Below are 144,179 nucleotides of genomic sequence, written 5' to 3' on the forward strand. Positions count from 1 at the left end.
CTTCTATCAACCCATCTTCCCCTGAACCTACAAGGCTCAGATGACTGTCACTTCAACTGCCCAACCCTAGGGCTGAGGGAGCTCATCAGGCAGAAGGAGAAAAGAGGTTATCTTCATGATGGCTGGAGTCCTGCGCTCTAGAGAGCTGCTCCAACGGGACATTATGTGCTCCTCATGCAGTAGACCCAAGACCACCCCGAACCGGTGGACCTAACATGGCCCAAGACATCAGCTAGATGATGTGTGCATTATCCTAATGGCATCTCCATATTAACTTTGCAAGGTTGTCTGCTGTCATCATGCATCTGATACCATGGTAAGCACATGGAGCTATCCAAATCTAGAAAGGGTGAGTAAACCCTATTCCAGGAAAATCCCCATCTATTCCCGGGTTACCCCACCACAGAACATCCAGAATCCTTCCCTCTCTTAAGTTTACCCCTAAAGTGAGCTAGCCAAATTCCTAGGGAAGAGGGTGACTGTCTGCCTCTGTCTGTCTGTCTGTCCGTCCACATTCCCTCTTGTATGTACTTATACTCTGTGATGAAGTTTCCCAATGTATTTGCCTGGTCTCACTTCTGCATTCTTTCTCTGAAGATAAGAACCCGAAAACTCTGGGAAGTCGAGCCCAATCTGTCCTGTTCCCAAGAGGTCCCCAGCCATAATCTGCTGGTGAGTGTCACTGGGTGAAACTGGACTGGTAGTGGGGGTGGGTGCTAAGCTTGAAAGCCTACAAAGCGGTTACTGTGCTAACACTGATGTAAGGTTTAGTTGGGCAGCAAGGATGGGATCGTGCCCACAGATTACGCTGCTGTATAAACCCCTCCCTCCCTCCCAACAGCCACAAGCACAGAACTGAGACTTCCTGTCTGGTTAGCTGTTTGCTTCCATACTCAGCCGTAAGCATGTTCTCCGAACTGGTCCTTCTCTTCCCTGCCACTACCCAGTGACAACAGTGGCTCTTCAGACACTTAAGGTCAGAGGCCTCAGGAATAGGAGTCCTTTTGGCTGAGAAGACCAAGTTTTGACATGCAAGCCACAGGGAAGGCTACAAAACGTTCACGAGAGCTCTTGTCTTCCACAGGTCTCTTTAGTACAGAGGGAGCCATCGGACAGATGCAAGCTCTTTGAAGCAGGATATAAAAATATGAAGGCAACAGTCAGGCATCATAACATTTTATGGTGAACTGAAGAAACGTAGGCTTGCACAGGCCGGTTAACATTTCAGAAGACATGCCGGTGCTTGACCCAAAGCAAGGCAGCCCACAGGTAGACTGAAAAAACACTAGCTCTCTCTCACAGGGCTTGGTTAGGAGAGTGATGGAGATTTTTTTGTTTGTTTTGTTTTTTGTTTTTCCAGGTGGAATTAAAAACAAAATCAAACAAAAACATAGCAAAGAGGATGAGGACCAAAGCGTTTCATGTGGAACCTCTACTGTTTCAGCTACACCGAGAGAGGAGAGGTTCCCCGGATTTGTTGAAGACACACTAAGTATGCCCTTGGGAAGAAGGCAGCTGCCTGCCTCTCTACAAACTGCTTCCACAAGCCCAGTGTAAGGTTGTAAAGAGGACAAGAGAGGAGGGAAATATTGTAATAATGAAATGTCAGCAGATTAATTATCATGAATACATCCTTAGTTGGGTGAACCCAATTCACCACCAGTGAACAGGAATTCACAGAAAGAATAAGCTACGAGAACTAAACTGGGCAGAGTTCTTCCTAGAATTAAACCAAGGTCGTGGTGGAGGTCGCTGGCAAAGAAATCAGAAGTGGCCGGGACTAGAATGACTTGTGTTGTAGGGGAAAAAAAGACTTGTTTTCATTGCTCTGCTCATGGGCACAAATAGTCACTCTGAAGTCTTGAAAATCTCAACACAGCACAACAGCCCATTATGTCACTGCGGTTTTGTTTTAAAAGGACAAAGAGGCAAGTTAGGACCCGAGCCTGCTGCCAGCCTCAGTGCTGCGCCTTTCCTCTCCTTGTGAGTTTAGGCACCATCTCAGTGCACCAAGACTTTGTTTTCTTTTGTCGTAGTAAGAGCTGTTCTTCCTATTACTTCCAACTAATTTCTCGTATTTTATAGCCAGCTTAACAAGAGAAAAATGCTAACTAAAATTGCGAAGAAAATCCCGTCTGATGCTGAGCGGGTAGTGGGGATGCGGTCCTGGGGTCAAATCCAGACGAGCATTGTCACCACGCCTTACTAGCAGACCCTTGGATTATGTTTTTATAAACCCACACACAGGAAATCTCAATGAGTGGGAGTCTGTCCTCCAAGGAGAACCCGCTGGCGTCCGATTCAGGAACTACGTGGCCCTCTTCAGGGTGTTGATGGGACCAGGCGATACCGGCTGTTCAGCAAATACTCAGGACTGTTTAAACGCACACACTTACAGCTCCTGTGATAAGCATCGGTTCTATAGTAACCATCGTCATGGTTAGACCTCCGTGCCCAAACACTGCCTGGGTGTCTGTGGCTTCTTTTATGACAATGAGCCAGCGAGGACATTTGGGTCTGGAGTAACGTCCCCAGTCTTATCTGGGAGCAGACTGATGGGAGAGGGAACCCATGAGAACTCGATTCTAAGCAACTAGAAAGTGCTGCAAAGTACTAGACTGTATGCCTGTTCATGGGCAGAGAGCACACCATGGAGACAGAAGGAACCATCCTACTTCAGCTACAGTAAAGTTGGCTTTGTTTGGGGCCTAATTCCTTTGAACTTTCTGATAGCTAGGAGAGAAGAACCAAGGAGAAGGATGGGGGAAGGCCTGCTTTAGGGAATGTGTTTGTGAGCCTCGGTCTCATTTCCTGGACACACTCTGTGCCTTCGCTGGCTGCTGCTGTCATCTCTGCTCCTTTCCTATGCTGGGATAGGTGCTACACATTCTAGAATTCATCTATGCATGGAGCAAGACATGCCACTGACTATATATATATATAAAAAAAGCCCATTGCCACCCTAGTGAGAGAAGAAAGATTTGACAGAATCCTATCGCCTTTCTAGACCAAATTGTCACTTAAAATTAATTTTATTATGAAAATTTTAAGAAAAGTTGAATACTACTATTAAATCCCACATATACACCACCCATGTACTTCACTAGTAGCATTTTGCCATTAATTAAGAAACCTTTTCCTACTGGGAACGGAAGGGCACTCAGGCAGATGAATGTGATCTCAAGTCCTGGCCAGCCAGGGTTATACAGTGAGTCTTTGTCCAAAAACACCAAGTTAAAAAGGACCTTTCTTTCTTTCTCGGATGGCTACACACCAATGTGCTGCAGCTCACCCCTTTAAAGTCAAAGTTCCTTCCATGTATGCTCGGGGCACGCATCTAATGTTAACGCTGCAGAACCGCTAAAGACTTCATGCAGAACCTCTCACACATCAAACATGTATTCATCTGTTCTCTCAAGGTTTCATACAGCCATTTGGCTTTTTAAACTATGGCCTGCTGATTCAAGGGAAACAAAATTTCATTCGTGCCTTTCTCGGGAGGCCGATGTCTGGCCACAGTAAGTACTTACTTCTCAAGGAGGGTTGTAACTACCTGCCCCAAACTATAGGTAATATGTATGTGTGAATGCACTTTGTGTGTGTGTGTATATATGTGTGTGAATACATATAGGTACACACACACAAACACACTTCTAATGTGGTCAGAAATCATTTACAGGTGAATAAACATAGTGAGCTGTCTAGATAGCTCAGCAGGTAAAAGCATTTGCTGCCAAGCTTGGTAACCTGAGTTTGAGTTCTGGAACCTACGTGGAGAACCGATTCCTGCAAGTTGTCCACTGTCCTCCGCTCACGCTGTGACACTGACCTGACCTGCCCCCACACAAAATAAGTCAATATACATTTTAGGTGAGGTAGCATACATACTTTCTATTGGGTACTTTATTCCGTTTCAAAAACGTCACTATTTCGAATCTCTTTTTAGGTAGCTCAACTGGCCATTTACCACCTTTTCCTACCTCACTGCTTGCTGACCCCTCTATGAAACGAGCAAAGTGACATTTTTCTTTTTGCCACAGTGAGAGTCTGTAGTTCCTTTGGTGGCCATTTCAGACACCAAAGCTCCAAGGCAGCATGACTGTGACATGGCTTACTTTTCTGTCTGTGCTGGCCAGGCCCACAGTTTACCCTGACATGATTTAACAAACACGTGGGCGCACCCAAGCCAGAAGCAGAACAGTAAGAAACTCTGTGAAAACCAGTAAATGTTTTTAATTGTGTGTGTGGACGAGATTGATGTCTGGCATCTTCTCGGTAGCTCTCTGCCTAGGTTTCTGAGAGGCTCTTTACTGAACCCAGATCTCTCTGATTCATGGTGGCCAGCAGGCTTCAGTCTCCACTTCCCCAGCACTCAATGTTACAGGCAAATGGCTCCACAGTTGGCTTTTATGTGAGACTGGGGATTTGAACTCAGGACCTCAGACTTGCACAGAATGCACTTCCTGACTGAGCATTTCCCTAATCCCCTAGGCAGGTACCTTATTCCTTTCAGACCTTTTGTTTTGTTTTGTTTTTTTCAGATAGGGTTTCTTTGTTTGGCTCTCGTTTGTTCTGGAACTCACTCTGTAGACCAGGCTGGCCTCACACTCAGAGTCTGTCTCCCAAGTGCTGGGATTAGTGTGCACCGCCACCGCCTGGTTCTTAAGACCTTTCCTTGTGACTCAACAATTCACGTTCATTTGAACAGACTTAAGTTCAAGCCTTTAGCAGAAGTCTCTATTTCCTGAAAAGCATGCTGGGATCCAGCAGAAGTTTTAAGTGTTTTTATTTTTGGTGGTCAGTTTCACAACTGTCCCCCAAATTCCCAGCTCCAACAACACATTTGTTAACTGCAATGGTGTTAGGGTTCTCAAACTGGGCCCAATTTCCCTTCCCTGTGCAGATAACAACAGAGTAACAAATACTTCTTATGCACAGCCCTGAAGAGCAGCCTTTGTTTCTAGAACATCTGGGTGGACCACTTGGCAGTTTATCATGAAGAACCATTTATGAAAGGAAACCTGCTGGGCAGGAAACCTTTAAATGCAAGCAGAGTTTAGTGAAAGTCCTTTGCATTTTCTATTTTAATGATAGCTCCTGTTACATTGTAACAATAGTTAAGATTGCATAGTCTCGGAAAAGCTTGGAGCTAATGCTAAATTAACTACATCTTTGATCAGAAAACAGTGGATTCAGAACTAGTAAGCCCTAGACCAACTTAAAAATTTGTAATAAAAAAAACCCAATCAAAATATATTTATTTTTTATGTGTATGAGTTGTTCTCACTGATCTTCTATCAGTCTGGCACACAAACCAGAGTTATCTGATTGATGAGCCCATAATTGAGAAAATGCCTCCACAGATCCAGCTGTAGGGCATTTCCTTAAACAGTGGTTAGGGGGCAGCACACTGTGGGCGGGGCCATCCCTGGGCTGTGGCCCTGGGTAAGCAGCACTCCTCCATGGCCTCTGCATCATCTCCTACCATCAGGTTCCTGCCCTGTCTTCCATCACTGATAAACAACAATGATAGGAAAGTATAAACCAAACAAACCCTTTCATCCCAACTTGCTTTTTGGTCCTGGTGTTCCACTGTAGCAACAGACACCCTCATTAAGGCAGGAGTGCATCGGTGTATGTTACATTTATGTGGTTGCCAAAGGGGGGGGGGGGGGACTGGATTCCCTAGAACTAACATAGGCAGTTTACAAAAACCTGACATGGGTGCTGGGAACCAAATTCAGGACTTCTGTAAGAGCGCTGCTGAACTCTCTCCAGTCCCTTACCCCACTGTCTGTCTTTCTGTCTGTCTGTGTATATAAGAACATGCCTGTGTGTGGAAGTCAAAGCACAAGCTGCAGGTGTCCCCTTCCGCCATGTATGTGGTGTTTTGAATAGGTCTGGCCTCATAGACACATGTGTTTGAATGCCTGGTCCCTAGGGGAATATTAGGAGATGTGGCTTTGTCTGAGTTGGAAGCTCACTGGCTGGCTAGCAGGTGCACAGACTTTAGCAAACCAGTTTTTTCAGTGTATGTTTTCCTAGAATAACTTCTGTTTCGGTGTGAGAAAAGCCACGCTCTTCCCTCTCCCCCTGCCTTGAGGCACAAATACAAACTCCTCAGATTTTGTTTATTCTTTATCTTCTGGACAGCAGCTCCCTTTATAACTATGACACCCACAAAGTGACTCCTGCTGATTCAGGATCACTGCACTTTCTACATCTTTGCTTAAAAAATATGTTTAGTTCCTACATATGCTTCTAGAAATGGGTACATTTTACACCTGAAAAGAAACCTGCAATGTAGAACCATCTGTAAGGCGCGTGTGCATTCTGATGGCCTGTCTTCTCCTCTAGAGACAGACCCTATGAATAACAGAGCTGGCTAAGAGATATTGACAGCCCAGTTTATCATACGAAGAGCCCAGCAACTTGGACACCTAACTTCAGGCCTGTCAGACAGCAAGGGAGTCCCTAGGCTTGCTGAACTTTAATTTTGCTACAGTAGCTAGGAAACCTTTGAACCAAAATGAACAAACCACTGCCTAGCGTGAGGCTGCACTATCTGCCTATGTGCTCACTATTCAGAAATTACTGTTGTTTTTAGCTTTTCTGAAATAAATTAATTAACCCATGGGTCTATTACTATTTAGCTCCTCCGCTACAACTGTTGAAATTTGGTGAGCCTGGGTGTGTTCAGCTCTGCAGAGATCCAGACTGAGAAGAAGCAATGGCTTGGAGCACAGCACAGTAACAGAAGCACCTTCCCCCCTAAAGAAAGAAAAGCTTATTCTCTCAAGTTCCAAATAGTCACTTCTTGTTTAAAATGTATCAGGTCAGGGCAACTGGGTGTTGCAGCGGACACTTTAATAAGAAGACAGAATTCGCACCAGAGGAATTCACGCTCTGGGGAACAGAAATAACCATCACAAGTTACTCTGCTGGAAGAATAAAATAAAGCTCTCAGAGCACAAATACACAGGAGGGAATGATTTAGAATAGGCGCACGACTTACAATCACATTACATTGTATTAAGCACTCAAAACAGGCATATTAATAAAAAAGGCCAGCTAAAAGGCATTTGGACATATGTAACACATCATAGTCTACAAAGTTCACGTTTAACAGTAATTTTAAGTACTTCATTTCAACACAATAGAAATAACAGGTAAAGTGGCATCTCTGAAAATACTCATTTATATGTGTGACAAAATCAAGAGAGCTTTACATTTAGACAAGATTACATCACCGAGGAACCAGGGTGGACAAGCCAACCGCACACATAAGACCAAAGGTGCTGCACAAGTGACCAGCCCACACTGGGTCTTCCCTTCCACACACTTTAAACCATCTTTTCAATACCCACGTGGAAACATTTCTCCCATCATCCCCCTTCTCAAGAGGAATCAAGAGAAACCAAACAAAAAATTCAAAAGTTGGTTTAGTCATCCACCTCAAATCCACCTCAAGTGTGGTTTTACAAGGACAAAAAAAAAAAAAAAAAAAAAAAAAAAAATCCCAACATTACAGACAAATCACATGTTCTCCATAGGGGTTTCTTCATGTATGTACAATGGCTGGGCAAGAATTACTGCATCTGAGAAGGCACGCGTCTGTGATTTAAGGCTTAACTGGTATAGTCACACATGGAAGCCAATGAACACAGTCTGGAAATTCTCTCCTATCAAAATGGAATTTACTCTCAAACTAGCTTTTTAATGTACAAATTTCTACTCTAGAAACTGCTAAAAATTTCCATTTCTGTGTCCACATTTAAAAACAAAAACACAAACCTACCCCTCTTAAGCAGATTTCATTATAAATCTAAACTGCTAACACAACTGTCGAATTTATAAGTTTAAACACGCCATAAAAATTATGACAGTGTGATTCCCGGGCCTTTAAAAATATCTAAACTAAAAAAATATAGACAAAGTTTCAGTGTTACAGATTAATCTTTAAAGTGTGTCTGCAATGAGCTATGGACCATCAGTCATTGATTCGAGCTGTCCTGTGTGTGGCACTGCAGGACACCATGAAACTCCCTCCGCAAAATAGCTTCTGTTTTCTTTAAGATAATACACAAACATGAACTTCTTAGAGATGTTGAATATATTCATATATAAAATATCTGACATTGATACAAATCATGTAAACCTCCCTTGGAAAACTACAGCTGGCCCTCATTTCTGGGACCAAAAAAGCCTTGAATTTTTATCTTGTCAGTGCAAATCTATATTAAATATTTCAAACTACAGAAATAGCCATCAACCCTCACAATACAAAAAGGATTTCTCAAAAAGGAAAATTATTATGTTTAGAATTATAGAAATTATGTTTACTTAAAAATCACCTACCTTCCCATCAAATTTAACAGCTCAATTGTTACGGTATGAAAGGGAAAAAGCTATCTGTGCAAGAGCCACTACAACGGTGGCCACGTCACCGCCTCCCCACACTACTTAACTCTTCCTGGTTTATTAGTCGGTTAACAATACACTGATCCTTCTTTCCCAGGTGAGTTTACTGTTCTTCAAGCCAAGATGGGGCATCCACTCCAGGGGTCTTCAACTTGACATGGAACTGCTTAAGTGTCTGTTCAAGCTGCTTCTGGTTCCCAGCGAAGTAGGCAGCAACCGCGCTGTGGAAAAGGACCAGTTGATTGCGTAATACCTTAACCTGTGGACAGGGCAGAGGGACAGGCCAAGCGTTATAGCACGTACCAGACAGTGAGATTTGCTGCATCCCTAATTTAAGTGTCGCCCAAGAACCACTCTAATATTAATGTAATGACAATGTTCACAAACACCAAGTACACACTGTTTGTTCAGTGACCTCTGCACTACAGAAAGGGAACAAGTTGACTTAGGATGTTTTGGTTTTGCATTGCTGAAGGAAACTACTCTTCCAATGAGCCAATACCCAGTCCTGTTAAACATTTCCAAACAACATTATTGAGAATAGTAAGAAAAAATACCATCCTATTTCTTTCTGGAGTTAAGTATACTTAAACTATGTGAGGTATAGAAAAGGAGCACTATCTACAATTAGCATGCTACAGTACCAGGTATAGGCAGCATTAAGACTAAGCTTTACACTAATCTGGGTCTGCTGAATACTTTTAAATGCTGCTTTTTGTTGTTGTTTTTTGGTAAGAAATTAAATAGCAGCAAACACTGCCCAGAAAGTCAGTTTATTTAAAGTCTTATAACTCAGTTATTTCCAACTACTTATTATAGTGATACCAAGAACACACCAACACTGGTTTTAGACTTACTTTTTACACACCCCTATGAAAATGAAAGGTAAACATGTAAAGAGCTTGATTACAGAGCATATAAATAATTTAATAAGATATTAACGCTCCCACATGCAATGGAAAAAGATTGAATAGTTATTTTACCAAGGAATATACAGAGAGGCCCATGGAAAAACTTCCTACATTTTTATTTATTAGGAAAATCTACATTAATCCCACACTGTGAGCCCCCCCCCCCCACTGGCAAAGATGCAGAGAGAGTTTGTGGAACTGTGAAATGGAAAAGCTTGTCAGTTCTAACAGTTAAGCACATGACTCATCTGCAATCCAATGACTCTACTAGACATTTATCTAAGAGAATGGAAACCTAGGTGCACACGGAGACTTACACAGGGATGCTCAGTCAGGCTGGGTTAGAGTCAGGGGTTGATTTACTCGTGATAGCTTCAAAGCAGAAACAACTCAAATGTCAACCACAGTGATTAGATGTACTGGGGCACTCCCATAAGATGGATAATGTTCAACAACAGAAAGAAACGAGTCATTGATTACATGCAACATGGGTGAGCTGCAAGAACCCAGTGTTCTGTGAAAGAAACCAGAAGAGAGAGTGTAGGCTGCTTGATTCATTTTTATAAAATTTACAGAGTACGCTTCCCTCTGCCTAAGGCTTTCCCAGCAGCGACCACCTCACTCTGCCATCAGGAGCACCACCTTATTGTCTCTGCACTTCTGGTTTGGATGATTCTTCAACTACAGAGCAAATAAGGGACCGCTGTATTTTAATGGTGAAAGTCCAATTTCTACAAGGAAGTTCTAACGGGTCACTTTACTGCTGTTTGGGCCACAAGTATATTTCCTGACCTGAAATGTAACTCCTAATACTGTTCAATGAAAGAGAACAGAAGGATTTTAACTCATGTACTGAACCTGTAAAGAGCTGTAACGGCAGCGCCAGGGAAAGGGAGCCACGTCTGCAAATTTCTAGCTAACCCACAAATGTCATACAATGTCATACAAGGCAGCTTCTTTCCCCAGCCTTGGCGGTGGCAACAAACTGAACAGAGGGGGGAGGGGAGCACACTGAAGAAGAGCTGGTGGCTCACTCAGTTCTGACTGGGACATCTCATGCTTAAAATGACCCCATCCCACAGTGAACATAATCCATGAGACACACACTTTTTTGGCGTTAAATTCTACTTGTGTTTTCACAATAAAACAATATGATATCCACAGCCACAAAAGCAGTTTCCAGCCACAAGGAGGTTGATGCGTAAGAGCCATCTGAAGAAAGCTCCTGGGCTGTCCTGGCTGAAGACGCAGCAGCCTGCATGCGAAGCTTTGAAGCTGCAATGGAAAGACAAGCAGACAGCCTTCCAAACCCTGATCCAGTCTTCCATTCTCACCCACACCTCGAACCACCACTTCCTCCAACAGCTTAACTTTATCCTATATCAAAACAGGTCATTCATTTTTCTGTCAATACTGAGTTTTTATTATAACTTAGACACATGTTTCATTTTGGCAGTAATGTCTTAAAAATCAGACACAAATTAAAATAAGAACATTAAAACATCAACTCATTTATCTACTCAAAAGTAAATCGTCAATACACTTACTGATTTAAAACAGGGTAATCTGCCCTTCTGCTTGTTGCTAGCTAACCTACACTATGATGTGCGTTTACATAATGAGCCTGGTACTGCCGTCCCTGATACACTGCACAGTTCTGACCAATAAATAACAAAGAGCTGGGCTGAGACGACGGCTCGGTGGGAAAAATACTACCTACACAAGCATAAAGATATGCATCCAAAACCTTAGCCACTATATTAAGGGAGAAGGAAAGAAAGAAAAGGGAAGCTAAGCACTGCATGTCCAACTACAACCCGGAACCCTGTGGGCTCTGAGGCAGGAGGGTCACTGGGGTTTGCTGGGCACAGTGAAAGATCTTGTTTTAAAGGAATGAAGTTGAGAGCACACAGCAGGACACCCAAGGTCTTCTGTGCCATTTGCATTCATGTATGGGCAGCACCGCCGCACCCCAAGCATATAAAGAGAAACCATTATAATAATTAAGTATTATTAGAAAAGTAGTTGCAAAACAGTTTCAAAAATTAAGTTTTGCAAAAATCTTATTACAGGGTAAATAAAATCCAATTTGAAAAAAAATTCCCAACACTACAAAATATTTTAGGTGTTGATTTTGACACAAGAGGGAAGTCTACGACTAGACCTCATGTATGATCCAAATGTAGGGCCACTGGGAGTGGTGCATGGTACACCTTCAGGCTACTGTATAAATGTATATATTTAAGTATATTCTATGTTTAGAACTATATATATGCTAGGTTTCTTCACCATAGCAATTCATCGTATATATGTAAATATTCCAAAATACAAGAAACTCTGAAATCCAAAATACACTGTTCCAAGCAGATATTAAGGAATGGTATCCACATGGTATGATATTTGTAACATCTGTACCATAATAATACAATGACTTCAATACTATACAGAGGAATTATTTCACTTAATAGTGCAGTAAGTAAATTTATTAAATAAATTTTGTATTATTTTACTTAACCTGTTTCATTGGGGGGGGGATGAACACCAAGGACTGAACCCAAGGTCTTATAGATTTTGGGGGTCACAAGCTTGATTACTGGGGTCATGTCTCCAGCCCTGAATCTTTCAAACAAAAGAAAACAGAAAAAACAAACAAAAAAAAAAAACCCTAAGTTCAAAAAACCAAGAAATGCCTAAGGCTAGACCTGAAGACAGCCTGGAGCGTGAGGATTTGAAAATGTCACGTTCCTGGATGGCTGCGTGCTCTTTCACCTAGTGAAGCAGCCAGCACTCACAAGACAGTAAACGTTGCAGAACACTTCTAAGCAAAAATTAGAGACAGGCACTGGAGGCAGAGCACGCCCAAGAGCAGCGGTAGTGGGACAAGAGCCTAGCACGAGGACTGCAGCAGGCAAGAGAGACTTTCTAAAGTTATGAGGACAACACTAAACGTGTGTGTGTGTGTGTGTGTGTGTGTGTGTGTGCAAGCAAGAGACTTTCTAAAATTATGAGGACAATACTAAAACTGTGTGTGTGTGTGTGTGTGTGTGTGTGTGTGTGTGCGCGCAAGCAAGAGAGACTCTCTAAAGTTATGAGGACAATACTAAACCTGTGTGTGTGTGTGCATACAATGAAACCAGAGCCTGTGTGTGCCTCTGTCTGTTCCTAAACTACATCCCTCGCCCCAACATTAAACTTTCTGTACATATAAAGCAGAAAAAAAGCTTTCTGAACTACTCACATCTTTAGAAAAAACTTTGTAGTTAAAGGGATAAATAAAACAACAAAAGCAGGGGCTGGAGAGATGGCTCAGTAGTTAAGAGCACGAACTGCTCTTCCAGAGGTCCTGAGTTCAATTCCCAGCAACTATATGGTGGTGCACAACCATCTGTAATGGATCTGGTGTGTCTGAAGATAAGTATAGTGTATTCATATACATAAAATAAATAAATTAAAAAGAAAAGACTTAACAAGAGCAAGAAGGGTAACAATAACAGGCAAAAATGAGACAACCAATTCGACAAACCTTTAAAACTTAACAGAAAAAAATTTAAAATGAAATATACTAAACCACCGTGTGCTCAATTACAAAGAAACTCCCTGAAGATCTGCTAGTGAACAGCCCAAATGAGATCTACACAAAGCCACCCCAGCACTGTCAGTCAAGTGCCCTAACCACACCACACAATACTTCATTGTTAAATGCAGAACAACTCACAACCGGCACTGCTAAGGCAGACATGAACTAGGCTTTTCTAAAGAGCCTGCCCAGAGATGAGGCCAGTGGATGATACTTTTCCCACCTCCAGGACAGCATCCTGGGAAGATTAGCATCATGGAGTTCCTACAGTAAGTCCTACAGGTGAGCACTGCCCTGTAGACAGTAAAGCTAGACCACAATCCTCATGCATACTAGGCTGCTGTTCAACCTAAGAGCCATACCTCAGCCTTACACACACCTTCTTATTCAGAGAATTAACTTAACGACAGGATCACCCAGTTAAAATACGTTATTAGTCTTAATAAATATAGTCATATTGTGAGGTACTTCAAAGTTAATTACCTGCTCTTCCAATAAGTCTAGAAAATAGGAGTTACATTAAATATACCCAAATCCTGGAGCAAAAAACTAGCTTCAGTATATGCAGACAGAGTGCAACAGGCCGTCCTGTAAGAGGTGCCCAGCTGCTAAGAAACCAAGTACTGCTATTTCAAAATTGACATTTGGTGTTTTGGTTGTCTGTTACCAATCTGTCTAGGAAGACAAGGCAGATATGAGTAGGAGCTCTCAGCCCTCCACTGAGTTCCTGGAATATCACATCATTAGCTCACATGTCTGTCACACCAAAGTAACTATGGGCAGAGGAGAAACACTTAAGTCACGGGTGGCACTGGGAAGGGAACAAGAACAAGAAGAAGTATGGTCAACAAATCACAGATGAGTAGAAGGCTAAAGCCTTAGGAAATGGTGGTAGAAAGCTGCTTCATTGATGTCACAGATTTCACATGTGTGCGTGCGCGCGCACACACACACACACACACACACTTACTTATTTACAAGTGCTGGCTCGGCATCTGCAGCCTCAGCTTCTCCAGCTGTGGCAGAAGCATCTCAAGCACTCATACCTTTGAGGCCAGCCTGGACCACACAGTTAGAACACATCTCAAACAACAAACAAAACCATCAAAGCAGAGGTTTTCTCTCCTTAGGCAAAAATGCTGCCATCTATACATAAGACTCACACCCTTAGTGCCCTTCTCCATCCTCCCGTTCCTCCCACATGGCTGCGCTCTGTTTGGATGTGATCACACAGACTCCGTATCCCAAGGCTATCTTCCCATCATTATATTATCACATATCATGTATTATTATATCATCTACTTCCACTATTATTTTAAGAGCTGTACCTTGAACAACAGTGTAACATTGTACTTAACTAAAAGCAGGGCTCTGGAGCCAGTTAGCTTTAAATTCTAGTCCAGCTTTGAGACTTCAGGACAATCACTAAACCTCTCTAGTAGGAACACGGTTTAAGAGTGAAGAGTGTGAGATTTTTGAATGCTTGTAAGAAAACTCCAAGAAACTAAGACAAGAGTCTTGTGACCTCCGTTCTTCAAAAACACAGAACTGCTCTTATGTTATGCTTTTGTGCCCCTTTAGGGCATCACATAGGAGTGAATTTACCTTAAATTATTTATCACAACTGGCTATTGTTATTTGTTTCTATGCCTCTACAAAAAATGTTTTTGCCACATGTGTCGTATGCTTTAAGTGCAGTGTTATCTGTCACACGTGGCTTGTCCTTGTGACTATACTCATGTGACTCTGAATAAAGTTGGCTATAGCACGAGACTTTAGTCTCCCTCCTTTATCAGTTCTATTCTCCCAGGTCCCACTGGGCCTAGAGCAGTAAGCACTCTCTAAAACAACAAAATTGTGGATTACATAGATAAAAATATATAATATACAAAATCCTCCATTTACAGACTTACTCCCAGAGCAGTGTCCACTGACCAAATGCCAGGCACTTTAGAGTCATCACAGAGTGCTTCTGTGAGGGGAGTTAAAGCCAGTAGCAGTCACAACACAACAAAATGCTTTACTGGAGAAGGGTGGGTGACATGGGGAGGGGGCGGGTGGGAAGGAGGAAATATGAAAGTTGTTAGAGGAAATGAAACCACACACGTTATTCACACAGACGTCTAAGATCTTAAAGCTGATTGTAAAAAGAAGCTGGAAGAGTTGGCAGCAGGCTTCTAGAAGAGTCTGATGCTCGTGGTCTTGAGAGCACTGGAGACGCAGATGTCCAGAGACAGGCTACGGAAGATGTGTCCCAGAAACGACCCAGGAGCGCAGTGAACAGAAGAATCCTTCTACACCGTACTCCATTCTGGACCTGTTCAGAATGAGTCCTGTCCACTCAGGTGCTCCTGAATCCAGAAGACAAACCATGTGTTGGGAGTGTAGGAAGTTAACTCTTTAGAGTTCTCTAACAGATGAGAGAGCTCACCGAGGCAGGGACAAAATGGAGCTGAGACTGGACAGAAAGTGGCCCAGAAAGCAGAAAGCCTTGTGCATTTGGACACTATGCAATATAGAACGGACTGAAAACAAAGGCCCTTCCACACTCACCATTATTCACAAAACCGTTTTCTTGAATAGCAATGTATTATGACATCATGGAAAACTAACTTTTAAGAATTATGAATCTAATGTCTTATATGAATTACAAAATTCTGATATCATTTACTTAAGAGAAATGCTTTAATGAAATTTATGAATTCTTTATAAAACTGCAAGCAGTAACATGCTCAGCTTTAAGAAGAAAGAAGGGCTGGGGCAAAGCTAATTCAGAGTACCTCCTTAGCATGTATAAGGCCTAGGGTTCACTGTTCAGTTCCACAAAAAAGAGGAAATCAGGATTTTAAGTTTAAAAGGACAAAAAACCAGAATGCTAAGTCTATTTATTTATTTTTTTAAGTCACCCTTATCACATAGTTTTTTGGTCACACACAACAAAGCAGACAAGTTAACAGGGGCAAAGTGCCAAGTCATGACAAGAACCCCGAAAGTTCACAAGAAGCAAAGTTAGACTCAAACAGTGCTACTGTCTTGAGATTCAACCCTGAACTCCTAACTAAATGTAACCAACCGAAGAGACAGGAACTACTGAGGCTCAGTCCAGGACAATAGTACTCCATTTCAAATCTCAAACTGTCAAACCGACTTGGAAGATACTCAAGGCTCCCAGCACCAACAGAATGTGGAGCTGAGGAACCCACGACACATTCATTTATAGACCAGGTTCAGTACGGCACCATGGTTTAGAAGCACACACACCGAGAGGTGAATCCACTTGAGAGTAAAAGGCAGAACTCCTCCACCATATCCAACAGAAACTGAAACTCCAACTCTGCCCACACATAAGATGGCCACTTCTAACCAAGAAGAATCAGAAGGCACACACGCCTATGAAGTCCTAGCATTTGAGTAGTGGAGACAGGAGGAGGGTTGGAAACTCAAGGCTACCCTCAGCTATAGTGAGTTCAAGACTAGCCAGCCTGGGCTACATGAGACATCGTCTCTCAAACCCAAACACCAATCCCTAAACCTACCAACCAAACATATGTCCTTAGAACACATGATTTTGCTGGAAATATGAGCACAACTGATAAACTAACCTGGTCGCCTGGTGTGCTTGTCCCAGCCACAGCTCGATGTCACCTTGACTCATCTGCAAACTGCTCTAAGCAGTTCTGGGTAAGTAAGCTTTGGATAAGCCTAATTTCAAAATCAACCCTCAATTCACAGTTCTCACGGTTTGTAGACTTTTATGTTTGTTTTGTTTTGTTGGTATGATTTCTGAAGAGGGAAGGAGGCAATAACACAACCACAAAACACTTCCCCTCTACTTGGGTTTAGAAGAAAAAACAGTAATGTGGAAGGCATTTAACCACTAGCTGGAAACACTATCATATGTGCAAATATTTCTTTCATCACATGATTCCTACTTTGTCCTTTAAGAATGATGGGAGGTAACGCATGTGCTTACGACAGCTCACTTTCTCTTCTCAGCACAGAACTGATCGCCAGGCTTTAAAGCAAAGCAGGGAGTTACAGGCTCTGGATGTATTTGGAAAGCAGAACTCTATTTTGAGACTTATTCTGGAGAAATGGTGAGGCACATTATTAAAAAGATATTCTAGCTGTATATATTTTCCTTTCTCCATAGATTTATTTAATTTGAAACATCTCTTTGTGTGTGTACACATGTACCAGAGCAAACATGTAATGATCCAGGATAACCTGCAGAAGTTACTTCTTCCCTTCCACCATGGGGCTCTCCAGGATTAGACTTGTTATATGGTTTGGAGGCATGGATCCTCAGCTGCTGAGACATCTCATTAGTCCAGTACCTGCTTTAACAGAGGAAGGGCTGGTTTTTTGTTTCTGTGGCTTTTTAGGTGGAGTCCCATCATCTCGTCATATTGCTCATGCTGGTCTAGAACTCATGATCTTCCTGCTTCAGCCTTTTGAGCAGCGGAGATTACAGCTACACATGGCTTAGGTACAACATTTATATGGATTTAAAAATTAATATGGCTGTGCATGGTGCTGCACACCTTTAATCCCAGCACCTGGGAGGCAGAAGCAGGTGGTTTCTGAATTCAAGGTTAGCCTGTTCTATGGAGTGAGTTCCAGAACAGCTATATATACAAAGAGAAACCCATCTTAACAAGCTAGAATGGGAAACTCCCTCTTGAAGAGAGGCTCTCATAAGGCTCCCAAGAAAGCTACAAGTATCTTAAGACACTAAACCTTGCTGCAGAAATATCTCTATATCCATATTCATTGCTTTACCACTGACAACAGCGAAGAAACAGAAGCACCAAGTGTCTGTCAACAGATAAAGAGAATGTAGTACCTATATACAACAGTTATATCCTTAGGAAAATGGATGAAAAACTAGAAATCATTAGGTTAAGTAAAACAAGGCAGATTAAGAAAGACTGCATGTTCTGTCTTACTGAAGAATGAAAAAAAAAAGGAGCAAAAAGGAAAAGAAAAGAAACACGACTGCTTCTGGGTATGGTGAAGGGAAAGGTTTATTATAGACGTGTGGGAGAGCAGAGCCAGAGGCAGGCCCTCTGGAAGAGTGCAGAGTGTGCAGGACCCTGAGCTATGTGAGGAGAAGGCGAGAGGGGAACCAGATGCAGCAGCCAGGAGGGCCGAAGGAACAAAGAACGGGTCACTAAAATGGCAGGATAAGATCCAAGGATAAAGGAATGTTCACAGGACCCAAATGTAGGTAGACCACACTGTCAGCAGGTCCTGTTGTGCTCAGCATCACACACTAGTTGTCTATCAGAGTCAGGAACCTTAACTCACTTTTATTTAAAACAAGGAAGATTCTTCCACCTCAATTACTTAATCTCACTTGACCTATGTGAGTGAACACACCAAGTACTCACATTCCAGTTGTAAAACCAATTATACAGCTGACCACTGGCATGGATCTGTTAAGACACTAACAAGCTGACCTTCTTTTTGTTTAACAATAAGACAAACATTCCAAGACTATGTGTTTGCTGAACTCACACAAAGTCTGGGCTTAATCCCCAGAACCACACAACCAGGGCTGTCACCAAAGGACATCCTTAACTACATGATGAGTTTGAGGTCTCATCTGTGGCTAGTACATGCTAGGTAACTGCAAACATGTGCCTTAACCTCTGGCACAATCATTTTAAACTGAGGTCTGGATTGAAGCAGGGGCTGCAGCTTAGCAGCAAGACCTGGCTCTAGATCCCAGCACTAGAGAAAAATCAAACTAATTAAACCAGAGTGTGGCGTTCCCCTTCAATGTACTTGTAGTAAGCAAGCCACACATGGTTCTCCAAGGTTTCCAAATCCTCAGTTTCTAGGTGCTGCATTTCCTCTGCAGCTGCCTGCACGTACCAAGTCAGAGCCACCCAGCAGCTGTCTCATAGCGTGTTTGTATATAAATCACACACTTTCTAGTTTCCATACATTCTTGCTTCTGCCCATTTTATTTAGCCCTCTGATTTTTTTTCTCTGCAAAAATAAAATTATAATCCACATGTGAAGTAAGATGGTAATAATGCACTGAAAAAGAAATAATATGCTTAGTATTAAAAAAGAAATTTTAGGGATAGGGAGACAGTTCAGTGGCAAAGTGCCTGCCTAGCATGAATAGCAACAAAGAAACACTCACAAGAATGTTACTATTTTAAGCACAATACGCTGAGTAGAAACAACTATTGTTATATCAACTTCAGACTCAGAATAACTAATTTATTTATTTACAAGAATAACTGATTTTTAATATGAATTTTTCTTTTTACCATTGAACTCTCTATCCAAAATTCACTCTATCCTTCTTTGACACCCATTATCTCTTAAGTCATTAAAACATAAACTAATGAAACAAGCCTGCATTTGATGGTTGTAGCTAATTAACAGTGTCTTAAGGTAAGAGTAATTTTATCTTTCTTAAAAACAAATAAATCCCTACTTTTTAGATTTTATACTTTAAATAATTTTATTGGATGATTTTGAACATTTAGCCTTGCCCCCAACATACCCATAGCTTTAAAATACCTTCATTTACCTTCTCTTTTCTAGTGCTGAGTTTTAGCATCTAGGGCCTCAAGCACACTAGACACGTTCTCTACCATTAACTACACTCCCAGCCTCAGATTAACCTTAAACCATGTATCTCACATTCTTGGTAGTTCCAGCACACAAGAATTGTTTAAAACAAATGAGTTGCTTAAGCTAATCTGCTTCTTTCTATATCAACAATAAGAACAGAAAGACAGTCAGAGCCAGTGTTTCAAGCCAGTGAGCGATGGTGTGGGGAAGAAATGCACACATTGTGGTGAATGCCTGAACCATCACTGAATATCATAAAGACTTAAAGGAGGGCTCAGTACCTATTTTAACAGACTGTACAGAGCACCAAAAATGTTGGTTTTCTTTCTTTCTTTTTTTTTTTTTTTTTACTAAAGTGGCCTATATTTTGCTTTGAGCCTTGAAAGAACAAATGGATAAAAAGCCACTTTAGGTCACAAAATACCTAAAACAACATTATATAAAGGTCTATAAGGAGAAATGGTGAAAGGTGAAACATCCCAAGAATCTAGTTAACTCAGTCTTCACTGCTATGAACCCAGTGCTATTTAGCAAACAATGAAGGCCACATCCGAGAGGAATACGGATTGTATAAGTTAAAGGCAGGTAACTACGTCATGGGGAGGGAAGGCAGAAAACACACAGTGAAGCAGAACATGGGTTCTTGCTAAGGGAGAATACCAACTTCAAATATGACCATCTGTTCCTCAACATTAGGGGATGCACACATACAGAAGTGTACAACAGTGCACACTTTCAGCAAGAGACAAATAGAGGGAAATAAAGGGAACATGGGTAGAGAAAGAAACCCTTCTCTCACACCAGGACCTGGTTTGTGTGACTGAGTCTAGGAGATCTCTCAAACAAGGGAGCGAAAGGCAACACATGGACTGTGCTGCTACGAGCCAGACCCTGTGTCCTCTGATCTAACACATCAGCACTGTGCCCACTGCCCTTAAATCTGAGCTATGTACCTCAGACTCACCTCAAAATTTCACTTACAAGAAGACAATTCCTTATGATAAGCAAGCCACCTTATATTTTTACTTAATTTTTAGCCTTTGCATAATTTTCTAACCTAGTTATAGATCACATTCTTGGAGCAATGTAACTTCAAAGACAACAAAATTGTTAGGACATTCAAGATGTGCCTCTCTCCTGACAATCCCACACCCAAGTAGTCTTACCTCTTAAGTTTCCCTGCCATCCCAGGCCTGATAAAATCCAAGGTGTGCGCTTCTTTTAAATTACACTCGACATCTTGGCTCACTTCAGCCCTGAAATTCATTTTGTTTGTTTGAGATATGGTCCCACACTGTGGCTCAGACAAACCCCTAACTGAGTGTGTGGTACAGACTGACCTCAATGTAGTTAGTGATAAGCTTCAAATGCTGGGATTGTAAATCTTTCTGTTTTAATTGTAAATTTAAATTTTTTTTAAAAAAGTTGTAAATTTTGTAAATCTTTTCTCTTTCCCTGTGCTAGGGATGAATGCATGCTAGGCAAGCACTCTACTCAAAGCTCTGGTCCTGAACTTACTTTCTGCAGTGTAGTAATTAAGGCCCAGCTCTATCAGAGTGCTGGTCCCTAAGGGCAAGCTCCTCAGCTACAGGCTTAGTGTCTCTGCTGCCGCTCATACACCTATCCAGTTGGTTTGCTAAAGCACAGCTATCCTAAGAACACACCGTAAACACCTTGACCTTTAAAACAGAGTAAACAACCTATCTTATGGCCAGTCCCACATTGGTTTTTTTTTTTTAAGTTATAAAAAGAAGCCACAAAATCACTAAGACTTAACAGCACTGCCACAGGGGTGACTGCTCCGTAATCAAGGACTCTCTGCCCTGATTTTATGGACTATTCTAGCACCTCGCTATCTGGCCTCTCATTTTAGAGTAGCTGCAGAGTGCTTGTCCATTGAGAACTGTCACCATAGAAAGCTATGAGCCAGAGAACTACAAAACCAGGTTCATAAACATCAAATTATAAACTACCACATTCAGAAATACTGCTCTTAAAGTCAACACACATTGAACAAACACTGCATTATATTTTGTTAACTCAATTCCTAAATAGATTATTTACATCTATAAGCGAGCAATTAATTCTGAAGTAGTGTAATAGAAGAACAAAACTGAACTGAAAGTTGTCAAAGAAGCAAACTTTTGTTCTCATTATTATAAATAGAAAGAGTGAACGCTGTTAAACCACACAACCCAGCAAAATTCTCTCACAAATCTAAGTCTTTTTTGTTGTTGTTTTTCGAGACAAACTTCCTCTGCATAGCTCTGGCTAACTCCACATCTCTCTCTAAAGACCAGACTGGCCTTGAACTCACAGAAATCTGCCTGCCTCTGCTTCCCAAGTGCTGGGAGTAAAGGCATGCATCACCACCTCCTCGAGCAAAGTCTTAAATTATAGATAACACTTATAATTAACAGTGTTTACAAAGTAAGATCCATCTGATTGGCATTTAAAATTTAGAAATGATACCCAGGCAACAGAGGAGGAGTCCACCTCCACTAGAAAGACAGGGCATCAAGTGGAGGGATGGAGTTGTCATCCCACAGTCAAAAACTCTGACCCAGAATTCTTCCTGTCTAAAAGAGCTGAGGGAAAGGAGGTCCAGTGACTATCATGACTTGAGATCCATCTCAAGGGGAGGCTCCAAGGCCTGACACTATTACGGATGGTGTGCTGTGCTTACAGTCAGGAGCCTAACATGGCTGCCCTCTGAGAGGCCCAACAAGCAGCTGACTGAGACAGATACAGATACTTACAGACATCCACTGGAGCGAAGTCAGGGGTCCCTGTGGCTGAATTAGGGAAAGTCTGGAAGAAGCTGAGGAGGACAGCAACTCCATAGGAAGACCAGCAGTATCATCTAACCCAGACCCTTGGGATCTCTCAGACACTGAGCCACCAGCCAGGCAGCAAACACCAGCTGGTATGAGGCCCCAGACACACACACAGCAGAGGAACTGCCTGGTCTGGCCTCAGTGAAAGAAGATGCACCTAACCCTGGGGAGACTTGAGGCCCCTAGGAGTGGGGAGCCTGGTGGGAGAAAAAGGTGATGAGGACATCCTCTTGGAGAGAGGGGGCAGGAAGAATGGGATGAAGTGCTGTGGGAGGATGGGAAAGGAATTTACTAGACTATAAAAAAATAAAAGTAAAAAAAAAAAATTAGAAATGACCTGGCTGTCTGTGAATTTATTAACATACACATTACTGTCGAGCACGGCTCTTCTAAGTACTATATCAGTGCTAATGTCAACAGATATGTAAATATTGATATAACAATATCCATCAAAATACTAAACAATTAATACTAAACTGATGAATACATCTGAGACTGAAATGAACATCATCTTGTGGGCCTTAGCTAATGAATGGTTTAAAAGGCTGTGCTATTTCAATCATGTTAGGCAATCTCTCTGATAATCTACTTAGCTTCCTTTTTCTATTACTGTATTGCTTCCAGGTGAGTATTTTCATCCAGTTTCTTTAAAAATGGAATAACATTTCTAGACATGGTAGAAGCCAGAGATATGTTATTCTGGAGATGTTACGGTAGTTATGGGCTTTAAAGGAAAAATACAGTCCTTCTATGTCATGAGGGAGCATATAAATACTAGTTTTCTAGAAGTAAATAAAAATAACTGCTACAGTTTAAATCTTTAAATGTCCCCAAAGGACCATGTGTTAAAGGCTTGGCTTCCAGCCTATGGCACTACTGGGAGAGAGTAGAATCTTTAAGTGTGGCCCAAGGCCAGGCACAGCACATACCTGCTTAGCTAAAAACTCAAGAGCAAAGCTAATCATGAATACGAGGCCGTCCTTTTCTATCTACTAAAACACTGTCTCAATAATAAAAACAACAGCTGGGTGTGGTGTTGTACGCAGCCGATCTTTGTGAATCTGAGGCCACCCTGGTCTACATAGCAAGTTCCAGGACAGCCAGAGCTACAGTGAGCCCTTGGCTCAAAATAACAAAGCAGAATAAAAACTAAACCTTTAACAAAGGAAACAAGGGCAAAAAAAAAAAAAAAAAAAAAACCCAAAGCAGTGGGGCCTCATAAGGAAGAGGGTCGCCCTGGCTGCCACAGGGTAGACAGCTTTGTCTGACACATGCTCCTGTTGGGATACGCCTTATTACTGAGACCTCTGCAACCGTGAGCCAAACCAACCTTTTCACTTTATAAATGAGTTGTCCCAGGTATATGCTATAGTACCAAACTGACTGACTACATGCCAGTTTTCAGCCACCTGGAAGCAAGTGTGGCTGGAGGCAGCTGGTTTCAGAGAACACAGACAGCACAGGAAGAGAGACTGCTTCCATGAAAGTTCACAGACAGAACAATACCCAGCTGTACCATGATTGGATTGGTTCTCTCATTTACAACTACAATCTTCCACAGAAAACCAAAACAAGTCAAACACAGGAGCTGATCTTTAACACAAAGGACATCTCAAGGGCTGAGGACACTGGGGCAGTAGTCGTCCACTAACCTACCCAGCATGCCCAGGGCTTAGATTCAATCCCCAGCACCCGAGAAAAAAAAAACATGCAATAAAACCAGGACCAGCCTCTGTCTCCTAATCCTGTGATTAGAGGCATGGGCCACTAAACCTGATAAAGAGCTCCAATATTTAACTAATTAAAGTACTTGTTTCACAACATCAATTTAAAGATCAAAGTTGAACACAAGTGTTTTTTACCCACCCAGTTGTTATATATGAGAACATGACTCAATACGGTTAGTAAACCTTGTAACAGAAATCATGTATCTAAACTCAAATTAGGTATGAACCCTCCTTCATGCAATTGTCATGAAAAAGTTATTAAAAACAAATAATTTCTGTGAATTTAAGTGACTATTTAAAATCCATGAAAGCCATAGAAAGCAAGGAATAAATTTACCTTATTTTCCTCAAGAAATTTCAATTTGACAGAAACATCACTGCGCATTTTATCATATTTTTCCTTATGTATTTGGAACAGATGCTGTGACTGCTCAATTTTTGGCAGAGTGTTTGCATCACGTGGTCCAAGGTTCAGTTCTTCCAAATCAGTGCGATATGCATCATATTCAATTCTGAAAAGAGAATAAATAATCTCATACCAGAAAACACTGGGACAGTCAAGAGATAAATTGGAAAACAACAGTCTCACATCCCTAATGTGAACTGGTTAATAATTGTAAGACCAGCCGACTTAGAAAGCCTAATGAAACTGGTAAGAGAAGTCATACTGACAGTACCAATGTATGTCAGGCATGCGCTTTAAGATGTTCTCACGCTGTATTTAAATTGACACTTTGGCCCATCACACTGAGAATACTATTGCTGCAACATGCAATGATTATAGGCAAGTGCTAATAAGCTACTTTACTTTATATCTGGGGGCTGGGTACTGACTCTTGAAAAGCCTCTGTTTATTTTTTAGAATCATATTCCAACAGACACCAGTCACATTTCAGTGTGTGACAGTACAATGCTGAATGGATTTTGGTCACAGTAGCATTTAGAATGTGAAAATGACATCTCCTATAGACGCTATGGCCTGGTTCTGTGAGATGCTCTGTCTTAATGATTCTACAATAGTTACACCAGCAACCTCACTCTGTGATCTCTCAGCAGCTACACTGCACCTCTGTCATAGCCCCGAGGAAGTAACAGTACCACTACAGTAAGCAGTGACCGTCCCAGCTGCCTCCAGTATTCCTTACTCAATTGAAAGAAAGCAAGTGACTGCTAATTTAGTAAAAAAGTCTGTGCTACAGCTAAAGGTCTTTATTTAGACATTAACAGGGAGAGTCATATCTTCCAGTCAAACAATAAAGAATATGTTAAGTAATAAACTATATTGTATGCCCAACATGAAAAGGAGTATGTCAGTCCCTCACATTAAACCCTAGTTTGTTTGTTTATTTTAGGGGGAGCCCAGGCTGGCCTTGAATTCACAGCGATCAGCCAGCTTCTGCTTCCCAAGTTTTTTTATTTTTATTTTTTACTTTTCTTGAGACAAGGTTTCTCTGTGTAGCTCTGGCTGTACTAAACTCATCCTAAAAATCAGGCTGGCATCAAAGTCAGATACCTGTTTGTTCTGCTGCCTGGATGCTGGGATTAGAGGCATGTGCCTTCATGCCTGGACCCAAGCCTTGCTGATTTTTAGTCTGTACTAAATTTAACAATCTAGATCTTTCTGGGCCGATGAGGACCACTCATTCGTTCACTGAATGTTGATCTGTCCAGCAGCGATCACGTTGACACCTTCTGTGTTTCAAGTGAGCTGAGCTCATCCTCAAGAGGCTTGTGAGAACTCAATTGCAACAAACTGGCACAATGCACATTATCATTACGGACAGCGGGAGTGATGGACATTTAAGAAAGCACTTCTGAGGAGAACAAAAAACACGATGCACAAAGGACGGTAGAGCATTAGGAGATAAACTTGGTAGAGTAACCCCAAAAGAGAAGTGTGGGCGCTGGCATAAACAGTTGAGAACTAAGTTAGTGTATTACAACCCAAATTAATGCCCAGTAATAGAAGGCATTTCAGTCAGGACACTAGACAGCCCCATGGTCCCTTATAAACAGTCAGAGGAAAGCCACAAGAACAAGCGGTAAAAAGCCATGCAAGAGCCGTGATTTACCCTGACTATTTGTTTAGGATAGAGAGCTGACCCTCTAATGGTACGGAAGGGAGATGGACTAGAGTGACTAAAATTGGGCCAGCCTCGAGACTAAGGGGTATAAGAGGCAGTAAGATTTACACACGTGTAAAAACCCAATGGGGCAAGAAGCAAACTAAGGCTGGTAGGATGTCACAAGCACCCTCCAAAGCTCCGCAACATTTCTGAAAACAGCAGTGCTGGCTGAGATACACGCAGTTATAATAATTGACCTTGCATTCTTTAGTAGATGGCAAAGGCAGACCTTTCCAGCAACGCTTCTCTAAGAGCTCTCGGTGCCATCCAGGGATAGGCACTCAGCCTTCCAGGTGCGAAGCTCAAGCTTGCCAGCCTGAGCCTACTGCTCTCTGGAGAAGGTCACAACCGGCTGCCTTGTGGAGAAACACTGAATGGGCTGTTACGAGAGGGCCAGGAAGGACTTGTACACAATGCATATCAGGGCTAGCAGACCACCCAGCATTTGCCTTAATGACCACTTCTCATGCCAGCTAAATGACCCCTGCCCTAAAAGTCAGTAAATTTGTCAAACAAAAAAGAAACTGCTACTTAAAACTTTGAAGCTTAGACTCTTCTTTAATATTATCCCTTCAGAAGCCAATATCCAAGTCTACTAACAAAGTCCTCAGAAAACTGATAAGCAGAAATCAAGCCCCAAACAAGCTTAAAGAATACGCTAGTATAATTTGAATGAAAAAGGATGGTTATGGGATGATGTCATTGTTAAGCACACAAATGAGGTTGTCTGAAGGTTTCCTTTAAGTAACTATCCAAAGGTTCCAAATAAGCCAATATACTGTATGTCCTGAGACCTGATACCCCATTATCCTTTGAGGTTCTCATTTTAATATGTAAAAACTTTTTCATCATGAGACATAAAAATTTTATGTTTTAGAAATTACTTTATTATTGTTTTGTTGTGCCAGGTAAGACACTATCTCTGAACTACAATTGCAGCCCAAATTTGAGATTAAAACAGGAAGCTGAATGGGCATTTGAACCTACAGGTAAGCGAGCTATTCGGTCTCTGTAGACTTACTCACTCCTCTGTAAGGCAAATGTGTTTCCTGCACTGAGTTCTGCATGTAGCACCTGCCTGGAGCCCCAGCACTCAGGAGGCAGACAAGTAAAAGCAAATTCTTATCTTTGAATCTTCTAGTCTTATAAGAACTAGAAAAATGGAAAAAAACAGCTTAAAATGATTAGATTATGATATACAAATTTAGCAAAGACCCACAGGAAAGTAAGATAAATGAAGCTTTTATTCATATGCGTATGAGCCCATGAACAACATCAATTACTGCAGATGCTGTTGAGGGTGTCATCAACTTTCAATGTCAGTGAAGTAAATCTTTAGAAAGACTGCTTCCAATTCTATTTCTCACCACCTGATTTTATCATGTTAATAAATAATTCAAATAAAAAGTCTTTAGCCTAAATAATCTGCAAACCAGCAACCTCACACTTCCTACCAGATAGTCTTAGCTGTTACCGTGACCTTTATTTCTAAGCCAGTAACAACACCACATTAATATTAAACTGGAAATTATAAAAGGCACAGAACAGAAGTACTTCTTGTAATAAAAATAAAAAATAAGTTTTCCACATATCTGGGTTTTGATGTGTATAAAGAATACACAATACAGAGCTAAGAATAAGCACCCAACCACAAAATGGTGAGATGCTTTCAGAGTTCTCAAAGCTCTGCTATTAGCTAGGGTAAGAGGTCAAAGGTTGAGCTCTATTTCTACAAGGAAAGACTTGGCACCATCTTTAACCATGCTATGGAAATGTATCAGAAGGAAAGCATTCCAAGTGCCCAGAGAACACTAGCAGAAAATGAGGCTGACAAGAAACAACAGTGTCAGGACACAGGGAAAAATGACGTGGGATCAAAAGTTGAAGTTATTACGGGCGCAGTACTTTTTAGAGAATATTTTTAGATATTTAAGTTTAGTTATTACTATACATTTTGTTCACCCAACAAAATCATGAGAGAGATATACATATAAAATAGTACATTTGGAAACCTGTATTATAAACCACCAAGACAAAGGGAAATATTATTTATGACCTATAGGTCAGCTGTGAAAACATTTAATGGTAGCTTAAACCTGTGTAAATGAAAATCAAGAGCTGTGCTGAGGAAGCAGCGTCACTGCTCACAGTGGGATGCACCAATAACACAGTTACAGGCTCACACTGGGTCAGCCTCCAGAGTCTACTTGGTAGGACAAAGGCAGCTAGAACTGAGAACGCCTCCATCTCCCTGTCTCTTAGCAAGCCGGCTGGGGTAAGACTAAGGCTCCCCAGGACATGGCCTAGGTGAAGTGAAGAAGTGGCGTCATCAAGCACCTAGGGTACCGAACCCATATGCTAATAAAGAGCTCCTGAGGCATTTAGCTTTTGTTCTTGCCTTCTTCAAAACCTTGCTCTCCCATTTCATTCTTTCTGGGAACTAACCTCCAACTTGACATTCTTTTTTTTTTTTTTGGAAAGAAAGCACTGTCTATAGATGTGGTTCTCTCTTTCCGCCTCTACAAGATTTCAGTACTGACCCAATCAGGAGGCTTATGTAATAAGTATCTTTGACCCTGAACCACCTAACCTTCTTTTTCTATTACATTATCTATCATTTATCTTTTCACATTGGACAGTAAGTTTCTCGTTAGGAACCAAAAACCTTAAGTAAATACAAATCACCCGTAAACAGACAACATCAGTCAATACCTACCTGGCATTTTCATACTGTTTTACAGTCATTAGTGTGTCTTCAATTGTTTTATTCACCAAGGTGTTCACACTAGCAATGAAAAAATTAATGGCCCCAAGAAGAGTCTCTCCATTTTTAGCCAGCAGCTTCTGTGTATCTGCATTATAGCCAAATTCTTCCTAAAACAAAGACGACATCTTAACTGGTCCACTAATCACTGGACATGACTTTGAAATTGTAAACATATCAATGGGAAAATGTTTGGGTTAGAAATCTAGCAACCTAAGTTTTTACTTTTTCTGCTAATCTTTAAAGATATAAGAATATAAATCATAGCTAGCTACATAATTACTAAAATTTAGTAAACCAAAATTATCATTAGCCCAGACACACAGCTAAATCTAAATAATTTTAAAAGCTAAATTACTTTGTACTCTACAGAATATTTTTGTTTCCACATTTTGTTTCTATTACACTGTAAGCACAGCTGTGTGGGAAAATACAGCAGCTTATTAATCAGAGAAGTTAGAACTTTCAGGACCAAATTAGGTAACAATTGGTTAAAACTTCCAGACATAAAATAGATTGCATTCTTTTTTGTGTTTTGATTGAATTTCTTCAAAGTATAAATATTGACGAGACACATTTCTTTGTAAACTTATGAGGTCCAGGTGCCTTACAAGATCAGGTCTATCTGGACACAGAGCTGAGAGGTTCACTCAACACCAGCTTCGGTTCATTCTGATAAACCATGCCTTGGCTCAGCCAACATTTCAGACAACTCCTTCATATGTGGCAAGAACAAACTCTTCATGCTCAGCAGTGCAAGCTTCCCAGTCAAAGCAGATTACGCAGAAGCACATCTGACCAAATAAAGTAATCCTATTTTACAGTAAGACGCATCATTCTTGAATTCTCCAGTCTGTCATAAAACACTTCAATTTTGACTATAAAAAAAGTAACAAAAGTTAACTAGAAGATAAAATTTAATGTAGTGCTATGCTTATAACTACATTTCCAGATGATAAATGATGTGATAATTCAGTATTAGGAGAGGAAAATTACATTATACTAAAAACATTTTTCATTTAAGAGAGGTTCCTGTTCTTTGTTCCTGACTCAGTTTTCCGAATTGTGTAGACTGACTACAAATGTAGAAATGTGTAAGAAGAATATAGCACACCTGTAATCCTAACGCTCAGAGGGAGAAACAACAGAAGGGTTCCAAAGTCAAGCAAATTGAAGCTACAGGCCAAGACCCTGTCTCAAGTAAGACTGTTAACCAGTGGGGAGGCAGTTATTCATTCTGTCATCATTAGAGCATCTTTATAACGAAGGTGTAAGGGCAGGCTGCCTCTGACATTTTCTACAAGCTAAATTATAAGTATAAATAAATGTACTACATATGTACTACATTTAAAATATATGGGATAGAACACTTTCTGTAACTTCTAGAAAAATTTAAAGTATTATAATTGTACTTATTTCCTCTGACATTCATTAAGAGGTAAAAGCCAAAAATTACAAAAAAAAAAAAAAAAAAAAAACAGTAAAAAAAAAAAAAGAGGAAGAAAACTATAAACACTAGATTCCTATCTGGGTGTGATGACACACACCCTGATCCCAGTTCAATAAACAAAAAACAAAATAAACCAAAAACAAAAAAATAGACTTATATAAGTGTAATAGTTAAAAGTAAGAGTCCTTTTACTTACTGTACAATAGAGCATAGAAAAACACCAACAGGCATGTTAACATGGATGTGAACAGGGGACAGGGAAAGGGAAGGGGGCAAGCACACAGGGCTAGTCTTCCCCAGAGAAAACTGCCAAAATTGATTATCCAAAACCAAGTGGCCTATCCCCAAAACATACATACATTCAAGTAACATTATACAGACAGAGCAGGCTGTATTATGTATGTAAGAACACACACACACAGAGACGATCAAGAAAGGGTATATGAGACAATCTGAAGGGAGAAAAGGGAAAGACAATAGCAATACAATTAAATTGTAATCTCTACAAATGAGAGGGGGAGAAAAAGAACCCAGAGACCTATGTAACAGAAATCCAGACCCTCAAAATAAATCCACGCATCCAATTAAAAGCAAATTCTGTAAGTCTAAAAGATCATCTAAAATTTGAGTTTCTGCATTTATTATTATTATGCTGTGTCAATGTCTGTAGCAAATTTCTTATCTAAGTTTCTAGGACCAAGTGGCTTTCTGCTTTGAATGACCTACTTCTTCAGCTTAGACAGCTGCAGGGTGAAGAATTATCTTTTGTTCCAGTCAAGACAAATAGCCAGACATCAAGAGTCACTAGACAGTAAAAGAAGTTCTCAAGGAGTTTCCGCTGGGCTTGGGATGGAGCTCAGTTGGTAGAGTAACTGCATAGCATTTGCCAACCTTGGGTTTGATCTTCAGCAGCATCTAACTGAGCTCAGTTTATAATAACTGAGCTCACATATAGATGCCAGCATTCAGAAAGCAGAGGCAGGAGGAGCAGAAGTTCAAAGTCATCCTTAGTTGTATAGGGAGTTAAGACCCAGCCTCAGCTGGAGCCTTTGTTTGAAAACAAGAAGAATGTTCTGTTCCATATTTAAATAAATAAAATAATTTTAAATAAAAAAAAAGACCTTTATTCTGTTTGTCTTAGAAATGCTAAATACACACTATCTGAGCTGTAGCCCAGCCCTAAATCTAATTTATTTTAATAATTTTAGTAAACACACACCCCAAATCCACTCATGCAAGTGACTATTTGTTCAGTATATTTTAAGACTAGTAAGAGCGCTGGAGAGATGGCTCAGTGGTTAAGAGCACTGAGTGCTCTTCCAGAGGTTCTGAGTTCAATTCCCAGCAACCACATGGTGGCTCACAACCATCTGTAATGAGATCCAATGTCCAGTGTACTCATATAAATCTTAAAAAAATAAGCAACAACAACAAAGAGACTGGTAAGAGATTTCCACAGTAAGTGCCTGTTTATATCCCATCAAAGAATCACAAATAGTTGTGGGTGTGCTGGGTAATCCTTCTCTCTCACCAAAAACTTTCTCCTAGGACCTCTAGTGACATCTACTCCAGGTAGAAATGGATCTCTGCATTCAGAGTCATCTGGACCTTCTGATGTAAGCTGGGCGGTGGTGGCACATGCCTTCACTCCCAACACTCAGGAAAGAAGGGTGATAAAAGGCAAGCAGAGGCATCTCTGTGAGCACAAAGATAGCCTGGTCTACAAAGCAAGTTCCAGGACAGCCAGGGCTACACAGAGAAACCCTGTCTCAAACAAACAAACAACCAAAAAATAAAAACAAAAACAAAACAACCAAAGAAAAAACCCCAAAAGATTGTATGGTGCAGTATCTTAAAAAGAATGTCCTGGAGCTGGAGAAATGGTTCAGCACTTAAAAGCACTGACTGTTCTTCCAGAGGTTCTGAATTCAAATCCCAGCAACCACATAGTGGCTCACAGCAATGCCCTCTTCTGGTGTGTCTAAAGACAGCTACAGTGTACTCATATAAAATAAATCTTTTTTTAAAAAAACATTGGGGTTTGAGGATACAGACCAGTGGAGTAACACCAATGGTCACTGGGTTCAATGTGCAGCACCCAAACAAACACAACAATGCCAATTTTACTGAGAGTTTAGCAAATTATAAGTGGAAAAAATTACCTCTCAGAATACTTCTATTAGTACCCTCACACCCACAGCCTCTAAGAGTTAGTCTCAATAAGCTTACGTGGAGTTCTAGAGACTTCAAACTCAGGTCAGCAAATGCATCTCCAAGTTGCTTTTGGGTATGCACCATCTGGAAAAGCTGCGTCGACAAGGTCTGAGCCAGTTTCAGAATGTTTTCATATTTTTTCTTATTATCTCTTAATATATCAATCTGAGCTTCAAGTTCAAGGTCCACAGTTCTTGAGCCACGGCCTAGCTTCTCAGATATAATTTGCCGAGTACACTAAAAGCAGAAAGATGCATTTTGTTTAGGGAGAAAAATAGAACAAAACAATACAGCAAAGCACAATACTACACTGCACATTGCACGTTAGTTTCATACCTAGAGAGAGCTAGTCAGCTGAGCTACTGCCCCCCAGGATCGGGGAAATGTATTTAGAGGCCTGTCTGATTAATAACTATTACTAAGCTATTGTGACATACATCTAGCCAGTTTATATATTGCCCAATGAACAGTCCACAGTCACAGTTCAAGTTCATGGCATTTGGATAAAGTACTTAAAGCAACAGGGGTACCTGAAAGTTCTGTAGAATAGCATGAAGACTTAGAGAGAATACACTGCCAAGCTCGAACTCTCACTGGTTACTTTCCTACTCTCACCTTATGCAGTCTGTGTTTGTGTAGGAAGGGAGAACGAAGAGAGAGAACAGAGAGACACAGTAAGACAATGAGAGAGAGATGAGAAGTCCCCAGTTCAGCAGAGTATTAACTGCTATTCTGTCGCAGAAACATATACCTTAAAATGTGCCTAATTTCAGAGAACAAGAAAGTAAACTTGCTAAGTAACAATTTTTATGAAAATAAAATTATATTTTATTGTTCAACATTAACAACAACAAAAACTGGTAGTGAAGGTATTATAGCTTTTAACTATGTTGTTTATCACATCTTCCAAAGGATGTGGGGCGTGAGGACCTGAGTGAATGTGTGCACAGCCATGTCAAGGACCCCAGAGCCTCAGGCCCAAGGGGAAACAGCAGAGCCGTTCCCCAGGAGGGAGGCTCAGAGAATGACAAAGTCAGAATGAGCAGAAAATGTCCATCATAGGTTTCCCACCAAGGATGCCTGCTTGTGTGTATCCCAGCCCCCTGCCCAGTTCCATGTAATAAACATGCTAGCTTCTGGGGTGCTGGAGTTTCTTCATCCGAGAGCCATGTACACTTGCCCCTGCTCTTTCTGTGTGTGTCTTTGTCTTGTTCTTAAGGCTCTTGTCAGGCCAAGTTCCCAGAGGCACAGCAAAGGACAAGGGAACAGGACTAACATCCGGCAGAGGTGCTGCTAGTCAAGCCTGACCTGAGGTTGATCCCAAGGACCCTCAATGGAGGAACGAGAGAACCAACTCCAGCAAGTTATCCCCTATGGCATGAGTACACACGCACACAGACACAGATACAGTAACTCTAAACAAAATAGAAAACCTTTCTAGGAGATGAAAATCAAAATAAAAAAGTTTAACTGTACATTCTTAAGGAAAATCTAAATGATCAAAAATGAGTATATTGGAGTGCGTATGTTTGTAGTGTGGTAAAGAAGGTACACAGCTGTTACTCATCTCTTCAGTATTTGGGGCCTCAGGAAGTTTCTGGCATAATCCTTGAGCCATTCTGTAACTAAAATGCAACACTGAAGACTATGATACATTACATAGCAGGTTTACAGAGAGACTAATTTCTCTACCCTTCTTCAAAGTCCTTGGAAGTGGAGACTACTTACAATAAACTGATCAAGGCTTCCTACATACAGAAGACACTCAGTCAGGGTGTGGTGGTGCACACCTTTGGTTCTAGCACTACGAGGCAGAGGCACGAAAACCTCTGAATTTGAGACCTGCTGATCTATCTCCATTGCAAGTCCCACGCTACCTACCAAGATCCTGTCACCCCTCCTGGCCCTCCCCCAAAAGCATTTAGAATAGCTTCCAAGTGAAGCTAACTTGCCAAGTTGAAGAGCTGGATGGTTTTAAACAAAATCATTGACTGAGACAGAGCTCCTGACTGATGGGTGGATGAAAGACGCAGAACAGGGAATACCATCAGGTACGTCCTCCTGCTCAAGAACCAACACTGTACATGTGCACAGACAGCTTAGCATGATTACCAAATAGACAGACATTAAAGTTCAAGAAAAAGAACAATTTCACAGATTAAAGAAAGGTTATTAAGACAAAATCCAGAAGGAAGACTTAGAGGGCAATCAACAGAGAATATGGGTCAGCCAATGAACAGATGGGGCAACGTGGGCAGAAAAACCAGGACGGAAAGCTGAAAGACACAGCGGTCAAATGTAGCAGGAATGCTAATGGACTTTAAATGACTTTAAAACAGTATTTCATATTCAGAAAAGCTGTTGGCTCTCAATGCCTGAAACAGACATTTTATTCTTTGTAAGGGGGGGGGGAACGGAACTGGGAGAGTGAGAAGAATTGGGGAGGGAGAGAGAACAAATGGAAAAAGAAAAATATTTCAAGGGCAAGACAGCAAGACCCTGCCTCAAGGAGGCAGGACGGACGGACAGACAGACAGCCCAAACACACCAAAAGGAACTTCCAGTTTATGTCTTGAACCCATCGTCTCAGATCAATTTCCTTACTTTCTCTTATCTGAAAGAATAGCAGAACAGGGTACCTTGTTCTGTTTGTTTTTTTAATTAGTCTGTTTTTGTTTCCTTTCCTAGTCTATAATAGAATGGGGGGGGGGGGGGGGGCTTTTTTTTTTTTTTTTTTTTGCTTGTTTTTAAAGAACGAAGCTTGGGAGGCATGAAAATTACACAAGCCAGAGGAAGGGGAACTCCAAACAGGTGGCACCCACCCCCATGCAGCGACAGGAGCAAGAGAAGACAGGCACCCGGCAGATTCCTGTGACTCGCTATGGCTAGGATCTGCAGACAAAAGCAGTCAGGTAATAACAGGGAAGGTGGGTAAGGCTCATATGGCCGCTAAAGATAATGGGATCTGCTGAGGAATTTTAATGTAACAATGACCACACCAGTCCTAGATAGATGTCTGTAAGCTGTAACAATAGTGAGAGAGTAATAAAGATAGGGGCCTGAGAAAGTAAGAGAAAACCGGGGGAGAATCCATAGGATTTAGTGACTGATTAGATACTGGGTTCCACAAAAGCAAGGGAGGAGGGTTCAAATAACAACAGCTGTATTATGAGGGAACAGAGGCAAGAATCATACATCCCCACCCCGAAGAACAGAGCAAGGACTCACTTTCAGACACTACCACCAGCATTTCTCAGGTCATGTGATGACATGAACTAAAGACTCATCGCAGATTTCAACACATTTTTATCTTATTAAGAAAATTTTGGGGACTTGCAGAGGACCCAGGTCCAGTTCCCAGTATCCACATGGTAGTTCATATCCATCTATAACTCTGTTTCCCCATCTGATGTCCTCGTTAACAGGCACAGACATGGTGCACATACGTACATACAGGCAAAACACTCATACATAAAAAAAATGAATACATCTAAAAAGTAAGAAAACTTATTATACAGTGCTGGTCTAGCATACACAAATTCAGTCTCCCACACTCTAAGAAAGCTTATATTCTTATAGAGTGTTTCAGGTCATATTTTAAAACAAATGAAAGGATAATTTCCCTCTGCTTTACTCTTTTTTTTTTTTTTAAAATAAAGATTTATTTATTTTATGTGAGTACAGTGTAGCTGTCTTCAGACAGACCAGAAGAGGGCATCAGATCCCATTACAGATGGTTGTGAGCCACCATATGGTTGCTGGGAACTGAACTCAGGACCTATGGAAGAGCAGTCAGTGCTCTTAATCGCTGAGCCATCTCTCCAGCCCTGCTTTACTCTTAAGAAGACACTTCAGAGAGAACTGTGTGTAAAAACATGAACAATGTTGACTTGCCAACTCAAAGCACACTGAGCATTGTAGCTTATGCTGCAGACTGTGCTACTAGGGTTTCTCATCTTACATGTCCAATGACTTCAAGTACTAAGTAGATCTGTGGCTTGGACAGCACCACATGTGCTGTAGATCTAAAACTGACTTACTCATTTTACTGAGCTCCTTAGGAAAACAACCACCAGTGACTCCAAAGCACTGCAAACAGCCATGCTGAACTTAGCATCTGGTGCTGCCTGTACACTTAGGAATGATTACAGGATCACAGTTACCAGCTTTGGAGAACTAGTGTGCCTCTCTTAACCTTGTTATAAATAAAGTACCAAGAAAAGGTCAGGTTCAGGGGGATCAGCCTATAGTCTAGGTAACCCAGGAGGTTGAAGTCACAGGATCCCTTGATCCCTGGAAGGGCAGCCCAAACTGGCCAATACAGTGAGATATGAAGTAAACAAATTATCAAAAAAGGAGAGGGAGCAGTTCTGTGGTTAAAGATATTCCAAGTGTGTGTGTGTGTGTGTGTGTGTCTGTCTGTCTGTCTGTCTGTCTGTCTGTCTGTCTGTTGTCTGTCTGTCTGTCTGTCTGTCTGTCTCCATAGTCCTGATTGGCCTGGAACATACAACAATCTTCCACCTGGAACTCACAACGATCTTCCTGCTTTGGCCTCCTAAGTGTTGGGATTATAGGCATGTGCCACTATATGCAGGTTGTGTTTTTGTTTAAAAAAAAAATGTGTGTGTGTATGTGTGTGTGTAAAATCTGCCAGAATTAATTTTTAATGGGTCTTTTTCAAATTCTTTTGTATTAGATTTTAAAGTACATATAAAGATAAATAATAAAACAATGTGATATGTATATGTATAATAAATATGGATTAATATAAATGAAAAGTCATAGAAATAATTTAAAAATTACAAACCTTGTATGTGTTGAGACTCCATTTTCTAACAAGTTCTAACTTCTCCATTGCAGGATTTTTAATTTCATCTGCTAGAATAACTGGCCCACCTTTTGTGTGTGTTCTTTGGCCACCTGCATGATCATAATAAAAGACAAAAGCACAATCCAGATAAACAAAGGGCATGAGAAAAAAACATGAAGCCTGGTGCTATTCAAGCTGAAATTCTTAAATAACAAAAGGCAAACGTCCTACTGTGTGAAGGACTAGAGCTTCCTGGAAACATGCAGAATAATCTCATGATGACTCACAAACATTTCTGTCCACTAAACACACGTTTCTCTTATTCTAAAAAACAAATTCTGCTGCAAATTTACCTAAAACCAAAACCAAACCAAACAACAAGCATCTGGTCTAGGGAGATTACTTATTCTGTTAAGTGCTTGCTACATAAGCAACAGGACTCAAGTTCAAATCTCTAGCACCCATGTAGAGAGCTGAGTGAGGTGGTGCAGGTCAGTGACCTCAGTGCGGATGGTCCCTGGAGCTCACTGGTCAGCCTAGCTGATTTGATAAGCTCCAGGCTTAGTGATAGACACTGGCCTCAAAGTCAGTGACTAGTGGTGAAATATAACCAAGGTGGACCTGTGGACTGCACACACACATGCACACATGTGTACACAGGAACAAACACCAAAAACTCAGGGTGAGTATACATTTCCTTCTCCCACTATTCCAACAGCCAAATTGGCTTTCACCACACTTAAGAATCAGAGCAATGCCAAAACCCAACCAACCCCTGCCCAACAAAACAAAACCACAAAACCATCTAAGAATTTATAAAGTCTCATATAAAGTGCTAATGCCATAAAAAAAATACTAGTTTGTTTTTCCTGTTTCTTTTCGTTTCATGTTTTGGTTTTAAGAGTGTCTCCTTACATGACCCAAGTCAGCCTTGAACTCTTCAGCCTGAACTTTATCAATGACGAGATTACAGACATGTACTAACTCCAGCTGATTTTTCAGTATTTTATTGCAATCTACAATCTTTCTGTATGCTGAGGTTGACAGGAACAGATACATGGCCTTTCCACTTGACCCATTCTCAACAATACAATTGCCAAAGCTCCCTTTCAGTTTGTAGAGAGAGCAGAGCTGCAAAGCTGAATCAAATAGGTAGATCTATATCAACCAGAGATAAGAAAGAGCAGACTAAAACAAATTATATTTTACTATGCTTTTAACCTTTAAAATAATGAAATTTCAGATTTGAGACACAACCTAATTGTGTTGAAAAGGTAGACAATGGCTAGAAAAGTGATTTCTTGTTTTAGTAGAGAAAGTAGCAGCAGCAGCAGCAGCCAGAAGAGCACGTGCCTACAAACACAGAGCGAGCAATCATGAAACTGAGGTAGGCTGGCTTCAGCAGGGGAAATAGTGGATACCTGCAGGAGCAGTCACATCACCTGCTTGCTGAGTCAGCTGACTAGCTGCCACCCTGCTGGGAGACAGAACACATGGCAAAGGTGGTGCTGAGGAACCTGGAAAGGCAGACATTGAACCGTGAAAATCCACTTTCTCCTCCACGTGCTGGAAGTTTGAACAGAGATCTATTGACAACTCCTTTAACATGGTCAAACACTGAATTAAGACTACAATTAATACGCTTGCTTCCTTGCAGGTAAGGACTAAGTAAGAAGATGCTATGGGCCTGAGTTCTAGATAAACTTTTCATTAGCCTATCAAAACCAAACAAAGCACCTTACTATATAAAAGAATTGGTGAGATCATATTTGACGAACTTCCCTGGAGATTGTTATTTTCAAAACCAAATCATATCAAAGTCCTAGAGTTAAATGACTTATAGTTTAGGTATATACCTCATAGCTTCCCAAACTTCATGTGAAGAAAAGTCTTAAGTGTAGAAAAGAATACTGAAACATTTTTTAATACTTCTTGTAAAAATGTGAATGACGTTCTTCCTCAGAATTACAGCTTTTACAAAAACTATTGCCAAATTTTCCCAGTCACAAACCAAGTATGTGCAGTGCAGACTACTGCTTTTAATGCTGAGAATGCAGGGAGCCCAGAGGAACTCAGTGCCCTGAGGCCTGCTGAAATGCAGACACTCAGCTGTGCCGGGTGAACTCTGGGTTCTGAGAAGTTTCAGAACCGGGGCTGTCATGTTTTCCAAGTCATCATGAGAATCATTCATGGACTTTAAGAAATATTTGTGACTCTCAAGATTCAAAAGGCACCTGCTGCCTTTGAAGGCTACTTGGGAGATTTTCAAACAGTCAGGTTTGAGAATAAGGAGAAAGCAAACAAGTTTTATGTAAATCACAGCCAAGCTGCCATTCTAATTCCAGGTATAAAATCCTGGTTCTGTCTACCACAGTGCTAGGAACACACTGACAACTTACTTGTATCTCTAAGTCTCTGTAGTCATCTCAACAGTAATACTTAGAAGGTAGAGGCACTTTCTCCTAAGCTGACACCTGAGGTTTGATCCCTGGAATCCATGTAGAAGTAGCTAATTCTCAAAAGCTGTCCTGTAACTTCTATATACATACACACTGGAGCATGTATACCCACATACATATGCACACAAAACAAATAAATTCCTTTTGATAAGGCCCAGTATTATGTGGCATATCTGTATATATGTATGACTGACAGCCAGAGGATGTCAGTTGTCCTCCTTCCCCATCTACCCAGCTCCAGAATCACAAGAACAAGAAGCTATGCCTGGCTTTTTCATGGGTGCTAGAGATTCAAGTTCAGATCCTCATGTTTACAAAGCAAGTGTTCTTACTCAGTAAGCCATCTCTCTAGCTCTACCTATAATATGCTATCATTTTAATAATAATCTTCCCTAGTTTTCTGGAAAAATTATATAAAATTCATTCATGACAGGAAAGAATCAATATCCACTTTACATATAATTAGAAGTGTACATATCACATACACACAAAGCACTGGTAAAGACAGGCTTTAGCTGTACAAGTATGAAAACCCGCTTACATTAAAGTCAAGTATATAACAGACCTAAATTGATTGCCACTATTTTTAAAGTAGAGATAGCTGTCTCTTTAAATTTCTGAACTACAAAACTTAAACTAGCCTGGCTGATAGAAATAAGATGGTCCAAACACTTACAATAAAGTCTGTGAGAAAGGAGGCTCAGGAGATGAAACAGTCCCACATGGGAAAGTACAGAATCTGCACCAGGATCTCCACTATCAAATTAACACAAAAGCTCTATCTACAAGTTTACTTGTCTTTGGTTAAAAGACATTTCACTAGGCTATCCAGGGTAAAAACCACATTACACAAAGACCATATTTTTATTATCCAAGGCACAGAGCTCCCATGAGGAAGTAGTAAACATAAGGAAACATGGCTATAGTTCTATGTCTGACAACCTCAAGAACAGAGCTCTGTTGTTCTGGTTGTTGTGGTTTAATCTCTATAAGAAATGATGTCACAGCACAACCTGACATGTGTATGCTGTATGTATCGAGAGACGCAACTTCCAGACTCCAAGGGCAGATGTGGTGCTAATGTGGGTGGGATTTCAGTTGCCTGCCTTGCCTGCAAAGTCACCTTCCCCTGTTTCCTATATTCAGAACTTGAAGCCTTTGGACTGGTGCAGTTTAAACTAGTCCTCCCAATTAAATTAAGCTATCAAACATGCTCACTAAAAGCCACAAAAACCTCTTAGGAATCCAAAATCTTAGAGCTGGGCATGGCAGCACACACCTCTGATTTCTAAGACCCAGGAGAGGAAATTCAACCAGGAGAGGGATTGTGAGTGCATGCCAACCTGGACTACACTACACGGCCCTGCCCCAAAAGTGAAAATCGGGGGAAAAAAACCACTGCAGGATCCTGCTAACAGTCTGAGTTTGAAGGAATTAGCCAATTTCCTCTTAACAGAAATCTAGGTAGGTGCAAGGATTAGAACTCTCATTAAAAATATAACAAAAACAAAGCCTGGGGAACAAGCGTACCTCATTGCCAGGAGCTTAGATTTATTTTTGATTCATGCTATTACTGATTTTGCTACATTCTGTTGTTGACTAGATTTCAATATCTGTTGTTGACTTTAAGGCTAAATTTAGGTAAAATTTTTTAAACTTTAAGAACAAATAGAAAAGTATAGTATTAATTATTGTACTGGCTGGTTTTGTGTCAACTTGACACAAGCTGGAGTTATCACAGAGAAAGGAGCCTCAGTTGAGGAAATGCCTCCATGAGATCCACCTGTAAGGCATTTTCTCAACTAGTGATCAAGGGGAACAGGGCTCAGCCCATTGTGGGTGGAGCCATCCCTGGGCTGGCAGACCTGGGTTCTATAAGAAAGCAAGCTGAGCAATCCAGGGGAAGCAAGTCAGTAAGTAACATCCCTCCATGGCTTCTGCATCAGCTCCTGCTTCCTGACCTGCTTGAGTTCCAGTCCTGACTTCCTTTGGTGATGAACAGCAATATGGAAGTGTAAGCTGAATAAACCCTTTCCTCCCTAACTTGCTTCTTGGTCATGATGTTTGTGTAGGAATAGAAACCCTGACTAAGACAATTATCTTATAGTAATTGTTCATGTAATAAAGTCAAAATGCTTCATTCTTTTGTTCAGAGAGCTAACAATGACCTAATTCCCCCAACAGTTCAGATTTACTTCCTAAGTTTTAGATATTCATTCCAACTATCTGTACATCCTAAAACAAGTGCCCTTAAGACAACTGTACCTTTCTAATAAGTACAGAACTAGTGCAAGCACACAGACTTCTCTTATGAATACACAAATCAATAATGCATTTTAGGTTAAAACAAGCTTTATAAACTCAGTCCAAAAAGATAAATTACTTCCATTAGCACAAAACACACTTGTCACTCCAACTTGAGTATTAAAAAGTATTTACACAGGGCTGGAGAGATGGTTCAGTGGTTCAGAGCACTGACTGCTCCTCCAGAGGTCCTGAGTTCAATTCCCAGCAACCACAAGGTGGCTCACAACCATTCGTAATAAGATCTGATGTCCTTTTCTGATACGTCTGAAGACAGTTACAGTATATACTCATATACATAAAATAAATAAATGATGATAATAAAATATTTATAAGCAAATAAAACTAACTGGCATTTAATGTTTACTGCAGATTATAATGGTAATTTTAGTCCAACTACTCTACAATCCTGTAACTTTCAGGAGAAAAGATTAAATCAAATATCAGACAAATCATTTCATTAAAAACAATTGAAATATCTAAATAGCACGTTTGTTTTTTATTTGATGGTGACAGTTAAAATTTGAAAGCTAGGACATAACTAGCTTTAGTGGTAGAGCATCAGTCTGGAATGTACAAGGTCCTGAGTTCAACTCCCAATACCACAAAAATTAATAAATAAAATAAAATTAGTAAGTAGTACCTAATCACAAACTTGTGTCAAATTAAATAAAGTAAGCCAGTATGTTAAGCAATTATAGTTTTAAACATTTAGCCAACCCTTTCAAAGACGAGAAGCCTGCATGAGAATGCTAGAACACTTGAGAATGAAGAGGAGCCTGTGCTCGCCCGTCTCTGCACGCCGGCAGCTGTGTGCCTGTAGAAGCAGAACACTCCTTAGATGCTGTCCATCCTGTGTGTTGAGATGGGGTTTCTCAGTGGCCCGGGAATCCTGAACTGACAAGGCCAGCCTAGTCTAAAGAGTGACTGACAGGACAGCCTGGTCTACAGAGTGACTGACAGGACAGCCTGGTCTAAAGAGTGACTGACAGGACAGCCTGGTCTACAGAGTGACTGACAGGACAGCCTGGTCTACAGAGTGACTGACAGGACAGCCTGGTCTACAGAGTGACTGACAGGACAGCCTGGTCTACAGAGTGACTGACAGGACAGCCTGGTCTACAGAGTGACTGACAGGACAGCCTGGTCTACAGAGTGACTGACAGGACAGCCTGGTCTACAGAGTGACTGACAGGACAGCCTGGTCTACAGAGTAACAGGAAAGCCAGGGCTACACTGTCTCAAAAAACCAAAACCAAGCAAACAAAAAAAAAAAAGATACTAACATATTTGCTTCCTTTCTAGCTTCAGTTTTAAACACAATAAAAAGGAAGGAAAAATAGTATCACTCATTTATTTCCCAACTTACAGTTCAGAACACATGTAAAACTGAAATTACAAATAATATATTTCAAAGTCTAAACTGCCCTTGAATAAAGAACTGGCCAAAAATATAACAGAAATATTGAACAATGTTATTTGCAAGAGGGATAAGTATTGATAAAGCAAGATCTACTCTATCACACCACAACACATTAAGAAAATTAACAAAGTTTACAATGAACATTAACTATAGAGGCGTAATTACAGCTCTATATCCAAATGTTCCATACATTTACAAAAACAATTCTCAGAGAACACCACAGAAAGAGTGGGGTAGGAACCAGGGTAAAGCAGTATCTTCTGGACTTGAGATCACTGTACTCCTGATCTCTGACAGTGTTGTCTACGCCAGACCTAACCAGTCAACATTCCAGTGTGAAGGGGAGAAACTCATGAGCTCTTACCCCTGCTGAGGAGCTATGGACAGTTGACTGATGCAGGAGAATAGTTTAAATTCTTCAGAATCAGGCCCTGGTAGGCTGACCATGCACACCCATGTGTGTATATGGAAGGCACATTCTGGACTAAGTGTTTTAGTTTGTTTGTCTCTTTAAAGGGAAAGTTGGGAGAGGATGAAGAAGATCTGGGACAAGTTAGGATAAAGAGTAAGGGGAAAAGATCAAAATATATAGTATACATGTATAATATATCCAAGAATAAAAGTATTACATTAAAAAAACCATTGAAAAAAGTTATAAGCAAGGTCACTAACAAAAGAGGAATTGTTTTCTTCTGCATGAATTATACAGATATATACATATACATGTGTATATAGATACTTCTTAGTCTGTGTGCAAGATAGAGTTATAGCAGGTCTTACTGCCTGTCCTTAGAAAAGGCTATTTACAAGACTGGTCTTTGTGCGGATCCTCAGAAGATAACTTGGAAAAGTTCCCTCCAGAAGGCTTGGATCTAAGCCTAAACTTCACACAAACAGTGTGGCTTAGGTTGAGTGTCTACAGACTTGTGTTAAGTCTAGAATCTTGATAGTGATCACAGGATGCCTCTGTATGGAGTCCTTATAAAAGCCCTGGACACTAAATGTTCAATGATCTTCCCCCAGTAGCCACACTTTAGATATATTGGCAGAATTCACAAAGAAAAGCTTAAGCAGTCTCTGTGCGTAAGAGCCTAGGAAGATGTTGACTTACTGACTGTCTATAATAAGCCAGTGTGAGTATCAGCAGAGACCAAACATCAAGGTGATCTTGAAGTTCTCCTATTCAGCAAGCATAAAAAAATAAAGGCTGCATTTTCTTATTTCTCTTGAAATATGTAATCTGTAATTATACAAGTCAATAGTTACAATTTTGTGGATACTACCTAAAAGTAGTTTACCTCCTGAAAGAATTTTACAGCCTTATTTCATAATATTTGAAAATCATTATTAAAAAGTGCTCCACAAGTAGTAACCTGTAAGGGCCGTGCATGGTGTGTGGCATCCTGGGAAGGAGGTTAACAGTAAAATTATTCATTCTAATATATTTCTATGAAGATCAGGAAAATAATGCTTAAAGTATTAAAATTGAAGAGAAAGAGGATTATGTTTATGGTCACTTTTCATCGGAGAAATGAAGAGCTCAATTCTTGTCTTCTTTAACAGAAGCAGCACTTAGTGAGCCTCCCATCCTCCACTTCAGCCATCTTGATAGTGGGTAGGTTCTTACCTTGGGATGCTCCTGCTTCAGTAACCCCCTCTTTGGTACTGTCAAAGCCATGAGATGTAATTTGAGTTTCTGAGAGTCCAAGTCCAGATGGTAATGAATGCTTCAAATCCTTGGTAACATTTGAATGAAAGAAAAAAAACTTAGTAAAAGATCTCACAGCACATAAAATTTCAGAATTGTGCCTTTTACTACATTTTGTGCTATTTTTCTCTTTCTACACATTATCTCCTTACATTCTATGATAATCAAATACAGCAAGAATGCTACTTAGGAGATATAGTGTATGACGGACATGGCATGCCTTTACACTGACTACAGTAAGGATATCAGGACACAGAAGCTAAAGGCAAGACCAATCATAAACTAGATACCATTCTATCTCATCTAAGGCCAGCCTAGAGTGGGAGAAGCAGACCCCCTGCCCCCATGAAATTCAGGAATAATAAAAGTGAAAACTTGTGATGAAAATCTGTACATGTTTGGTATCAGAGTAAGTGGAACATCTGGTATATGCAACTGGCATCACAGACCGGTTAGAAAGGACAGATGGGGCAATTTCATAGTAATAGTTGGTAGACACAGCTGGGTTTCAGCAACTCTAGACTCTGCTACTAGAGTAAGAATACTTCAGCTCAGGCTAAGTGACATCTATGGCAACAACATGACTTGAAGACAGCATCTTGAATACTTGCTAAAGAACTGATTCCTGACATCCCTCCGACCCTTCAATGTACCTTATGCTTTCCTTGCTCAACTCATTTTCTGCATCTTTCTACTACTATCAATGTGAAGCTTGGCCATATACAGAGGCCAAAATAAAATAAAGATGACTATGTTTATCACCTCTACACCTCTGGTACAAACCCACTGTGAGAGCTGTGAACAACTGCTGAGGATCGGCGTCTACAGAATAGTCTCTAAGCATCCATCTGTGCCTGACTCGACTTTGAGATCACCTCTGGAGGAAGCCTCAGGACTCTATTAAGATTGAGTACCCAGGTCTAAAGCTGCTGAATGGCTATACCATAACGTCCTTAGTGTAACCCTAAGCACTGAAAGAAACACAAGACTGAGTGTGGGGACCTGGCTTAGCATACATGACTTGTAATTAAACACAGCCACTAAAGCCCTTCCCATCTAGGGATGTCCCTGATCTTTAATACTGCTTATGACTGTCCTTTATTTATACTTTGCTAACCCACTTTTAATAACTGAAATATTAATTCATTTTTAAGATTTCTCCCAGACCTAACTGTTCCTATGTATTGATTGACTTCCTACTGGTTTCCATAGCATTTGTAGGCTAGATAAAAACCTAAACTTTTACTTTACTGTAGTAAGTGACTGTATGTTTTATTTTTTAAGGCATCTTTGCTTGGTTCAGAAAAACTTCTTTCTACCTATTCAACCTTAAATCTCATAACTTCCTAGCTAGACCAGCTACTGAATGGTTTATCACAAAAAAACATAAAATGAAGGAGCCATGTCTGAGAACAGCTTCTTAATCCTACAGCCCTCAGCCCTGGCATTTTACCATACCAGTGTCTTCACTGGTATTATACCAAGGTGTGTCTCAAGTGATCTGTTACTAATAATGATTGAAACGAAAGCATTCATCAACTTCAGTGTGAAAAATATTTACACTGTGGTAGGGTTGAGGTCATCTCTGAATTACAATATGCTTTCTAGACTGAGAGATAAATTTCAGAAAGAAAACAAGACTGGTTAGCACTATGGTTATCAGGAAAGAATTAGGGCTGATACCAAGTGGATTTACTACTTTAAAAAACAATAGCAATGATCGGTTTGTCATGATGCTGCAGCATTTGTACTGGAGTCGGGTCAGATAAACCTCAGCTGGGAACCTGGCTTAGTCATTTATGACGTGATCCCAGGCTGCTTCTCTACCTTGCTGAGTTTCTTTATTATAAAATGGAGATAATTGAGAGTTAATAATTCTTACTTCACAGACAACATACAAAGAGAATGAAGGACAATACACTCCCATATTAACTTATAAAAAGAACTATGTTGAATGTTTAAAGTCGGAACAACAGAAGATTACGTGTTTCATTAATTTAGGATGAGTGATCTTTACCTTATGAATGACAACAGTAGAAGACAGCAAAGTCATTAGTGTATCTCATCATTTCCAAACATGAAATTACAACACTCATCCTTGACCAATCGTTAAATAATACACTTAACAATGTATCTTAATTATATTAGGGCATGCCTGCATTTTAAAGCAACCATATAATTAACTTTTAATATTCACTGCGCTAAAGCACACATCTACAAAAAGACTCAAGTTTTAAAATGTTATATACTAAATGGATGCAGTAGCAGACGCCTGCTAAGCACAGCTACTGGAGAGTCAAAAATAGAGTGCACTGAGTCCAGTCTGACGGCAAGAACCCACCTCAAAAACAAAGCTGATAACAAAATATTATAGAAAGTAGTAATAAAAGTAAAATAAAATTTAAAAAGTAAAAATAAATCAATGAATATAAAATGCTAATATATGTAACAGAAAATGCCTATGAATATAGAAATACAGGAAAGGCGGCCTTTAAAGGGCAGGAGAATGTTTCATACTAAAAATAAGAAATGTATAGAGAACAGAGAGGAAGGTCAGCAGACAGATTGTAAGTGTTAATAACTGTAACTTAATTCAGTAGTGACAAAGACAGTGTCATAACTACGTTTCCAAAGAGAGATGGGAAGATGAAGTAGTCTTGTCATTAATGGAGATCTCTGAAGATACTCTAAAGCCAGAAACTTCCAGACTCCTAAGAGTACTGCTCTGGACGAGTGTAAGGGACACAAGCCCTGCTATATATCAAGTTCAAACCAAATTCCTTCTTCCAAATACAGAAACCAACATGCCTTTTGTGTACAAAAGGAAATACGGTCTTCAGTCTCTACTCATTTCTTACAGCACCAGATTTCCAATAAAAGTTACCTCTGGAGTGCATGAGAGAGAGGTTCCTGAATGTTTCCACAGTGACTGCTTACTAAAAACAAAAGGATGTAAGTGCCCCTTCACCCCAGAGTTGGGACAGAAACCAGGGTCTTTATATGTGAGACAAAACTCGTCTGCCACGGAGCTATACCCTCAGTCCATGTTTTAGAACCCTTCCCTTATAGTTTACTTTACCCTGCCATATTAGGATTAAAATGTAAATATTCAGAACTCGCTTTTTATTTATTGTCACTTTCTTCTGTTTTAACTTAACATCCTTATTTAATTTGATGGAGTCATCCTGTTTTATCCACTTTATTTCCAAGCTCCCTCTCTCTTCAAGGATGTCATTTTGCATAAGTCATGACAACTCTTTGGACATATACTCTTCAGTGAGGATAAGCTCTCCTTAGGAAAACTATGAGGACTTTAAAACTCTAAACATGGGCTGGAGAGGTGGCTCAGCAGCTAAGAGCACTGACCGCTCTTCCCAAGGTCCTGAGTTCAATTCCCAGCAACCGCATGGTGGCTCACAACCATCTGTAATGGGATCTGATGCCCTCTTCTGGTGTGTCTGAAGACAGCGACAGTGTACTCATATAGATGAAGTAAATAAATATTTAAAAAACATTCTAAACATTCAAAACACTGACCCTTAATCTGCACTAGCACCTTGATAGGATTTAGAGTTTGTGTAGAAATAAACCTCTGGGCATGTCTTCCAGGGAGTTACTTGAGGTAATATCGGTGGCATTATTTCATGGGCTAGGGCCTCCCTCCCTCTGGAAGAGGGGAAGTGAGCTGAGTTGCCTTGAGAGTTGCTGCCATGACTCCTCTGTGCTGATGGGCTGGACTCTCAAACTGTGAGCCAGAATGTCTGCCAGCTTGCTTTGGTCAGGTACGTCATCACAGAAAAAAGAAAAAACCTAATACGAGTAGTACACAAATTGTATACAGGAACCCTGCAACAGCTGAGCTCACCTGAAGGAACACTAGCCACCTAAATCATTCTCTTAAAGAGAGCACTAGTAGATTCTTAAAAAGTAGTGTAGAGTGAAGTTCTGGGTGTGAGGTGAAGTTGGAAAGGACTAAACAGGAAAAGTAGAGATCTCTGACTGTGGACACTTTTAAGTACACAGATGCCATCGGTGATAAAATGGACGGCCTCCAGTCAACAGTGTTAGTGCCTCATGGCCAGGGTTGACTCAGAAAGCAGCAATCCTTCAAGAAGCAGAGCTCTTGCCATTATGTAGAAAAGTGCACCACCTCAGTGAAGTGGCATAAGGTTCTGAAAAGAGACTAGCAGCTTGGTGGTACAAAATAATTCCATGTCTGAGATGGATGACTCATAACACTCAGAAGTCAGTGTGTCAACTTGTCTATTTGGGGGTGTTATATCTCCTAAGTACAATATACCCTCACAGTGTACAAAATTTCCAATGTGCCTTCTTCATTCCTATAATGTCAGTTTTCAGGGGGTTTTTTGTGTGCTCACTTATAGAGTGCTACATAGCTTAGTAAATCATTGAATATATGCTACTGTATTTAGTTCTATATTTTACAAGGAATGCTTCAGAAATAATTAGTTTGTTCATAACTAACACCAAATCCCCACTTCACATTTTTATGTTACTGATACTCAATTCAAACTTAAAATGGCAAATCTCAACTCTACTGAAGCTATAGGTCAATACTGAAGTATTTAATACATTTAAAAGTAATTTTCAATTGGCCTATAATTGATGTTTCTTAAAATTGTTAAATAAATGTCATATGCATTTTTAGTACTTTTACATGATACAAAATCAGACTATTAGATTTTAAAAAATTATGAAAGACTGCTCATCCAAACCTTGGGAACTTCTCTTTTGATACTAGTTCAAAAGAATGCAAAACTTTTAGAGGGGGGGGAGAGAGAGAGAGAGAGAGAGAGAGAGAGAGAGAGAGAGAGAGAGAGAGAATGAATCATGATGCCTATGGAGAGCAGGAGATCCCTGGAATCCCTTGGAGCTAGAGTTACAGGTTATCTGTGGGCTGCTGACATGGGCTGCTGGGACCCACAGGCAAGTCCTCACTACAGAGCAGCAAGAGCTCTTAACTGCTGAGCCATCTCTTTAATCCCAAACTGAACGTTAAAACCTAAATTCAATTTAGAACTTAGCATAACAATGTGTTATTTCACAAAGTATTCAATAAATGTTTTAAGGCATATGCTTAATGATGTGCAGGACACAGAAGAACTGCAGAAGTGTCTCTTCTTACTTTGGCTAAAAGGGACAGTGCATAAGGGAAGAGGTCTCGGCCAGCATGTCTGTAAGGACCCTTCAAGTGCTCTACAGTCTACAGCAGATCCCACTCTGCTGCTCCTATGAGCAAGCTGTTCCCACTTGTCTATTAAACGGTCTGGTGTAGACTATGGTCCCACTCTCTCTAGCAGAGTCTAGTCTTACCTCTCTCTCTTGGTGACTATCCTTGTTTTCCTGTCTCTTGCCCAGTCAGCCCTGCAATGAAATCTTTACACTGTAGCGAGAAACTTGCTTTGCCCCCTACCCTCCACCCCCCTGCCTCTGTTCCGCAGGGTCAGAAGCCCAGGCTCCCTCCTAACTCACAATCCTTCTGCCTTCCGTTGTCTCCCCTGAATTAGGATTTAAAGTGTGTAACACCATGTTCAGCTCAGTTACAACCTTCTGAAATGTGAATTTGATTGTGACAGATTTATACCGTTTTGTGGCTGCACTGCCTTTTACACACGCTAGTTCCTTAGCATGGCTTTCAGACTTCGCAGGGTCTACTTACCCCTCTAGTGTCACATACACTTTAGGCTCCCACCTCTAACACTCAAATTCATATATCCATCATTCATTCGTTCATTCTCTCTCTCTCTCTTTCTCTCTCTCTCTCTCTCTCTCTCTCTCTCTCTCTCTCTCTCTCTCTCACACACACACACACACACACACACACACACACACTTTGGCAGGTGAACTGTAAATAATATGGTCTTTATACCTCCTTTACTTAGATCCTCTACAGGTACTTTTTGAGGGAAGTATTCCTTATCCTTCTCCATCTGCCTAGCTTATCTTTTAGCTCTTGGTTTGATCAGCAGCTCCTCAGGCTGATCAATATTTCCTCCTACCACATATCAGCATGCTCTATTTGACCAAGTCTATCATACCCAAAAACTGTTCTACACACACAAAAGCAAACAACAGCCCAAATAGCACAAGCAAGGATGTAAAACGCAGTGACTCTGAAAGTGGAACAGCTCTCCTTCCCCAGGACTACAAACTTGATTATAGGACAGCTCTGACGAAACTGAGCGGTCACCCACCAAACCTTTATAAAATGCACACCTCTATTACACACCAAGTATCTCTGCCAGGATTGGAAATATGGAAATGGATGAAAATTCTTGCCCCTCGCTGAAATTATAGCCAAGTCACAAAGACTTGGGGAACAGCCACACAATGCCAGTGACTCTGTCTGAGCACCCGGGCTCCTCCGCCCGTGGTAAAATAAAGCAGAGAGACACAAAGGTCTCTAACAAGTTCCTACTCAACCGGTGCTCTGTCATTTAAGTCCTAATGACTGTGGGTTAGAACTCCCTAAGTTTAATAGGAAGTTTTGATAGTTTGCTATATGTATGTAATTTCTAAAGAGTCCAGAGCTGGGAAACACCTAAACTATGCACTTTGTTTTGGACATTCCACAGAGAAAATTTCCTTTCCACTATATCTACTGAAGTAATTTCCCTAACGTGATAATTAAGCTGAACTGACAAGAAGCTTCAACAATGTGGAATTTGTGTTTGCTTCTCTTTAAGTCAAGCTACAACTTGCAAATATCTAGTTACTATTTAAGAAGCAAGGTCACAAGATCCATCATATTTCTTTTTTGCTCTCCATTTCTGTTGTTTTTGGGTCAGTCTCAGGTTGTCCGGTCTGGCCCTGAATTTATTCTGTAGCAGAGACAGACCTGACCCTGAGCCCCTAAGCAGAGGGTTAACAATTTATGCTCTTAGGTAACTGTTAACAGATCCATTGTAAATAAGATTGAGACAGCTCAAACATCAAGAGTAACTTGACATCTGTGAAGACTTACTGAGAAAATAACTATCTTCGCTGAGGGGCTGAAGAGGCCCATATCAGCTCACTGCCTGGCTCTAGGTACAGATACAGGAATGCCTGTAGCGCTGGTGCCCTTCTAGTCTGAGCATGCTCTCACAACCTCTACAGAACTGTGAATGCTGAGGATGGCATCTCAGAACAAAACACTGTTGGAATTGAGAAACCAAAACACCAACTTGACGGTTTTACTGTCTTATTGCTTGTGACACAGTGACACCAGCTGGCCAACCAAATCATTGCAACTCAGTATTTTTTTAGTTCATGTGAGACTTTACAATTTTAAAGTGATTTTGTGTGTCACACAAGCTAGAGTTATGACAGAGAAAGGAGCCTCAGTTGAGGAAATGCCTACATGAGATCCATATGTAAGGCATTTTTCTCAACTGTGATCAATGGGGGAGGGCCTAGCCTATTGTGGGTGGTGTCATCCCTGGGCTGATTGACCTGGGTTCTATAAGAAAGCAGGATGAGCAAGCCAGGGGAAGCAAGCCAGTAAGCAACATCCCTCCACGGCCTCTGCATCAGCTCCTGCCTCCAGGTTCCTGCCCTGTGTGAGTTCCAATCCTGACTTCCTTTGGTGATGAACAGCAATGTGGAAATGTAAACTGAATAAACCCTTTCCTCCCCATCTTGCTTCTTGGTCATGGAGCTTCAGGGCAGCAAAGCACCCTGACAAAGCCAGTTTAAGTACATTATTGCCTCTTCAGAGGCATTGCCACTGATAAAGTACATGCCCAATATGGAGAGGGCTCCGAGACAAACATCTTTGTTCTTTCTGTGCCTTCTAAGATGAAGTGAAATGACATTATAGGACAATACCCAAAAGGAGAATTTGATACTAATGAAGAATTTGCAGATATGCAAGTTATTTAACTAGCTTTGACTGCATAAGTAAAGAACTTCCTATAAGCAATACTCTCAGGCAAGACTCTGAAGACCCATTAAAGGATTTAATGTAAAAAGTAAACTTGAGGAAGTACACTGAAGTAATGACCTGCCAGATATCCAGGTTGGAATTGGTAGTTTTGTCAATTTCATTATTACAGTGAGGTAGTATGGTACTGTTTCAAGAACAGACCAAGAAATAAAGCAGAGCTCAAAACTAAAACCATGTGTGAATAGCTTAGCTTAATATTAATAGCAAAAGCTATTAGTGAAAGAAAAGTACCCCATTGATTTAAAAATTTATAATATTTTTAATTTAATATATATTGTACTTTAAAAAGCATAAAGTCTCACATAAAATCAGATTTATTAATATGATGGAATTAGTTCTGCCTCCCAGCCCCATGCTCCCAGAAATAGGACTCAGACTCAAATAATATTTACAAATACCTTGGCCATAAAGCTAGGCTCTCCTCTGACTAGATCATAACTAAAGATACCCATCTATTTTAACTACATTCTGCCACATGGCTGGTTACCTGTGCTCAGGCCCCATGCACCAGTCTCATCACATCTTCCTGGCCAATCTCACGCCTGCCTCTCCCAGAATCCTTTCTGTCTCCCGATGTCCCATCTCTATTTCCTGCCTAAGCCACAGCCATAGATATTCTCTCTACATTAATATATAATTACAAAACTGTGCATAACAAACTGTAAGACGGTGCACATGTTTGATATATACACACTGTGAAATAATTAAAATTAACATGTTAATTTTATATATATATATATATATATAACCTTACTTAGCTGTGTGCATGTGTGTATGTATGTGTGTGTGTCCTGAAATGCCCCAAATCTCAGCAAATTTCAAGTATATAGCACACTATTAACCATGCTATGCACTGTCTTCAGAACATACACAAAATCTAAAACTGCCACCTTGACCAGCACCTGCCCATCAACCCTCCCATTCTTTTTCTATGATTTTGGGGTTTTTGAAGATAACAAAAAGAGACTCTCACTACAAAAATGAGATCATACATACATCCTTTCTGTATCTGACTTGCCACAGACAGTTGTTTTCCAGGTTAACTCATGCTGTAACAAAGATTAAACCATGCTTTAACAAAGGTTAACCCATGCTATAAACATAGGTAAAACTCCTCATTCATTCTCACACTCTCCCTAGCCATCTCTCCCTTGGTGTTGAGACAAAGTATCAATCACAGTGCAGCCTACACTGGCCTAAAACTAAGTCTCAAGCATCAGTTCTCAGAATATTTACCACAATGCCGGGTCATGGTTTCCTTGTTTTAGTGTGCCCCCCCCCCCACCGTGTGTGTGTGTGTGTGTGTGTGTGTGTGTGTGTGTGTGTGTGTGTGTGTGTGTGTGGTGTGTGTGTGTGTGTGTGTGTGTGTGTGTGTGTGTGTAAATATATGCATGTGTGTTTGTGTATATATATTTGTTTTTTGCACCTATTCAACCTAATAGATACCTAGGTTGTTTCTTTATCTTGGCTACTAGAAATGACCGTATGAAATAACTAGAAAAACTAGAAGTAACAACTTTTTAAATACACACTCTGAAATGAGACTGTCTCTTTTCTACTTCAACTATCTGTTTTCAGTTTTTTAAGGAATCTCAATACTGTTTTTCTTTTTTTTAAAATAGCTGTTTATCTCCATTGGTTTATTTATTTAACTGCTTTGGAAGGATTAGGAATGTGGCCTTCTGAAGGAAGTGTCACTGTGGTGGGCTCAGGGTGGGCTCAGCCACTGTCCAGCACCATGCCTGCCTGCCTGCTGCCACACTCCTTCCACACTTTGAGCCCAGTAAACCTTTCTGTGGGTTGCCTTGCTCTTGGTATCTATTAGCACAGCAACAGAAAAGCAACTAAAACATTCACAACTGTGTTTAAAGGTTTTCCACAATGCCCAAATGACTGAATATACATTTCTACAAATTACTTAGGAAAAGATTCACACCCAATTAAAACACTGGCACTAGAAAAGTCACTTCACAAAAGAATGGTGGTCCAACTGCTCAATATCATTAATCATCAGAGAAATAGATAACAGGTTATCACTCTACCTCTGTAAGAATGGCTAAGGTGGAATTGTACATCAAATATGAGGAACTATCTAAGATGCTGAAAACTAGAATTCTCAATCACCACTAGTGAAACTGTCAACATCTGTGACCTGTGTACTTCTGTTCCTTCAGAAGTTGACTTACAACAAACATCTGCACAGATGTGGAAAAGGCAATTTTATTCATAATGGACAAGGACTAGACACATCCTAATTATCCACTGGTCAAAAACAGATTACAGAAAATTGTAATACAATTTAAAGAACAAAATAGCAGTGAGTTCACAAAATCCAAACTGTACAATCCCCTTATAATTAAAGTAATAGTAAAAAGCAGTCCACTAGCTAGGCATGCTTGCACATCTTGTATTTGGGGACTGAGGAAGGGGGTCACAAGTTTGAGGACAACTTATGTACATAAGAAGATCTGTCTCAAAACAACCAAACCAACCAAACAAACAAACAAGTAAATTATCTAGACAGGTTTGCATTAGTAGCAGACCCCTGGAAAGGGGGACGCATACTGCCCAGCAGCAGGCAATGAGGGGATGGTCTGAGTTCCTGGAAACTTTCTGAGTCTTATTCAGCAATGGCTTCATAGACTATACATTTCACACTAGAGCTTTCCTTAAGTATAAGCCAGACTCTAACAACAAGAAGTTTAAGAAAAAGAATAGGGTGTGGTGACTTTTGTAACACTGAATCTAACTTCAATTTTTTACTTAACTCTTGGCACTGGGGATGTTGAGTGAACACACTCCACCACTGAGAGAATTCCTAACGTCCTCTAAATGTAGTGCATTTTCATTGAATACAGGTCTTCTGCTTTCATTAGATCTTCTTGTTGTTCATTTCTGTTAAGACAGCATCTTACTCTGTAGCCCATGCTGGCCTATAACTTACTATGTAAATAAGCTAGCCTAGAACTTGCAGCAATCCTCCTGCATCTGCTCCCAAGCACTGAGATGGTTCACCTTCAGATAGGCTTTAAGGACATCAATTCTCTTGCAGTGGGTATTTTTTTCATTGCTGTATCTAAAGTGCCTTGTGTAATACATAGCAGATACTTAATAAATATTCACAGAACAAATGTGCTAAAGTAGTTATCAAAATTTGGAAGAAAAATGATTAAAATGTTAGTATAATGAGTATTTGTGCTAATAAATATTTATTAAGTAATTGGTAGCAGGTGGTGACAGTAACTTGGGTTTCCTTATTATGTAGGTTTATCTTAGAGACAAAAGATTTCACTGTATGCTCAGAATCCAAGTCTTCCTTCAATTACCCTATTTTGTACTACACGTGCTCAGAAGCAAAGTACTTGACGAGTAAAATAAATAAATAGTGTGCATGTGGCCTGTCTCCAGTGAGATTTGTGCTGCCATTTATGCTGAAACTGAGGCTTCTGAGAGACATGAATGGCTTCCTCATGAGACTAATTAATTCTCTCAAGAGCACACTGTTATAAACTATTTAGCTCTTCTGTCTTCTCTCCCTTCCACATGCACTCCAAGGTAGCACATCTCTCCATGTGATGTTATCTGTCAGGTTACCAAAATCTTGAACTTCCCTGCCTCTACAACTGTGAATTAAATAAGTTTCTTTTCTTTATAAATTATTCACTCCCAAGTATTCTGTCCTGGCAGAAGAAAACACTAAGATAAATCTCAGGTTTGAAGACAATCACAGAGAGCAATCTAAAATAGTAGTTCCCAACTAGAAGATTCAACCCAGCCTTACAGACACTGAGCGATGTATGAAGACGAACTGCTCAGGAGAAAAGGTGCCAGCCCCAAAACTGAGAAAAAATATCACAAAGAAACCACTCTTAAATAGGAAGCAGAAGCATACCGGAACTATAAAATAATGTTAGAACTTTTCAACCACTAGTTTTTCAACACACACACACACACACACACACACAGACAGAGAGAGAGAGAGAGAGAGAGAGAGAGAGAGAGAGAGGGAGAGAGGCATGCTCTGTACATTTAATCCCAAAATCCAGGAGGCAGAAAAAAGCATCTCTGTGAGTTCCAGGCCAGCCAGGGCTACATGGTGACATCCTGTCTAAGCAAGCAAGCAAATAGCATAAACAAACAGAACTACCCTTTTAAGACCACAGAAACCATATTTTTAATTAAAGCTGTACACGGGTATCAAATGTCATTAGAAGGATGTTTAATCTCAGAAATAAAAAGTATCACTATCATTCCTGACTTTCAGGATTATTAATAAGATATTAATCTTATAGTTAATATCCTAGTAAAAGTAAATATTTTTTGAAACACTATCAAGGATACACTGTTAGAAATGACACAGCTGAAATTTGAACCCATTATTATTTCCACTCTCATATTGTTTCACTAGAATGCATTAAACTGAATTCAGAGGCAGAGCAAAATTAATTGAACTAGGATAGGGTTGTAGCTCAGTGGTAGAAACTACGCTTACCATTCGCAAGGTCCCAGCCTCGATCCCAGCACATATGCATGCAAAAAATACACCTCAAATTTCAATTTCTTTCTGAGTTAATTGTGCTACTTTTGGGGTGTTAACTGCTGTGGTGGTTCCAATGAGACATGTCCCACATAGGCTCATGTATTTGAACACTGGGTCCCCAGTTGATGGCACTGTTTGAATGGGTTACAGAACCTTTATGAGGCACAACCTGGAGATGGGCTTTGAGAGTTTATAGCCTCAGTATACTTTCTAATCTAAATTTATACTTCCTGTGTGTGTGGATAGAAATTTGACCAGCCAGTTTCCTGCTTCGACCTCTGCGCCAGGACTCCCTACCCACTGTGGACTATCTTTCTGGAACCATAGCCAAAATAATCTATCTTTTCCATGAGCCCCTTCTGGGCATGGTACTTTTATCAGAGCAACCCAAAATAACAAAACAATAGAAAAATAAAAAACAGCCTCTTAGAAATTATGTACTTTAAAAGAAAAACATGATGCTACATTTTAAAGCATGTATTAATATTTATAAATATTTTTAAAAGTAAAAATGTATATTTAATTTTATTATGAAAGTAAAATTAAAACTATATAAAATTATGTGCAAAAACTGCAAGATACATTCTGATTAATGACATCAATTTTTAGGGATTTTTTTGGTAGGTTGTCTATTAGTGAGATAAATAACAAAGCATATGGCCCTAGAGCTTACTTAACCTTGACAAATCAGAGCCACACCTAGCCAATATTCCTCATAACAACCTCAGATTATTGGTAAAACTTTGCTATAATTTTTTGCATTAAGAAAAAGTAAAGTGTTCTTACCCTGTTATAGCCATGTTCATGGGCATCGTCAACTTCTCCATTACTCGTTACTGGAATTTCTGCTGCAGAATTTTTGGGAGACTCTTGAGCCATGGCAGACACCTAAATTTGAAGAAAAAAAAAAGTTTTGTTTTTTTTTTTTTTTAAACAGAAGAGAATAAGTCATACTACTGTGAAACCATAAAAGGCACATTTTTTAAGACTTATTTACATACACTTACTATCTACCAATCTAACATTTTTATGACTTGATATATTATCCACATATTATTTTATACATATTCACCATTATGGCAATACAATAAAATAAATGTACTTAGATTCTTTCTTTACACTCAATCTAAATTTCTTGGTTTACAGAAAAGTTACAGGGGTTGGAGAGATGGCTCAGTGGTTAAGAGCACTGACTGTTCTTCCAGAGGTCCTGAGTTCAATTCCCATCAACCACATGGTGGCTCACAACCATCTATAATGGGATCAGACGCCCTCTTCTGGTGTGTCTGAAGACAGCTACAGTGTACTTATAAATAAAGTAAATAAATTTTTAAAAAACAAAGAAAAGTTTTTAAAAAAAAAAAACAAAAAACAAACAGCAAGCCATCCTCCTTGCCTCTTAGAATTATGGTAGATCACCACTCAAATAGTAGAAATACTTCAGAAAGCCATGCTTGGTGTATAACTTATTCCAAAGGATCTACTTGTCCTATTTAATGGACTTCAAAATAAGCAAGCTTCTGTCTACAGAAAAAAAATTTCTAAATATAACAAAAGTTTTAAATATGTGAACCAGAAGAACTGAAGTTTTATCCTCTAGTTCAGAAAGCAGAGCAGTAGTTAAAAAAACATACTCCTTAATTTTATAACCCTATAAGTATAACTTTTCAGAGATGAAACAATAATAGAATATCAATTATTACTGTTAAAAGTTGTACTTCAGCAATGATTTTAAGGTTTTTCTGACAAATTAATGTGAGAATTTTATACAGAGCCTTAAAAATTACTTTCGCCAACTTTAAATTTTTAAACCCTTTAAAGTAAACCAAGTTTATTCAACTTTCCATTGATAATTAATGACTGTCTTTCCTCCTCACTGTTTGTTAGTCTCTGATGTCCTTTAAAGTGTTACTTATTCTTTATATTTTAACAAGGATAGCCACTAAAATAATGACCCTGGGATAAGTACTTGTCAGGGACAGATCAGTAACTTCCAATGGACATCTTTTACTGCGGATACCTGAGTCTAGCTACTGTCTCACTTACACTGTGGTTACCAAACCCATAATGAGCAACTAATTATAACTATGTGTATACATGTACAGTTAACCTATAGACCTAAATCAAAAATGTAATTAAAAAACTTATTAGCAAGACTCTGGATTTGATCATTAACACCGGAAAAAGAAAATCACTGAGTATTCTCTGAAAGAATTTTTTAGAAAGAGATTACAAAAACAAAAACAAACAAAAAACTTCTGGGCTTAGCTGGTTGGTCCTTTAGTCCCAGCACGCGGGAGGCAGAAGCAGGTGGTTCTCTAAGTTCCAAGGCCAGTCTGGTTTACAAGGTATGTTCCAGGACTCCCAGAGCTGCACAGATACCCTGTCTTGAAAAATCAAACCAAAAAACCCTATTGAGCTCTCAACTGCAAGAGTCCTGTTTTCTAGGACATCACCAACCTAAAGGAGCTTATCCTCAGTTGTCCAGTTGCGTGGAAGTTGCTGACGCAACTTGAACTGGAGGGAAACTCCATGAAAATATCCTTGAGAGGCTATTGCCTCTTTCCACCTACAACCAGCTCATCGTTTCTCTCATCGCTCACCAAAGACGACGGTTCCTCCCAAACATCTACTCTGCACCTTCCCATATGTGCACACCAGCATCAATCACCTACAGCTGACCCCCGTCTATTAAAGCACAGATGGCCCTGAGCAATAAATAACCAATCCAATGATGGAATGACCCAGCTCCAGCCTCTAATGTTGTCTGACCCCTTAAACAGCAGGAAAAGGATTCCTCTATGCTTTGCTTATCAAATGACCTTCATGGTAACCCAACATTCACAGATGTCACCCAAAGGCCTAAACTTCCTGCTGTCTCCCAAGTTGTGGCAGCATAGCTTCCTTTCCCCAATCAGCATGAACAGACTACTCAGAGACAATAGCCCTTATGCTCTGACTGTACTTTGAAGCATACATCTGGAAACATGGGTGGTATGACTGTGATATGGTGGGACCTCAGGCCTAGTTAGAATCCACTCATCATCATGTGGCATCATTTGGCCAACAAATGGTGTTTTACACAGAAAAAGAACAGAAAAGTCCATCTGCCTGTCTCTCTCTATCTCTATGCATATATCTGTACACATAAATCCCACAGAATCTCAAATACAAAATCTGGATAATCTCCTTACTTTTGGCTGAGAACATGCAGAAAGAGCTGGCCTTTCTAAATTAATGGAAAGTTAAGAAAAGGAGGAAGAGAAAGAGAATCCAGGAAAGGACATATCTACTAAGGTCACCTCAAATTCTGTCTACCTACATCTCCAACCCATAAATTTTGTTGGAATTGAAAGACCCAAAGAAACACAACCAAAAAGAAAAGGTCTAGATAGAAGAATCACAACCAAGAAACAGTTTGTAATGCAAGCCCTGTTGAGAAAATTACCCACTAAACAAAGGAAATATCCGAGGAAAAACTAACAGACTGGACTCTCCATATCTCAATGTTCCTACCTCAGTCACTGTTCTATTGCTGTGAAGAGACACCATGACCAAAGCATGTCTTAGAAATGTAATTAGGGTCTTGCTTACAGTTGCACAGGGTTAGCTATTGTTAGCACATTGGGGACCATGGCAACACAGAAGCAGACATGGAGCTAGAAAGTATGAGACCTACACCCTGACTACAGTCAGAGAAACACTGGACCTGATATGGGCTTCTGAAACCTCAATGTCCAGCCCCAGTGAGACACTTCCTCTCACGAGGCTATACTTCCTAATCTTTCTAATCCTTTCCAAAAGTTCCACTCCACCACAGTTCACAAGAATACAAGCCAAAACATAAAACCAAGAAAATTCCAAGAAAAAAAAATATCCCCAGGGAAATCTAATCTAGTCTGAGATGTTGAAACTAATGAAGACCTAGAAGCTACTGTTTTCGATTAAAATGAACACTTATTGCTGCTATTGTGGTTCCTCTTTCCTGTTGTTTGCTTGTGTGAGGTGAAACAAGAGCTCCCAGACCTCAGACTGAGGATGATTTCTAAGTATCTTCGGCCATCTCCAAGTGCTGGGATAACAGGCATGCGCTATGATACCTGACCAAAAATGAACATTTTCAATATTGAAAGTCTCAGTGACAGGAAAAAGAAAAAAAGCAAAACAAAAGGCGAGTCCCTGGGATGGGTGACCACTCAGTGGCAGACAGAGAATTTGCCCACTGTGATAGTTAACTTGACTGGTAGTCAATCCTCTGGGCATGTGCTCAAGAGTTTATCTAGATTAGGTGAACTGAGCCAAGCATGAGAAAGCTGATCACCACTCTTGAGCTGAAAAGGATAAAATGAGCTGAGCAATGGTCACTCTGCCTCCTGACCACAGACACAGGGTGGCCAGCACTGTCACTCCTTCCACCACAGTGAACACCTCCTTGAAAAATACGCCAAAATAAACCCAATCTTATTGGATTGTTGATGTTTATTTTTATGGTATCCACACTGACTGAGGCTGATTCCTCAAGCTTCTGATATGATATCACTAAATTCAGAGCAAAAATAAATGTTTAGTACAATACAACATAGCATTTCTACTATTGAAATATCGTAACATAAATAACTTGAGCACATATAATAGAAAATATTTAGGAACCACTAAGTTCTGTGTTACCTTTGCTTTAAAAACATGTTTATTTAGTTGTAAATTTAAAGAATCATTTCTATTTTTTATCTATGTGTAGTTCTGTGTGCATGTGTGCCACACATAGATGGTACCCATGGAGGCCTAAAGAAAGAATCAGATCACCTGGGTCTGGAATTACGGGTAGCTTTTGGCCATCTATTGTGGGTACTGAGAACTGAACTCAGCAAATGTTAATCAATGAGCCATCTCTCCAGACCCTAATTTTAAATTCATACTGTTAAAACTTAAGAAATAATAGCTGGCTTACAAACTCTTTAAACTTTGATAATTAACTTCTGCAGGCCAGCATATTTGCTGTCTACCACCGCTGAATTAACTCCTGGTAAGAGAAAGAGTAGATGGCACATACTACTAGAGTTACAATGGTTGTGAGCCCCAAATTTGGGCCTTCTGCAAGAACAACAGTGCTTGTAGCCAATGAGCCATGTCTCCAACTACAGGAACTAGATTCTTGAGTTCTTTCAATGGAATAAAGTTAGGGCATATAATTAATACACTTTTATAGTGTACAGCAAGGCCTCAGAAAGCCATGGATTCTCAGCCTGGGGAGTTTTTAACCATTCCAGGGAGATGACAATTAGTGATGCGCCACTGAGGTGCCCTATGGACGGCCAGGAACCTTAATGCTGCACTTTCAGCCGGAACTTTGCTTCTCCTTGAGCCAGAGTGTGTAGAACTTCATACTGGACAGATTATAAAGCTGCCTTGTTCAACATGACAGATAGCATTACAGTTGCATTACAAAGGCCACAACACAGGCTTACAAAACCAAGTGTTACCCAATGTTCAAAGTAACTGTATTCGTAAAATGGGTGCATTTTGTACTTAAAGTTTACATTAAAAACTGCCTATTTAGCTTAATTTTAAAAAGAACAACATAAAATCCTCCCAAAAATGTGCTGACAACAAACAAAACCCAATAAAATCATATTAGGAAAGTATTCAGTAATAATACTAGTTAATGCATAACTATCCAATAACCTTGTAAGTCTAGTCTTAAGAATTATACCTAAGGAAAGAAAATACATATGTTTATTAGAGCCAAGTATAAGAGCATTCATTAGCAGCTTTATCCTAATAGCCAAGAACTAAACAATCCAAATATTGATCAAAAAAGATGGTAGTGCAGTCATATAAAAGCATATTGCATAGTAATAAGACAGTATAAACTTTTATAAATGACAGACCTAATTTTCCAAAACAAGAGTCAAAGAGTAAATATTATATGACTGAGTCAAAAAGAAATAATAGTAGTAGTAGTAATAATAATAAAGAAAGAAGGCAGTATCATTGGTATGAGTGAAAGAATCCTGAGTTATATCATTGGAATAGTCAAATATTTCTTACATGCAAAAACTAAAATGGGCTGGAGAGATGGCTCACTAGTTTAAGGTATATAACGCTCTCACAGAAGACCTAAACTCAGTTCCCAGGACCCACACTGGGCAGCTTACAAGCGCCTGTAACTTCAGCTACAGGGGACTCTGATGCCCTCTTCAGCCTTAGCACAGCACTATACATAGACACAGCTTAAAAATAAATTAAATAAAAACAATTAAACCCTGCAGTTTATCAACACGAAAACCTCCAAGCTTGGCATATTAATCAATGCTTACCAATTGGGAGGCAGAGGCAGGCAACTCTCTGTGAGTAAGAGGCCAGCCTTAACTGTATAGTAAGTATTAGGCTGGCTAGGGCTTTACAGTGACACCTTTAAAACAATAGTAACAACAGAAACTAAAATCCCCAAAAGCTATTTAAAAAATAAAAATGCATGCAAGTCACAGACTGGAAAGAAAAAGTCACTCTGTATATGTTTGAGTGTGTGTTCATCCGTGTGTGCATAATATCTATTTTACACTGAAGCCTTTACACACATGCACACACACACACACACACACACACACACACACACACACACAAATTAAAACAAATATCCTCACTTGTATATATTTTTTCATGGCATCTTTACTCATAAAACCTCCAAAATAAAACAAAATGCCTACCAATAGTTTAATGAATAGAATAAATTGTAGTCTATCCATACCATGGAATATTCCTTACTAATCAAAAGCAGTAACCAAGTGATAAACACACACCATTCCTGATTAATCTCATAATACGTTGAGTAAAAAAGCTGAACAAGCATGAAAATTACATGTTCTAAGAGTTCATTACACAGAATTCTAGAAAAACTATTCTGTCAGGAGAGCAGTGGCTGCCCAGGAGAGTGGTGGTGCATGGTAAGTTGATGCGAAAGGGCATAAGAAAGTTTGGGTGAGAGCAAGTTCTGTTCCGTGACTATGAATAGAGACTGCCAACCTTATGCATTTGTCAAAACTCACTGGGCTTTACATCTGAAACAGGTGTATTTTAGGTGTATTCACAATTCAATAATCTGATGATTTATTTTGGGGAAACAAGGTTTTTGAAAGTCACATTTCACCATTTTTTTCCTTTCAGAATTGTTTTATTAAGCCATAAATGTACAACAGCTTCTTAATTCTACATATATGCTTACCTTTTCTTAAAAGGAAAAACCCTATGTTTTATTATACCATGATTCTAACAGCTTTCAAAACTTTGAAAGAATGGTTTCATGGATCACCTGAAACAAATATAAATTTATCAAGGAAGGAATACTTCTATACTCTTACAAATAAATACTAGAAACAAACAAGAGTCTAAAAGAAAAGCTGTTTCAAAGGCTTTCTTTTTAACAATCCTTCCTCCATAGTAAGGTAAGGTTATTAAACAGTCCAGGCCATTTAAAAGCTCTAGTGTCTTCAGCCTTCTCACTCCGTATCTGTGCATAACTGAGATAAGGGTTTCCTCGGCACTGCTGGTTTGTTGGCTTGTTTGTTGTTTTGTTTGTTTGTTTTTGCCTTGTTTCTTTGATGCTTTTTATTTGTTTTTTGAGTTTTTGGAGACAGTATTTCTGTGTCCTGGAACTCACTACTCACTGAATTCAGAGAGAGAAACTTCAGAGAGACTGGTCTGTCTCTGGGAACTTCAGGCATGCAGTCATTGCCCAGCAAGCACTGTAATTTTAATAACCTAAAGCTGTTCTGTTTCGCAGGCTCTTACCCCCTCCAATTTATATAGCGAAGCCCAGAGCAAAGAGCAAGAAGCTCCATATTGGCTCCTCCCACCAGATCTCTCTCTCACACACACACACACACACACACACACACACACACACACACACACACACACACACACTCCCTCCACTGCCTCAGGATCACAGTTTCCTCTATCAGGCATTCCCTCCATGGTCCCTCTAGCATCAAGGTTTCCAATCTTCACTGGATCACTGTAGAAGGCTGCAGGTTATAGTTTCCAAAATCATTGCAATTTTCACTTCTGTCGTTTTCTCCTCTATGGTTGTCATAAGCACTGCCCAAACCTGGTTGTCATATCCCAGTTCTCCCCCATATCCCCCTCTTCCTCCTCCATAATCAGGTCAGCCTCTGTAATGGCCCCTTCAGGGGTACGTCCGTGCCATTATAGCCATCCCCAAATCTATTCACACTTCTATATCCATCATTTCCTGCGTTCCCCACAAACACACACAGATTGCCTCCTGGTCTTGGTCCAAAACTGCCCAGCCACCACAAAACTCCCAAAACCTCCGCCTCCACTCCTAGAACCTGAGACGTCCTGCATTGCTTGCCTAGGTGATGCTTTTCTCTCTTCCGCATTATGACCACTGATGGTATATTTTCCAAAACAATTTATTCACAGGATCATGGTCATAAATGTAGCAAAGTCAAGGCCCCTCTTCCTTCCCGACTGCCTATCAGTAATTATTTCAATATCAATTTCTCCAGATTCTTCAAAGTAATCTATAAGGTGGTGTTCCTCAGGGTCTTCCCTAACCCCACCATCAAACAGCTTCTTTAGTTACAAGAGATTCAAGTTTCCCAGACTCCTCTCTTAATATGAAATGTTTTACTCAACTACTCTCCCATCTATTACATGAGGCTTTGCAGTCAAGGCAGCTTCAACCTCGGCCAAGGATGAGAAAGCTACAGAATCAAACCCTACTTATTACCTTTTGCTCTCAGGGTACCTCATACTCAGTCTGTGAACTTTCCCCGATGCTCCTAGTCACTTCTTAAACCTTCTGTGGTTTCAAACTAATAACGAGTTTATAGAATGATTCCTTTTCTGCTTCCTCTCCAAACAGTTTTTAAAGTTTTCTCCATTACAGACTCAGTTGCTTCAGGCAGGTTTACAGCAGTTGAAGATGGGAAAGACTTCCAAACACAGGCAAGGCCGCCATGATGCTGTCGTGAGAATTTCCAGTTTAAGAAACTGTGCTGCTGGGAGCACGTGCACACAAGGGCTCCCCAAACAACACAGTGCCCAGAGCCTCTCTCCGTCCCAAGTCACTGTTCCCTTCCCTGTTTCTTGTTCTGTTTTTCTGCGTAGCCCTGGCTGTCCTGGAACTCCCTCTGTAGACCAGGCTGGTACTGAACTCAGAGATCTGCCTGCCTCTGCCACCTAGTTTCTGAGATTAAAGATGTGGACCATGTCCAGCTCCCATCTCACCATTTTGTAATAGCAAAGGAATTATTTTTCCTGTCCAAACTCCACCCACAGTAAGGTATGTGGTGTCACTCTGATCACTGTGCCCACCTATAAAGGACTGATTTGTAGCTCTACAACCCTGCAGCAAAAGAGGTTTGTCAACTTACAAAATGTTTCAGCAATAAAAAGAAAATAACAACTATCCTCTACCACTACAAAAAGGGCTGCAGCAGCCTAAGTGACACAAACACCCCGTTCAATACAGAACCTGAGAATCCAAAGTAACGCCTCCAAGTGAGCATCTAACACGGAAACAGCAAAATAATGGCAGTGCTTGAGATGCACTCAATCAGAGGAAGGAATCCCTACTACCCATCTCAGATCTCTGACACTGCAATGAAGGCATAACTGGTTTGCCAAGTCAGGCTTCAGACAGGGTTATGGATTTCCCATTTGTTCATTTGTTTGGTGGGCCAGCTGCGGTTCCCTCTCGGTGTATGTTCTCATATATAATAAATAAATAAATCTTTAAAAAAAAAAAGCTTTAGGAAGCTTCATCCTTTTTCTGAGTAGCTGAGTGGGAGTGGCCCCAGACTCAACAGCAGATGAATGGAAGGTCCTCCAGCATCTTTAGGTATGTTTCTGAGGTAACTCTGAAGTGGTTTATCAACTCCCCAGAGACCAGATGCTATGAAGCTCGATTCCTAGCTTAAAGGCTCCTTACTCTAACACCAGAGGCCACTGCTAAAGCGACCTTATTTCCTGAAGGCCAGACTGAACTAAGAGCATTACATGAATTATTTCACTCAATACTCACAGCTGCCCGTAAGATAACAGTGATGTCTCAACTTACAGTGAGGACACTGAGGGCTACACAGGTTATAGAATTAAATTAAATGATGCACATGTTCCTGCAAATGAAGCTCTGAAAGAAGAACTAACAATGAGTTCTAACTGTGTGTCAGATGCTCTTCTATGTGTATTTCACACGAGAAGTGGCTGAATTCTCTCTGCTTCATGTATGTCAACACATATAACTATCTTTGGGCCTCAGGACCATTATTTCTGTTTTTAGGAAACCCACTGAGGTCAACTAGCCATTGATGAACTAGGATTCAAACCCAGTATTCACAATATACCATTTCTTCAAGGATGGCTGAAATTAAATGATGAATTAAAATTATCGAACCAAGTACATCAACAATGCCAAGGTTAAGGAACTCAGCACACAGCCTGGTGTGTAAACGCTTCAGACTAGCAGGCTGAAGTTAGCATCTATTTACTCTTTCTCAGAAGGGCAACCACTGCAGTGGCAGCAGAAGAGGACACACGCCCATGCCTTCAATGGTCCAAGCAGCTCTCTAGCAAGCTTTCCAGACACAACGAACATAGTATGGATCCAGAAAACAACCTAGCGTGTCCCCCGCTCACTTTTCCAACTGCTTCTCAGACCAAAACTTCTCCACTCTCTTTACATTAGTCAATTTGGCAACCAAATGCTAAGTTCATCTTTACCCTAAGATACAGAGTAACTCTGTCTACACCCTTTTCACAGCTGCCAAGACCAGCTTGTTAATATCCATATAGAGTTTTTTCTAAATCCTGAAAATAGATATCTTGATGTTACAAAAGGGTTTCGATTTGACAACTGAGCACTTCTAGGTAGGTTGTTATAGACAAATGTCATTGACAAAGTTCATCCAAAGGCCAAAAGTTAACTTAATAAAGCAAAACAAACATTAGAAACACGTTTATGCATGATGAAATTTAATTTCTAAAAAATGCTTAGAAAAACCTAGAATCTCCCTAGGAAAGATCTACAGCCTTGCCAACTATATAAGGCATTTATCATTGTTTAACAGCAGTCTATTTATTTAACAATTTAATTAACAGTTTAATTTCAAACCAATGTAACTGTTCAACCTAGCTAAGCACCAAGTAAGCAGAGTTAAAGGTATAATAATAGCTTAACGTTTCCTCAGATGCTTCCTAGAGCGACTGTGTTTTTATAGTTTTCTGAAAAGGCAATAAAAAGCACTGCAAAATACTTCAACGTTTAGGTCAATGCTTATGTTCAGTTGGCTTGAATTTTGTGGGGTTTTTTTTTTTTTGTTTTTTTTTTTTTTTTTGCTTTCCAGTTGTTGTATTTCCTACCAGTTTTATAGAATTAAATTCTTAATTTCAGTCAATTTTAGATAAAAAGAAATGAACTAAGTAAGCAGAGAGCAAAAGGAGAAGCTGCAAATATTTCAGCCCAATTGTTCTAGTTCAGGCTTAGAGAAGGAGGTCACAGTGCTTAGTGGACTAATTATACATCTCAAGACAAACCATATGTTGTTCCATTACAACAGTACAAATGCCTTTTGTGTCACATGAAATTATCCAGATTTTTGTTTGCCTGTACAAAGACAAAGCAATTCTAATAAGTTCATAATTTAAATACTCTCTGAAATTTCCTCCACCACTAAAACAAACACAATCTATTAAAATAAGGAGTATACGTATTAAAAAGTATCAATTCAGTATGGTTCCAAATGAACTAAAATATAATAAAAATGGTATTATTAAACATCCCAAGATGTCATGTGGGCTGGGAAGTGACTCAGTGGAGGAACATTTGCCTGAGTTCAGTCCCCAGCATCACAAACAAACAGGTAACAGTGGTAGAGAATCAAATATGAAATATTATATACCATAAATACATTAAAATCACAGTGACCTTCATATCAATAGATAATACTAAAGTAGTTCTATCAACTCTAGTGTTCCCGGGCTGGAGAGAAGGCTCAGTGGTTAAGAGCACTGATTATTCTTCCAGAGGTCCTGAGTTCAATTCCCAGCAACCACATGGTGGCTCACAGCCATCTGTAATGGGATCTGATGCCCCCTTCTGGTGTGTCTGAGGAGAGCGACAGTGCACACACATTAAATAAATAAATAAATCTTGATTTTAAAAAAAAGAAACCCAAACACTAGTGTTTCTAAAGTTGGAAATAGCTTCTGAGTGCCACTGACTTCACGTGATAGCTTCTAGTCAAAGCACAGGCTGCCTGTAGAAGGTCTTTGTGAAACACAAATGAATTCTGTGATTAGATGTAGGATCAATCCCTAAAATATATCATTATGTATCAATAAATATACCCCCAAAAGTGAAACTGATATCCAGAAACATTTTTGATCCTCAAACACATGAATTCAAAACAATTCCCAAGCAGATCATATAGGAGATATTAGGCCTGATTTTACCAAAGTAACTTCTCCATCGCCGTCCCTCTACTGTGGGCACTCTATAGTTTTTTACATCCGACTATAATCAAGACAGAATTAAATCACAGATATAAATATTCATGTGTAGAGCCTTTTTCCTCCTCACCTTTAAGTTATTTCGATAATTCCATGGCTTCAATTCAATGGATTCTCAACCCTATGATTATACATAAAGGAAGGAAACAGATAATGTTAAATCCAGACAGTTACTGGATCTGAATACGTGTATAGGAATTCTGTCCATGTTCTTATTTGTCTCAATGGTTGAAATCCTTGTCTGGTAACTCAGCATCTCCCTGTCAGTGTCACGTCTCCTCTGCACAATCTCAGCGGATAGCTCCCCTGTCCTCAGTAACACCCATTTACAGCCTCAGCACTCCACCTTTCCTCAGACACACCAATCTTACTTTTAGCTTTTGCTGTTTCCCTGGTTGGAAGATACTCTAGATTTTTAAATGACTCTCATCTCATTCAACTTTCTACTCAAATTCTGTATCCTCAGACCTTTGGCCAACTTGGCAAATGAGTCCTCTTTGACACTTTCTTAGCCTTTTGTCATGTTTCATGGCATGTAACACATTATTCTACAGAATAATAAACACAGTCAACATGTCTGTCTCTATCTACAAAATAAAAAGCCAAATCTTCAACTTGACACTTAGAATTCTTCCAATTATTTTCTTTCTGCTAATTAGACTTCTTTAAATTCGTTAAATCAAACTCACTCTCCACATTTTTCTCCACAGATTTCCCAATTTCCTCTCTGGCCTTTGGGGAGGATATCACCACGTGCTCAACTCTATGCACATTTCAAGAGTGTGCTGCCATCCTGGCTAACATTCCTGATCTTACTGCTCCAAACTGCCACAACCTTTAATCTGTGTGACTCTACAGGCACATTATCTTGATTTCTTTCTAAATTTCATCAGTTAATTAGCATACACTTTGAACACAAGGTCTACATTCAATTTACTGTTTAGACCACAGAATCACACAAAAGAAAAATGTAAATAATTAGTTGTACACTTTGTTTTATTACAAGTTGTTATATAAAACTGCTAAATTAAGAGGAAGGCAGAAGTCTCTCCTCCAGCCGAGCAAGATGCCCAAAGGGAAGAAGGCCAAGGGGAAGAAGGTGGCCCCAGCCCCCACCGTCGTCAAGAAGCAAGAGGCCAAAAAGGTGGTCAATCCTTTGTTTGAGAAAAGGCCCAAGAACTTCAGCATTGGGCAGGATATCCAGCCCAAAAGAGATCTAACACACTTCGTCAAATGGCCCCGATACATCAGGCTACAGTGGCAAAGAGCCATCCTCTAAAAGCGGCTCAAAGTACCTCCTGCCATTAACCAGTTCACCCAGGCCCTGGACAGGCTAACAGCTACCCAGCTGCTTAAGCTTGCCCACAAGTACAGGCCAGAGACAAAGCAAGAGAAGAAGCAAAGGCTTCTGACCCGTGCTGAGAAGAAACCTGCTGTCAAAGGGGATGTCCCAACTAAAAGACCACCTGTCCTCCGAGCAGGAGTCAATACAGTCACCACCTTGGTGGAGAACAAGAAGGCTCAGCTGGTGGTGACTTGCCATGATGTAGACCCCATTGAGCTGGTGGTTTTCCTGCCTGCCCTGTGTTGAAAGATGGGGGTACCCTACTGCATCATCAAGGGAAAGGCCAGGCTGGGGCGCCTGGTCCACAGGAAGACATGCACCACTGTTGCCTTCATACAAGTTAACTCAGAAGACAAGGGTGCTCTGGCTAAGCTGGTAGAAGCTATTAGGACCAATTATAATGACAGATATGACGAGATCCGCCACCACTGGGGAGGCAACGTTCTAGGTCCTAAGTCTGTGGCTTGAATTGCCAAGCTAGAAAAGGCAAAGGCTAAAGAACTCACCACTAAACTGGGTTAAATGTACACTTAAGTGTTCTGTACATAAATATAATTACAAAATTAAAAAAAAAGAGAGAAAGGCAGAAAAGAACTCAGGATATAATTCCAGAACAATAAAACAACACTTGTCTTCTTTGTTGTTATTTAAGGAATATATCGCATTTGTTTCCCAGCTTCTTGCTCCTTTCTTTAAGTTTTTTATTTAGTTGCTTAAATTGTCTCATCTTTTCCACTTTCAAGTGATGGTTCTTAATAACTCTTTTAACCCTTCCAAGATGCCAAGTCTTAATACATAAACTTGGGAGGAAAACCTAAGGAGATTATAGCATGAACCTAGTCCAATGCCTGGCATCTGTGAGTCTCTCAGTGAATGGTACAACTGGACTGCCTGGCTTACTCCACAAAACATGAAGAGCTCTATCTGCATTATTAAAAAAAAAATTTTAAGACTACAAAAGAATTCCAAATCACACTATAAACTCCTATAAGCCAGAGTGTAAATTCAGCTTATATGGACAGTTAAAACTTTAAAAAACTACTATTCTTGCATTCTCTCTGGATGCTGCCTACTTGGTTATGACTAAGACAGAGAGTTCTTAACAAGGAGTTAATGACAATTTGCTTTGAACAACCCATTATTTGAGAGTTGTTTCCTTCAGATCACTATCATCCAAACTTTACTGTTTACTGAGCAGAGAATTTTTACTTCAGCATCTCTCAGAGCACCATCCACGACCCTGCAGCTCACAAACGCCAAGTTACCTTACTCTACAAAGAACCTCCACACACCCATAATATCAGCAACTCAGGAGGCTGAAGCAGGATGACCTCAAGTTCAAGGACAGCCTGGACTACGAGGCTATCTTATAAAGCTTTAGGTCACCAAAGACAAATGTAAGTTACTCACTGTATCTTGTCACTATGCAGGAGCGCTTATTATCAGTCAATCTGGACAATCTGAGGCCTTGATTAAGATGGGCTGACCTTACAAAGCAATACAAAAGCACCCCAATCACCTCAGCTCTAGACTGGACTTCTGTGGCTGGGAGCTGTACTGGGAGCTGAAGCATCATTGCTGCAATCAGACAGACCTAAAAGTAAAATGTGTTAGGCACACATTAAACATTCAGTTAAAACACTGGCATCATCCACTGGCATCCTTATAAATACTGCACAGCAATTAACTTATTTGTGATCAGAATTTGTTTTACAAAGCTATCTGGAGTTATATGAATTATCTATTGATTACACAGGTAAATGCTTCTAAAGAAATCAAAAACCACTTATATAGAATGAAGAAAACAATTTTATAAAACCATATAATGTATGAGAAACTTCAAAAGACAGCCAACCTGAGCTGACAGATAAAAACTGGTCAAATGTCTAAAACCAAATGTTAGTAACCTGTGGTCTCCCAAAGCAGAGCTGCAAACTAGAACTCGTACTTCTTGCACCTTCAATCCTGGTAACTCATGTGACTGCTTGCGGTATGAGACATAACTCTCAAATTTCATCTGATAAAGCTTAATGAGCTATTCCTGCTTCTAATGTATCTAATAACACATGGAGAATGTCACTACATAAAAGAGCTCAGCTAAGTACAAAGGTTCCAAAAAGTACTTTCAATCTAATCGGGAGACAGAGAATTGCAAGACATCATGCTAGACAACGACATGCAAGAAATGGGTTTCTAGTCTCAAAATGGACTAGAAAGAACATTTTTATTGTTAACAAATAGAACCAAATATCACATTAATAAAATAATGCAGTCCTGGAGAGACAGCTCAGCGGTTAAGAGCACTGGCTGCTCTTCCAGAGGTCCTGAGTTCAAATCCCAGCAACCACATGGTGGCTCACAACCATCTGTAATAGGATCTGATGCCCTCTTCTGGTGTGTCTAAAGACAGCTAGTATACTTATAATAAATCTTTTTTAAAAAATGCAAAATTGGCTGAGTGGGATTTAGCCCAAGAGCACAGGATTGATTCAATTAGAAAAATGTATTAATATATATTGTCCTCTTAAGTTTAACAGGGTAAACACAGTCTTTTCCATGTACACTGAGACAGACTATGATGACAAAATTGAACATTCATTCAAAAATAAATACTCAAACAGAAGTATAAGTGAAAGTGTCTTAGTATAAGATGTATGTGTTCTTTATCGTACTTAATATCTATCTTATTTAATAAAGAAATAACAGGCATTTCCACTAATATTGAGAATAAGGCAAAAACTTCAGCCATCACCACTATTATTCAGCATTATACTATAAGTCTTGACCAATCCAACCAGTTAAGAGAGATCAGAACTTTCATGCCCCACCTCCAAGAGAATCAAAATAAAAAGAATTCACTGAAGTAGCAAGATACAAAATATTCAAATATCGGCCTGCATATATAACAATAATCAGTAGACCAAATGACAGAAAAAATCTTATTAGTAATAACAAGATTAAATAGTAATAAAATAAGCAATGTATAAATGCACACTGTAGCATTCTTTGCAACCATAAAACACCGGAAACCATCTGTCTATACATACAAAAATAATTAAACTATATCTAAACAAGGTAAGTCCAACTTTTGACACCTTGAAATGTTGCCATTCACAAGGTTCATACTTAAGAACCTTGTAACTAAGTTTAAAAGAAAAAAAAGTGTCTTGGTGTCCTAAGTTTACAGTTTTGTGTTGGGCACAAGCCATAGGCTGGACAGGTCTGAAACTTTGCAATGCTCACTGAAAAACCAAAGTCTAACAAGCTACATTTTGTTACCTCTATCTAAGAACAAAGGGGAAAAGAAAAAACACCCAGGAAACAAGATATATGGTTCATCTGAAATGGAGGGGGACCAGGAGAAAAGGAAGAAAATGGGAACCAAGAGGTACTGACACCTCTAGTTATAGTTTTAAAACTAACTCTGACTCTTGGAGCTATAATGCTCTCATATTCTTGAGAATAATTTTACTGAAAAGTATAACTAACCAGGCTGGAGTGGAAACTGAAAAACCGAAATACTAAGAAACCAATCTGTTGTGAGCAGATAACTAAGAAAGCAGGGAGGAAAAGGAAACCAGACAGAGTAGTACACAGGCGGGCACACAGCAGGTGTCACCCCACCCGTGGGAGAAACAGGAGGAACAGCACTTCAAGGTCACTCTGCTGTGCACAGAGTTTGAGGACACCTAAGGGTTAAATGAAAATTTGTTTAAAAGGAAAGAAAAAAAATATGGATATTGGGAAATACATTTCAAACTGCCACAGGAAGGTTGTAAGAAAGGAAAATGCTAACACGAACCCTCTGGTGAACTTTTAATATGTCTGCATACATGTGTTTTACTTTTCTAGCTTTGTACGGAGGGGTCTAGAAAGACTAAGTACACCTGTGCCCAGTCTTGGTCTCTAAACAGCATTCTCCAATGAAAAGAATAGGGATTCTGAGACAAACATTCCACTCTAAGGATGAGTCAAGAAAAAGAGACGACAATATCATCTGGTGTCAGGAAGTAAGGAAAATTTCCAAAAAGAATGGGAACATATTGAAAGAAAACAGGTGTCAACCTGAAGGAGCCACTAGTTGCTAACCCTGGCTTACACTGAGGAACAGCAACAAAATGGCAGCAGTGGATTTAAGAAAACAGACTAACAGGAGCGTTCCCTTAACAAAATATACAAATAAGTAAGTAAGTGGGGGAAAGACCTTAAAGTTACTCAGAACTGAAATTCAGAATGGAAACGGGTGGGGAGATGCACAGTGGGCTCAAAGTGCTCGATGTACAAACCTGAGGTCCCATCCCAGCACCCACATAAAAAGCTCAGTATGGTCACGCTGAGTGGGGAGAGACAAGGGTTGCTGAAGCATCCTGGCCTCAAGGCCAGCTTCAAGTTCAGTAAGAAGGCACTGGTCTCAAAGGAATGACGTGCAGGGTGAGTGAGCAGAATGCCTGATACCCTCCTTTGGGTTTTCTGAGAATGCACACAAGCTGACACACACCCGTGTTCACACAACATCCATACACTCACACAACTGGCAAGGTGAGGCATCAGCACCTCAAGTCTAAGGCCAGTTTTGGCTACACCTTGAGCTCCTGTAGATACTTAGTGAGGCCTTTGTCTCCAAAGGGGGTCACAGATAGAGGAGAACAGAAAATGGGATCATCACATAAACATCACAAACATTACAGACCAAACCCACTTGATAAATGCTAAAATTAGAGGGTAAATTTTTGAGAAAAAAAAATGGATCAAGATTGGTCTTCCAGATTTTCCCACAATATACTTACCAACTAAAAGTGAAAAAACAGTAACTTCACAGTGGGAAAATTCAGCATACAAACACAAAGAGACCAAGGAACTATGACAAATGAGATACATTGTTTTCATGGTATTTTTGCCAAAAATGTGTAGGCCTGGACTAATCATGAAAACACAAATGAAGAGAATGACGGTGGAGGCTTGACTATGAATGGCCTCCATAGGCTCATGTATTTGAATGTCTAGTCACTAGGGAGAAGAATTAGGACGTTTGGCCTTGTTGGAGGAAGTGTGTCACTCACTGGGTTTGGGTTTCAAAAGCCCAAGCCAGACCCAGTATGCTCAAGCTAGCACACCTGAGCGCACACAGGCTCCCGTGCTCACTCTCTCTCTCCTTCCTCCCTCCTTCCCTCCCTTCCACCACCCCCCTCACACACACACACACACACACACACACACACACACACAGAGTAAGCATCCATTTTCTGCTAGTGGCATAGCTCCAGTGGTAGTCTGTAATTCTGACTTTACAAAGCCATCAAGTAAGTGCCTACCCACTCTCACAAAAAGGGATACACCTTTTCTGATCTTTATAGAAATTTAACTTTTTCCCCCTTTTTTCTTCATTCCTTTTTTTGTTTGTTTGTTTGTTTGTTGGTTTGTTTTTTCCAGGTAGGTTTTCTCTGTATATCCCTGGCTGTCCTAAAACTCACTCTGTAGCTAGCTGGCCCTCAATCTGAGAGATGTGCCTGCCTCTGCCTCCTGAGTGCTGGAATTAAGACATGCACCCCAACTGCCTGGCTAAACTTAACCATTTTTAACACTGTCTTTAAAACAGAATAACAAATTACTATTACAAATTACCACTAATGTTCAGGCCCTCTTAGGCCAGTTATATAGTAGGCCAAATGTCTCATATTACTTCTCAGACGCATTCTCTATAATCAGGCAGAGGTATTCACTAGCTAATAAACTACTAATTAGCAGTCATTAAAATATATATATGTAGATATATATATATGCTTCAAGTTTATAAGTCAATTACAATGGTTTGAGATTCTTTAGCTTTTACTACATAAAAATCACTTGATTTCTATAAACTGAAGAAAGTAACATATTCAAAGGGAAGCCAAATAAAAAACTTAATGTGGAAGAATTTAATAAGGAGAATTCTGTGTCCTACAAAACTTAAATGCAATCAGGGTCTTTTTAGAACCCAGGGAAAATAGAGCCACAGGTACTTGCTCTGCTTGAATCCCCCAAAATAAGAAACAAAAGACTCTGGACAACACTGAAAAAAAGCAAAATCCCAGTAGTCATAGTCCCTAACCACTGAGTCTAAAGACTCTAAAGCTTAATATTAAACATCTATGAGATGTGAGCTATTGGACAGATATCAGAGATTTTCAAATTAACATATAATATACCACAGGAGCTCTGAAGGTAAGCTGAAGAAAAACAGACATCACAAAGCAGACACAAACAGGACATATGTGGCATATCATATTGAATATGAATTTAAATTCTCCTTTTATTGAAGTAAGTATATTATGGAATCTAAAGCAAAATTCACTTAAACAATACACACAAGACTTACAGATTTTTAAAATAACAATGTGATACTTCATTCAATCAGGTGTGACAATTCACACAAGTAATTCCAGCACTTGAGAGGTGAAGAGTTCAAAGTCATCCTCAGCCTCACAGTGAGTTCAAGGCCAGCCTAGGCTATATGAGATCTCAGCTCAAAACACTTTTATAAAATATTAAAAATGTGAGTCTTCAAAGAAATGTCTTATGAGTTCTCTGTAGGGCTGAAGAGATGGCTCAGCAGCTAAGAGTGCTGATTGCTCTTCTAGAGGTCCTGAGTTCAAATCCCAGCAACCACATGGTGGCTCACAACCATCTGTAATAAGACCTGACACCCTCTTCTGGTGTGTCCGATGACAGCTACAGTGTACTCGTGTAAATAAAATAAATAAATCTTTTAAAAAAAGAGTTCTCTGTAGCAATACTTTAATAAAAACATTCTGAGGAACACTACAAATGGAGTGGAGGAAGTATGAGGTGATGCAGAATACTGTGGGTAGAAAGCAGCAGCCTGGGTCGTGCTTTCATCTAACTTTGCTTGATTTCTCTGCAGTGTTTTATGGCTGACACTCCAGAGCCTGGAAACCATTATAATGACTGGTGGCTCTATTTCCCTGAGAATTTTTTCATTCATTTAAGTGTGAAGGACAAGAAGGCTTGTTTTAAAGTCACAATTCAGGATTAATCTTCATGGCAAACTGACTAATTTACAATTTAAGAAATAGAGCAGTTCTGTTAATTAACTCTATATATTTAGAGTTGTTTAGAGTTGAAAGTAATATCCAAAACATAGAAGTTTCCCTGTCAAAACAACTTAATTGTCTTCTATGACAGTCTTCCTAAAACAAAGCAAAAACGCCTTTCCTTACATCCCAGTAAAGACGATAATGAATCAAAATGGCTTTCCATATAACATATTCGAAGTATATTCCTTTTCATAAACAGAATAGCCAGATAAAAAGAAATAATACTTCTGTCTTTATATCAACAACTATATGGTAACTGTTTTGATAGCTGTTTATCTTGGTAGAATAATAAATTGAGTTTCTATTGCTTAATAAAATAAATGCCATCAGTCTGGAATTCAGAAGTAGAAAGCTTTGACCAATTACAGTTAGATCTGAATTACAATTCATAAAGAGAAAATGTGGTAAGTTAACCTAACAGATAGTCAACAACAGTCATCCCGACCACCATAACCAATCTTTAAAATATGAAATAAAATCAACTATTTAGAAAAGCCTTTTTCTTCTCCCCCACTGTGTTACAGAAAAACTAATGCAATAGAAAGTGTAGGATTCTCAAAACTACATTACTCTCTGAAAAGGAAACTAGCTGTAAATAAATGTTAAATTATTCAGTTGATGGCTAGCTGGGTTCCAGCATGTCAGCAGTGAAGCTAACCAAGGCCCAACAACACTACAGTGTTTGCTACTTACTGTAACTAATTCCAAGATTTCCTTCCAAGATCCAACAACTTACCTGTTACTTGGTTTTACAGATATGAACTGCTTTTTTATCTTAGTAATTGATAACTGAACAATTACTAAGTTACCCAAAACCATATCAAATAAACCCCCTCAAAATTCACAGGCAGAAATCCAGTAGAAAAAGAGCTCATGGTAAGCACAGTTTAATACAGACAGATACAGATCATCATACAAAATGTTTAAATACATTCTTGTTCCTATACGAATTAACATGCACACAATATTTCCTTGCTCCATCTCCTAAGAGGCCCTAGAAGCAATGGCATGCAATGTTCTCAGCAATGAGAACACACACCATCCAAACACTAGTTTCTAATAGCATTTTCCAATAAAAAGAATAGTCACTTCAGGAGAATGGATAGTTCAAAAACCAGGGAAAGTAATACCCTAGACGATCTAGGTGTATCTGGTAGAAGAGAAATTAAAACCAAATGAACAACCTCAAAAAGTGCTTTAAAAAAAAAAAAAAAAAAGACAATCTGCACGATGAAAAGGTATTTCAAGAGATCAATTTAAAAGGCCAGAAGATCAACTAATAAAAACACTGTTGAATTATAACCCAAAATGCAAAACATGTTTTCATTTGTCAAAACAGACAGTCTGGAGCAACTGTTCAGCTGTTAAAGAGCACACATTGCTCTCACACAGGTCTGGAGACTGGTCCCCAACACCCATGTCAGACTGACTACAACCACCTGTAACTCCAACTCTAGGGAGCCTGACATCCATGGGCACCTGTGCTGCACTTATGTGCACATACCAACACACACACACACACACACACACACACACACACACACACACAGAGTTTAAAATACTAATATAAATTTGATAGAAGTGACTAAATCAGCAAACAAGAAGAAACTATTTCCCTTACAGTTTATTTCCAAAAAATTTATAAGAACACTCCTCTCCTTTAGGGAGTAAAACATAATTCTCCACTTTCTATCTTTGCACCAATTAAAGAAATTTTCTTTTATAAAAAGCAATATTCAAAGGGAAGGGCTCAAAAAGAGTAACTCCACAGCAAACAAATCTGACAAAGCAAGACTGACTGTCATAAAGGTTACCATCAGCAGTTACTCCTCCCCATGCTGATCTCGACAAAACACTAGATAAATCCCCACAGATATAAGTAGATACAAGATACCTTTAAATAATCATCTGCAAAACTATCAACTCATTAAAAGCAAGGAAAGCAGGCCAGGCAGTGGTGGAGCATGCCTTTAATCCCAGCACTTGGAAGGCAGATGCAGATGGATCTCTATAACGCAAATAATTGTGTCACACTAATGATATATGCTAACAGGGAAAGAGAATATTCAGCTACCTCTATATCATCCTTTTAGTAATTCTGTAAGTCAAGCCAAGGGTTCATTATAAATAATCTAAAAACATTACACTATTTATAAACCATTAGTATTTTATTAATGTGAACTGAGAAACCAGCAATTTAGTTTACAATTTAGGTATTACTATTTTAACTATAACAACAGGGCTGGAGACATGGCTCAGCGGTTAAGAGCACTGACTGCTCTTCCAGAGGTCCTGAGTTCAATTCCCAGCAACCACATGGTGGCTCACAACCATCTGTAAAGGAATCTGTGCCCTCTTCTCATGTGTCTGAAGACAGCTTCAGGGTACTCATATAAACAAAATAAACAAATTATTTTTAAAAATAATAAGTATAACAATTCAAACTCAAAAATCCTTTTTAAAAAATCCAAAAACAAAAAAAAAATCTATAAGCTGAAATCTTTAATACCAGCAATTTAGAAAAATGAATAAGGATTTAGATGTTCGATTTGGAGCCACAACATGTACACCTACACACACACACACACACACACACACACAAACACAATAAAGATATGAATGAATTATTAATAAATCAGGAGCTAGAAAGATGGCTCACTATTTAGAACACTTGCTGCTCTTGCAAAAGACCTAGCACATATTGTACACACAATACAGACAAACAGGTATACACATATATACAAATATAAAGAAAAAGGGTGATTTAAAAAAAAAAAAAAAACTTTTAAGGACCAATGGAGGCCAGCTTGGTTGAACATAGTTTCATGGAACTTAATTCAAGGTAAGGCTGAAGAATTACAACTGTTAAGGAATTTTCTTTTTACTCTAAAAGCCAACAAAGTCACAAAAGGGCTAGGGCAAGGGAGTGACAATCAGTATGTTCATAATAAATCAATGTTCTTGGATGGATAAAGGATTAAAAACAGGCCAATGCCAGACAAAGAGATGCTATAAACAAGTCTCAGGCAAGGTGTGTAGTGTAATGCTAAATACTGGCTAAGGTTGCTTCAGGGAAGAGGAAGGAGACCCTCACAAGTGATGCTCTGTAACCTTGCCCCCACCCAGTTATCCCTGACTGGTGAATAAAGATGCTTGCAGCCTAGAGCTGAGCAGAAGAGAGGCAGGCAGGGTTTTGGTTCCTAGGCTTGAGGGTCTGAGGCAGGAGACCACAGGGAAGAGAAGAAGAGAAGGTGGAGAGAGATCTTTACACCATGGGGTAAATGATTCTGAGAATTGGCTCTGAGGGCTGGCCAGTTAAAGTAAGAGAGGCCCAGAAGGAATATGGCAAGTCATATCTTAGGGTTATCGATGAGGTAATAATACTAATACCTTAGAGGGGAGATATCTGTCCAGTTCTAATGCTGCTTAAAGGCTTAGTATAAATATAAAACCTGTGTATTTTATCTAAGAACTGAATTATCCAAGGCGGGTAGAAACTCCCCATTAAATATTTTCAACAATAGGTGATAGTATGCAAGCTAAAGCAATGCGTGGAAGTAGGAAAACATGGTTAAGAGCCATTATAAAGAAAAATAATATCTACTGACACGTATGACATTGTCAAGGAGGAGCTGTATGGGTTGTTCTACATTTTCAAGATCTTATATGTCAGATAATGTCATCACTCACTGAAAAGAGAAACAGGGAAAAGAAAAGCAATGTTTGGCAGGTGGGAGAAGAAGGACGAGAACTGAGTCTAGTTCTGGATATAACAGCTTGGAAACATCTCTAAGTCTCAAGGAAAGGCATCGACCAGATAGCAAGGAGTACAGACCTACAGCTCAAAGGACACAAAGAACCTACACGCCCTTAGCAAAGCTGTCCTAGAAAAAGAGTTAGCAGCATAATAATCCCAAACATCCAAGAAAATCATTAGACTTTGACCATCTGGATTTAGTTAGAAAGCCGAGAGAGAGCACAGCTATATTTTGTCAGCTAAAACAAAGTTGCTAAATACCATGGGGAAACAGAAAATTTTCACATCTTGGTTCAGTAATATACTAATTATGTAACAAATCACAGCATTTCACAGTGTTTACCAGGTTAGAAAATACTGTTAGAAATGCTCTAAATCTGTGCTGTCCTAAAAGGCAGGCACCCACACAAGTGACCACTGGGCACTGACATATGGTTGGTACAACTGAGAGAATTTTAAACAGCCACAAGGTTAGAGGCTATGGTATTAGAATGAAGAGGTTTAGGGCTTCCTAGTGTTAATCAATTTGATCCTCAACTATATTTTGAATTAACTGGGAGGGGACCTTGAAACCTAGGGGTGGGGGTGGGATACAGGGAATAGAAGAAATGTTCATTCCATCTTCTTATTATATAGTTGGTAATTTTATTTCAAAACCATTTAATATAAGTCCAGAGAGAGCGATAGCTCAGCAGGCAGACTTCTGTTTCATAGCCTTTTTATACAACCCCAAAGTAGCACTGCTACCAGTCTGACTTCCAGACCTCACCGTGCTCTGCAGTCCCTAGAGTAACTCAGTTCTCAATATCCAGCAGCAGTGTTAGCTTCCACCCAAGGCTATGAGCATTTAAGTACTTCGATAAATTTATTTCTCCCTCTATCCCAAATGATTATACTGAAATTCATGGTTCCAAACTCACTATGTCAAAGCTAGTCAGTCTCCAATCTTATAGGTGATAATGCATACAATCCAATCCAGAGAAGCCCTATCAGCTACCAATCATTACAATATGACATTCAAGGAGGTATTCATCCACTAAAGAGTAATAAAAGACCCTTTCCTTAATGTCTAAGATATAATCGAATAAGATACTTCCAACTTATTCCACAACTTTACAGTGGAAGTTTCCTAGAAGCTATCTATAGTCACACAGCTAAGGTCAAATTCTGGCACCACCAGGATTATTTTAAGCAAATTATCTTGGCTCTATTGGCCATTTAGTTTCAGTAAACTTCATCTACAACAGTAGCTCTCAACCTTCCTAAAGCTGTGACCCTTTAACAGAGTTCTGCATGTTGTAGTGACCCCCAACATAAAATTATTTTCATTGCCACTTCAGAACTGTAACTTTGCTACTGGTATGAATCATCATACAAATATCTGTGCTCAGAAGGTCTTAGTCCACCCCTGTGAAAGGCTCCTGGGACCCCCCCACCCCCAAAGAGGTCATGACCTACAGGTTGAGAACTACTGATCTACACACGATGGGGAGGAGGCAGCATCTTTATAAGGTTGCTAGAAGGATGAATTAATCATGAAAAACACTTAGCTCCATGTACATAGCAAGCAAATAAATGTACCTGTCTCTGTGGTGCTACCCAGAATCTAGCTTCTACATTTGCTTTCATCTTACAAGCATAGCTTAGCACTGACTGCTCTACCAAGTGAGGCTGCTACACTGAGAGAAAAATCACTTCACTGTTGGAAGAGAAGAAATTAGTTACTTTAGATAACTTACAATGAGCTGTGCGGGTAACACTGTATGAAATGAGCTTCAAAACGTTACAATTTCAACTTCCGAACGCTTCACAACCAAATCAGTAAGTATGTGCTCCAAGACTTACATAAAGCTTGGAAAGATCCTCATTTACAAGAAAGAAACGATAAATATAGAATGAAGAGAAAGGGGTGTCAAAAATGCTGAAGCCATAATGGACTACATAAAACATCTCTGCCCTTCCGTAGGGAACCCCAGGGCAGCCATCTCCAGTTAATGAAAGCAAAGGCCAACCGGCATTCCAATGCTTTATTCTGAGTTGTGCCCAGTGAGCTGGTGATAGCATGCATTAAATAAGGATAAACGCAACTGCTTAGAAAGTCTCTATATTGGCAAAGCAATGGGCACAGCCAGCTATTCCCTAAAAAGAAACCTCAAAACCACAAATCAGGAACTGACTTGGTTCCTTCTATAGGTCCAGGAAGGAATTTAGAAACCTTGCCATTTTGAAGTAGTGAGATTTCAGGACCAGGCTGTAATCCCTGCACTCTAACCTGTACAGCATCCAAGGAAGCCATGGGCAACTTGAGGAAACAACAGCTCCGTGAATAAATTGTTTCCATTAACTTCAACAAGACACTAGACTATAGTTCTTAATCTTGCTGGACCATTACACATGTCCTTTAAGAATCTGATAAAAGAACGAATTTACCCAGAACACACACACATACAAACTTTGCACATAATTTCAGGAGTAAAGATTAAAAAAAAAAAAAAACCTGAAAAAAAAAAATCACTGCTACCTGGACTGAGAGCCCCAAACCAGGATTAAGGCAAGCATAATCCAAGAAAAGTAACATCTTGTCAAACAGGAAACAGAATAGCTCAGGCAGAGCCTTTAAATCAGAAAATTGTAGTGGAAATATGCTGTTTTCCTATATATTGTTAGAATTTGCAGTTAGAGGACAGTGTTGGTCACCATGAACAAGAAAAGCAAAACTGAAAAGTAAAAGCAAATAAAAATAGAATAGAAGAAAAGAGCACACAGTCTTGATACTTGCTCTGAAGGAGCAGCAATAAAACACAGCCATTCCTGCAGCCTCCAGAGAACTGACCAACCGTCAGCGACCTGCTGCACCTTTCTTTAGCAATCAAGTTAATCAAATGGCAAATGTGAACACACCTTCGAAGTTGTGAAAGCAACACACACGTTGATGAAAAGCCCTGCAATTCTTTTTTTTTTTTTTTTTTCTGATCAGATAAGAACCAAGTAAGTATACTTCAGGAAAAAAATGAAAGGAGGGACGCACAGAAATCCTGAAAGGGTGACTTAAAGGATCTGCAGGAAGTGTAAAGTATAAACCTTTTGAGATCAGAGGGTTCAAGAGGAAAATAAGAACAAAGCCAAGGAAGCAATAACAGGGGAGAAAGTCTAAAATCTAAACACTTAAATTAAAACACACACACAGACACACACTCGCTTCCTTTTCTAGACACGTAAGGAGTAGTTAACTTGGCAATGAGGAAAGCACCAGAAGGCAGCAGGGCCACAATTTCCTTCTCCAAACTCCAGCATTCCTTGGACGCCCTCACCAGCACTCAAACTTGGGACGTTTCAGGCAGGGCGCCTCCCTCTGCATCAGTGTCAGGCAATCTCTCCGAGGGTTGATTGCTACCTCCCTTCCCCTCACAGCAGGAGAGAGGAAGCAGAAGACTCGGAAAAGAGCGGAGGGAAAGGCGGTCCACTCGGACACAGTCCAGAAAGACCCGAACTCAGACAACTCTTCCCACCCCACTGCCGGCACAGCCGAGCGGGGCCGCCCCAGGAGCCGGCGCTGCCCCCATCCCTTCACTCCAGAATACACTCAGAGGGACAAGAAGGAGGGACCAAGGAGCGGACTTGGCTGCTCCCAGGGATGGAAGTGCCCAGGAGCAAGTTTGAGAGTAGCCGTAGGCGGCTCGTCCCTCGGGGAACACACGCCATCCCAACCCCATCCTTTCCGCCGCGGCTCCGCCCTCACCTGTCTGTCAGCAGGGAAGCCGGCAGCGCTCCGTCGCGGGCTCTCCGGGTCGCAGCACTAGGGAATCGCGTCGCCCCTGGCAGAAGGGACCGGAAGCGCGACTGGGAGCTTTTCCTTCCTCTCCTCCCCCAGGCCTCGGGGGCGGGGAGCAGCCGCAGCTGTCACAGGCTCCAGGCAACCAACCGCGGAGGACACTTGCACCAGCGACCTCTCAACCCAGACTCCTCCGGCGCTTGCACCCTACTCGCGAAGCCGGAAGTGAGAAGACCGGAAGTGCGGGGTCTTGGGCCCCGGACAGCTGCTCTCTAGAAGCCAAGCGGGGCTCCGCCACGTCTCTATGGTGCGCGCGCCTCTCCCAGGGGGCTGGGTTCTTTCGACTCCGCCCCGGGCCCAGGCCCTGTGAACTACATCCGGGAATCCGCAAGGGCCGTTGCCGGGGTAACCGGGTTGCGGCGTGGAGGAGAGTGGCTAGTTTGCGAAGTGCAACCCTCCGGCCAGACAGCCTCTGTTCTTTTCCCACACTCCTACCCCGTGCCTGGAGGGTGGTGGTGGCCGCTGCTCACCACCGCGGAGCCGAAAGTTTGTCAGCCACCGGAGAGAACGGGCGGGATGCGGAAGGGATGGAGCGAAGATGGGTGTACACCCGCTGACAGCACGGAAGCCCGGCCCTCGCTTTCCTTAGTGTCTCGCTAGTTCTCGGTGACCACCGCACATGTTCCAATCTGTGCAGAAAGACCGGCATGTGATTGTAGCTCTGTTTCTGTGCTTCCCCTTCCCTGCTCGCTCTCTGAACAGTGCGCTCTTGGCACTTTCCTTCACTGCTCCTCTTTTGCAACAACCGAGCTCTGCCTTCCTGCTCATCCCCTCTTAAGTAGATCGCCGGCTCCCTGTCTACAGAAACAGTTCATCATCTCTCTCCCAGAGCTCTTCTTGGTCGTTTCCTACGAGTCTTTGAGGTACCTGCGAGAATCTTCCCTATCCCCAGCGGTGCTGGATAGAAATGTGCGAGAGCACATTTCAAATGAGTTTCAATATCCCTGTACTGTGTCTTCCTCGGACTGGTACATACATTTACATAATGCACTGCATATATTTCAAACCTAAATAACGGCATTGTCTTAGATTGTTAGCACATCAACTCTTACAAAAACAGTGCTGACATGCCCAAATATAAATCTTGAATAAAAGGCCTTTCCGTTCTGAAATTGATCTATAAAGGAGTGTGGGGGAGGTACCAATTCATTCAATCCATAATTATTCTGTAGTATATTGTGAATTCTACTCAACACCATCCTCCTGAGTTGGAACCCATTAGTCTTTTCCATTATTAGAAAGGGGTCCCCGTCTAGTATAACTCCTGCTCTCATTCTGTAAGAACTGAATAAAACTTGTAGCTAAGTGCAAATGTCAACCATAGGACTTCAGAAAGGTGACATGGAAAATATGTCTTGCAATGCCCAGTTGTGTATGAATGGTGTGGACAGTCAGTACTTAACAAAACTGGGTGTCTCCTTAAGGATTCCTGATGATCTCTCTTTAAATTTGGGGATACTTGGCTTCTTGTATTAGCTATTTGTCCTTAACTTCCTTTGAAAACTACTGATAGTTTTTATAATGGTTCTGATGGACTTGGAACTAATGCTAATTTTCATTGATAAAGATGTTATTAGTTGCTTATTCTAAGTAATCAGTCCAGTGAGGTTCTGGTATTCTGCATGATTAGACCTTATCCATAATATTGTGGTGAGCAAGAATAAGATGGGATTGATAATTTTTTTCAATGATTTCTTTTGCCCAAACAGCTTTCCTTGCCAATATTCATCACAATGAGTCATTGATCTACTCTATCAATACTGGGGCTTCTTTTACCCCAAGGGAAATACAAACGTAGACCCACCTTTAGAAACATTGAGATCTGCTTCAGTTGGTGATGAAAAATTACAAAGTACTTCTGTACATCATTTAGACTAAAAGAAGCAGAAGTTTGTGTTTTTTGAGTTTAGGAAAACTTTTTCACTCGTGTGTGTGTGTGTGTGTGTGTGTGTGTGTGTGTGTGTTAGTGTGTGTGTATGTTACTTGAGATCATTTTTATACCAAACTTTCAAACTTATTTCTACTTTAATGAACATTTATTTTCACTTCCCTTCTGTCTTCTTCCCCTTTTTCTTCTTCATTCTTGTCACTTTTTGCCACCAAAGAATTCTGTCTGCCCATCAGCTTAGAAAGAATAAAAGATTCCTGTTCCTCTCGATTGACATATATGATCCACTACAAAAATGACCAAAGCGTTAAGGGAAGGGATTTGTTCTCACCTATAGTCATGACGCAGAGATGAGGTATTCACCTTTTGCAAAGTTACACAGTCTTTATTCCCCGGGCCTGTAGAGAACTCTAGTCAACTGTCTGCCTTTCGTTTTATAATCAGAAAGGAAAGGAGACAAGGTTCAGATTGGTGTCTTGTGCTTTTACTCCATCCTACATGAAGTGTCAGATTTAGATTTCCAGTGTTGCATACTGCTTATCAATGCTATTTTCTCAAGAGCAAGACATTGCTACATCCATATCTTGTCTATGAGAATTCTGATAATGTGTCAAAATTTCCAGCACTCTTCATCACTAGGTTTCTCTTCATGGAGGGATGTTTAGGTTACTAATCACACAGTGGAATCTTCAGGAAACAAGGGTTTTAATAGAGGATACTGGGTAATAGAACATATTCAGAAGTTCCCAGATGAGCCAATTGGTGGCGCACACCTTTAATCCCAGCACTTGAGAGGCAGACAGACCTCAATTCCAGGCCAGCTAGCTATTCCAGGATAGCTGGAGCTACACATAGAAACCCTGTCTCCAAAAACAACAACACCCAAAAAAAAAAAAAAAAAAAAAAAAATTCAAAGAGCAGCCAGTGCTTTTCAAGCCAGGCATGTCCTTCACCTGGGCGAAATGAGAAAAGCTGGCCCTGGTGGTCTGGGCTCAGGAGAGCTGGGAGGCGGACAACCCAGCCATTCAGCTACCAACCCCCAGAGCCAGGGCTTTGAGTTGGCCCACCCCAGTATCTACTTCACTTATGAATTGTTGGACTTTGTGAAAGGGCTGCAGGCTCTCCATGACACGGGGCAACAACAGGATATCTGAGAGGACTCTCGGTGAGGATCCAGTATTGATAGAGGAACTGAAGCCAGAGACCTCGAAATAGATCAGGCTAGAGAGATGGTTCAGTGGTTAAGAGCACTCTGACTGCTCTTCCAGAGGTCCTGAGTTCAATTCTCAGCAAGCACATGGTGGCTTACAACCATATGTAATAGGGAGCCAATACCCTGTTCTGGTCTGTCTGAAGATAGGTACAATGTACTCACATAAATAAATAAATCTTTTTAAAACAACAGATCAATGACTCATTGTAATGAATATTTTCAAGGAAAGCAGTCTGGGGAGAAGGGTAAAATGTGTGACATTGTGACACATCTCAGCTTTCATTGGAGAATTTTGTTTTGTAGCAGAGGTTACAAGTGTAGAGGGTAGGTGGAGGGACAGGGAGATGAGTGGGATTGGAGTCCCTGATGTGAAATTCACAAAGAAGCAAAAAAGTTGGGAGAAGAAGGAAGAGGGTAGAGGAAAAAGGAGAGGAAAGAGGAGGAGGAAGTAGCAGCAGCAACAGCAGCTCCCAGATAGACAGGGTAAAAAGTAAAGGTGCTATCCCTTTAGACGAGTTCTAGTAAGTGTGTATACAGCTTCACTGAGTTATGTGTAAAGTACACTGGGTGAGCTTAGTGGTATTAAGGCCTTAAGCACAGGAGTCATCCCTTCATAGTTTCATTATATCATCCGTTATTGTTGGTAGCAGAGGAACCTTCTCCTATGACTAACCCCAGTTGGCTTTGGTAGCATTCTGAATAAATTTGACCACCTACCCTGACATGCGAGACTCACCAGGGTCTGGTCCCAGTATTTTCTGTTGTGTGTACAGTGTGTGCGGAGTAAGAGTCCTCATTTAGCCAACACCATCCATCTGGTCAGGGAGACCAAGGTGGGATTACACAGAGATGCTTGGCATGTTCCTGGGCCTGTGATTCCGTCTGGCCTTCTCTGCACAGATGCTCTCAGACCTCTCCTACACCTCACACCACACTCATCATAGCACTGAGCTCAGCCCTGGCTTCCATCACAACCCCATTTCTGTCCTCCCTGTGAGACTTCATTTCTGTCACCTATTTCCCACAGCCCTTACTTTGAAGCCCTGTTGGTCTGCCTTGTACTAGTGACTCTTCATGTCTGTTTTCCCCTATTCCTTTAAAAAAAAAAATGATCCAACTCATGTTACCAGGCTTGTATGGCAAATACATTAGCTTCGAGTCACCTCATTGGCTCCCCCGGAATCCTTTTTGGCAGACTGAACTTCGGACTCATCATATTCTTTCAGAACCATCAAGACGTTAACAGTACTTGGGGTACAGAAACATGTTACCTAGCACACACCTTAGCACTTACCAAAGACTGGGGATTTCTGCTATCTATTTAGAGTTGTGGTGTGGGCAGGTTTATTGGACATACTTGCTGTGCAGTTGTGGAAGACATAGCATGAGTGCTTTCTCAGTCTGTGAAGTGGTTGGGACTCTGCAGAGAGCTGTAAACTATGGATACGAACAGAGTAGTTTATTACCCCCAATATTCTGAATGGGAAGGCTGCCCGTGTTGTGTTTCCTAATGCTTTAGTTTTCCTTTACAATCTGGCACAAATAGAACATTAGAATTAAAAATAAATAAAAAGGAGGAAATGTGGGTGGCTTGGCTTAACTCACAGTTCATTTTCTAGCATGAACATTCAACATTTGTGGCTGGTATCTTGTTATTCATATGTTTTCTTTATTTATTTGATAAATTGCTATCAAGAACCTATGGTGTGCAAGACTATTGTAATTGTCAGTATTTTCTGGCATGTAGATTCATAGTTTACTTTTTTAACTAATGTCATTGAATTTTCTTCATCCCATTAAATATTATCCTTCAAGACAGGAATTATGGTTTTGCTGTAATCTCAGTTACTGAGGAAGCTAAAATTATGCGTGTGAGGCTAGCCTGGGCTGTAGAAGAAGGCTGTCTCAGAACTGCAGCAGGAAAACATTCAGAGGTGCAGTAGTATTTCAATCTATAGATGTTTCTTAATTTACTTAATTAACCTTCTTGTGGTACATTTAGATTTTTTCCAGCTCTGTCTTTAATATATACTATCTGTAATATATAATATAATATATTCCAAAGAATACTATCTCCCATGGAGAATGCTGTCTGACCTCTGATGACTCCCACCTTACGTCATTCCCTTTCTGTATGATGGGAGAACTCTCCCATAAGCATGTCATGTTACCTGCAGGGGGATTTTTGCAGGTATAATTAAAGTAGCTAATCAGTTGGCTTTGAGTTACTAGAAAGGGAAATAGTCTGTATAAATCTAACTTTACATGAACCCTTTAGAAGCAGTTAGGAGAGGAGTCAAAGAAAGTCAAAATGTATAAGAGACTTGGACAAGAGACGCCTGCTCTGTTGTGAAATGAAATCTAGAGACAAGGACATGAGAGAGGGCTCTGAGTGTGGAAAGTAATTCCTGGCAACTGTCACCAAGTGCCAGGAACTTCACTCCTACAGCAGCACGGAGCTAAGTTCCGGATGACCTCAGTGAGACGTGGGAGCTAGTTCCTTCTTGGAGCCTCTAGATAAGAGGCTGGCATCCCGATTTCTGCTCTGCGAGACCCTGGAGACCCAGTTAAGCTTTCTTAGATGACCTATGGACATCTATAACAATAAATGCCTGCTTGAGGGAAGAGCTCAGTCAGTAGGACTCATTGCTCTTGTAGAGGACCTCTAATATAAACAATAGAATATAGACTGGACATTGAAAAGACTAGATTATGAACTGCTTTCCAAACACATTCTGACTGCGTTACCTTTAAAATCCATTTCCACCTACCTCCTTAATTAGTTGGAATACAGGCAGCAAAACAATTTGAAAACCAATGCCATGATGGTGTTGTTATTAAGACCTTTTTGCAACGACAATTTAGAAAAAAGAAAACCTATGAGTTGTAATTATGGTGATTAAAAATGACTCCTTTGAGTTGGACAACAGGGGCAGAAGAATTTTAATGAGAACTTTTCTGTAAGTTGCGTACACCTACAACCCCAACATTCAAGAAGCTGAAATATGAAGATTCTGACATCAAGGCCAGCCTAGGCCATGCAAAGCAGTCTTAAACACAAAACAGAACAAAAAGCAAGCAAAAAGATGTATTTTGTCATCTCGGAAGCCTTGAGACACAGCAGGAAGACTAGGGTGCCCACATCATAGTGTTCACTTATTAAATTAGCTTCTTGTTGTCTTGGCCACAGCACACCCAGAATAGATTCTGGCAAGAGAGCTGGTGTCTGGGAGGTGAATGTGAGACTCTGGATCCCCGTGGCTGGTCTCACCACTGCTGCTTAAGAAGAATGAGTCTTGGCAAGGAAGGGACTCATCAGCTAGGGGTACTTGCTGCTCAAGCATGAAGACCTACCTACCTGTGTTGGAGCCTAACACCTACCTAAAAATGCTTGGCTTCATGAACCTGTAACCTGAATGCTGGGGTGGGTGTGGGGACAAATGGCCAGCCTAGATGAAAAATGGTGAGCTCCAGGTTCAGTGAGAAACTTTGTTTCAAGAAAGGCAGAAGGCAGGGAGTAAAGAAGAGGAAATCCAACATCCTCCTCTGACCAAACACACACACACACACACATGCTCGCACGCACAGAGGGTTGGGGGTGAGGGAGAGAACAAGACACAGAGAGGGGGGGGACACTGTTTTCCGTCTATTTTTAAGTGCCATTCCTGTCCCCAGATCTACAATTGAAAACATTGAAAAGGGAAGACCATGATAAGAAAATCATCAGCCCACATTCACTGGGCACTTTTCCTCAACTATTAAGTTATCCTGGGCATAGTAGTTGTGTACTGTCAGACCTAGCCAGCTCTTGAGATGCTGAATTAAGAGGATGGCAAGTTCAAGGCCCAGCTAGTCTATATGCAAGGATGGGTGGGTGTGCATGTGCGTGTGTGTGGAAAGCTATTCTGTTAAAAACTCATGAAACTCAATGAGCCCAAATGAGTGCACAGCAACTCTGTGAAGTCAGTCCTGTAGTTTCTCCCCTTTTACAGATAAAGCAGCTGAGGCTTTAATGGTTAAGACCCAGGACCACATAAGTACCAAGGCCGTCACTTCTCATGATCCATCTTGCTCCAAAGCCCATGTCTTTATACTACAGCAAGCCACTTTTCCACACACAGACAAACCTACACAGAGTGCCTGACAGGGTAAGAACCATGGTCACTCGACTTCCTATTTTAGTCTAGCTCATTTTCTACATCTTATCCCTTAACGATGTGTTTATTACAATGCACTGACCTGTGTATGTTCATATGCTATACCAAGCACATAAAGGTTACTGGATATTTTTTAGTTTTGAGGGTGCACAGCCCTTAGACTTTTCAACGTAATTATTCATCACCTGAATTGAGTGTTTCAATGAAGTATTTCTAGCAGACTCCTATGAAGAAGACTGTCTCCTATGTGCTATTAAAAATTGAACCCATGACTACTGCCTGGTTATTTTTTTTTTTTCTTGTACAGCCAGAGGGTGCAGTCTGTGACCTCATGTAGAAAGCAGCCATCAAGGATCTATCCAGGATCATTTTTAGTTCTTTGGTTTTGGCATGCACACATTTTTAAAGCAGATTAAATTTGTCCAATGTATTTTGGAAGTACATATTACAAAGCACCAGGGACGGTGCAAACCATAGAGCAGAGCTTTTAATGGAGAGGCCATTCAGGAAGCAAGCATCCACCTGGGAGCTTTGGGTACTACACTTCCAGAAACTTCTTTCCTTCCTTTTCCTTGTCATTGAGAGCACATTAGTATCCAGTTGCCTTGTTGCTAAACTGCTGCCTTCTCCCCTGGCATTTTGAAGAAGTAGAAGAAGTACGCCATTTTCCCCTGTTCTGTACCCTTGAAGAAACTAGAACTTAAGCCCGGACATCGTACACGAACTTTTTTTTTTTAAGTTTGTTTCTTTGAGCCTGCTGTGGAGAATTTAGTACAAGACTAAAGCATGCACGAATAAAATGGATCGTCTTAAAGGATTGCAGCTCCAAAAATACTCCAGCAGGACCGGGCAGGTTTGACATAATGACATTCCTATTTTAGTCTGACTTCTGGAACTCTGAAGAACTATAAATTGAGCCACACAAGATCCTAAGAAGGCCGGTGCCTCTTCTAATCGCATATAGCATTTTCCTCAGACTTTTGGGGAAGATGTGTCTAGTTGATTTCCTAGAAAATGAGACTGTTGATACTTACCAACTTTACTACAGGAAATGGTAGATAGAAAGCCCTGGTCCATATCCCACTGAAAACCAAATTTGATTACAGAAACTTACACCCGGAGCTCAGAGCCAAGGTCTGCACAAGCCACAGCTGAGATGGCAGAAGCCTCTGTAGATGCCGGGACTCAGCCAGTAACGGTGAAGAAAAAGAAAAGCCTGTCCATTGAGGAAAAGATTGACATCATAAACGCAGTGGAAAGTGGCAAGAAAAAGGCAGAGATCGCAGCTGAGTATGGTATAAAGAAAAATTCATTGTCTTCCATTATGAAAAACAAAGACAAAGTTCTAGAAGCCTTTGAGTCTTTGCGATTTGATCCAAAGAGGAAAAGACTGAGAACGGCGTTTTATACGGATCTGGAGGAGGCATTAATGAGGTGGTATCGGATTGCTCAGTGTCTAAATGTCCCAGTTAATGGTCCAATGTTGCGTCTAAAAGCTAATGATTTTGCCCAGAAGCTGGGACACAATGATTTTAAGTGCAGCAATGGTTGGCTGGATCGTTTTAAGTCCAGGTATGGTTTAGTATTCAGAGCACAACCTGTAGAGGCCTCGGGTATATCTATAGACCCTTCCACTGTGTGGTACCAGAATGTGCTTCCTTACTACTTAAACGATTATCACCCTAAAAATGTTTTCAGTGTAAAAGAGACTGGACTGCTTTATCGACTGTTACCTACAAATACGTTTGCGTTCAAAGGAGAAACGTGTTCAATTGGAAAGTTGTGCAAAGACAGGATAACGCTGGCGCTCGGTACAAATATGGATGGCTCTGAGAAGCTCCCTTTGCTTATCATCGGGAAAAGCCGAGCCCCGCGTTGTTTCAAAGGCATAACATCGTTGCCTGTGTATTATGAAGCCAACAGAACGGCGTGGATGACTGCAGCTATATTCGAACAGTGGATGCAGAAGCTGGATGAGAAATTCCAAGCCCAGGAACGAAGAGTGGTGGTGTTTGTTGATTCTTTCCCGGCACATCCGGAAGTGAAAAACCTGAAGTCCATTGAGTTAGCATTCTTTCCATCATCCTTGTCTTCCGGGTTTGCAGCTATGAATCAGGGTGTTATTAAAAGCCTTAAAATCAAATATCGGCACTGTCTGATCAAGAAATTTTTAAGTTCAGTGGAAAATGGCAAAGAGTTTACATTTTCTCTGCTAGATGCAGTTGATACATTGCATCTCTGCTGGAGAGCTGTAACTCCAGAGACCATTGTTAAAAGCTACGAAGAAGCAGGATTCAGGTCTCCAAAAGGAGAAGATGACGCAGCAAATGCAGAGGATGCAGCTGCTCTGGACCTGACTGCGCACGCAGTAGGGGCAGGAGTAGAATTTCTTGAAGGCTTATCCATAGAAGAATACGCTGCCCTGGATGAGGACCTGGAGACTTGTGAAGCCACCCCAAAGGATGGCGCTGAGTGGGACGGAGAAAGTAAGCAAGATGAAACTGGATTTTACACTTCCGAGGAAGAGGAGGAGGACAGTGGAGAGTTAGAAGCGGACCTGCCGTTACCCTCCAAGAACGAAGCGCTCACTGCTGTGGGCACTCTGAAAAGGTTTCTTAGAAGTCAGGACTTGACTGAGGAACTTCACAGTTCTTTGGCAGACCTTGAAAACTTTATTAGCGCTTTGTCATCTAAGTAGTCACATATTGTTTCTGCAGAGCAGTAACTTCCTAGGGTGTCTCCTTACCCAAGGAATGTAAACGGAAAGTATCACTTAAACAAGAAAAGAGAAAGCCTAATAATAATCTTTGGCTTAAGTGCAAAGCCTTTGATCTGCATAGCAGGGGGCACCCTAGTAAATAATGACTAAGTTAAACTGCACAATTCTGTTTAGCAGGTTTGGGGAGACTAAAAAAATGTGTTTCAGAGGCTTTATACTTGAAAGAAACTTCGCATGTGTGTGAAAGAACTCCCCCGGCTGACGCACTGCATGAAATTGCTGGTTTTCATTTTCCTTGTTTTTTAAATTCAGATCATGTTCTGGAACATTTTATCTTCATAGTCTAAAAAAAAAAAAAACCCAGCTTATTTATTTTTATAAAGTCATCCGCATGCCACCTTTATCCTAATGAATTCTTTTGTTCTCTTTCCTTTTGTGGTTGGTTTTTAAAGAAAGGGTCTCACTGTGTAGCCCAAGTTGCCTCAAATTCATGGCAATGCTCCTGCCTCGGCATCTCAAATGCTGGGATCAGAGATATAAGCCAATAGGCACAGTCCAGTGAAACTTTTGAGCATCATAGTAGTATAAAATTAGGTTCTAATTAGTTAATCTTCCAGACTGAAAAAATTATGAAAATATATTCTAATTGGCTGTGCACCAAGATGATGAACAATGTAATTCTTGCTGCTTCCAAATTACTTGTCAAATTAAGTCAAATGGAAAGCTATCGCCAGGAGAGATGGGTCTTTCTGCTGTGCATGTGTGTGCTTGTTTAGTGGGAAAATACTTGAAGGGAAATGTGTATTAAACTTATATTTATGTTTGAATAGGGAGGCAATCGAAGATACACTTAGAGTCACCAAGAAGAAAACTTGTGGTGCTTTTTTAAAAATTGCAAGAGCTCAGCTTTTAATCTAGTTTTGCCCTTGATTTTACTGATTTTTATTTTTAGCACATTGTGGTATTTAGTTTTCTCCCTCCAATTTTTTTCTTCTCTAAAATTTGTAGAGAAAGTTTTACCTATATATTACATCAAAATACTGTAGGGAATTACCTACTCACCATCTAAAAATAGTAACTGAACAAAATTTTAACAATATGTTGGTCTTTCCCACTGTTCAGTCTTAAATAGCATGTTTATTTAACTTATTATACTTAATTTAGGTCCCCTTGTAAAGTATTTTATAAAAATACAAAGCATAATGACTTGTTGTGAGTTATTAATCTGCCAGATTATACACTTAGAAGAAAATAATCTAACAAACCATTTTTATTTTCTATTGTTGATTTGCTCTGCTCTGAGAATTTAGTTGAGCCCTAAAGTGTATTAATATTTTTAAAGTTTCCTTTATTATTAAGCATTGACTATTTACATTAAAAGCATTTTATGATTTAATGTGTACTTTTAATTTGACTCAATCATGGACCAAAAAGAGTTCTTGAGAGCCTGTTTGTCTCTCAGGGAAAAAAAATTATATACAGTTAGTTTGGTTTTAATGTTTTTCCTTGTTCTTGCTTTATAAGCTCTTGTTCAACAGTGTTCTTCACTCATTCCTAAGTAAGAACAAACCTCGAATAGCATTTAGGATGTTCTTCTCTGTGCGTCGTTCCTGAACTCCCAAGTGGAAGCTTTAGCTCAAGTTCCAGCAGAATGGTGCATAACTAGTCTCTGCTGTGGGGCTCATCTTACCTGCCTGGCCCTTATGTAGACTAAGCCCTCCCTGCGAACCTTCTTTTCACTGTATAAGAGACAGACTCGCTGGAAGAGGGAAGCAGAGAGAGAAGGGAAATTGAAGGAAAGCTGTCCAGGAGAACACTTCCCAAGTCAGGAGGGACGCACCTACTGTGCTGCTCGGGCCCCAGCTCCCTGTGGCTAGGCAGAGCTGGGTGGGAAGTGGACGTCTGCTTTTCTGGTTCGCTGTGCAGTGGAGAGCTGGACTGGGCTTCTGCCGCAAAGAGCCCCCCCGAACGAAAAACACTGCCGAGCAGGTAAGTCAGCGCAAGGATACGGCCAGTGGGAGATCCCAGAGTCCTAACCAAATACAGCAGGGACCGTGGCATAGAGATGAGGTGGTGAGACCACTCAGGATGCAATATTATAAATGGTATGATCGTGTTCATGCGTTCACCCAACCGAAGGAATCACCGTCTGGATTAGACCACTCTTGGGTAATAAGTTAGAACCAAAATCAAAAGGCGTAGGCCCCCACTTCATTCCATGTTTACTTATTTTGTTCTTAGCTGTCACCTTTCAGCAACCTTTTGAAAGCCAGGACAGTTGTGTGATCTTATTATATCTCTAGAGGATGCTAAATACACAGCAGGCTCCTGGCGTGACCTCATGTCTGTCAGACGCAAGAACTAAGTCAAGAGTCCAGCTAGTCTTGCTTCCTGAACTAGGAACACACCAAGAGGGAGGACAGGACCTGTTTCCCCTCGCTTCCCCTTCGTAAGTCCTTTGTGAATGCACAGTCACTGTGGTATGCTAGCGGCTGACACCACACCTAGGTCCCACATTGCGAAAGGTAAGACTCAGCACTGTACACTGGTTTCCAGCTACTGTGGGAGCAAATGAGGAACCCTCCCCAAAGAGTGCTTTATGGAGTGCTGTTTGCCCTACTTCAAAGAGCCACCAGCCCACTGTGTTGTTAGGCCCTGTCTACAGCGAATCCTATACCTGCCCCTCGAGGTAATTCTGCAGTGTCTGAATAATTGCCAAAAGAAAGTATAGCCTGAACCAAAACATGATGATTATAGAAGGGGAAGGATCAGGCTAGATCTCTGCTGATGGAAATGAAGGCTTGTGAGCAGGTAAAACTAGTTTTAAAAGAACATTTCTTCATTCCTGAACTATGTACACATTATACACATCAGACCTACCATACACATAAATAGCCTTTTATAACATCTGTTTGAACTTGAGCTGTGCAATATCAGCTTTAAACCCTGTTGATATTATTATTATTATTATATTAATTATTATTATTCCAGATTTGACCATTGTCTTCCAGACCCAGTTGTTCAGTTAGAGAAGTCATATTAACCTTTGAGAAGAACACATTGATTTCCCCTTATGTTCAGTTTTTGGGGTATAATTAGAATTAGCTCAAACCTGGTGACTAAAGATTCTAATAAAGGGGGAAGGGGTGCCTGATACTGAGAAAGGGTTTATCCTGTTCATGGTTCTGGGTACTGAAGGTCAGTGGTAAGCACAAAGGAAAAAATGCCTTCGTTGTGACACTGGCAGGCAGTGTTCAGTAATGACAGGAACATAACCTCGTGTCTACAAAATCAGGCAATGTCGAGCTTTAACCTGGTCCTGCCATTAGGGAAGGAGTGAATCAGCAAGGTGACTATATCCAAAACCTGAGATTTGGACTCCTGGGATAAATTGGGGTTTAACTAGGCAAGGGAGGAAAGATGGGAGAGGTCATGAATGCCCTGTGTGCCAGGATCAGGAGGAGGATGCCGCCATCAGTGAGGAACTGAAGGAACTGTCCAGAAGAAGTGGCTTGAGGTAGAAGAGGATCGATTAGCTGGGTTAGGGTTCCATCAAGAGCCATTTTACATATGGGGGGTCAGGAGCAGGAAGAAAAAGTTCCCATCTTTGCTTTAGAAAGCGTTGACCATGAGCAGGGTTGTGGACCTCAGAACAGAGTCGAAATGTTAGAAAAAAAGGAGATTCTGGGAAACGAGGCTTACCCTCTATGCCAAGCCACTGCCACCTTGAGGAGTTCAAGGGAACCTGCTTGCAAAAGGGGCATCCTAGCTGGGCTTGTTAATTCTTTACACCCTTCACACAAAGAGAGTTGGAGAGTCAATCTCCCCTGAATGTCCAGCTGTTCCCTACCATGTTGTACAAAACCGTCTTAACTGCACATGTCCTCAGAGACGGCTGGGGAGGGGAAGGGTAGCTTTCCTGATGGCCAGGGGAGCCTAGGGGACACTCCATCTAGGCAGCTATAATGGTCTTCCTCCCTGCTGGGTAAAAGATTTTCAAGAGTGACCTTTTATGGGGGGAGGGTACCCAGAAGCCCAGTAGATAGATCCTTTGGGTCTCCAGAGCGAATTTGGCAAAGTCATCCCTGTTCTGTCACCAGGACCTCAGAAAGAGGGATCGATGCTGTTTACACCAGGAAAGGAATTTTAGCAATACCTCCAAACATTCAAAAACACCCCTTCCCATTGTAGGAGAATCTAAATTGCAAGAGAACATCACTTCGAGTAGCAAGCCTCTCCGCGCTCTTCGGGAGAGCCAACAGAACGATGGTTCTTGCTGGGTCTTGAACCCACTGGTAAACAGCCGAAGGAGTTTACATAAAATGTGCTTCCATGAATGAGCGGTACAGTCGAGGTCAATGCAAGGGATGTTATGTGAAAGGCCAGGGACTGTGGCATCTGAGTCAGTGCTGTAGCAACCCATCACCCCTGAGGTGAGCAGCTGCTTGGTCTTGAGCTCAGATTTGTGCTAGTTCAATATAGCTTCCCGAAGAAATGTCCCTTGAGATCAATAAAGAAATATATAAACAATGTTAGTAATAGTCATTATTTACTGATCATGGCTGGAGAGTCACCATGATGGCCTGGTGGCATATTAAAGCAGCTGTCTAAAAATTGCTTTTATGAGTAGCCTGTATCACCTACTCTGCTCCACCCTATCTTATTTAGTTAACAAGATGCCAACTTTATCCCACATACTGTCCCTAGTTATCAGATAGCCCTTTTAATTTTTCCTTTCTGTGAGAACCTTTACCGCAAGCTTAGGCAGCCTTCCCTCTTTCCACGGTGTGTGTAGCAGACACACACTCTGCTGAATTTACAAAACTCTGCCCAAGCACTGCCTCACTGAGTAGGAGCCAGTTAAACACTTCTAGTGGGTTTTGTAGTAGGAAGTGAGGCAGGCAGTGCATCCTTAAAGAGGCAAACTAAAACGCTAACACTTTTCAGTGACTCAGCCACTTCTATGAGGACTGCAGACATCCCAAACTCTCAAGAACAATTCTGGAAACCTTGTCAAGTTCCAGAGGCCCTAAACTCCTTAGATAAGGTTAGCTTTTAGACACTGCCTGTGTTTATTTGGGGGGGGATGCCTTTAGTTTTTGAGGGGTTTAGCTATAAGGCTATTAAAAGAGTTTTTATTTTGCTTTATTCTACTTTGAAGTAGTTTTAAAAAGACTTTGAAACTTAAGACATACTTGGAACAGGAGTGTTCGCACCTCACCTGTTAAACCCAAGATGCACAGACGAGAAGACATGTCTTACGCCATGTAGACTACAATATCTCTCTCTCCTCCCCTCTCCATCCCTCTCTTCCTCCCTCTCTCCCCCTTCCCTCCCCCTCTCTTTCTTTCTCTCCTTCTCTCTCAGTACTGGGGACTGAACAGAGACCTAATGTGTGTTAGGCAAGCATTCTACAGAGCTACAGTCCTGGCCAAGGAGTTAACCATCAAGAAATTACTCATCAAGTTGAGGGTGCAGATTCGAGATAAAACACTCACTAGCATTCACAGAGCCCTGAGTTCCAGCCCCAGTACACTAAAGAAATACATTCACAGAAAAAAATCTAATAAAGGGAAGAGAAAAAACACTCATCTTCCTGCTGTTCATAAACTCTTAGCTAGTAAAAGTTACACAGAATATCCAAATGGAAACGTTGTTTCCCACCTCCCGGTGTTTTTGAAAGCCCGGGTGTTACTAATCGATACTTAGAGAAAACCGAACAGGCTTCCTTCCCTACACTAGTGTTTCAGCTCAGCCTTCTTTGGCACATTCCTTTTTCCTTTGCCCGCTATTTTTGAAAATGTTATTTTTAATAGTTTTCTAGTATATTTTTAGGAGGACTACTCCGAATGCAATTAAATGAAGCGTTTGAGACCTCACACTCCCTGGAAGCCGAACAGAGAGAGTCTAAGATTTAGCACCAGGCTGGAGATCCATAATAAGGACTTGCTCATGAAGACACTCTTGGACGCTGTCATTTAGAGAAGCGTCAGAAATAAAGTATTAAAATTGTCATGTCACGGGTACATGGCCACATTCCTCTGAGGAATAGCATGTCTTCTGTAGTCAGAGAAAAAAATCAATTCGACCGTAGGAGCAGTATTCGGAGCTGCTCCAGGACAGAGATGACTGCCACAGACAAGCCATGTCAGGGCACATCATTTGGTTACAGCAAAGTTTCCGGGAGAGCCAGACCTGTGCCTGTCTTGGTTTCACCATCTAACTAGGAAGGTGGGGGGGGGGGCACACTCCAGATGATAAAAACCACACTGTGCACGTAGTTCTGACTCAGTAAGACAGATAGAGTCCAAGAGAGTAGAGCAGGTTTACCGTGAGCTCCCACAATGAGAAATCCTCCTTCTCAGCATCAGGCCAGGACAAGCAGCATACCAAAGTTACCAAGCAGGTACCAAAGCCTGGCAAAGGACCCAAGGCAGGCAGGCGTGGTCAAGGCACTTCAGCAGGATTTCATTTTATGGTTTCTGTGTCTTACAGAACAGGAAGAATATCTGTTCTCTTTAAAAGTTTCATGTGTAGATCATAGAAGGAAATTCATGATCTCACCTTGAGTTTGTCTGTGTTGTAGATAAATCTCTAAAGCCCCACCTTGATTTCATCAAGTATCAATTAAGGGGGGAAAACACCCTTCAAGTGTACGTGTGACCTTCACAAAGATACACAGTCAAGAAAGGAAAGTTAGGCCGGAACCCAGGTCTTCCAAATATATCTCGGGTGGGGTGGGATGAAAGAGTTAAGTTGGAAATAACAAGAGTCCAAAAGAGCACCGAGGCCAAGAAAATTATTTTGGGGAGCTACAAAGTTATATTAAGCATTGCAAGGAGTAGCTTCAAGGCAAGATGGCTCATGTTATTTCTTGTTTCTTGTCTGAGCAGCAGCAAGCTGCCTCAGAAGCAACAACCAACGTCTGTGGAACAGATCTCGAAGGCAGATCCCCTCACGAAACTTTAATTGCTAGTAATTCACTCTCACCGTAACTATGTATTAATTAGCTTAAATAGAAGTATAAACGTGAGTGTAGACCGGGGGCTCCAGAGGAGCAGAAACACTGATTTAGTGGGTACATGGGCTACGCTTGCAATAGACCTGGCATTGAGCTAAGTGTTTTATGTAAATTAAGGCACGTAGCATCCTAATAGTAATACTACCTTTTTACAAAGTGTGCTCGGTGTTTCATAAATTGAGAGTTAATACACAATGCTGCACAGGTTTATCTGGGTGACTTGTGATGACTACATTTCGTGATGATTAGGACAGGTGCTATCTTGATTTTGCAGGTTGAATACTAGTACATGTTCAGACCAGAATGTAAACTCTTTAGAAAGAGTCAGTCTCCCCTCTCCCTCCCCTCCCCTTCTTCCTTTCCCATTCCTCCATCTACTCTCCCTCCCTTCCCTTTCCCTCTTCCTCTCCACTATGGATTCTCACTATGTGGTCCAGTTTGGCCTTGAACTCATTATAGAATCCAGACTGCCCCTGAACTAGAAGTGATCCCCTTGCATCAGCCTCCCAAACATATCACCAAGCTCAGCTCTAGAGATGTGTTCAAGGCCAGCTATCCTCACTCTGCCCTCACACCTCCTGGGTGAGTACCTTTCCTTCTTTCTGCCTATCCAGCATGAATGGAGGAAGTTCATTCTACACTGGGATTGTACAGAAGGTGTGCCTCTCGAATGAGTTGATCCTTCTTAGATTGCCGAAGTCATCTACTCATGGAGCTCAAAAGAGCACCACATTAGTAATGTGTGGGTTGGTAGGGATTTTACAACAAAAGCTCAGTTAAAGCACACTGACTTCTCTAGATCACTTTCTAAGTCAGTTTTCTAGACTAACGAGTTTTATTCCCATAAGGCGATGAGGTCATCATTAGTATGACTTCCAGAGCATAAATGCATGAAGGGGGACAGACATGGAAAGGCTGAGTGAAGCCTTAGTGAAAACATGGATCTCAAGACCAATTAAGGATTGGTGATAAGTTGTTATCCCAGGGTGAAATGAGCCAATTCAAACCAAATTAAAGTATACAAAGGCAGGCTTTTTAGGAAGCAGCTGAGTCCCAAGGAATGAGGCCAGGAAAGTCAGGATGGGGAGGGAGGGAGAAGGGGCTTGAACATGCACGGAGAGAGAAAGGGGAGAGAGGGAGAACAAAATGCCTGGATTACATAAGGAAGAGTTTCTGGGGTGAGGGGAAGCTCAGCCCCTCAGCTGGAAAGTTCAAGGCCAAGGGTTGGGTATGCCAATCCTGCCCTGTAACAAGTAGGGACTGAGGGACGCTGAGAGAACCTGGAAACTAGGTCTGCTTTGGTATGACGTCAGCAGTTGGTCCCAGGTCTGTATTCCAACAGTAAATACCTTCTCCTTCTCCAAAAACATTCTTTGAATCCACCCATTTGACCTCTCCTCCCAGGAAGCCAGCTTGACGTGTTTTCTGTTTCATTTCTGCTGTAACAAACTATCTCCATAAAAGTAGCCAAGGAGGGAAAGGTTTACCTGCCTCACAATTCCAGGCTCCCACTTGCCCCGCACAGCATATCCACACTGAAGAGCAGAGACAATAGATGTATCCTTGCTTTCTTACTGCATATGCTCAGCTAGTGTTCTTCATTGTTACACACAAGGTCCCAGTCAAGGAAAAGATGCTGCCAACATTCAAGGTGGCTCTTTCCATCTGGGTAACAATCAAAACAATCAAAACTCCTCCCCACCAGTATGCCCACAGGCCAACCAAATCTAGAAAATTCCTCATAGAGACTCATCCAAGGTGACTCTAAGCAGTGGCAGATTGACAGTACATTTAGCGTCACAGACAGTCCTACAGGTCTGTTTCATTCATTAACTTAACAAATGGGGAGTAAGCACTTATCATGTGCTGGATGCTGGTCTGGGTATTAAGGATACAGTACTAAACTAAAGAGTGCTTCTTTCCAATAATCCTGGGAGGGGGTTCACTGGCACTATTACTGCAAGTGAGAAGAGCTTTGGGTTGGGGAGAGAGTTCAACAGGGAGGTGCCTTGTAAGCGCAAGGGCCTACATTGTACCCCCAGCACTCACTAGAAAGGGAGGCATTGTGCCAACCCACTGAGGAGACAGGGAAAGGCAGATCCCTAAGGTTCGTGGGCCAGTCAGCCTAGCCTGATCATCTGCCAGCTCTAGGTCTGAGCAAGCAACAGTCTCAAAAGGTGGATAGTTTCTGCATACATACATGTACACACACACACACACACACACACACACACACACACACACATTCACACCTGAGGTTCACACAGATTACTAGCTAAACATTGGGGTTTAGATGTTAGTTTTATGAAGTTAAAATTTTGTATTTTCCCTCTCAGGGAATATAATGATATTTCTGTTTGGTATATACTTAATATAGCTGGAAATTATAAAATTCATAATTTCTATTTTAAAAAGTGTATTACAGGTGTGTGCATACACATGTGTGTGTTAAGGTCAGAGGAGGACAACTGTGATGGCTATTCTTGTTTGTCAGCTTGACTATATCTGGAATGAACTCCAGAAATGGAGGGCACACTGTGAGAGATTATTGGGGGGGTTGAAGTGAATGGATAATCTGAACTTCCAGTTCAGAACTTTGAGGCAGGAAGACACACCTCTAATCTGGGCCATACCTCCTGCTGGACATCTATATAAAGACACAGAACAAGGAATGTTTTGCTCTCTCGTGCTTGCCCTGACCTTGCTAGCACATCCATTCCTTTATTAACATTACAGCCTACATTTCTGGGACTCCAGCATATACTGAAGACCAGCTGAGACATCAGCCTTGTGAGCTAAGCAACTACTGGATTCTTTCCATTTAAAACCAGTCACTGCTGGATTAGCTGAACTGTAGCCTGTAATTCATTCCCAAAAAAAAAAAAAAAAAAAAAAAAAAAAATCCCCTTTATCTAAGTAGGAGAGGGGTTCGTTCTACAAATTCTGTCACTAGAGAGAACACTAACTAATACAGATTTTTGGTACCTGGAGGGTTATTGCTGTGATAGGCCTGACTGTGCTTCTGTTTGGAGAAAGTCGGACTTTGGAACTTTGGGTTTGAAAAGCAGTTGAATGCGTTAATGGGCTACATTGGTAGAGTATGAGAGACAGCGGTGCTGATCGCAATGTGAACTCTGGTGGCCTGGCTCAAGAGGCCTTAGGGAAAAAGATTATTAGTACATGGCCTAGACACTGTTCTTGTGATATTTTAGTGAAGACTGTGGCTGTTTTCTGCCCTTGTCTCCCCCAAAACAAAATCAGCCTGAGGCTAAATTAAAGAATTACAGACAAACAGCTTTGGCAGAGGTTTTCAGACCTAGTATTGACTTTGTTGGTTGATTATTAGTGTCCATACTTATGCAGATCTATAATAAAAAAGAGCAAGCTGGGCAAAGGAAGACACAAAAATGTACAGTTTAAGGAGAAAAGGAGCACTAGGAATTATTGCTTTTATTGGATATTCTCTGTATTTACATTTCAAATGCTATTCCCTTTCCCCCCTCCAACTCCCATCCCCCCCATTGAGTCCATGAAGGTGCTCCCTCTCCCAACCACCCTCTCCACCTCAGTGCCTTGGCATTCCCCTACACTAGGAAAACAAGCCTTTGCTGGATCAAAGGCCTCTCCTCCTATTGATGCTAGACAGTGCCATCCTCTGCTACAAATGCAACTGGAGCCATGAGTCTCTCTCCATGTGAACTCATTAGTTGGTGTTTTAGTCCCTGGAAGTTCTGGAGGGTTTGTTTAGTTAGTAATGTTGTTCTTTACATGAGGTTGCAGACCCTTTCAGCTCCTTCAGTCCTTTCTCTAACTCTTTCATTGGGGTCCCCATGTTCAGTCTGATGGTTCAGTCTGCAAGCATCCTCAACTGTATCTGTATGACTCTGGCAGAGCCTCTAAGGAGGCATCCATCCATATCTGGTTCTTGCCAGTAAGCACTTCTTGGCATCAGCAATAGTGCTTGGGTTTGGTGGCTGCACATGGGGTAGATCCCCAGGTGAGGCCATCTCTGAATGTCTGCCTGTGTACTGCTATGCTTCCTGACATGATGAGGACAGACTAAACCTTTGAACTGTAAGCCAGCCCCCAATAAAATGTTTTCCCTAAAAGAGCGGCTGTGATCGTGGTGTCTGTTCACAGCAATAGAAACCCTAAGACAACAACTTTCAGTAGTAGTAGGTTCTCCTCTGTGACCCTTCCTGCCCTTAGGGATTGTAGGGCAATATCAGTCCATGTTGGCAAAGGGAGTGGGTTCCAAAGCCCTGTGAGTATGTACGGTGAAGAAGACATACTGGCACCTGCTGCAGGGAGGCAGATCAACTTTACTTGGGGTGATTCGGGGCTTATATAATATGAGGGTCTGGGGGTAGGAACATCCAGGATGGGCTGAGCTCCAGAAGGTTATCTAGACAATGATAGACTTCAACCTTAATTAGCAGAGTTTTCCCACACTCCCCTTCTACAAGATGGCTCCCAAGGATTGAACGCAGATATGCTGGTTGGTTTTGTCAACTTCACACAAATCTAGACATAGCTGGGAAGGAGGAACCACAATTGAGAAAGTGCCCCCATAAGATTGCCCTCTGGACAAGTCTGTTTGACATTTTCTTGATAGTTGATATGGTGGGGCCCAGCCTAGTGTGGGAGGTCACATAAGCCTATGTTTTAGAAGGCTAAGCAAGCATCAGAGAGCAGACAAGTAAGCAGCATTCCTCCATGGTCTCTGCTTCAGTTTCTGCCTTAGTCACAGCATTTATCACAGCTATAAGAATCTAGGACAGGACATCAGGAATAGTGGAAAGCACATTTTCCTGGTGTTCTACCTCATCTGCTTTCCCAGAAGCATCACCATCATTCTTGGATAGCATGTTTGGAATGCAGTGCACCATGTCTCTGGGGAGGCTGCTTCCCTGCACCCCTAACTCTTCCAGCTAGGGAGCTAGCTACTTGGAGCAAAGTAGAGCCTCTTGGAATGGGGTGGGAGGCTAGAAGCTTGAGCTCTACTTTCTCCAAAGTGAGGATCACTGAAGCCAAAGATCTCAGCTGCTTCATAGGGCACACTGTGGTTAAAGGAAAGACTCTGGCTTTTACATGGACAGCCTGTTTCAGTAACATGCTTGATTACTTACTTAGCCAATATTCATATACTAACTACTATGTGTCAGGCACCCTTTAGAGCATTGTACAAACACCTTCCTTAGCTCTCAGTCTGAGTCTCTGTTTGCCACATCTGACTTATTGTGGTCACATTTGATCATTTCTCTGAGCCTCCGTTTCTGTGCCTACTATATGCTAAGAGAATAAGAAAGCCTCACAAGAGTCAAATGAATAACCACATGACAGTGCTTTAGAAATGACAAAAAATGTTCAGTATCACCACCGTGTGATGGCTACACAAATTGGTTATTATCAGTCCATCAAAGAGTTTGGTGCTTCACTGGCTTCTTGGAATTGCCAGTCCGAGATGGCTGTAGACAAGCTGAGCTGTAGAAACAAAGACAGAGCTGGAAACCGTGTCTCAGGTTTGGAAAAGTGTGGAATACAAGCACATCATTACAGTGAGTTACTGTGGGGTAGGGGTGAAGGTTTAGCCCACAAGTGAGTTTGGGTTCTCTTCCTTTTCTAAAACCTATTCACCCTTCTGGTCTCCTCTTGGTGACTTGAAACCTACCAGTTTTTTGCCTACAGGATTCCTCTGTGTGGCTCCAGGGTATCACATCTTCCCACCCCCTCTTTAACACTAACTGTGTCAGCGTTGCTTCTTCCCCAGTTAACATGCTGGCTCCCAGTCAGACTTCAATCAATAATTGCTGGGAAATTTTGACTTTACATCTGAACTAAAGAGGTAGTGAGAACATATAGCTTTAGTACACATGTAGAGGACTTTGGGATACTCAGCTAAGACTGTGTCTCTCTTATTGTTAGTAGAAATCTCTGCTCTGGTTTTTCTGAACATGCGTTCCCAAGCTGACCTTGGGAGCTGGCAAGCCATCCAAAGTCACAGTATCAACATGCAGAAACATTGTTTGTCAATGCCTAACTCCCAGCTGACTTTGCCCACATCCCTCGAGGGCCTTCGGGTATCTGACTGCCCTTGACTGTGTGTGTCTGTAATAAGCTGGAATTCAGTTTGGGGATTTGAGTATAGGTGTGACAGCTTGATGCTCTCTTTTAATAATTCAGCCTTTGAAGTATAGACTCGCTTTGGAGGAGTCTGGACGGGAAGCCCATCAGGACTGTATTATTGAACTTGCTCGGGGCACACAAATATCCTTGTCAGTCTCAGAACGGCCAGGGAGCATCCTGTTCACTGAGAAATTTCAGACATTGCAAGGAGACGAAATGGCATTGAGAATGAAATGAACTGTCACCCACGATGAAATGTCATGTCTGGGAAAGGAAAGAGGAGACAGACAAGGATGACAGAGCTGACAGTCACAAGCAGACAGCCACTTAGCATAAGTTAATTTAGCAGCCAGCCCAGTCTAGAAGGATTCATATATCTGGCTTAAACCATGACACACCAGACTCTGACAGGATGGTGAAGGGCAGAGGGGAGAAAGGGCTGTTTCCAAGTACACAATATATTTTTGGTATGAAATGCAGAGGCATAAGAAAGACCAAGAAGAAACAGTATTTTCTCCATTCTCAGATTCTTGGCCCCCTGTACCCACCGAGGCTCCTTCCCTGAGAGGAAGGGCGGCTCTGCATCTGCACAGTGTGGACAGAGGTTTCCTTTGGACTCAGATAGATGTGCATATAACTACACCCATGAAACACATGGCTAAGCTAACTCCCGAGAGTTGTGTAGACAGCAAGTCAGCCATGATCTTCGCATCTCTGAGAAGATGATTCTGCACGGGATGTCGGTAAAGAAGGCTTCTGGTTGTAACCTGAACGTTTAAAATGCAACCATAAAACCAAAAGATGTTGGTTTCTAAAAAAAAATCTTGAAAATTACAGAAAGTCTAACAGAGAAGGGTGGGGCCACATAAAGGAACCAGAGACTTTTGCCATCTGGAAGTGTCTATTGCAGACTCGAGTGACTGCGTTCCTCTCCGGGTTTTGTCAAATGGTGATTCGTAAGGGTCCAAAGAGAGAGAATAAATGAGCCAGTGCCTGGGTGGGAGAGCCTTGTCCAGTCTGGGTACTGTGTCCTCTGGACAGTTATTTGTTGCCCAGTTGCAACCCTGGGGCAGCTCTGCTACCAGCCAGACCTCCAGAGCCTGGTGGAGGGGTGGGGTAGTAGTGGGGGGCGGGGGAGGCTCCTGAGAATATCTTGCTTACTGACAGCTGCCTCAGACAAAAATAGAAAGTGGCGTAACTTGATTTGAGAAATGTCTGTGCATTCTGGAAATGTTGGCTCCAGATAGACATGGAATTGTGTCAATGCTCTATACGAGTGTCCTGGGTAAAGGAAACTTACTGGGTGCTTTCTCTCAAGTGTGAGCCTCGTTATTTTAAAGCAAAATCATATGATCACACTTTAACCAGTATGTCCTTTGATTCTGACTTTTAACTGGCAGGACCTCTTGTGGAGGAATGTCTTCATATTCTCAATGTATTTCTGTGACCATTCTTCACCACATAGCAATACACAGTAAGTCAATGAAATACAAAATGTATGCAGGCCAGGTGGAGTGGCCCACACCTTTAATAGCAGTAAGAGGAGGTGATCTCTAACAGGCCAGCCTGGTCTACATATAAAAGTTTATTTAAAGAATATCGCATTGTATCTAATTGATAGTTTGATGGACATTTATCAGCTTGTGGCTATATAGTCAACGGGACATCAAAAAAATATAAATGTTTAATTTATTCTTGTATTGATTTGTATCATCTGTTATTAAACTCAGCTCCTTACAGGTTGGTTAACAGAAATGAAAGGGGAGGGAGTGGAGTGCAGTGGGATGGGGGATGGGTGGGAAGGGGGTTGGAGGGGGAGTGGGTGGGAGGGAGGGTGGGAGGGGGGTGAGTGGGTGGGAGGGGAGTGGGAGGGGGTGAGTGGGTGGGAGGGAAGTGGGAGGGGGTGAGTGGGTGGGAGGGGAGTGGGGGGTGAGTGGGTGGGAGGGGAGTGGGAGGGGGTGAGTGGGTGGGAAGGAAGTGGGAGGGGGTGAGTGGGTGGGAGGGAAGTGGGAGGGGGTGAGTGGGTGGGAGGGGAGTGGGAGGGGTGAGTGGGTGGGAGGGGAGTGGGAGGGGGTGAGTGGGTGGGAGGGGAGTGGGGGGGTGAGTGGGTGGGGGTTGGTGGGAGGGGGTGAGTGGGTGGGAGGGGAGTGGGGGGGTGAGTGGGTGGGGGTTGGTGGGAGGGGGTGAGTGGGTGGGGGTTGGTGGGAGGGGGTGAGTGGGTGGGAGGGGAGTGGGGGGTGAGTGGGTGGGGGTTGGTGGGAGGCAGGCTCTGGTCCTTACTATAAAGGTGAGCACACACAGAAGCATAATAGCACTTCCCTTATTTGTCACATTCTGTGTGGAAACCTTGGTGGCACTGATGTTCCTTAGTGGGACCTGGGGAACGTGCAGAAAAGCCTCTGCTCACTGATCCCTTGAAGCTGGTGAGGGGAAGCCAAGGGGCTCTGAGGCCCCTTGGTCTGTTCCAGCATCTGGGAAGCAGTGCCCTTTGGGATACACAAGCCATGTTTGCTTTTGTGAGTATGATACAGGACATGCCATCCTTGCCAAGTGCACGCTGAACATGGAGCTAACACTCCCAGCCTAGATGACTTTTGACTGTGGCCAGTTTGTGCTGGTTATCTCACCCAAAGTAAATCAATAACCTGTTTCTTGCTGGGGTAGTTGAATGAGAATGGCCCCCATACACTCATATACTTAAATGCTTAGTCACCAGGAAGTGGAACTTTTGTAAAGGATTAGGGTTGGAGCAATGGCTCAGTGAAAAGGATCAGAAGGTGTGGTCTTGTAGGAGGAAGTGTGTCACTAGGTGGTGGGGTAGGACTTGGAGGTTTCAAAAGCCCAAGCCAGGATCAGTCTCTCAGTCTCCCTCTCCTCTCCCCTTCTCCCCTCTTCCCTCTTCCCTCCCTCTCTCTCCCTCTCTCTGCTTGTGTATTAGGATATAGCTCTCAGCTACTGTTCCAGTGCGGATGCTTGCACCCGTACTCCCTGCCATGATGCTACTGAAACTGTAAACAAGCCCTCAATTAAATGGTTTCTTTCATGAGAGTTGCCTTGGTGAGAACAGAGCAGTGGCTAAGGCACCTGCTTTTGCCCCTTTTATGCAATAGGTCACGTGTTATAGTGGGTTTAATGAAACGACTCCCCCAAAATTTCATCTCTACCTGGGACCTCCAAACATGACCTTATTTGGAAATGGGGTCTCTGTAGATGTAATTAATTGAAAATCAGTTAAGGATGTTAAGAGAAAATAATCCTAGACTTAGAATGGGTCCTAAATTAGTGTCCAGTCTCCTTATAAAATAGGAGATGGCTAGGAATGGAAGTTTATGCCCATAATTCCAGCACTTGGGAAGCTGAGGCAGGAGGCTCATGAGTTTAAGCCAGATTATGCCATATAGTAAGAACCTGATCTCAAACCCAAATCCACAAACCAAGACTAGAGGCGAGATTTCTATGGTGCTACCATAAGCCCAGGAATGTCAGGAACTTACACACACACACACACACACACACACACACACACACAAGAGGAAGGTTCTTCCCTGAGAACCCTTGTGATTGGTTAGGCCAGGAAGGACCTTCCCTCCTAAGAACCCTTATTGTATGTGTGTGTGTGTGTGTGTGTGTGTGTGTGTGTGTGTGTGTGTGTGTGTATGCAGACACCTTGATTTCAGTCTAGTCCTTTCCAGAATCCATTAACAATAATTGGTTTTTATCTTAAGTCAGAGTGGTAGGCACCTTGTCTGTTGTTTGCTTTTCCATGTAGTGCCTGAGACGACCAGGACTAATTCAACTTGTTTACATTTGGGAGGTGCATTCAATACTTTGTCTTTTCTAAGATGCTCACATTTAATTCTTCATGATCAGCACTGTGATTGTTAATAGTAACTGCCAACTTCCCTGGCCTTAGGATCATCTACAAAAGACACCGCTGAGCACATCTGTGAGGAGCTTTCCAGGGAGAACTAGCCAAAGAGGGAATGCCTCACCTGAATGCAGATAGCTCCATCCCATAACCTGGGGTCCAGAACAAAAAAAAGGACAAAAAGAAAAAAGCAAGCTGAGCACCAGCATTCATCTCTCGCTGCTTCCCAACTGCAGACGCATCATGACAGGTGTCTCAACTACTTTTCTGTTGCTAAGACACCATGACCAACACAACTTATTGGGATTTACAATTCACAGGCTGAGTCCCTGACCATCATGGAGGGGAGCATGGCGGCAGGCAGGCCTGGTGCCGGAGCAGAAACTGCGAACCTACATCTGAACTATAAGCACAAGGCAGAAAGAAACACTGGGAATACTGTGGGCTTTTGAAATCTCTAAGCCCAACCCCTGTGACACACCTTCTAATCCTTCTCAAGCAGTTCCATCAACTGGGAATCAAGCATTCAAGTGTGTGAGCCTCTGAGGGCCATTCAAATGCAAGCCATCACAACTGGCTACCTCACACTCACACTGTTATGGTCACTGACATGCTTACCCCACCATGGTAGACAGTATTGCTTAAATCATGAACCCAAATAAACTCTTTCACCCTTAGGCCAGTTTTGTCTGGTCTTTTGTCACAGCGCTGAGAAAAATAAGTAGTTCAAGCACCCGGATACTGTCCCATTGCAGAGTGTCTCTTCCTTGCAGTTCGACAGCATTGTAACCCATCTCAGGTTACTGCAACCCATGCTCAGATACCTTGAGATCCTCCAACTAATATAAAAAGAGAGGAAAAAGGACAGGCAGACAGGCTTTCCTTCCAAACTCTGTTCCCTTCCAGGTACCAAGGAAGCCTGGTGTTGTAGGCTGTTCTCTTTCCCCAAGCTCTCTGTTTCACCCCTACACTCCTTCCATTCCTCCTCCACTACAGTTCCCAAGGAGAGCCTGCTGGAATCTGCAAACATCAGTATAGCAAGACCACTGGAGCTGCCAAGCTACAGGGTGATGCAGGAGGCTCACAGCAGCTAGGTCACATTGACACTTGAACAACCAGGACACAATATAGATGGATACCAGCTGACGTCTGCCTCACCTCACTGTTTGACCACCCCTGAGGACCTGGCTTCCAGAACTTCCCCTCCCCCATCACTGCCACCCTAGTGCATGGAAAGAATTCCAGTCCTCCCGACTACCTTGTAGCATTATAATGACTGTCCACTGCAGAGTCATTTAAATGACTTTACTCACGCTTTACCAAGACTGCCCCTAGGACACTGGACAAATAACTACTCCGTAAGTGTTTGCTCTTGCAGAGCCACAATGGGGCCATCTCCTGCAGGTGCTGTGAAGATGTAAGGCCGTGGCTGGGGCAGTGTTCTGCGTGAGCAGCTACTAAGTCTACGGAGTTAAAGGTGAAGCTCAGGGCTCTGAGAAGGGAGTCTCGAGGGAAACTGAAAAGGAGCCCATAGTTTTGTTTGCTAGATATTTACATTTCCAGATACGGACATCTACCAAAAAAACAAGCAAAAGGCAAAACCATCCTTCTAATTTTGACTATATATGCCTTCTAAAAACTTCTGATTTTTTGGAGTCATCAAACACCTTGTGCCTTCAATCCCCTCCCCACCACCTCTCTCTCCTGTTTCTTTTCTTTTCTTTTCTTTTCTTTTCTTTTCTTTTCTTTTCTTTTTAATCATGTGGTGTCTGTCTCATCTGGACTTTTATTTTTTTCTCTCCTGTCTCTATTAGCCAGATGTGAAGACGCCGTCAGCTGGAGATACCATTCATTTGTTTGCTTATTTATCAATCACTCTTGGCACAAGAAACCATGCTGAGCAGGCTCTGATGCCCACCGCTGTGCCACGCCCTCAACCTCTAGTAAGGATTCCTGAAAACTGCGGTGCATACCCAGGGCTCCTTCTCCGAATGGTCCATTGATTTGATAAGTAATGGTCACATGTGAATAAGCAGACACCCAGACTGCTACTTTTCTGGAACCAAGGTATATTTTTAGCCTCTGCTAATTTAATGAGTTAGGCATATTCTAGAGCTGACATAGCATATTTAAGTTTTTGTCTTTAAATTTGTGTGTTTGCCTGAATCTATTTGCACTTTGTGGATGCAGTGCTCAAGACCAGAAAAGGGAACTAGATCCAGTGGTCCTGAGCTGTAGACAGATAGCTGTGGATGTGGTGCTGGGAACTGAATCCTAGTCTCCGGCAAGAGGAGCAAGTGCTGAGCCACTCTCTAGCACCAGCATACTGGTCATACTTGTTTGTTTCAAGACAGGGTTTCTCTGTGTAGAGCTGGATGTCCTGGATGGCCTTGAACTTACAAAGATCTACCTGCCCCTGCCACCAGAGTGCTGGGATTAAAGGTGTGTGCCATCACCACCAAGCCAGCATACTCATTTTTTTTTTAAGGCCATATCCCTGAGATTAGAAACACAGACTTGGCATTCAAGAAGCCTGGGTTCCAGTTGTGTTTTCTCTCCTCCTCAGCTGTAGTCAACTTGGATAATTAACTGATTGCTACTTTTGGCCTCTTTATACAATAGAGGTAATAACTGTTCTTATTTTTGGGATAAAGAGGCCAGGAGTAAGCTGGCTTGGTATGGAGCAAGTGCTCAGAATGATTAGTTTGTTACACTGAAGGAACCTCTCAGGCTTTCAAATAGCTCCATTCTAGTTAGCTTTAATTGACAACTTAACACAGCCTGGAGTCATCTGAGAAAGGAATCTCAAATGAGAAATTACATAGATCAGATAGACCTGTGGACGTGTCTGGGAGTAGGGGGTTTTTTGGCTGGTAATTGGTATAGAAGGGCTCAGCACACTGTGGGTAGCACCATTCCCTAGGCCAATGTTGCTAGGTTGAGTGAAAGCTATACATGAGCCTGTTAGTGAGCTGGTAAGCAGCGTTCCTATGGTTTCTGCATCAGGTTCCTGTAAGATTTTTGCCCCAACTTTCCTAAATGATGGACCTGTATGCTGAAATAAATACTTTCTTCCCCTAAGTTGCTTTTGGATAGAGGGTCTTATTACAACAACAGAAAGGGAAACAGAATGTAGCACCTTTTAGATTTTTATCACTCAGAAAAACTTGTTATTTCAGTATTTTGTCTACTTTCTCGTCTGTAGTTTCTTATCCTCCTCCTCTTCAAACGATTCTTTTGGGAAACTATGCCTCCTTCCTTGTTTATGCTGGCTGTCCTTCTTGGACTTCATCTCTATTACATCTTCCTGGAAGGGAAGCGACCAGGAATTGTTGAAGCTTCCCAAAGGCAAGGTGACTAAATAATGCATTAAGGCACCTTGGCAACATGGGCTCAGCAATGACTCAAGCGAAGGGAATTTTCCTTTGTAGGTTGAACTGCAGTTAGAGACCTCTCCCTAACACTAGGGGTCACTGTTAAAGCAGTATTTCAGAAGCAGGCTGCTTTCCCCAATATACCTTTCAAGAAAGTCCTTCAGTGCACATATAAATTCGTGGAGTTTGAGGACAAGAGCTGAGTTTTTTTTTGTTTTTTTTTTTTTTTTTTTTTTTGGTCGAGCTCCTAAATTGTAATTCGCTGCTAATCTCTTCTTGTTTCACCTCTAGAAAACAATTCCATTTTCCCTGCGGCAGTGACGCCTTTACCTGAGAGAATCCGGAGTCCAAAAGCTGTCTCTGGCCCAAACTACTGACTATAGACCCACCTCTCTAACCGTGAGTCTCCCACACCAAGCCCTGCTGTGCTACTGACCCCATGACCCTTTCGTAGGGCACTCTGTTCTGAACATGTTAAGTCAGAACTCTCTCTCCTCCACATTTATACCTCAACCCTCCCCCCCCCCTTACTTCACACCTTCTTCCTGGGGATGACCTGAAACACCAAGGCCTGTTGATTTTACTCCCTAGTATTTTCCGAATCTGTGAGTGGCAGTACTCACTTCCTAGGGCTGCAGAGATGAGACCACCAACCCCTGCCTCCTCAGCTATATCTCTTAGCCTCACAATCTTCTTTTAAAATCACCTTTTGTTTTAATGCCCATCTCAGCCCTATTCTCTGTGATCTTAGCCTTTCCTTGAGTTTTGTCAGTTTTGAGTTATGCCTCAGTCTGCCGTCCAGCGATCCTGTCTTCACCCTGACCTCAGCCTCTAACTCCCATAACCATAGCTAGGGCAGTCTAAAGAAACCTCCTGAGTGACTGCCTTACTCAGGGTTTCTATTCCTGCACAAACATGACCAAGAAGCAAGTTGGGGAGGAAAGGGTTTATTCAGTTTATACTTCCACATTGCTGCTCATCACCGAAGGAAGTCAGGAGTGGAACTCAGGTCAGGAAGCAGGAGCTGATGCAGAGGCCATAGAGGGATGTCACTTACTGGCTTGCTTCCCCTGGCTTGCTCAGCTTGCTTTCTTATAGAACTCAGGTCTACCAGCCCAGGGATGGCACCACCCACAATGGGCTGTGCCCTCCCCCTTGATCACTAGTTGAGAAAATGCCTTACAGCTGGATCTCATGGAGGCATTTCCCCAACTGAGGCTCCTTTCTCTGTAATAGCTCCAGCTGGTGTCAAGTTGACACAAAACCAGCCAGTACAGTGACACAAATGTGTATAACCAGTCAGGGTCATGGGAAAGTGAGCAGCATCAGTGAGGAGCTGAGCTGTAAATTCTATTTAATATTTAACACGTGGGACATGAAGCGCCAGTCTGTGTCTGTGTTTGCCCTGTTCTTTCCCATTTCTTTAGATACAGAACTAGCCATGTTCACTTACCACAGCACCTGACAAAGACATTTCCTCCTTCCTCAGTTTCTCTCTTTACAGGGTTATTCCCACCAGCCAGTGTGTGTGTGCTCAAGTGTGTGTGTGTGTGTGCCTATGCACATGTGTGTGTGGTGTGTGCACGTGTGTGCACGTGCACACTCAGGTGTGCATGTGCGTGCATGTGTGTTAAGGAGGTCAGAGGACAACCTTCAGATGTCGGCCCTCACCTCTTTGCCTTGTTTGTGACAGTTTCTTCATGGCTACATAAGCCAGACTAGCTGATGTGCAAGCTTCCGAAGGTTCTCCTGTTCCCCACAGAGACAGTGGTATTGATTGCAGTGTGTATTCCTGAGTCCAGCTTTTGCCTCAGGGTTCTGGGTATCTGAAGTCAGATCAGCTTGCACAGCAATACTGAACCATCTTCCCAGCCCCACCTCCTAGCTTAACAAAGCCTTTCCAGTTCAATATCTGGCCCCGGTGCACACCAGCTTCTTAAGAGAAAAGCTATGCTCACAGAAAAACCAAGTCTCTCGTCATTTCTTGAATGTCCACTTAGAGTCTGCTCCTGACAATACCCAGTAGCCTCTTTAGTGCTAAGGGGTGGCTGTCTCTGCTGTCCTCTGCTTTGACCCTCCAGAGGGCTTTTAAATGATCATCCACCAGAGGTAGTAGGGAAAAAGGACTATCAGGATAGGGGAAGTGGACCTACTTAAAAATTGTTCTCTGGACTAAATCCCCATCGGCTTTGTCAGGAAATCGGCAGTTCAGTTCACACGAATCAGCAGCGGCAGCTGATCCATTTGCAAACACTTCACGAATACACTGGTGGTCCGGTTCAATAGTGTTGGCATAGTAAACGGGAATCAGCCACAGTGGCATGACCTAGCAGAACAGCCAGGCCTCAGCATGAGTCAGCAGGAGGGACCATGACCAGCAGGGACACCAGAAGAAGTTCTCTACCATGCCTTTCTCAACAAAGTGAAGATCAGTGAAGCCTGGAACCCAAGGAAGTGCTAAGAGTTGACTGTGTAAGCCTCCAGCACCCCTATCCGGCCACTGTCTGCTGAGTCCTGTTCGTACTCCCTCCACACAGTGTGCCCTCCACACAGTGTGTCCTCCACGGATCTACCTCATCACGTCTTGTCTCAGCACCAGAATCTCTTAACAAGGCTCCATGAGAGTCTGTATCAGCTGACGTCCCTCCATGAGGGTCTGTATCAGCTGACGTCCCTCCATGAGGGTCTGTATCAGCTGACGTCCCTCCATGAGAGTCTGTATCAGCTGACGTCCCTCCATGAGGGTCTGTATCAGCTGACGTCCCTCTGCCAATTGGCCCAAATCCACAGAAGCAGCAGGAAGCCACCATGACACCGCCAGAAGTTTGTTGGCGCATTTCTCTCTATGGACTCCCAACAAATGAAGCTCAGCTATGCAATAAAAGATGAACCAATAAATGCACATCGTCAGTGAAGAATCCTTTCACATGTGTGCTTCAGTGAAACGTTCCTTCATGTGTCTGCTTCAGCAAAGCATCCTTTCACCTGTGTCTGCTTTACTTCTTCATGTGTGTGCCCCAGCAAGATACCGTCAGACACAACTGACTTTCCAAAGACACCGTAAGTTGCCCCTTCGACTATGTACTTTCTGACATTCTGAGTCATTGAGTATCTTTTTTCCCCTCATTGCGAACCTGCTTTTCTACTCCATCTTGATGCGAACTCTTTTCTCAGATTTTCTCAGATTTCTCTAGTATGTTCTGAGTGGGCCCTCATTATTTCTACAATCTTTCTCAACCACATTTCTCCATCTGTGTTTGTTCACAACACAGGTCTCTGCATCTCAGACAGGGGCACAGTGCAGACCCTAATAGCTGGAAAGAAGAAACCGAGGAGGTTATTAGCTCACTACCATATTCCTGTCACTTTATTATCACTGGCTAAACGAACACTTAAAAGTCTGTCTGCCCCCAGACAGCACAGACTGAAGATAGGTAAAGTTTTAAGAAAAAAAAGCAGAGCTGCCCTTCCTTTTCTTTCTTTCCTTTCTTCCATCCTCCTTTCTTTCCTCCTTCCTTCCTTCCCTCCTTCCATGTTTTCTTCTTTCCTCTTGAGATCCTGGGTGTAGTGGTAAATATTTTAAAAAGCTGATGACCGGTTCTAGCACGTCACCGCTCCACGCTGCTCCGTGGTACTCTCTGACTCAGCTGGTCACTCCCATGCTAGTTCCGGTACCATGTGGGGCTAACATTAACATATCTCAGCGGTGGCCTTTTCACATTAGATCCGGCACCATCCGGCCATGTAGAACTAATAATATATTGATCTTATTGGCAGCCACCCTTTGGTTAGTCTCTCTCCCAGCTGGCCTCTCTACTAGTTGGAAACTTCGTTTACATTCTCTGTAGCCACCCCAGGTCCCAGCAGTGGCTGCCCTCACACAATTCCCTTGGCGGGTGGCTACCACCCCAAGCCCCCACATCCCAATTCTGTGGCGGGCTTGGTAAGTCCCACCAGTGCACCCTCTCTTGAACTCAAATGAGTCGTCATGTGAAGGAAAACACAAAATAAACTCTGATTTGATTAATATGATATAATTCGCCCACCTAGACAAGTCAAATCATCCTGTACACATCCATCGCTTATAGAATATTTATAACAACCTGTATCTATGCAGAGATGTGCAGAGAAGGTTGTCTATGTCTGCCTCCATCTTGTCTCCTCTCTTCCTCTTTCTAAAACTTTGTTCCCGCCCATCCTTTCCTCTCATCCAATGAAAGGCCTCATTCTATCTTGTGCCTGCCTTTCTGCAGAAACACAACTCACACCTGGGAACTGAACCCAGGGCTTTATACGAAGCAAGTACTCTATCCCCAATTTTCATTTTTAGTTATCTGTTTTATTTGAAGATCTGAAGGTAGAATAAAAGAAAGTATCTGATATAGTTTTTACATGTTTATATTTATATGTATTGATGGATATATAACCTAAAATATATTGTGATTCAAAAAGCAGAAGTAAAACTTCTAAGTTCAAAGGCACTTTAAAGACTAGACAGAACACTTCAAAGAAGTCGAAGAACACTTGGGCTGCTCCTCCTTGAAACTGTTTATTTTCTTGGTTATAAAAGCACTGCTGGAGGATGTTCCAGCAGCAGTGTGTCTACTTGTTACATGTTATCCCAAACTTCTCCTCCTGTGATCCTCACCCTCAGACTCAGTTCTTGCTCCTCACACGTGAATCTACCCAAAGTGCCCAACCTCTCTTCCCCTGACTCTCACAATGTGAGTCTGGTGGAAGGTAGGATTGTCACCTGCCAGCATACACAGCTTTGGCTGCAGGGTCTGCCACCCAGATGTTCTTGGCTCCTACTCTGCTTTATGATCTAGGTTACTCTGCCTCCTGACCGTTATGTGGATTGTCCTGAAACTTTCCAATAAAATTTTCCTCATGGTTTAAACAAATATCTATTGAGCACTTAGTATAAAGCAAGCCAAGGCCTTGCACAGATGATCTTACTCAGCTCTCTGATTGGCCAGTGAAAATGGACTGTTACCAGCGTTCTACAGAACCAGTATTAAACACAAAGGGCTTCAATGCTTTGTTCAAAGACACAGGGCTTAGAAACTAGAGGTAGGAGGGAACCTGACTCCAGAACCCTCAGACTCATCACAGCAACTGGCTCCACCTTCCCATCTGTCCCTCCAAAAGCTCACTTCTAGGAAGCCTCTGCTTGAGCTTTTTACTTCTTCTCAGCCCTACAGGTAAGCTTCCTAGGATGGTCAGCACGCTAACACACTCCACCATACACTGTTGCTACCCAGCAGATTCACACAGAGTCAGCCTTCCTCATTTCATTCCTACTGTTCTCGAACAGTCCAACCTTGGATGCCTCATTGCTCCAAAGATGGGCTGGTTGTGGCAGATTAATACTAATATGGACAAGGGGCTCACTGGGCAAGGACACTTTTACTCCACTGCTGATTTTGCAGATAATAAACAGGTATTAGCTTTAGAACCAGCCCAGGCCAGGGTCAATCTAGCTCTGTTTCTTATCATTGGGCCAAGTGAATAAGCCCGTGGAATCCATTTTTCACTTGTCCAAATGCAGAAATTGTCTAAAATGTGGTTGCAACGTGCATTAGAAACATTAATAAGTAAACCCAAGGATGTTTCAAGAGACATCTGATAATTTTCCCTCCTCCCCCTCTTCCTCTCCCTCCCCGCTCCTCTTCCACTCAACAGATTTTGTTAGGTAGCTCTGGCTAGCTCACTAGGTATCCCCGGCTGCCTTTAAACTCATAGCAATCCTGCTGCTGAATGAATTTGGTCCCCTGAATGCCAGGCTTGCCAGCGTATACCGTGATGCCTAATGATGTACTGTGATGCCTGCATAATTATTCCATTTTAACAAAATCTGATAATGCATTCTAGTACAAGCTTATAATCCCAGCAACTTGAGAGGCTGAGGCAAAAAGATCCCAAGTTCATAGCCTGCCTGGGCCACACAGCATGTAGGTAGTTTCTAAGCAGTTGTTTGAGGACTGCTTGAAAGGTCTTGTTTAAGCCCAGAAGCACAAGAGACAGAAGTGGAGACCCACAGAAGAGAAGTCGAGGTGGGTGGAATGTGAGCATACAAACCTGTGAGCCTATGTATGACCCTGTATGTGCCTGTGTGTGCCTGTGTGAGTCTGTGTATGACCCTGTATGTGTGCCTGTGTGTGAGCCTGTGTGTATGTGTCTGTGTGAGCCCATGTATGACCTTGTATGTGTCTATGTGTGAGCCTGTGTGTGAGCCTGTGTGTGTGTCTGTGCATGTGTCTACATAATGACCTTGTGAATGTCTGTGTGAGAACCTGTGTGTATACTTGTGTGTGAGCCTGCATGTGTGCACATGAGTTAGTGGGAAGCCAGAGGGGGATGTCAGATGTTCTGGTCTATCACTTGATTCCCTTGAGACACATTCTTTCCTGGAAGCTGGAGTAAAGATGCTGACCAGGAAGCCCCTCTCGTTGTCCCCCACAGCGCCATGGTTATGCCAATGCCAGTGAAACTCAGGGTCTCATGTTTGCACAGAAAATGCTCTTACCACTGAGCCACCTCTCCAGTCCCTTTGCAGCCTTCTTAAGGCAACTGGTATGGTTGGTCTTTAAAGCTTGTGAGGAAGCTATCTATGAGAAGTTAGGCTCATTCTGAGTAGTTGAGTTTGTCTTTATGCTGCCTGGAGCACTAGCTTTGAATATAGTTTCCCTAAGTCCCTGTGGGAGAGAAGCTCGGAATCTTACTTCTTTGAGATTTGGAGGGAGGAGGTTTTTCCATGCTGAGGTCGCACCCAGGGTTTTATACACAGAGGCAAGTACTCTCCTTCTGGGCTGCACTCTGGCCCAATAGAAACGTCCATGCTGCCTGTGTGCCTCAGTTTACTCGGCTACCAATAGCAGGGGTGTTTTCCTGCGCATTTGCCACATGGACAGATGAAAGCCTGGCCTGGGAGGCACATCATCTGCCTTTCACAAGTTTGTAGTTTGTATGAATCTGACTTTGATATGAGGCCAAGAGCCACATTGCTGAAGAATTTTTACTTCTGTCAACAGAGTGTGGTGGCTCAGACTGTAATCCCAGACCCTGGGAGTTGTGGCAGAAGATAAAAAGTTTAAAGTCATCATTGATTTGGGTTTGAGGCCAGAATACACACACACACACACACACACACACACACACACACACACTTTTAACCAGTACCAAGGTCAAAATGCCTGTTGCTTAAACAAGTGAACTTTTTTATTTATTTATCCATTTGTTTACGCTTACTGGCAAAGAGACATCTTGAATGATATGACATGTTGTCACTGTGTTTTCCTGGCTTTGTAGAGTAAACAAACAAACAAACAAACAAAGACCTTACCACTCTTAGAGTCCTCTGATGTTTGCAATGCCTGCTCCTGTCACATGGCCAGTGTCCTGTCTACAGTGCCTACTTATATGACACAACAAGTCATTTTCCTCATGACCTCAGGCCACACATTTCCACAAGCCTGGGAACCCACCTCGTGGGTCTGCCAGCACCATACATGGTGAGGTGCTTTGGAAGCCTGCTGTTCAACAAGCATGTCCAGCCCTTCTGGCGCACATTAAAGTCTGTAAGCATCATTCCATCTGACCTTCCACCCAGTTGTTTCTCTTTCATTTGATTTTTTTTTTCCTCAGCAGCAGAATTGGCTGTCTGCTAAAAATGAAGAAAAAAATATATAGTGCTGGATTACACCGTGTTCTGCCAAATCAACATTCTAAGCCAGTCGATGTAAATCTCCCTCTAAAGTGGGGCCTGCTGTTTGACATTTCCAGATAGAAAACTAACAATAATAAAATCAGACCTGAGCATTCAGGGAACAAACAGATGGCCATGACACCCACTGGAGCCACTGGCGAGGGGCTTGTGTGGGACTTTAACTCAGGCACGGCTGAACCCCCACTTCTAATGGGGAATGACCACTAAGAGTAAGTACTGCCAAGCCAGGCATGGTGGCATGTGCCCTTAATCCCAGCACTTGGGAGACAGGGAGACAGATCTCTGTGAGTTGGAGGCCAGCCTGGTCTACAGAATGAGTCTAGGGAAATCCTGTCTCAACAAACAAACAAGAATACTGCCCATACCAACACCATGTCCACCTTCATGAACATCTGTAGAAAGGGTCATAGGAGAAAAAAGGAAGGGTGTTCCCTGAGAAGTTTTACTTATGCTTCCCCTCAAAATCCCATTTTTTTGCAACATATTTTTGAGAAGGAGAAGAATGTAGTATCCTCTCCTCCTCCTCCTCCTCCTCCTTTTCCTCCTCCTCTGTCCATCCAAGTTGTATCTCCCTAGGTACTCACTATGGGTCAGGGCCCTGTGCCGTATTTGAAGTGTCCATCTCCTATGAAGACTACTCACCTGTGAGGCCAGCATCCCTGCTTCCTTTCCACTCTTTGAGGTAGCAGAGTGCGAGAGAGGAAGAGAAGTCGATCCCAGAGGGACACTTGAGCCAAATCATTTACTCACACACTGCCAGCTACCCTGTCACCACCGCATGCTCAAAGCCCTGACTGCCGTGGGAGCTTTTCCAGGCGCTGGACTACAGTGGTTGTAGCTGTGGAAGATAGTAAGACTCCATGGGGTCCGGCAGGACAGGATTGGAACTCAGCTACGTGGGAGACAGAGTCAAAGTGTAATGCTATAAAGCAAGTTCAAGGGCAGTTCAGGCAACTTAAGATTAAAAGGCAGAGAGAGGGAGCAGAAGCTCTGCTTCTGCAAACCCGTGTCTCTCCTTGCAGTATACTGGATAGATGTGATTTCTTTCTAAAGCAAGCCAACCTCCCCAAACAGCAAGAACAAAAAGGGCTGGAACCATGGTGCAGTGGTAGTGTGCTTGCCTACTATTGGCAAGGCCCTGTCCCTTGTACAGTACTGAAGATCCAGAGTCCAAGTTGAGTTTAGACTCTGCCACCAGCAACTGCCTGAATGCTGTACAGTGGTTAGAGTCTTGTTCTTAGGCTTTCAGTAGTGAAATGGAACTCAATTTAACAGAGCGTCTTCCCCAGCCACCCAAGAACCCTGCCCCTAACTTTTGCATAATTTCTCAGTAGAATTGATAACCTGTTTGCTCGTGGTTTTGTTGTTGTTGTTGTTTGAGACAGGATGTAGCCCTGGTTGTCTAGACTAGCTCTGTATACCACACTTGAACTCACAGAGATCCTCCTGCCTCTGGCTCCCTACAGCTGGGACTAAAGGCATGCACCACCACACCTCTTATTAACGTTGGATAGACTGCCGTGGTCTGCCTGTTCAGTCTATGTTACTCATGTGTCCAGCCCCAGGGCAATGGTATTCAGATATGGATCTTTGAAGAGATGGCAAGTATTTATTCTTATAACTGATTGGTTTTGGTCATTTGATATGGCTATGTTTTTAATGTCCTTGTCTTTTCAAGACATCTACAGATAAAGTGTCAGAGTGTTTGTTTGGAGAGCCGTCTTGGCATGGGGCTGGCACAGGAGGGTTAATTAAGTGTTTTTTTTTGTTTTTTGTTTTTTTTTTTTGTAATCTTCTTTTGTATATGTTCAAAATCCTTCATAATAAAAAATTTATAAGGCCACCAGTTAAAACAGTATTGGATTATAACCTAAGGGGTAGAATAAATATCCCTGAGCCAACAGCGCATTGAATAATGAGAAAGGAAGAGACAAATCTCCCGTGCATAACTACCATCGGCATGGCCCTTACGGAGAAGAGGGGCACCTCCTCCATGTCCCATGGGCAGGCTGCACACGGTGACTTCCTTCCAGAGAAAGGACGAGCACACCTGAGCGAGGTGATCAGAGAGAAAGTCAACGGCCAGTGGTACTGACAGCACACGTCCTTGATGCATCCCGAGAGCGTACCAGCTCTGTCTAACCTTGGAGAGCACATCAGACAAACTGAAACCGGAGTGCCATCTATAAAATGCCCGACCAAGCCTCTTCAGAGCTGTCAGAAGCATCAAAAATACGAACTGTCTGAGAAACTCCCAGTGAACCAGAGTCTCAGGAAACAAGATAAACAAATGCAATGCATCCTGGATGGGATCTTGAAACAGAAAATGTCTGGTACATTAAAACTTATGACAGGCGAATCATAAATAAGCTTCTGTTAATCAAAATGCATGAATCTTCTTTTAAGGCTTAGAGAGGAAAAGGAAAGAGGAAATGATGTGACTATGTCATAAATAACCTAATTTTAGAATTATTATTATTATTATCATTATTATTATTATTATTATTATTATTATTATTATTATCATTATTTGCAGTACATGTATAGAGATGAGAGGTGACCTGTGGAAACCAGTTCTCTTTTCCACCTTTAGATGGGTTCTGAGGATCAAACTCAGGTCACCAGCCTCGCAGGGCAAGCTGAGCCATTGTTATGTGACTCTGCTCTGTCGAGAACAGTGCCTACTCCAGATAAGGAAAGGAACAAACCCAAGTTCAGATGCCACCTGGTCCAACTTCAAGAGCCATGCGTTTACTGGGGCTACTTACAGATATATGGGTGAGGGGTTACTTACAGGAGTAGAAATGACTCAAAGACAACTGACTCCCCAAAGCCCACCCCAGCACAGGGCTCACCAAGGCTGGAGTCCTGGAGGGTCCCGTACAGCCTGCAGACAGCTTGACACACTGGAGACCGTCCTATCCCGACAGCGCAGTCGGGCATTTGGCCTGAGTCTCTTCCAGGCTGTTTGGCTGTTTCTCTGCTGCTTTCTCGAAGCTTGTCTTGTCTGTTAATGTGCCTCAGCACCTCAGCAGCCCTTACAGCTTACACAGGTACACAGGAATCTGGTCAGTTCCCGAGGTCTTTCTGAAGTTTGTAAATTGTTTACTTCCTCTGCATAGACTGTCCAGACCTTCCTCCCCATTAACACACCAAGTCTTAGAAACTCCCCTCCAAGATAAAAAGATTTTCATCTCAGGGCAAACAGCCATCTGGCTGGCCCTGAATATCTTTTAAAAGTATGCACACATGTACGTATATATATATATATATATATATGAAATACATATATTAGTTTTTGTTACTTTTTAAAATATTTTTATGTGTATATACAGTGTATTTGATAACACTCATTCCTGGTAACTATTCATTAATTATAAAAAATAACATATTAATGGCAGATAATAGTAATAGAAGACGGCACTGGCAAGAAAGCCCAGTGGGCCAACACTTGGACAGCACACACTTGGCCCCTGGTTCCACCTTCAGCACAGAGAGCAAACAGGAAACAAACAACAGACAAAAGAGCCGGGTGACAGGTCTGTAGCATGACACTAATGCTGTAGATCTAAGTGTCTTAAGTAGGAAATTGATTTTAAAAAAGAAAATCATCAGCAGAAAGTCAGTGTGATTGCAATGCTCCTTCCCTTAGGTGGTCCCCTCGCCACCAGTGAATTCCTTAGCTAATGACTGTTAGGGATGTCTGCGTGACAAAGATGCGAAAGATTAGAAAGCTGGAAGTCAATGCATGCAGGCATTTCTCATTTCCTACACTGAAGCCCCTGTCTCCCTGGTCCCAGGGCAGTGGATAAATTAGCTGCCTGCCTCTCTGCTTAACTGGGGGCTTGAGAGGAGAACTATTATTGACACTGTGGGGAGTGTAACTGCCACTATGGTGTGTTGTAACTGATACTGTGGAGGGTTGTAACTGCCACTGTGGGGTGTTACTGCCACTGTGGGGGGTGTTACTGACACTATGGTAGGTTGTAACTAATACTGTGGGGGGTGTTGCTGACACTGTAGGGGGTTGTAACTGACACTGTGGGGGTTGGTACTGACACTGGGGAGTGTTACACTGTGAGGGGTGTTGCTGACACTGTGGGGGGTGTTACTGCCACTGTGGGGGTGCTGTAACTGCCACTGTGGGGGTTGTAACTGACACTGTGGGGGGTGTTACTGACACTGTGGGGGATGTAACTGACACTGTGGGGGGTATTACTGACACTGGGGGGTGTTACTGCCACTGTGGAGGTATTGTAACTGACACTGTGGGTTGTTGTAACTGACACTGTGGTAGGTTGTAACTGATACTGTGGGGGGTGTTGCTGACACTGTAGGGGGTTGTAACTGACACGGGGGGGGGGGGTGTTACTGACACTGTAGGGGGTATAACTGACACTGGGGGCTGCTACTGACACTGTAGGGATTATAACTGACACTGGGGCTGTTGCTCACACTGTGGGGGGGTGTAAATGACACTGGAGGGTGTTACTGACACTGGCGGGATGTAACTGACACTGTGGGTGTTATTACTGACACTAGGGGGTGTTACTGACACTGTGGGGGAGGGAAAGAAAATTGCTACTGTTATTTTCTAAGAATTCAGCACATCTTCATAATCAGACAAGCTATTCCCTTAGGACACTCTGTAGGAAAACCTTGGTAATAATTTTGTCTTGTATTCTTTGCTGTTGTTGAGGAGGGAGAAATGGCTCAGTTGTTAGGAGGGCTGGCTGTTCTACCTGAGAATCTGATGTTTGTTCCTAGCATCAGTGGCTCACAGCTCCAGGGGATCCAATTCCTTCTTCTGGCCTTTGCTGTTGTCCTGTATGCATGGTACACACACACACACACACACACACACACACACACACACAGACACACACACACACACACACACACACACACAAAATATAAATCTAAAAAATGGTTTACCTTTGTTTGATAGTAATTTTTTGAAATCTTTCAAGTACATTGTAGCTGTCTTCAGACACACCAGAAGAGGCATCGGATCTCATTACAGATGGTTTTGAGCCACGGTGTGGTTGCTGGGAATTGAACACAAGACCTTTGGAAGAACAGTCAGTGCTCTTAACCACTGAGCCATCTCTCCAGCCCCCAGTTTTGATAGTAATTTTAAGAGGCAGAAAAGATAGGTTAAGAGATAAAGAAAATTATACAAAAAAAAAAAAAAAACTTATTTACTGTCCCTGAAAATAGTGAGGCAAAATATAGAAATGATTTTTCCAAATGGCCAAATGTTAAAAGCACTTGTGTGCAGTGATGTTTGTGACTGTCCTGCTTTGTGTTCCTGGCTGGTTGCACAGAAGCACTCGTCCAGGAGCTATCTTGGGTCTTCAAATGCAAAACACACACATACACACACACAGACACACACAGACACACACACACACACACACCACATACATACCATACACACACACACACACAGCACATACTCACTCTCTCTCTCTCTCTCTCTCTCTCTCTCTCTCTCTCTCTCTCTCTCTTACACACACACACCCCACATGCTTACTAATCTTAAAATGCTTTGGCCACCTCAAAGGCTGGGCACTGCTAAGTCTTCTCCTGCCACCCCAGGCCCCATCAGGGAAGTGGCCAGTGGTCTCTTCCCTGAAAACTCACATGACTGGTTCCCTGAGTCATGGACAGTCCCCCAGCATCCTACTGGAGCCTCTCTAAGTGTCCACCTCATGTCCAGTAATTTGTGGCTGGTATCTTTATTGGTAGATTAAAAGCCAACTGTCGACAAGGACCTTCAGTGTCAGTGCACAAAGATTCCCGATTAAATCAAAGCATCAGAACCACTCCTCAATACGTGCGCTGCTCCTGCAGGGGACATAAGTTCTGTCCCTGGTGACCTCGGCAGGTGCTCACAACCACCTATACCTCTAGTTCCGAGGGATCCAGTGCCCTCTTCTGGTCTCTGCAGGCATCTGCACACATGGTATAGACCTACACACACAGGCTTACACACACGCACAGGAGATGATTATGAGCCCGGCTGCTCAAGAGTTAGAGACAGGAAAACCTCAAGTGCAAGGCAGTCTGGAGAATTTAACCAGACCACGTCTCAAAACCATGTTCTAAAAAGGAAACTGGGGAGGCAACTCGGTGGGAGAAGTCATGCCAAGATGGCAAAGCCCTATACTCCCTACCCACGCTCAAAAAGTGGTGAATTCATAAACTCTTAGCCACTAGTGGCTGAGAATGAATAGAGGGACCAGCAAGGACAAGGGAAAGAGAAAGGCCCCTCACACCCTGGACCCTCACTGCCGAGAGCCAAGAATTTCTACACAACCGAAAAGCTGCTGCTGTGAGAACCTTCTGGTCGGGACTGCTATTTCTGAGTGACAGCGACGCTCACACAAGGGTTCTACATAGCCAACGAGCCATGCCGGAGGCAAGAGTGTGTGTCTGAAAGCCCGAGACCAATCCATTTTAACCTTGGCAGCTCTCTTTTCTCATCTGTCAATCTGAACGCTGCCCCCCACAAACCACTCACATCCTTTACAAACAGATAGATGTTCTGTAGGACACGGTGAGAAAACCAGCTCCTTTTGAGAACTGCTGTGGGGTTTGTTGGTGTTAATGTTTAAGTTTAGCATACAAGACCAGTTTCTTTAGCAGTTCTTATATGCGCACATGTCAGCGCACCCGACCTTGTTCCCATCCTCCTCGTTTCCTCTCCTTTCCTCCTCCACCCTTCCTTTCCCTAACAGTTCTCTCCCCTGCCATCCATTCTTTCTCTGTGTCCTCTGTTCTTCCCTTCCCTAATGTCTCTTCCTCCACAATCACACACACACACACACACACACACACCACATACATACCACACACACACCACACACATACCACATATACACACACCACACACACCACACACATACCACACATACACACACCACACACACACCACATACATACCACATATACACACACCACACACACACCACATACACACACACACACACACACACACACACCACATACATACCACACAAACACCACACACATACCACATACACACATACACACACACACCACACACACCACATACACACCACATACACACACAAACACCACATACACACACATACCACACACACACCACATACACACACATACCACATACACACACATACCACACACACACCACACACATACCACATATACACACACCACACACACACCACACACGCACCACATACACACCACATACACACACACACACACCACATACACACATACCACACACACACCACACACACAGATACAGACACATACACTCATACAGATACAGACACATACACACAGAGAGATACAGACATACAAAGAGAGAAAGATACACACACATACACAGATAAAAAGATATAAACACAGGGACACAGATATACTGAAACACACAACAGAGAGAGAGAGAAAGAAACAACATACACAGACACAGATACAGTTATACTGACACAAACACATAGACACACACAGAGATACACAGACACATACACAGAGAAATACAAACACAGACACACACAGATACACAGACACACATATAGACACAAAGACAGATACACAGACAGAAATATAAACACAAACACACAGAAATACAAACACACACACACAGGTTAAATCTAGGTTCTAAAATGTGGTAATGTCTTTCTGTGTCTGACTTACTTTGCTTAATTTCTATTTCCTTTCATTTTCCTAAAAATGTCATTTCCCATTTCATTGACAATTTATATTTTCTAACTTAAAATTGCATGTTCGGCTATTGCTAGGACATTTAAGTTCAACTCTTTCCCCCTCCCTCCTACCCTTCTTTTTTTAAAGGTATGTTAAAAACAGGGTAGCCTGGGACTCGCTATGTAACCAAAGTCAGCCTCAAACTCATGGCAATCCTCCCAGCTCAGCCTCCCAAATTCTAGGATCACAGGTATGGGCCCTACACCTTGCTAGCACAACCTTTAACACGTGTATCTGACCTCTTACACTGTGAACTTTTCTTTACTTAATTAAGCCCTACCTTTGCCTCTTCCGCATTCATCCTGAAACAATTTCCAGTGTTGTTTACAATCCCAGCTTCTCTGAGCAGAGAACTCCTGAGTCAGGTGCCTGTGACAGACTTCATCATTCTGCATGAATCCTGAACGGCTTGGAAAATAACCCCCCTTAGGAACTCAGCCACCAGGGGGAGGTGGTCCCTGGGTGGGGTGCTTACTTACCGAGAGGTGATAGCTTTCTTAACAAAATGAACAGTGGGAGACTTGAACCCGTTTTTTCCATGTGTTTAGAAGCTTGTGGCTTTGCTTTGCTTACTGTATCCTTTGGAGAAGCATGGAGAGAGAGCCAAGCACCCAGCTCTACCCTGGCTGTGAACCCCCAACTCCTACTCAGAGCAGCTAAGAAATCACCTGGCCTGGAGCAGGCAGACTCAGAGGTGGAAAATGATGTGGGAAATCAAGGGGAAAGAAAAGATGAATGACCATCTGCCTTGTCTCAAGGTAGGGCCAGGGGTCATGAGCATGATGCTCACAGTCATCAGGCATCAGTGAGATGACTTAGCAGATCAGGGTGCTTGCTGCCATGACCAGTGGCTTGAGTCTAATTCCTGAGACCTGTGTGACAAAGGAGAGAATGGACTCCCATAGCTCATCCTCTGACCTCTACCTGCATGCTGTTGTATACTCACACACGTGTGTATACACACATGTACACAGGAGAAGGGGGGCAGGGAATTTACATTCCAAATATACATTATAGGAAAAGTTATGTAGCATAGGCTGACTTCAAACACACAATCCTCCTGCCTCAGCCTTCTGCAGCTATATGCCACCACTTTCCATTTAAATTCTTAATATGTATTTTAAAAAAAACTTTCACAAATAAAAGAGAATAATTTTTGAAAAGCATGTAAGGAAATGAATCTACTTTAAAAATGAAAATTGCCAGTGCTTCTTTTAAAAAAATAATAAAAGTAATAAATGTGGATATGTATGTGAAAACAATCCCTAGGGACTACTTTGGCCATATAAGTCACAAAGAAAATCAAAACCCAACTCCATTACAGTAGTTACTCTTCTCGTTGCGCATTCTTTTACATCTATTCATTCGAAGACAAAACTCCTGACAGAAGCAACTTTAAGGAGGAGGGTCTGTCTTGGCTCACAGTTTGAAGGTTTGCAGTGAGATCCTTGCCAGGAGCATGGGAGGCTGCCCACAATGCATCTCCAGCCAGGAAACAGAGATGAAGCTGGTGCTGTTGGCTTCCTCTCCCCACCCATTTTTATGCTCTCTAGGACTCAGGAATGAGGCTTGATGTTGCCTTCATTGGAGGAAGAGATGCGAGCCTTCCCTCCTAATTTAAACCTCTACCTTCCCTCCTAATTTAAACCTCTCTGAAAACTCCCCCCAACACTCCCCCCAATCTTGCAGAAATTGTCTCCTTGGTGACTCCAAATCTACCATAAATGGGAAGAGTTTGTTACAAAGTGTTATTTGTGTATATACAGAATGTTATCCATAGGCTTCTAAAAATTGTCACTATGTATCTAAAGCCTTCTAAGGGAGTTTCCCTTTTGGCCTGTGATCACAATCATAAGATACATGCTTTAAGAGTGTATCTGAAGATATTTAGCTTTCTCTTGCTCACTCCTGATAACAAAAAGTTGAAGTCAAGGTAATATTCCTTGACTGTTCAGTTCACTGACGAAAGCAACTCAGTTGAGTCGGTGAACTGAGCCGGTGAGTCTTACCGCAGAATGGGCTAAGAGCACGGGCCTTACTCCACACTGCAGAGAGCTGCAGCTCCCAGTATCCCTCTCATTTCTCCCTCTGTAAAAGTGAACATGGCTTACAGCTTCTGCCTCATTAAGTTGTCTTGAGGAATAAACTACTTTGTGTGAAGTGCTTGTGTCCATGAAGTATCTTATAAGAAAACCTCTAAAGGGATAGATAAGCAAACATGGTACACTAAATGAAATAAAAGAGGAGGTTACCAAAGAATTGTCTGCAGTACCAACAGTTTAGGAAGTGCAGAAAGTAGAGGTAATTTAACAAGACCGACTGGCTGCTAAGTGTTTAGATATGAGTGGCAAAGTTTGGGGGGGATTTCTGTATCTTCTTAATTGTTTTTAACATCTTACGCATTTTAAACATAAGGATCATTTTGATCTCAATCAGAAACTTTAAAATACTTTTAATATTTAAAAAAATTTTTAAGCCTGTAAATTGGATGTGGGTGTGCTGCAGGGTTTTCCGAGAGTGGCAGTGTGAGCTGGGACACACTCCCTGGTCATCTGTCCTAATATCCACTTCATGTCATCTTCATGACATGCCTTGCCCTCCCTTGCTGTGACAGCCCGATGTGGAAATGTTTAGTTTCTTTGAAAGCTATATCAAATGATGTTTCGCCGGGGCACCCAGGTGAAAGGATGTTTTGATACAGCAAACACAGGAAAGGACACTTGATGAAATCTGACCCCACAGACTGGGAGATGAGCATTGAGCATTGGTCTGGTTTGCTCTGCCTTGCTATTCTCCAATCCGCCACTGAGAGAAGCTCGCCCAAATACTGAGAAGAAGCTCGCCCACTGAGAGAAGCTCGTCCACTGAGAGAAGCTCGCCCAAGAACTGAGAAGAAGCTCACCCACTGAGAGAAGCTCGCCCACTGAGAGAAGCTCGCCCACTGAGAGAAGCTCGCCCACTGAGAGAAGCTCGTCCACTGAGAGAAGCTCGCCCACTGAGAGAAGCTCGCCCACTGAGAGAAGCTCGCCCACTGAGAGAAGCTCGCCCACTGAGAGAAGCTCGCCCACTGAGAGAAGCTCGCCCACTGAGAGAAGCTCGCCCACTGAGAGAAGCTCGTCCACTGAGAGAAGCTCGCCCACTGAGAGAAGCTCGTCCACTGAGAGAAGCTCGCCCAAGAACTGAGAAGAAGCTCACCCACTGAGAGAAGCTCGCCCACTGAGAGAAGCTCGCCCACTGAGAGAAGCTCGCCCACTGAGAGAAGCTCGTCCACTGAGAGAAGCTCGTCCACTGAGAGAAGCTCGCCCACTGAGAGAAGCTCGTCCACTGAGAGAAGCTCGCCCAAGAACTGAGAAGAAGCTCACCCACTGAGAGAAGCTCGCCCACTGAGAGAAGCTCGCCCACTGAGAGAAGCTCGCCCACTGAGAGAAGCTCGCCCACTGAGAGAAGCTCACCCAAGAACTGAGAAGAAGCTTACCCACTGAGAGAAGCTCGCCCACTGAGAGAAGCTCGCCCACTGAGAGAAGCTCGCCCACTGAGAGAAGCTCGTCCACTGAGAGAAGCTCGTCCACTGAGAGAAGCTCGCCCACTGAGAGAAGCTCGTCCACTGAGAGAAGTTCGCCCAAGAACTGAGAAGAAGCTCACCCACTGAGAGAAGCTCACCCACTGAGAGAAGCTCGCCCACTGAGAGAAGCTCGCCCACTGAGAGAAGCTCGTCCACTGAGAGAAGCTCGCCCAAGAACTGAGAAGAAGCTCACCCACTGAGAGAAGCTCGCCCACTGAGAGAAGCTCGCCCACTGAGAGAAGCTCGCCCACTGAGAGAAGCTCGCCCACTGAGAGAAGCTCGCCCACTGAGAGAAGCTTGCCCAAGAACTGAGAAGAAGCTCGCCCACTGAGAGAAGCTTGCCCACTGAGAGAAGCTCGCCCACTGAGAGAAGCTCGCCCACTGAGAGAAGCTTGCCCAAGAACTGCTCATGAGGTTCCAGTGGCAGTTTGCCACTTCCAGCTCATGGCTGATTGGCTGCTGTCAAAGAAGACTGAGCTCACCCCCAAAGAACTAATGCTGAGCAGGTCCACTTCCCCCACATCCTAAAACTTTTCCACTGCTGGGTGGCAGGCCAGAGGAGGGGTTGAACCCTTATTAAAAGTAGGCTGCAAAACAGTTATACCTGCTGTGGCCCAAGGCTGGGCTCTGCTCTGTCCTGTCGGAGCAGATGAAGCTGGTGGAATTCTGGATCCTGTGACACATGACAGCCCTGTGCAAGGTAGCGGTGTCTTCTCATCTTAAACTTACAGCATCTGCCTTTTTCTTTTACTACCAACGTTCTCAGGGGTTGGGGGGAGCACCAGGGGTCAGAGGGCTGCATTATTATTTGCCGCACAAACAGGGACAAACTTGGATTCCAGAATTTATATAAAAAGTTGGGTGCAGCTGTGTTACCCCAATACAAGTCTCTCACCACAGCACTGTGGGGAGGAGAGACAGGGATAGCCTGGAGTATTTTGGCTTCTAGAATGGCTCCAGGCTCGGTGAAATACCAGGTCTTCAATGAGTCGGTGTAGAGTAATAGAACAGGACACTTAGCACTTGGTCAGGTTTCATAGTGACTTCTAAGTCGTGTTGACTTCTGTCCCCATAGCTGTCCCCTCCACTTAGCTCTCACACTGAATAGTACTCAGGGCTAATGTCTAAATGCTGGGCATTCAAAGGTCTCAAGTCAAATCCTCCCTGGAGCTGGAATTAAAGTTACATTTCCTAGTTGTATACCCTTATATTCTGTGACCACGGTGGATGGATAACAGCAAGAATTAATTTGGAAAAGCCCCAGACTGGCGTGCTGGTAAAGTCCGTGAGTGTTCTGGCATCAGATACTTGCCTTGCTGCCCAGAACAAACTCTCCACCCCCATCTCTAAGAGAGAGAGGAGAAAGAGAAACAGAAACACACACACAGACACACACACACACACACACACACACACACACACACACCCTCCACAAACACCCTCTCTCTCTCTCTCTCTCTCTCTCTCTTTCTCTCTCTCTCTCTCTCTCTCTCTCACACACACACACACACACACACAAACACACCCTCCACAAACACCCTCTCTCTCTCTCTCTCTCTCTCTCTCTCTCTCTCTCTCACACACACACACACATACACACACACACACCTCCCCTACACAAACAACCCCCATACACAAACACCACACACAAGCTGCATTTTTTTTTCTTAAAAGGGTGTTTTCCAAATAGTATAGGAGAAGGAAAACGGAAACACATAGAGGTTTCCCAGCAAATTCTCTGTCTAGAGTGTGGGTATAAAGTGAGCTGGGTTTCCATAGCAGCCAGCCCTGGGTGGGGTGCATGACTGCTTTGCTCTCAGGGAAGCTGGTGTTTCAGACCAGGAAAAACCAGTTTCTGGAGATCTTTGGGTCTGGCTGAGTGCATTTGCAAGCCGAACTATGAGGCTTGGGAAAATGGGTATTGGGCCATCAAGTCATCTCTTCCCAGGGCCTGATGCTCTGACCAGGGATACTGACCTGGGGCTACTGACTTCCCACACAGGAGAGCTCCACAGGTTTAGGTTATCCTCCTGACCCAGCTTCCCCGTGCTAGGATTACAGTCAGGGGGAGGATTACAGGCGCTTGGTTGCTGCTGTCTCGGCTGTTCCATTCTGTTTATTGCTTCCCCTGCTCTTTGCTGAGAACAAAACCTAGGGAAGTTTCGAGCAGAGCTTGGGCCCCTGCCTTGGGCCCACGGCCTGAGGGAAATGGGTTTAATCACAGTTGACTGAGTTTGGGTTGGCTACGAGAAGCCCTGGCACCAGGTAACTGAACTTCCGCCATTCCTGGCTTGAGGGTGGTTTACAGTGCACGATCACATTGTTGGTTGGAGTTCTCAGAACTCTTCTGGTGTGAGGGTCGCCTAATTGACAAATTTAAATAAAGGTTTTGGTACAATAGGCCTAAGAAGTTTTCACTTTTAAAGATTTTTCAGTGTGTGTGTGAGTGTGTATGTGTGTGTGTATGTGAGTGTGTGTATGTGTGTATGTGTGTGTATGTGAGTGTGTGTATGTATGTGTATGTGTGTATGTGTGTGTATGTGAGTGTGGGTTTGTGTGTGTGTGAGTGTATGTGTGTGTGAGTGTATGTGTGTGTATGTGTGTGTGTATGTGAGTGTGTGTATGTGTGTATGTGTGTGTATGAGTGTGTGTATGTATGTGTATGTGAGTGTGTGTTTGTGTGTGTGTGAGTGTATGTGTGTGTGTATGTGTGTATGTGTGTATGTGTATGTGTGTGTATGTGTGAGTATATGTATGTATGTGAATGTGTGTAAGTGTGTGTATGTGTGTGTAAGTGTGTGTGTGTATGTGTGAGTATATGTATGTATGTGAATGTGTGTATGTGTGTGTGTATGTGTGTGTATGTGAATGTGTGTATGTGTGTGTATGTGAGTGTGTGTGTATGTGTGTGTATGTGTGTGTGTGTATATGTGTGTGTATTTGCATGTGCTCATGCCCACGCATTCATGGCCTACATGGCATGCATGCCTCTGGAACACAGAATAGGCTGTATCAGATTTCCTGGAGCTAGAGTTACAGGCAGCTGTGAGCTGCTCATATGAGTGTTGGGAACCAAACTTGGAATCTTTGAAAGCCCTGTACTTACCCACTGAGCTATTGAGCCTGCCTCAGACTGAGGTCTTTCTCTTTAACAACAGGTCTGCCTTTCCCAAACTGCTCCAGCGCAGTCTACGGACACCTGCCCCGCCCTGCCCCGCCCTGCCCCCCCTCTGCCAGTGCCCTGCCCCCCTCCCCCGCTCTGCCCCACCCTGTCCCACCCTGCCCCGCTCTGCCAGTACCCTGCTATGCCATGCATAGCCTCAGCAGGTAAGAAGGGCAGTATGGAGTATGACAGCTCCATGTTTCTGCTTGATTGGCTGTGTCAGACACAGAAGAACCCCATGTCTACCCTCAATGTCGGTCTGCAAGCACTGTTTCCAACCCTACAGACAGAGGCTCCTGACCCAGTGCTGGGCAGCTTCATCCAAACGGCTCAGTTTATAATACAGCCAAATTCACAGACAGGGGCCTGGGCTCTCCCAGAAAACCCTGCTCTCCCTTTGCCTCTAACACCCCCCCAACCCCTGCTTTCATCCACACCCCTGCCCTCAAGAGTCCACACACCTAGCTGGGTGACGTGGTGGCATTCTGGCCTGTTTTACCAGATGTTTTCAACCTGTAACCAAGGGCCACACATTTCTTGTGACTGAAAATGCTTATGAATGTTTCTGGCCCACAACACAAAGTAATAAACAGACTTAAAACATTTTGAGTTGGTTTTTTTTTTTTTTTTTAATTCTGTAATATTTTTGTAACTTGTTTCATGGTAGAAGTGTGGCCATGTCAGAAGGTTGGACATACCTAAGTCTCCTCTATCTCAGCATATTGCAATTGAGACGGCCTCAAGTCACATCTAGGTTTCTGTCACCAACCAGTTACTAATATAATTCAAAGAGTGCCAGAATCGGGGCTGCAGCCCCCACGCCAACCCCCCTGTTCCATTCTTCATGATGGAAACAAGCAAGTTGGTTTCCCCAAGACACAGTGGGCATTCCTGCCCCATTTGCTTAGGTCACACCTCCACTGGGCTTGCACCTCCTCCAAGCTCCCACTGTGTTTGCACCCCCAACCAAAGCTCCCTGCACCTGTCCTTTGGGTATCGTAAGCAAGCAGCACCAGCTGCAGGCTGCCTGCTGTCCCCCAAGACTTAGGTCTGTTCTTTCAGGATAGGAATGTGTGTACAGGACAGCTCCCCTCCAGCCCTCCCTAGGGAGAAGGAGCGCCTTGCAAATTACAGGAGATAAACATCCATTTGCATGATTAAATGAGTCACCTTATTAAAGGCTCATACCGGGCATCTGTGATTTCCAAAGGTTCCATTAGCAGCTCATTTCCTGCCTAGAAAGGTCAAAGACGGTTGGTCTCTGCTGAAGAAAGATTCCCTTAGTGTCAGCCTGGGGCATTTAATACTTAGCTGCATCCGTGGCCAGGTGAGGTCTTTGGAAGGTTGTCCTTGAGATCAGAGTTTAAACCACAGCACATCTCAAGCTCTCCTTTCCTTGGGCTCCTACAAGACCAAAACAGGGAAAATAACTAAGAATTCCTCCTAATTACCAGTGCCCTGGCTTCCCTTTTTCATTATTTCTGCTCAATATCTCCAGGTCTATCTATAGCTCGTTCCTTCAGTCTTAGCTGCAAAGCTGTCTTTGCCAAGAACCAAAATACAAGGTAGAAAAACAGGAGAGGCAGCAGTGATTTTTGCATTCGGGAACTTTCTAGCTTCAGGAGTGTTTGGGGGTGTTCTTAATCAGATTTCTTGGCTTGTGCCCGGACAAACCACACCAAACCAACACGGTCCCACATGGAGAGGACAGGGGTCAGGGTCAAGAGAAGAGGAGAAGAGAGAGAAGAGAAGGGGGTTCGGTCTTTTATGGGGGTAGTGACGTCATTTGCTCCCAGGTGGAGGTGGGCTTCTGAACTGGTGTATTCTGGAAATGCTTGGCTGTTTCCACGGCATGGATGTGCCAGGTCCCTGTCACCTGTGGGTGGCGCCATCGCTGGGGGTAGGAACTGTCTTAATGCCAACATTGGGGTCCCACTTGTTACCAGTAACTGCAGGGCATCTCCAGGAGGATAAAAGGCCTGCATTAGCCTGCACTTGGTGGAGTTTTATAAGCAGTGATTAAATGCCTGTTCAGAAGCAATTATTAAGTCATTAATTAAACAGCTCACCAGACCATGGTCTGAAGTTTAATAATGCCAAATCTTCCTGGACCTTGCTGGGGATGGGAAGGTTTGGATTTCTACCCAAGCTTAGAGAAGGAAAATTCATCTCTCACAAGATCCGTATCTATAGTGAACATTAAGTAAGGCTAAAACCTCTTAAAAATGGATTGCAAGAGCCAGTGTCATACGAACCAACAGAAAGGACACTTGTCACTATTCTTTGCTTTGCAGGGACTTGCCTTGTCTCAAAGCACCAAGGCCTCATCAGAAGCCTTCATCCCTTTGTGAGCTCCTCTGGTCCCATCTCTTCCTGGAGGCTGTTGGAACTGAGGCTTAGCGGTGGCAGAAGGGAAGGATGGGAGAATAGAGGGACTTGGAGCTTAGATGGTTTTCAAATCCTAGTTTTAATAACAGTTCTTAACTGCTTTAACTTCCCTTCTAACCTACTACCCAGCAGAGGTAGTGGGAAAGAAAGGTTATTAGGATACAGAGGAAGCAGACCTGTTTAGAAATTGTTCTTTGGAGCAAATTCCATCTGCTTTGTCAGGAAACCGCAGTTCAGTTCACAGGAGACAGCGGGGCAGTTCAGTCCACTCGCAAACACTTCGCAGATACGCCAGCAGTTCACTTCTTCAGTGTTGGGATAGCAAACAGGAATCATCAGCGATGGTACAACCTAGCAGAGATAGCCAGGCCTCAACCGAAATGGCAAAGTCAGCGGAGCTCCCTGCCCTGCCTCTCTCAGTGAAGATCATCGAAGCTGGAGAAGGTTGCAAAACTAGCTATGCAAGCAAGCCATCGCTGTCTGTTGAGTCCTATTTATATCCCTCCGAACATCATATCTCCTCCAAGGGTCTTGCCTTACTGAGTGTCTTGCCTCAGCACGAGAGTCTGTCTTGGCAAAACAAGAAGCCACCAAAACACTACCAGAAGGTTTTTTTTTTGTTTTTGTTTTTGTTTTTTTTTTTGTTTTTTTGTTTTTTTGTGCATTTCTCTCTATGGAGTCATAACAAACGTAGGTCAGCTGTGCATTTTAAGGCAACCCAATACATGCGTTTAGTTATTGAGGAATCCTCCATCGTGTGTCCTTCCACGTGCTCACTTTAGCAGAACATCCTTTCATCTGTGTCTGCTTCGGTGAAACGTCCCTTCACATGTCTGCCCCAGCGAAACACTGTCTGACTCAAGCGACTTTAAGCGACTTTCCGAAGAAACCATAAGTTGCCACTCAGGGGCTCTATGAAGATGAACGATCTTCTCACACCGACTCTTGCCATCTGTGACAGGTCAGGAGCCATTATAGCATGGGTAGAAGGCAACTATGGTGTCTTCTCAGGCTGCCATGGGGCTGGCTGAAGAGCAGGCTGCCCCCATCTTGGAACACTTTAGGGTTTTACCAGTGATGAACATCAGTTCATTTTATGGTGCAGCCCTGTGACGCACAGCACACAGGAGGAACGAGTGAATTGTTGGCGCTTGTTCCAACATGACTCATTGTAGGCATGTTTTTTGTTTTTTGTTTTTTCTAAAAGCAGATGGTACAAAAATATGTACTCTATTTTTTTTGTCTCTCTTGTTTGTTTTTGTTTTTAAAGCAGAGTCTCACAATTTAGCTCTGGCTAGTCTAAAACTCAAACTCACAGAAATCTACCTGCTTCTGCCTCCCAAGTGCTGGGAATAAAAGGCGTCCTACCAGGCCTGGCTGCGCCTACACATGATGGTGTTTTACTCAGCCATAAGAAAATGATTACAGAGGGGCTGGAGAGCTGGCTCAGCTGTTAGGAGCACTGGCTGCTCTTCTAAAGGTCCTTAGTTCAATTCCCAGCATGCTGGCTCACAACCAACCGTAATGAGATTTGGTGCCCTCTTCTGGCCTGCAGGCATACATGCAGACAGGATGCTGTATACATAATAAATAAGTTAATCTTTCAAAAAAGAAAGACAGAAAACGATTACAGGAAAACAAATAGAAGTGGAGATCATTATATTAAACAGAATAAGCCAATCTCAGTATTTTCTCTCTAGACTTGTATATGAATATATATAATATATATAGTCTATCTATATATCTCTCTATATAAGTCTATGATGTAGGTATATATAAATATGCATATTTATAAATTCATGTACCAAGAAGGGAGACTACGTGAGGAGAGGGACATAAAGGGAGGAGAGAGATGAAATGAGAGGGTAACTGGGGGTAATGAAAAACAAAATATTGCATATCTTCTCATGGGGAATCTAGACTCTCTCTCTTGTACCCCACCTGTGTGAGAGAGAGAGCTAGAGAGAAAGAGAGAGAGAGAGACTGAGAGAGAGACGAAAGCAAAAGGGGCCTATGGAGGACTGGAAAAGTGAGGTCAGCAAGAGTGGAAAGGAGGAATCAGGATGTTAGTGCATGGGGGGACATGAATAAGACACAATGTTATATATATGTGTGTGTGTGTGTGTGTGTGTGTGTGTGTGTTTGGAAATGTCACATGAAACACATTGTCTTGTGCACTAACAAAAAATAATGAAAAAGAAACTGCTCATTAAGAATTCAGAAGACTAAGCACAGGAGGTTCTCTGCGGCTGGGAAGAAAACGAGACCGTCTCTGGGGAATCCGCAGGTGCACACACACAGAAGGAGGTGGTCCAGCACAGCAGGCCACTGGGTCAGTGGAGATGAACTACTTTTTGCATGCAGAAGGTTCCCTCCTGCTGTCTAGGAGACGACCTGAGAAACACCGCATCCGTGAGCCGTCCAGGAGAAGTACAAAGCACAGCATAGCGGTGGCTTCTAACCGTGAACCATGGAACGCATGTCACAGGAAGCAGACTGTCACCTGAAAATGGCCCCTTGGTTTCCAGAGTTTAGATTCCTGTCAAGCACCTTCATCTTCTTGCATTCTCTTCCTCTGGAGGTGACGTGTGGAACAGATGGGGTGAGTCCCCAACTTCAGCTGAGCTTAAAAAACATGGAGGCTTTGCTAAGAGCTGGCATTACGAGGTCTTGACCAGAGAGACCTCTGACACACTGGTTACTCCTGGGGTCCTGCCCTGTCCTCCTTTCTATGGCTTGGGCAATAGAAGGTCAATGCAGACCTTCTGAGGAAGGCCAGAAGGCTAAATAGAGTCACATGAAAAATAAAGTTTTGTGCTAGAGACAGGA

General features: G+C 42.1%; 2 protein-coding genes and 1 pseudogene across 8 annotated transcripts; 2 read left to right on the forward strand and 1 right to left on the reverse strand.

The window, feature by feature from the left end:
* Positions 1 to 6,850: 6,850 nt before the first annotated feature.
* ARFIP1 (ARF interacting protein 1) lies at positions 6,851 to 86,414 on the reverse strand. 6 transcript variants are annotated; one of them, XM_080915650.1, is made up of 9 exons: positions 86,289 to 86,414; positions 58,603 to 58,704; positions 45,248 to 45,356; positions 38,877 to 38,951; positions 37,432 to 37,544; positions 32,640 to 32,861; positions 28,913 to 29,070; positions 24,408 to 24,582; positions 6,851 to 8,680 (listed from the first exon to the last, which is right to left on the reverse strand). In XM_080915650.1, the coding sequence occupies exons 2-9, from the start codon at positions 58,693 to 58,695 to the stop codon at positions 8,525 to 8,527; spliced, it is 1,101 nt and encodes a 366-aa protein (XP_080771776.1). In that variant the 5' UTR covers positions 58,696 to 58,704; positions 86,289 to 86,414; the 3' UTR covers positions 6,851 to 8,524. The 6 variants fall into 6 exon arrangements, with proteins under 6 accessions (XP_080771776.1, XP_080771775.1, XP_080771777.1 ...); XM_080915649.1 differs by having other exon boundaries at positions 38,856 to 38,951; XM_080915652.1 differs by lacking the exon at positions 6,851 to 8,680 and adding an exon at positions 9,735 to 9,846 and having other exon boundaries at positions 38,856 to 38,951.
* Positions 71,417 to 72,220, forward strand: LOC308419770 (large ribosomal subunit protein eL8-like; annotated as a pseudogene). Its single transcript has one exon. The product of its transcript is annotated as a large ribosomal subunit protein eL8-like (transcript).
* An 8,381-nt stretch (positions 86,415 to 94,795) lies between the features above and the next one.
* On the forward strand, positions 94,796 to 96,337 carry TIGD4 (tigger transposable element derived 4; the record flags this gene model as incomplete). The annotated part of the gene is made up of 1 exon (XM_080915364.1): positions 94,796 to 96,337. One exon carries the CDS (start codon positions 94,796 to 94,798, stop codon positions 96,335 to 96,337), a length of 1,542 nt encoding a protein of 513 aa, XP_080771490.1.
* Positions 96,338 to 144,179: the final 47,842 nt, after the last annotated feature.

Source organism: Micromys minutus, assembly GCF_963924665.1.
Source record: "Micromys minutus genome assembly, chromosome: 4".
Lineage (NCBI taxonomy): Eukaryota > Metazoa > Chordata > Mammalia > Rodentia > Muridae > Micromys > Micromys minutus.

What these genes read in the sequence shown, in the direction of transcription:
- ARFIP1 (XM_080915649.1), bottom strand. Translation starts at nt 58,695, where the DNA reads ATGGCTCAAGAGTCTCCCAAAAATTCTGCAGCAGAAATTCCAGTAACG. An exon ending in ATGAACATGGCTATAACAGG is followed by an intron (nt 45,357 to 58,602) that starts GTAAGAACACTT and finishes AATGTTACCAAG; the next exon opens with GATTTGAAGCATTCATTACC. An exon ending in AAACAGTATGAAAATGCCAG is followed by an intron (nt 24,583 to 28,912) that starts GTAGGTATTGAC and finishes TTCTCTTTTCAG; the next exon opens with AATTGAATATGATGCATATC.